The sequence below is a fragment of the Chiloscyllium plagiosum genome, unplaced genomic scaffold, assembly GCF_037043375.1.
Source record: "Chiloscyllium plagiosum isolate Xiang-an unplaced genomic scaffold, Cpla_swu_hap1 HiC_scaffold_31, whole genome shotgun sequence".
Taxonomy (NCBI): domain Eukaryota; kingdom Metazoa; phylum Chordata; class Chondrichthyes; order Orectolobiformes; family Hemiscylliidae; genus Chiloscyllium; species Chiloscyllium plagiosum.
This window is the reverse complement of record NW_028270169.1, coordinates 32,308,359-32,452,537: the sequence shown is the minus strand read 5'-3', so window position 1 is coordinate 32,452,537 and position 144,179 is coordinate 32,308,359. Positions and strand designations below refer to the sequence as shown.

The 144,179-nt window shown below is 42.1% G+C and overlaps 2 protein-coding genes across 3 annotated transcripts; one reads left to right on the top strand and one right to left on the bottom strand.

Moving 5' to 3' along the window:
- The first annotated feature begins 41,334 nt into the window (after positions 1 to 41,334).
- Positions 41,335 to 93,392, top strand: vkorc1l1 (vitamin K epoxide reductase complex, subunit 1L1). Of its 2 annotated transcripts, XM_087977407.1 has the most exons (4): positions 41,335 to 41,550; positions 43,131 to 43,181; positions 85,732 to 85,841; positions 89,818 to 93,392. In XM_087977407.1, exons 1-4 carry the CDS (start codon positions 41,360 to 41,362, stop codon positions 90,042 to 90,044), a joined length of 579 nt encoding a protein of 192 aa, XP_087833533.1. In that variant the 5' UTR covers positions 41,335 to 41,359; the 3' UTR covers positions 90,045 to 93,392. The 2 variants fall into 2 exon arrangements, with proteins under 2 accessions (XP_087833533.1, XP_043574512.2); XM_043718577.2 differs by lacking the exon at positions 43,131 to 43,181.
- Positions 93,393 to 96,698: 3,306 nt separating this feature from the next.
- gusb (glucuronidase, beta) lies at positions 96,699 to 137,659 on the bottom strand. Its single transcript, XM_043718576.2, has 12 exons — positions 137,480 to 137,659; positions 135,534 to 135,722; positions 129,124 to 129,305; positions 124,364 to 124,506; positions 123,851 to 124,044; positions 122,695 to 122,847; positions 121,839 to 122,017; positions 113,726 to 113,872; positions 113,511 to 113,595; positions 110,951 to 111,127; positions 100,966 to 101,101; positions 96,699 to 98,190 (listed from the first exon to the last, which is right to left on the bottom strand). Exons 1-12 carry the CDS (start codon positions 137,657 to 137,659, stop codon positions 98,075 to 98,077), a joined length of 1,881 nt encoding a protein of 626 aa, XP_043574511.2. The 3' UTR covers positions 96,699 to 98,074.
- Between the last annotated feature and the right edge of the window lie 6,520 nt (positions 137,660 to 144,179).

The following is a 144,179-nucleotide window of genomic DNA, read 5'->3' as shown; positions in this document are numbered from 1 at the left end:
AGCCCGGTGTCATGTGATTTTTGATTTTTTCCACCCTAGTTCAACACCGGTATGCCCACATCATCTTCAATATGGAAGTCACAGGATTGGAGCTGACTTTCTGATATGCTGTCTACTTCTCTTTCTCCAAGTTCTCCTTGCACACTCAAACCCAAGAACCTAATCGGCCATGTTAAAATGCAGCTCTGTGTTTCTTCTGCAAAAGTGAAGTCCCACATTGACCGAGGTACACAGTGTGCAGGTTCCCCCATGTGGTCAGAGAGAACCTTTACTGAGCGAACTTTCAACACTGGAGAAAAAAAAATTAATACCTCTGGAATACATGCAGTGTTTTAAACTGAATAAGGGTGGCATTTCATTGCATGTAGGTAAAGCACAATACCAAATCTGCTTGTGTCAGCCTTAGTTCAGAACACACTCAACATCTGAATTAGATTGATTTTGTGCCTGTCTGGTGACCTGAGGACATAATTCAGGGTGACACTTTGTTGCAGTCCTGAGAAAATATAAAGTGACATCATTGATGAGTAAAGTATATGCTGCCACACAATATCCTGTAATTAGTGAGAAACTTCAACTCTTTTGCTGCAATGTGTACATTCACAGAATTGAGCACACTTTTACCAAAATGGTAAAGGTTCACAAACACTAAAGGAGCATTTTGCATCAGTGTTTACTGTGGAGAAGGACATCAAAGACATAGAATGTGGGAAAATAGATGATGACATCTTGAAAAATGTCTATATTACAGAGGAAGAAGTGCTGGATGTCTTGAAATGCATAAAGGTGGATTAGTCCCCAGGACCTGATCAGGTGTACTCTAGAACTCTGTGGGAAGCTAGGGAAGAGATTGTTGGGCCCCTTGCTGAGATATTTGTATCATTGATAGTCACAGGTGAAATGCCAGAAGACTGCAGGCTACTGTGGTACTATTATTTAAGAAAGGTGGTAAGGACAAGTCAGGGAACTATAGACCAGTGAGCAGTGGGCAAGTTTTTGGAGGGAATCCTGAGGGAAAGGATTTATACATATTTGGAAAGGCAAGGCCTGATTAAGGATAGTCAACATGGCTTTGTGCGTGGGAAATCATGTCTCACGAAATTGATTACATTTTTTGAAGTAACAAAGAGGATTGATGAGGGCAGAGCGGTGGACGTGACCTGTATGGACTTTGGTAAGGCATTCAACAAGGTTCCCCATCGGAGACTGATTAGCAAGGTTAGATCTCATGGAATGCAGGGAGAACTAGCCATTTGAACACAGAACTGGCTCAAAGGCAGAAGACTGAGGGTGGTGGTGGAGGGTTGCTTTTCAGACTAGAGGCCTGTGACCAGTGATGTGCCACAAGGGTCAGTGCTGGGTCCACTACTTTTCATCATTTATATAAATGATTTGGATGTGAGCACAAGAGATATAGTTAGTAAGTTTGCAGATGACACCAAAATTGGAGGTGTAGTGGACAGTGAAGAAGGTTACCTCAGATTACAACTTGATCTTGATCAGTTGGGCCAATGGGCTGAGAAGTGGCAGATGGAGTTCAATTTAGAGAAATGAGAGGTGCTGCATTTTGGGAAAGCGAACCTTAGCTGAACAAAGAGACCTTGGAGTGCAGGTTCATAGTTCCTTGAAAGTAGAGTCACAGCTACATAGGATAGTGAAGAAGGCGTTTGGTATGCTTTCCTTTATTGGTCAGAGCACTGATCATAGGAGTTGGAAGGTTATGTTGCGGCTGTACAGGACATTGATTGGGCCACTTTTGGAAAATTGCATGCAATTCTTGTCTCCTTCCTATCAGAAAGATATTGTGAAACTTGAAAGGGTTCAGAAAAGATCTACTAGAATATTGCCAGGGTTGGAGGGTTTGAGCTATAGGGAGAGGCTGAATAGATTGGGGCTGTTTTCCCTGGAGCGTTAGAGACTGAGAGGTGACATAGAGGTTTATAAAATTATGAGGGGCATGGATAGGATAAATAGACAAAGTCTTTTCCCTGGGGTGGGGGAGTCCAGAACTAGAGAGCATAGGTTTAGGGTGAGAGGGGAAAGATATAAAAGAGACCTCAGGGGCAACTTTTTCACACGGGGGGGGGGGGGGGGGTTACGTGTATGGAATGAGCTGCCAGAGGAAGTAGTGGAGACTAATACAATTGCAATATTTAAAAGGCAACTGGATGGGTATATAAATAAGAAGGGTTTGGAGAGATATGGGCAAGGTGCTGGCAGGTGGGACTAGGTTAGGTTAGGATAGCTGGTCGATATGGATGAGTTGGACCGAAGGGTCTGTTTCCGTGCTATACGTCCCTATGACTCTATGACAATGGACAGAAATAACGTAAAATAAATTTAGAAAGTATTTTGACAGGAGATTTGGTTCCTGATGTTTTGACGGTTTTTAGTGATATGTGAACACTATGCCATGAATGGCAATGATTTGTTTTTATTTCAGAGTTAATATATTTGTTTCACCCAATCCTTGGAATGTCCTTAACTAAACTCACATGTTATTTATAAGAAAATCACAAAGTTTATCTTTTATTTTAATTAAAACAGTATGTAGTTTTCCAATCTTAAAGGAAATCATCGACATACCACTAATAAAATGAAACAAAATGAAATTGCTTTTCTTGGATAGTATTCAGGAAGATTACAGCCTAAATAATATTTATTATTAACATATCTGAGTGGATTTCAACTGTTTCTGTTTTTATAACTATCTTGTTATTTTGACAGATAAGCTTGGTAAAGAAGTGGCTGCAATGAACTAAAACAACACAGTGAAGAGCAGATTAGATTTCAAACTCTGACATCAACAGACTTATGGAGACCTCTGTGTTTTTTCTCATGGCAATATTTGGATAGGCACATGAATAGGAAGAGTTGAGAAGAATATGGGCCAAAGCAAGGAAATGGGATTAGTTCAGCTATCTCTATACTAGTGATAGAGTTCAGACTCTATCACTAGGATAGAGAATTGCTTGGTAGACAGAAAGTAGAGAATTGGAATTGACAGGTCCTTTTTAGAATGGCAATCAGTGATGAGTGGGGTATTGCAGGGTTCAGTGCTGTGACCTCAGCTGTTCACACTATACATTAGCAATTTGGATGAAGGAATTAAATGCAATATCTCCAAATTTACAGATGACACTCAGCTGGGTGGCAGCGTGTGCTGTGAGGAGGATGCTAAGAAGCTGTAGAATGACTTGGATCAGCTGGCTGAATGGGCAAATACTTGAAAAATGCAATGTAATGTGGATAAATGTGAGGTTATTCACTTTGGTCACAAAAACAGGAAGACAGATTATTATCTGAATGGTGGAAGTTTAGGAAAAGGTGAGGTGTCATGGTGGAACAGTCGTTGAAGGTTGGCATGCAGATGCAGCAGGCAGTGAGGAAAGCTAATGACAGCAAGAGGATTTGAGAATAGGAGTAAGGATGTCTTGCTGCAGTTAAAGAGGGCCCTGGTGAGGCCACATCTTAAGTATTGTGTGCAATTTTGGTCTCCTAGTCTGAGGAAGGACATTCTTGCTATTGAAAAAGTCCAGTGAAAGTTCACCAGACTGACTCGCAGGAAGACAGGACTGACATATAGTGAAAGACTGGATCCACTGGGCGTGTACTCACTGGAGTTTAAAAGAATTTGGGGGGTGGGTACATAGAAACAGGCAAAATCTTGATGGGATTGGGCAGGTTAGATGTGGGACGAATGTTCCCAATGCTGGGGAAGTTCAGAACTAGGGTCGACAGTCTAAGAATAAGGGGTAATTTCTTCACTCAGAGAGTTGTGACCTGTGGTATTCTCTACCACAGAAAGCTGTTGGGCCAATTCATTACATATGTTCATGTGGTAGCTGGAAGTGCCCTTGCAGATAAAGGGTGTGGGGAGAAGGTGGGAATGGGATACTGATATTGCATGATCAGCCGTGATCATATTGAACAATGGTGCAGACTCAAAGGGCCAAATAGTTTTCTCCTCCATCTATTTTCTCGGTTTCTATGTTTCTATTCCTACATACATAATGAACTATAAACTACCATGTTACCAAGTCTAGTTGTTATGTTATGAGGAACAACGTAAGCATTACCATATCAGATACAAAATCCCTGCTTGAGACAAAATGAACATCAGGAGTCAACACAATTTCTCTGGAGCTCAGGGATTGCTTCACTGATGGAATCCACAGTCATATGTGTCTCCATGTGCATTAAACTACTCTGTGTTGATTCAACAAAGTTAAGAATTGAATCCAATGTTATGCCAGTAAAGGCATTTCGAAAGAAATTAATTCATTGGAAAATACTGTGGGATTTCCTGAGATTGTAGAAGATGCTCCATTGATACAAGTCTTTCCATTACATCATGCTTTTTGTGAATGTCTTCAAACGGGTGGACCATATTTTCAGCAGAAATTCAAAACCCTGAGAGAAAAGATGTTCGTGTTATGTTCTGTTCCAAGACTGTCTGTGTGAGATTCTGTAAATCCGTTTTTAGATTAGAATCAGTCTGGCCATTGTGGCACAGACAGACTCACACAGGGCACTTCACACCTTAAATGCATTATCTGGGCCGACATGACACCAATTGTCAAAGTTCACTTGAGAATGTAACTTTAAAAAGGATCTGCAACTTACATATGAAAGAACTGAAACCAACATGTTCATTCTAAAAGGTGAAAGACTTAACAAACAATCCAGGTCTTTTTCAATATATAATTTCAGTTACATCACACTGTAAACTTTTGCTATCAATTCTGTGTCTTATGATCTTATACTCCACAACCACCTGATGCAGGAGCAGCACTCTGAAAGCTAGTGCGAGCAAATAAACCTGTTGGACTATAACCTGGTGTTGTGTGAGTTTTAACTTTGCAGCCATAGTATTTGTGTGGCTTGTGCTTTTGATCATGGTAACCCCTGCATGTTAATAGTCAGGACCTAGTAATGTTAATGTTTTTGAACGTAGGCTGCTCGAATCTCTTTGTTGGAGGTGGTCATTGTCTGATACTTGTGGTGGCCTGTATGTCACATAACACTTATCAGCTCAAGTTTGAACATTGAGTATGCTTTGTTGCAGGTGAGCATGAATGCTTCAGTATCTGAAATGTTCTGAATGGTACTAAATATCCTGTTTTATCCTTATGCTGGAAGGAGGTAATTACTGAAGCAGCTAAAGATTGTTGCCACTAGGCAGTGTCTTTTTCAAGTGACTACAACTATCTTCATTTGTGCTAAGTATGACTCCACCCAGTGGAGCACTTTCCCATTGATTCCCATTGACCTCTTGTTTGGCTAGGGCTCCTTGATGTCACCAATGCTGTCATTGCTGCTTTGATGTCAAGGGAGAGTCACTCTTGCCTCACTATCTGGAATTCAGCTCTTTTGTTCATTTTGAATCTGTTCCAAGTGATGTGTGCTTAATAACTGCCACAGTTTACAGTATAGTAATTTATTGTAACATGTATTTATGAAAATAACATAAAATGTATATTAGTTGTAATTAATCTAGCATGATTTTAATGACATAAATTATAATGCATACAAAGTTCAGACATATTTCATGTTTTGTTCTAACCAGGGCTTCTTGATTTCATAAGGGCCTTACTCCAGAGCTGCCAAAGTTGTCCCTGAGGACACAACGCCAAGGAGGAAGCACACTAAAGCAGCGCTCTCCACTGCTGTCTGGACCCAGAACATCACCTCTGCCAAAACTCTTTCTGCCACCAATACTCCAGCTGCTGCCATAGCCTAGAGACTGTCCCAATTCTCAAGGACCGCAGCCCATTCTCACTAATCCATCGGCCATTTCTCAAGCTGCAACCACTGCAAGGAATAGACTGGATCCACCGCTCAACAGCTCCCCAAAACCTCTCTCCGCCATCGCAGCTGCTGAAAGACAAAATTAATTTGATTCAGAAGTTAAAAGAAGAAAAATATTTTTTTTTTAAAAAAGATACAGTCAGCCATGTTGGGACGGAGTGGATGGGCCGGGAACCTGAACATCTCCTACTCTGCTGCCTCCTCCATCTTGGGAAAATAAAGGATTGTGCACAAAGATAACTGCAGCAGAGGTAGAAATCCTAGGTGACAGCAAGCTAGCCAGTACACCAAGGGTGTGATATGGACCTGCCCAGACCCCCTAAAAACATTTCAAGAAAGTAGCCCAGACCCTAACGTCACAAGTTGTTTTAAGCAGGTGTATAGTGGATATTCTAGGAGTGATGCAGCTGGTCAAACCATTTAGTTTAAAACAAAACAGAATTTATTTGCAAGATTACCGAATGAAACACAAACAAAAGAGAATGGAATGTAGAATACCAACCGATCTGCAAACCCAACAGATTATCCCAACTTAATGATGTTGTTTCAATTACTTGCAACAATCCCCATGAACACCCTTTTGTAAAAAATTGAAAAATTCAACACAAGTTCTTCCAGGAGAAATGTCAGAGAGAGGGAGGATCAGCATGGACCTGCTTCCTGGGGTCCAACAGCTTCACCACTGACTAACAGCCTTGAACAGCCAAACTGCTAAAACCAAATCAAACCAGAGAAAACTAAGCTGGGAGAACTGGCCACTCCCCTTTCAATGGACAAAGTGATTTTTAACTTGAAAGCCTTTTGCCTGAGGCAGCACCCATTAGCTATAATCAGATTCGCCCTAAAACCCTTCAAACCTAGACCTCTTGGCCACTCTGCCTTTATGAAACCCCTGAAAACAAACCAAGGATAATATAACCTTGTTATAAGGAGCAGCATCGTTACAGGTGCAAATGCAAATTGCCAAATATTCTCCCGATCATTAACAAAAAAGACAAAAGAAATGCTTGCACTATTATTTGCAGTTACCCAATATGCATGGTTATAAAGAAGGTTATCATTCATTAACAGAACTGTTTATTAACGTTAGTTAGTTCCTCTGTGATCAATCTCGATACATGCATTAGGATAAATTCTACCACAAGTAGGCTAAGTGCCATTTTTGTCAAGTTTTATGAAGGTTTCTCTCTGAGACCTAGCAGGTTTTCTCATGCAATAATGTCAGATTTGCCTAATTTACTAAATACTGCACCCCTCTGGTGCTCTGCTTGTCCAATGCTAGCCCGATTCTTCCACCTGCTATAGGTGGAAGGACTTGCCTTCACTGTGGTATCCCAGAATCCTTGGTGCTGGTGCCACCTTTGAACCCTGGCCATGCATCCAATCAAGCGCTGGCAGTCCGCAGTTGCCCTTCACTGTGCATATAGTGGATCTGCATCCACAAACCAATATTTCTCAGTGCACAAAGATGACATGGCTGACACCTCATTACACATGCAATTGCACATTCTGACATCTACTGCTGTTTAAGCACCAGAGCGTGTGGCTTGCCTGCCCTTAGCCACATTGGATCTTACACTATTGCTAAGTCAATGCTACTGTTTCCCCAGTGCCCAGTGTAGCCCAAAATCTTATCCTTGTTCAATGTGGGGCCAGCATCGAGGAAAGCATTTTGGTTCAAAATATTCACTTTCATTCACCAACACCGAAAGTGAACAGAAGTCAAACAAACAGAAGCTGAATTTGTCTCTCTGATCAGAAACAAACTGTTTGCCTGTCAAGCGCCAACAATTTTACAGTCAATAAGTGTCACTGCAGCCAGCTCCAATGGACTGGAACTGAGTGTCAATGATGTTCTGCCTGGCTTGAGGTGCCTGATTCTGCAGCGATTTATCATGGTGAAGGTGACAGTCCCCTGACTCAATGCCCTCGTGCCTGTCCTTGGCAGACTGCTCCCCCTCTCCCAGATCATCAGCCGCCATCATATCCTCTCTTTGCATGCTCCAGTCTTGTCATGCTCCAGATTGATTGTGCTGGGACCCTTTGACTGATTGTGCTGAGACCCCTTGATTCATTGTGCTGAGATCCCTTGACTGATTGTACTGAGACCCCTTGATTCATTGTGCTGAGATCAATTGACTGATTGTGCTGAGATCCCTTGACTGATTGTGCTGAGACCCCTTGACTGATTGTACTGAGACCCCTTCACTGATTCAGTACAATCAAAGAGCCAAATCATTTCCGAATGACCAGATTTTTACTGCAACTTCAGACATCGATGTACAACTAGAGGAGCTGCACACAGCTGATCAGGAAGATGTAATATCTCCAAAAGCATAAAGTACAGAATAAGCATTGGGCTCAGTGGTCCATCTTTCCTCTAGTTGTACATAGGTGTCTGCGGTTGAGCAAAAATCTGGTCATTCACATTCACTGAAAACTAACAAGATAGCAACTGCACAATACAGGTCACAAGCTGTTGTGTGGACTGAAGTTTGTTTAGAGTGTTGAATGTCTGTACAGTGACTGATTACTCAAATTTGGAAATGATTTGGCTCTTTAATAAGTGAAATTTGGTGACTATTACACCTTGGTTTTGTTCTTCATGCTTGTTACCATTTCCAGCTTATGCTCTTGGAAAAGTAGTTTGGATATGGCATAAAATTTGTCATTGGATTGGAATACTTCCAGTAAGTTTTTCTCTCCACTCAAAGAATATCTTGTACAAGTTTATACTGGATTTGTTCCATTTCTTTATGACCCTTTGGGGATTTTTGCTGCTGCTTCAGCCTTTTTATTCGAATGGGGATAGTGTGGAGATGATGTGTGAATTTCCCAACCCTTTACAAAGCTGCAGAATTCTTCAGTCATAAATTGAAGTCCATGGGCACTCAAGAAAATGTCTGGAATGCTGTATTAATTGAAAGACGCTTTCAGGAATTCTATAATCTCACAGGTAGACATTGACATCAGCTGGTCTAACTCCCATTTGTAGTTACTTATAGTGCTAAGATAATCAGTGAAGAGGTCTACTCAAAGCTTCATTCATCGTCTCTCTGGAATGTCACGGGTCACACGTTGATAAGGGTGAGCCACCGAATGTGGTTTAGTTGGACTGTAGTAATTGTAACGAGGTTGGCAAGGTGGACCTCATAGAATGAGTTCCCTAACTGGACCAGATTAACAGCCCAAATCAGGGAGCCCTGGCTGACAGATGTTAACTGGAGTGTCAGCTTTTTTTTTCACTCTGTGAGCTGATTCTGGGGGAGCTGGATCAGTATCAAGGACTCTCGTTGTGTATCTAAAGGGTGACTTGGTGACAGGATACCAGCCTCTGTGGAGTTACATCAGGATTTTCAATAATGTAACACTTAAAAGATTGGCATATTAAATTAAAGTGCATGGGATTGGGGTAGTGTACTGATATAGATAGAGAACTAACTGGCAAACAAAAAACAATGAGTAGGAATAACTAGTTTATTATCTGAGTGGCAGACAGTAACTAGTGGATTACCTAGGGATGACTTCTTAGATACCAGCTATTCACAATATGTATTTATGATTTAGATGAGAGAACTAAATATAATATTTCCAAGTTTGCAAAAGACAAAAACCTGAGTGTGAGGGTGAACTGTGTGGTAGATATTGTTCACTGTGATTTGGACAAGCTGAGTGAGTGGGCAGATGCATGGCAAATGAAGGCAGACTGTTATCTTAATACAGAATCATAGAATCCCTACAGTGTAGGAACAGACCCTTTGGCCCAACAAGTCCACACTGACCCTCCAAAGAGTAACCCACCCAGATCCATTCCCCTAACCTATATTTACCCCTGACTAATGCACCTAACCTACACATCCCTGAACACTATAGGCAATTTAGCATGACCAATTCACCTGACCTGCACATCTTTGAATTGTAGGAGGAAAGCAGAGCACCCGAAGGAAACTTACACAGTCAAAGGAGAATGTACAAACTCCACACAGACATTCATCCGAGGCGGGAATCCAAACCGGGTCCCTGGTGCTGTGAGGCAGCAGTGCTAACCGCTGTGCCGCAGTGACAGATTGGGAAAAAGGGAGGTGCAATGAGATGTGGATGTCCTTTTACACCAGTCACTGAAAGTAAGCAGGTTGGTACATATGTATGTGAAGGAGGCAAATGATATAATGGCCTTCATAGAAAGAGGATTTGAGTGCAAGAGCTGGGACGTCTTGCTGCCATTGTACAGGGTCTTAACGAGACCACATCTGGAATATTGTGTGCAGTTTTGGTTTCTTTATCTGAGGAAGGATATTCTAGCTATGGAGAGAGTGTAGCAAAAGTTTACCAGACTGATTCCTGGGATGGCAGGACTGACATGGGGGCATAGAAAATAGCAGCTGGAGTAGGTCATGTGACCCTTTGATCTTGCTCCATCATTTCACATAATCATGGCTGATCATCCCACTCTGTACCCTGTCCTCACTTTCTCTGCAAAGCCTTTGATCCCTTTAGCCTTAAAAGTTATTTTTCACACCTTCTTGAAAACATTGAATGTTTTGGTCTCAACTGCTTTTGGTAGCAGAGCTTTCCACAGGCTCACCACTCTCTGGGTGAAGAAATTTCTCCTCACTTCAGTCCTAAATGGCCTACCCTGTATCCTTAAACTGTGACCACTGTATTCTGGCCTCCTCAGTCACCATGAGCATCTTTTTTGTGTTTACCCTGTCTAAACCAGTTATGAGATGTGGAGGTAGACAAGATCAGAAATCACATGACACCAAGTTACAATCTAACAGGTTTATTTAAAATCTCAAGCTTTTGGAGCACTGTTCCTTTGTCATGTTTGCAGAGTTTCACAAAAGTAAGATGGAAAACCATTTCAGAGCTTAGACTGTAAAATTGAATCTAATGTGACAAATTCTTCCAATTTTCTGTGCCAATGTATCTCATTATCATCACTAAACCAACAGGAATCAAGTTGACAATCCTACTCTGAAAGTGATAAAATAATTCTATATGTCAATTAATTGCCTCTAGAGGGAGCAGGTGTGTAATCAAAGTTTATATAAGTAAAGATTGGAGGTTAATTATTAATGCATCACAGTTTTGCAAAAAAATGTAACCGCAACTATTTTCGAGGTTAGGACTCAATTACTTAGGTGTACGTCACTCAGTCCATCAAGTCTGTGTGCCATTCAATTGGATCATGGTTGACCAGGGACTATGGAGATTAGATTAGATTAGATTATTTACAGTGTGGAAACAGGCCCTTCGGCCCAACAAGTCCACACCGACCCGCCAAAGCGCAATCCACCCATACCCCTACATGTACCCCTTACCTAACACTACGGGCAATTTAGCATGGCTAATTCACCTGACCTGCACATCTTTGGACTGTGGGAGGAAACCGGATCACCCGGAGGAAACCCATGCAGACACGGGGAGAACGTGCAAACTCCACACAGTCAGTCGCCTGAGGCGGGAATTGAACCCGGGTCTCTGGCGCTGTGAGGCAGCAGTGCTAACCACTGTGCCACCGTGCCGCCCATTGAGGTAGATTGAGTTGAATTAAATTTATTGTCACATGTACCGAGGCACAGTGAAAACTTTGTCTTGCGAGCAGTACAGGCAGATCACAGACTTAAGTAGCATAGATAGTAAATAATAGGGAAACAGCGGCAAAAACATAAACACAGGTACATGCGAATGTTAAGAGTTTGTGAGTCCATTCAGTATTCTAACAACAGTAGGGTAGAAACTGTTTTGAAACTGGCTGGTCAGTGTGTTCAGGCTTCTGTACCTTCTCCTTGATGGTAGAGGTTGCAGAAAAACATTGCCAAGATGGGATGGATCTTTGAGAATGCTGGCGGCCTTTCCTTGACAGCGGGCCTGGTAGATAGATTCTATAGGCGGGAGGTTGGCCTTTGTGATTGTCCGGGTCGAGTTCACCACTCTCTGTAACCGTCTCTGATCTTGAATGGTACAGTTGCTATGCCAGGTAGTGATACATCCAGACAGAATGCGCTCGATGGCGTACCCATAAAAGTTGGCAAGGGTATTCACCGTCATGCCAAATTTCCTCAGCTGCCTGAGGAAGAAGAGAAGTTGTTGGGCCTTTGTAACCAGTGCGTCCACATGAGGAGTCCAAGAAAGCTGGTTGTGGATGACCATTCCCAGGAGCTTGACACTCTCCACTCGTTCCACCTCTGTGTTGTTAATGCGTAGGGGGGCATGAGTAACATCTGTCACTATTCTCTAGAAATCTATCAATTTCTGTCCTGGACACATTGAGTGATGGAGTTTCCATAAACCTCTGGCGTACAGAATTCCAAAAATTAATTTAAAAAAGAAAAGGACTGTGGATGTTGGAAATCAGAAACAGAAACAGAAACAAAAATTTCTGGAAAAGCTCAGCAGCTCTGGCACATCTGCTGAAAGGAAGCAGAGTTAACGTTTTGGGTCGAGTGAGCCTTCCGCAAACTTTCCTGTCCAACCAATAATATCCAGTCGCTCTTTCTCATTGCCATCGATCCCACAACTATTGTTGTGTTGTCCAGCGTCAACAACTTTGGCAATCAGGATTTATCCACTTTGGTTCCTACCAAAATACCAAAGGTGGGAATTTAATTCCACTCCTGTGGTGAGTATGCTGACACCGGGGGTATTTAATCAGGCAGGGGGTTGGCTCCATCCCAGTTGACAGATCCGTGGCAAGAATGCCAAAGGACAGCCAATTCAAGCCCTTTCATAAGCAAATAATTATCGAAGACTGTACTTTTCTTTCTGTGTTAGGACATCTTCCCTCCCACCATCTCTCTTGACCTGACTGAGGTGTACTGCCAATTGGTGCAAATTTCCTGGCTTAGCATCTATGCTAAACAGTAAGGCTAGAAGTACTGTGATGCTGATAGATCTGATTTGGAATGCAAAGTGCAAGAAGGCAAAATAAGGCAGGGAAGCTGTGAGCCACCATGTAGACTGCAAATGCGTGAGCGCCAACAGAGTAAGTGAGGCCTGGAGGTGAAGCCTGGGCCAATCTGTGAGCTGGGTGCCTTTCCCTACACATAAACTGTCCTCGCAGCAGCCTTTCAACACTACCTGATGGCGCAGCTTTAAAGTACAGAAGCATCTTGCAAGTGGATGCCCTGAGAGGCTGGCAGGTGTTAGATGCCAAGGTTCCTGAGTGGAGCAGATGCCCAAGAGCGTGCCCTGAGATATTTGTGACCGATGTCCAAGATGATGGTCCAGAGGAGCAAGCAGCGAATTGGGGTCCCAGGTACCTGCTCTGACCTTCAAGTCAGATTTCTTAGTGTCTAGTTTCCTTGCAGCATTCTGTAGGATAGGAAGCTGCAAATTAGTGAGGCAAGTCTGCAGCTAATGTGGCTGATAACAAACGATTATCCCATTAACAGGCATCTCATCCTAATGTGGGAATCTTATCTTGACATCTGAAATTTACTAGGAAAATGCAGTTGATTGTTCTTGAAATAAAAAAGAACACACTGGAATTCTTACACAATTCTCCCAGATTTTTCATCATAGTCCATATCGTTCAAGGCCCATAAGAACTTAGGAGAAAGTGAGGACTGCAGATGCTGGAGATGAGAGTCGAAGAGTGTGGTGCTGGAAAAGCACAGCCAGTCGGGCAGCATCTGAGGAGCAGGAGAATCGACATTTTGAGCATAAGCTTTTCATCAGGAATGAGGGGGTGGCCGAACTGCACCTTCGTCCTGTCACCATCATCCCCACCTTCATTTACCTACTCTACTTCCAACTACCTTCCACCCACCCCTACCTCCCCCCTCCCCACCCTGCTCCTTCCATTTATCGCTGAGTCCCTTTGGACCAGACCTTCATTCCTGATGAAGAACTTATTCTCAAAACATCGACTGGCCCGCTCCTCGGATGCTGCCTGAACGGCTGTGTTTTCCCAGCACCACACTCTCTGACCCATAAGAACCTGCCTATTATTTTTGCACCTAACCACAGTACTTAACATACTACATTACCTTGCAGTGCTGATTTTTCTCCACATAAGCAAAATACTACCTATATTAGGATTCTGAAATAAAAGCCTAACATACTGAAAATTCCTGTCAGGTAAAGTCTGTGGAGAAAGACTGAGTTAACATTTTAATCAATGACCTTTCGTCAGAACTCATGGTGACAGGTTTTGATGAAAGTTCAGCAACCAGAAATGTGAATGTTGTGTGTTTTATTCTCCCCAATGCTCTTTTCTCTGGTTTTCCAAATCCCACTTTTCAAGGACAAAATCCAACTCTCCATGTTTAAACTCTACCCAAAATTGCCATCACCTATTATCCCCGACCATTTCTGCCCTCTTCTGGTTTCTGACTGCTCACTTCTGTCATCTCCAAAAGCACAGTCAATTAATTCCCCCATGGATTTTCTCTTGTTTCTTTACAAATATGGTTATCTTAGAAAAACATGAGCTATGATTGTGATTTTAAAATTTTAGAAATCAACGTTGACTTCAGGAGACTGTAAAAAGCCTTATTAAAAGATTAGGTGCAGTTCCTTGAACTTAAGTAGAACACTTTAGGAGGATAAGAACAGAGTTAGAGTAGGCTGGATGACTAGAAGCTCAAGGTCACCTTGCAGGTCAAACAGACAGTCAGCCAAGCATTTGGTCTTCCCAGTGAAGAGAACATATTGTCAGCAATGAGTACAGTATGGGAAATGGGAAGAAATGGAAGGAAATCACTGATTCGCCTTTTCTTTAATCGTTCTTAGAATATGGGGTCACAGGCAAGGCCAGCATTCCTTATTTACCTTGAACTGCATGACTTGCTAGGTTGTTTTAGAGTTAAGAGTCAAACACATTGCTACACCTGAAACGTTGACTTCTCCACTCCTGATGCTGCCTGGCTTGCTGTGTTTTTCCAGCCTCCTGCTTGTCTACCTTGGATTCCAGCATCTGCAGTTTTTTTTAATCTCCAGAGGAAGTAGTGGGGGCTGATACAATTACAACATTTAAAAGGCATCCGAATGGCTATCCAAATAGGAAGGGCTTAGAGGGATATGGCCAAGTACTGGCAATGGGACTAGATTAAATTTAGGATAGTTGGTTGGCATGGAGATGTTAGATTGAAGGGTCTATTTCTGTGCTCTACTCTACATCTCTATGATTCTAATCATAAGTAACATATGAGACAAGTTAACCTTCACTCAGTGTCAAGGCAACAATTCGTATCTGCCTCTGGATTTCAATGATGTGGCTGCAAGATGCATGAGGTTTGCTTTATTTATATGACCACATTGTAATGGAACTGTTATATAGTAACTGGTAGTCAAACCACAGTAAAAGCCCTTACTGGCATTGTGCCTGACGAGAATACAAAGGAATGGAAGAGTTATAATAGAAACTAGGATAACTTCACAAGCATGTTTGTATTAGATAGTAACAGCATATCATCTCAATTTCCAGTGAATGAATCGTTTTTTTAAAAATATGCAAATAGTTTCAATGAAGATACTTAAAGGATTATCAAAAATCTTGCAATAAAAATGCACTATATTCAATTACTATGATAGGTTAAAAGAAAATAAATAAATTGATCAATTCTCCTGGGGTGACATAGTGGCTCTGGTTAGCACTGCTGCCTCACAGCACCAGGGACCCAGGTTTGATTCCTGCCTCAGATGACTGTCTGTGTGGAGTTTGCACATTCTCCCCGTGTCTGAATGGGTTTGCTCCGGCTTCCTTCCACAATCCGAAGATGTGCTGGTCAGGTGAATTGGCCACGCTAAATTGCTCATAGTCGGGGTAAATATAGGATAGGGGAATGGGTCTGGGTGGGTTACTCTTTGAAGCGTTGGTGTGGACTTGTTGGGCTGAATGGCCTGTTTCCGTACTGTAGGGAATCTAATCAAATTGTGTTTTTATTATTGAAAAATCTTTACTGTTCAGCAAACACTTAAAACAGGAATATAGGAACAGGATCAATAAGTTTTGCACAGTCAGGAAGGAGAAATCACATCCGGGGAGAGAGGTGATGGAGAAGGGATGGGGGAGTGTTGAGGTGTGGGGGTGAGAGTCTGCCTGAATGAGTGCAGTTTTGGGGATTTGGAGGCAACATAGGAATTCAGTGCTGAGGGGAAGAAGTGATTGCTTTTTTAGGCTCATGGTTTGTAAGGTTTTGTCGAACAGGATAACTTCTCCTCCACTTCCCACACCTCCACCTTTGAACCTCACCCCTCCTACCGCAACAATGATTGAAACCTCCCAAGTCCTCACCTTCCACCCCACCAATCTCTGGATACAACACATCATCCTCTTCCATTTCCACCATCTACAATCAGACCCCACCACCAGAGATATATTTCCCTCTGCACCCCATCAGCATTCCCTCTGCAACTCCCTTGTTAGGTCCACACCCCCAAACAACCTATCCTCCACTCCCTGCACCTTCCCTTGCCACTGCAAGAGATGTAAAACCTCCCCCCCTCACTTCCATCCAAGGCCCCAAAGGATGCTTCCACATCTGGCAGAGACTTCCCTGCACGTCCAAACATCTCATCTACTCCGTCCATTGCTCTCGATGTAGTCTCCTCTACATTGGGGAGTCAGGACGTCAACTCACAGAACATTTCAGAGAACATCTCTGGGGCACACACACCAACCAACCCCACTGCCCTGTGGCTGACCACTTCAACTTCCCTTCCCACTCTCACTCCCATGTAAGTCCTGGGCCTCCTCCACTGCCAAATCCTAGCCACCTGATGCCTGGAGTAAAATCACCTTATCTTCAGCCTTGGGACCCTCCAACCACACAGAATCAACGTTGATTTTACCAATTTCCTCATCTCCCCTCCCCTCCCCTCACCTCATCCCAGATCCAACCCTCCAACTCGGCACCGCCCTCTTGGACTGTCCCACCTGTCCATCTTCCTACCCACCTATCCATTCCACCCTCCACTCCTACCTTTCACCATCACCCTCCCATTTGTATCTACCTATCACCTTCCAATCTACCTTCCTCCCAGCCCCACCATTGCTCCTATTTATCTCTCAGCCTCCTTGACCTCCTCCAACATTTTTATGAAGGGCTTATGCCCAAGACGTTGACTCCTGCTCCTCAGATGCTGCCTGACCTGCTAAGCTTTTCCACGGCCACATTCAAAGGTAGAAGACAGAGGGTGGTGATGGAAGGTTGTTTTTCAGACTGAAGACAGTGGAGTGCCACAAGGATTGGTGCTGGGTCCACTACTTTTCATCATTTATATAAATGACTTGGTTGTGAGCATAAGAGGTATAGTTCATTAGTTTGCAGATGACACCAAAATTGGAAGTATAGTGGACAACGAAGAAGGTAACTTCAGATTACAACGTGATCTTGATCAGATGGGCCAATGGGCTGAGGAGTGGCTGCTGGAGTTTAATTTAGATAAATGCGAGATGCTACACTTTGGGAAAGTAAATCTTAGCAGGACTTATATACTTAATGATAAGTTCCAAGGGAGTGTTGCTGAACAAAGAGACCTTGGAATCGCAGGTTCATAGTTCCTTGAAGGTAGAGTTGCAGGTAGATAGGATAGTCAAGAAGGCATTTGGTATGCTTTCCTTTATTGATCAGAGCATTGAGTACAGGAGTTGGGAGGTCATGTTGCGGCTGTACGGGATATTGGTTAGGCCACTGTTGGAATATTGCGTGCAATTCTGGTCTCATTCATATCAGAAGGAGGTTGTGAAACTTGAAAGGATTCAGAGAAGGCTTATAACGATGTTGCCAGGTTGGAGGATTTTTGCTATAGAGAGAGGTTGAATAGGCTGGGGCTGTTTTCCCTGGAGCATCAGAGGCTGGTATAGAGTTTTATAAAATCATGAAGTGCATGGATAGGGTAAAGAGGCAAGGTCTTTTCCCTGGGGTGGGAGAGTGCAGAACTAGAGGGCATAGGTTTCAGGTGAGAGGGGAAAGATATAAGAGTCCTAAGGGACAACCTTTTCACACAGATGGTGGTGCGTGTGTGGAACAGGCTGCCAGAGGAAGTGGTGGAAGCTAGTACAATTGCAACATTTAAGGGGCATTTGGATGGGTATATGAATAGGAAGGATTGGGAAGGATATGGGCTGGATGCTGGCAGGTCAGACAAGATTGGGTTGGAAATGGTGAGTTGGACTGAAGGGTCTGTTTCATGCTGTACATCTCTATGACTGTATTACTCTATTTTGACCCAGGATAATTAAACTGATACCCAGGACTGGGAGCCTAGCACAAAAGACTGGCATGACAGGTAAACCGTAAGTTCATTGGTTGGTGGTAATTACTAATTGGACTATCATAGGATACTTTCAGACTGAAGTTATGAGAGGGAAATATTCACAGGTTACAAACTAATAGACCAGCACAACATTTTTGAAAATCAAGTCAAGAACTAATAATAAATATGGAGCTGCTGGGCCACACGATGTGGGTGCTGTGGACCCCGTTGTGGTTAATAGTGACCACATCTGTAGCAAGTGTTGGTTATTTGAGGAACTCCAGCTCAGGGTTGATAAACTAGGGACTGAGCTTCAAACAATGTGACACGTCAGGGAGGATGAGTGTTACTTGTATGCTGTGTTTCGGGATGCAGTCACACTCTAGGTTAACTACCTAGAATTTGGTCAGTGTTCAAAGACACAAATGTGTAACTACTAGTGAGGCAGGTAGAGGGGATCCAGGAAATAGTGCAGAAGAAGCCTCAGCCCTTGATCCCTGTATGGATGAGGGTGGGGGCTATAGAAAGGATGAGCAAACTGATCACAGCACTGTGTTATAGGAAGCCTTTGAAGAGGCGGAAGAAAAGAGAAATATAGTTGTAATCAGGGATCATATGGTCAGGGAAATAGACTCTGTTCTCTGTGGCCAGGATCAAGAGCCCCGAAGGCTGTGCTGCCCACCTGGTGCCCGTTTTCAGGATATCCCATCTGGGTTGTAGAAAAACATGGAGTGTGAGCGGAAAGATCCAGTTGTCGTGATCCACAGAGGTACCAAAGACATGGATAGAAAGAGGAAAAAGATTCCACAGAAGAATATGGGCAGCTAGGATCCAAATTAAAAAGCAGAACCAAGGAAGTAATAATGTCTGGATTGATACCTCAGTCACAAGCAAATTGGCACATGGTCAAGAAGATGAAAGACGTAACTGAGTAGCTCAAAGACTAGTGTGGGAGAAATGGGTTCGAATTCATGGGACATCGGAGCCAGTACTCAGGAAGGAGGGAGATGGTCTGATGCGATGGACTCAATTTGAATCTTGCTAGAACCAGAGTCCTGATGATGACTCTATGACTCTATAATTGTATACATAGAACTATGGTTAGGACTATGGTTAAACTAAATAGTAAGGATGTTCAATTGCATGGGAAAATTACAGAAAACGATTGAAGGGTGGAAGTTTCCAGAATAAATAATATCACAGAGAGTTTAGAAAGGGTCAGGAATCGACCTTCAGGCACAATCAACCCCCAGCAGGTAAGGGAACAGCTATCAGCAGAGGGGCAGTCAATGCAGGTTCAGTTCGCAAGGCAATTATAATATTAGCACTCATTTCAAAAGAACTAGAATGCAAGAGCAGAGATGTACTGCTGAGGCTGTGTAAAGCTCTGGTCAGAACACCTTTGAAATATTGAGAGGAGATTGAGGTCTGTATCTCAGGAAGGAAGTATATTAGAGGGGGTTCAGAAGGGGTTCACAAAAATGTTCCTGGGAATGAAGGGCTTGTTATATGAGGGCCAGTTGAGGACTCTGTGTCTGTCCTGGATGGAAATTAGAAGGATCAGCAGATCTGATTGCAACTTGTGGAATACTGAGAGGCCTGGATAGAGTGGACATACAGAAGATCTGTCCATTAATAGGAGAGACAATGACCCAAGGGTAGAGCTTCAGATTGAAGGGATGACCCTTCAGAATGGAGATGAGGAAGAATTTCTTCCGCCAGAGGATGGTTAATCTGTGGAACTCATTGCTGCACAGGACTGTGGAGGCCAAATAATTGAGTGTATTTAAGACAGGGGTAGATAAACTCTTCATTGGTAAGGGGATCAAGAGTTATGGGGAGAAGGCAAGAGAATGATGATGAGAAACATATTGGCCATGATCGAATGGTGAAGCAGACTCAGTGGGCTGAATGGCCTAATTCTGCTCCTATATCTTATGGAATAGACCATTCAGCCCATGAGCCTGCTCTGCCATTCAATGAGATCATGACTGATCCATGGCCTAAATCCATATGCCTGCCTTTGGTCCATATCACTTAGTACTTTTACTTAACAAAAATTCATCTATTTCAGGTTTTAAATTAACAACTGAACCAGCATCCACTGATATTTACAGGAGAGTTCCAAACATCTACCACCACTTATGTGCAGAAGTGCTTCCCAACATCTCTCCTGAACACTCTGGCCCTAATTCTCAGAGGATGCCCCCCAAATCAAGAATCCCCAACCAGTGAAAATGTAATTGTAATCAGGGATTGTATGGTCAGGGGAATAGAGACTGTTCTCTATTCCCAGGATTGAGAGTCCCAAAGGCTGTACTGCCTGCCTGGTGCCCAGTTTCAGGATGTCCCATCTTGTTTGCAGAAGAACATGGAATGTGAGGGGAAGGATCCAGTTGTCATGGTCCACAAAGGTACCAAAGTCATAGAAAGAGGAGAAAGGTTCCACGGAAAAATATGAGCTTGTCTTTTCCTGTTACAATTAGCAACCACTGGGATTGAAGAGTTATTATGGAGTAACACAAAAACTGCACATTGTTACTTTTACTGAGGTGACAAATTTTTGGGACATTCCCAATTGCTTTCGAGCAGATTATGCATTAATTTAAAATCTTTGTAATGCCAGACATGTATATGGAGGTAATATGGAGCTTGTCTGTTTCTTGTCTCATACGTTTTCCTTCAGCAATGAAAATTTGAGGGCAGTATGAATTTTCATCGTTAAGGCTTTATGGGTCTAGTGCCATTTTGTAGTGGGATAATGAATGGGCAAACATGCTACCTTCACAAAACAGATGGCAGACTCCCTGAATATGCATACCAGGGTCTTACATACATGCCAAACTATTTTATGGCATCACACCTGACAGTTTTACATTTTCAAAGATCTCAATATGTCCAGGAAGAGAGGTAACAGCTTAGTCTGTGAGCAGTTAAGATACCCAAAGATATAGAGTAAAGCAGACTTCTTGTGAATTCAATGGCAGTTCAGCATTTGAATTATCCAAATAAAAGGGATTAGGTAGCTACTGGCAGGAAAGCCTGTTGAAGAAGGCCACAGATAAGCATGGCCCAGTGTAACCAGGTGTGCAGGCAAGGTTAGGTGGTGTTCGATCAGTGCCAACATGAAGGGAAGCCAGAGAAGAGGGCACAGTGAGGGAGACTGTATGAGGCAGAATGACTAGAGTTATGTTGCAGAGGGTTTGCTTGAAGGGACAGGAGCATGCACTCCAACTCTTCCTAACCCACAAACAGTACTGCATAGACACTGCCTTGTTGGATGTGACAAGTCTGACTTCCCTTCCTCAGGCGTGTTTCTGACCTTTGGAAACTCTGCCTGTAGCTATTACATTTTTTTGGTTCCCAAAATCCCCTCTCCTTAACAAGTTATTGATTCACTTTGTAGTGATTGTAATGCGGTCAGCCAGGTGGACCTCATACAATAGGAGTTCCCTGATTGGACCAGGTTAACATCCTCAATCAGGGTACCCTGGCTGACAGTTTAGAACAGAAATGTCAGACATCCTGTTCAGTCAGAGCTGGCTCTGAGAAAGCTGGATCAGTGTCAAGAACTCTCCACATATAAATAAAGGATGACTTGGTGACAGGATACTGGCCACTGTAAAGTAAGGGATAACTACTAATGCTTGGTAATAGCTACTGAAATGTGCAGAAGGAGCTATGTCGCCATGATGTCAGATCACATCAGTCTGAGACCTGATAGAAAAGCCTACTCTACCATGTTTTTATATATATATATATAGTTATTGGAAATACATGTTAACAATTTGCACAACTCTTTTGTCCAGCCTTCAAATTATATTCCTGCAATACATCTAAAGTCGTTTTGTTTCCAATTGGTACTGTCAAATATAACAAAGTATGGCAAAAGCATTCACTAGGTAAAAGTGAGCACTGCAGATGCTGGAGATCAGAGTCTAGATTAGAGTGGTGCTGGAAAAGCACAGCAGGTCAGGCAGCATCCGAGGAGCAAGAAAATCGATGTTTCGGGCAAAAGCCCTTCATCAAGAATGATGAAAAAATGCTATCCCACCATGGGCATCCAATCCCTCTACACCTCCATCCGCCATGACCAGGGCTTCCAAGCCCTCCGTTTCTTCCTCTCCTGACGTCCCCAACAGTACCCTTCCACTGACACTCTCATTCATTTGGCTGAACTGGTCCTCACCCTTAACAATTTCTCCTCCGATTCCTCCCACTTCCTCCAGATGAAAGGGGTGGCCATGGGCACCCACATGGACCCCAGCTATGCCTGTCTCTTTGTTGGCTACGTAGAACAGTCCATCTTCCGTAGTTACACCGGCACAACTCCTCATCTCTTCCTCCACTACATTGATGACTGCATCAGCGCCACTTAGTGCTCCTGCGAGGAGGTTGAGCAGTTCATCAACTTCACCAACACATTCCACCCCGACCTTAAATTTACTTGGACCATCTCTGATACCTCCTGCCCCTCCCTGGACCTCACCATCTCCATCAATGACGACCGACTTGACACTGACATATTTTACAAACCCACCGACTCCCACAGCTACCTGGATTACACCTCTTCCCACCCTACCTCCTGCAAAAATTCTGAACCTTTTCTGTCGACTATGGTCATTTGCCCTCTGATTTATGTACCCATGGATCTCCTAAGCCTCAAACTTACCAATTGGAGCACTCTACAAGCCTCTTCCCAAAGCCTACAATTCCTGATGAAGGGCTCCTGCCCAAAATGTCGATTTTCCTGCTTCTCAGATGTTGCCTGACCCGCTGTGCTTTTCCAGCACCACTCTAATCATAATTCTGATCTCCAGAATTTGCTGTCCTCACTTTTGCCTACAATTTCTATGACAGCTCCAGGAAACAATGGTCGCGAATGCAGAAGGAAGGGAAATCCATGGAAGAACGAGAGGAGTACTGGCAGTTGCAGTAGTATCATGAAGGAGAGTCTAGTTTTTCTAAAGTCAAATGTATAAGTCTTCTGAAGGATTGAATGATTAACATCTGTGGGGCACTGTGTGAGGCTCGCTGTTTTATGTCTTTGCTATTACTTTCTTGGGAAATGATCTGGGAGCATGAGAAAAGTGCCTTGGTCAAGTGATACTTGAGAATAGCCTCCAGGAATTAAAAAATAATCTGTTATTTCCATTTCCAGGAGGAAGTGGTAGAGGTTGTACAGTTACAACTTTTAGGAAAGGTTTAGAGGGATTTGGGCCAAACTCAGGCAAATGCGACTAGTTTAGTTTTGGAAACCTGGTCGACATGGACGAGTTGGGCCAAAGGGCCTCCTTCCATTCTGCACAACTCTATGATGCCTGGTCACCCTATGCCACAAGTCCTATCCCTATGTTCAAGTCTTTTCATTCTATCTCCAATTTTCTGGAACTTATACCAACCAGTGTTCCTTAAAACAACAACCTGTTCCTCTGGTTCAGGTCCCTTTTTGCATGCTCAAAACCCTCCCCTTCACAAAGCCTCATTATGCAAGCTCGGTGTGAGCATGCAACATTAAGAGCATTAGCTCAGTGGGTTTCTATTTTGACAACTGAAGCAAATAATTGACATTGATTGGCATCATTCAGTGTTTTAGTAAGTTTTTCTTTCTGTGAACTCTTTTCTCAATGTCTCAATGCTTATTTCGACAATATGAAGAATTGTGAAAGGTTTGAAGGTTCTGTTATTGACACTTTTATGATCTGTCTGATTGACAGTTTTATGGGGTTGTTAGAACGACATTTTATTCAAATGAATTTTTGGGAATGGGTGTTTTATTTCTTCCAGTGGTTCGACACTTGCCATAAGAAATAGGAAAGGGAGTAGGCTGTTTGGCCCTTCATGCCTGCTCCCCCATTCAATATGCTCATGGCTGATCTGACATTTTTCATATTCACTTTCCTACTTTTTCCCCATAAACCTTGATTCCTCTACTGATCAAGAAAATATCCATCTCAGCCTTAATCTCCACAAAGACTCTGCTCCCACTGCTCTCTGTGGCAAGGAGTTCCAAAGACTTGCAACCATCTGAAAGAAGAAATTCCTCCTCATCTCAGCCTTTAGTTGTCGGCACTTTGTTCTGAGACTATGTCCTCTGGCCCTATGAGGGAAAATATCCTTTCAGCATTTACCCTGTCAAGCCCCTTAAGAATCCTATATGTCCTAATGAGATTACCTCTCAATCTTCTAAATGCCAATGGGTAGAACCCTTTTTTCAGGCTATGCCCATAAGCCAATACCCTCCATGCCCGTTGCAAATGAACCGATCCTGTGAACCTTCTCTGAACTGCCTCCAATGAAATGAAATCATTCCTTAAGTAAAGGGACCAAAACTGCTCTCAGTACTCTAGATGTGGCCTCACCAGCTCCTTACACATTTTCAGTAAGACTTGCCTACTCTTATATTCCAAACCCCTTGAAATAATGTCCGATATTCCTTTAGACTTCCTGATTACTTGCTAACGCTATGTGTTAACTTTCTTGAAATACTTGCAAGTCCATTTGTATTGCAGCTTTCTGCAATTTTTCTCCATTTAAATAATACGCTGTTCTTTTGTTCTCCCTTCCAAAATAAACAACTTCACATTTCCCACATTGTACTCCATATGGTAATTTTTTGCCCACGTTCTTAACCTGTCATAGAATCTCCGTAAACTGTTTGTATCCCTCTCAACAAACTTTCCTGCCTATTTTTATCTCATCTGCAAATTTTGGCTACAGTACATTCACTTCCTTCCTCCAAGTCATTAATATATATTGTAAATAGTTGTGGTCACAGGTTGCTGACCTGAAAAAGAACACCTCCACCACTCATTTTTCCCGCTTATTAGCCATTTCTCTATCTGTGTCATCATGCCATCTCTAACATTGTGGACTCTTTACTTATGAAGGTATCTTGTCAGATGCCTTCTGGAAGTCCAACTACAACAGTCTTCTGTCTACTCTGTTAGAGACTACCTCAAAAAACTAAAACATTAGTCAATCAGACAATTTCCCTTTCACGTAACCATGCTGACTCTGCTTGCTTAGAATATGACTTTCCAAATCTTCTGCTGTTACTTCCTTGATAACTGGTTCCAATACGTTTCCAATAATAGATGTTAGTATAATCAACCAATATTGCCCACCTTTTGCTTCCTTTCCTTTTTTATTAGGAGTGTCACATTGGCAGTTAATTGTTGCCATTTTCATTATATATTTCTTTGGTTGTGTACATAGTGCAAATGGGCATTGCAGTGGCATGCATTCACACTGAGCTGGTATGGACCTCGTAGGGCACCATGCAAGTGACTGGGGTAAAGGTTTGCATGAGATGGCATGGAAGGGTGTGGGTGCTGGAGGGCATAACCATGTTTGTTACAACACGGGCGAAGTCTGAGAGCAGTATGGTGAGTCTTTTACCTTTAATACTTTGATTCTGGCATCAACAAGCCAAACTTCTTCCCCTTATTCCACCCCACACCCTATGCAGAAATTGTGCGCACTTGCATGAAACACATTTTACTCATGTGACCTAACTCAATAGACAAAATCCAGGGCCGCGGATTGAGTTACTGAAAGGAAGAAACAAAACACCACTTTAAAAATTCATTCTCTCTCTTCCCACAGTTTTTTTTTCCTGTGGAATGCAAGATCTGTCGCCAAAAAGCTGAGTCAAGAACCTGTTCCCAAACTGACTGCATTGTCTTACCAACCTCCTCCATGGAACACATGACAGTCACTCAGGATGAGTCAGCTACTGACTTTACTTTTTCTATCACTTTGGTAAAAAAATCTTCACATGATGTTTCCTGCTAAAAACAGTAACGAAAAGAATTGAAGGAACAGTAGAAGATTCAGTTCAATTATTAGCCCGAACTGAGTTGAACAATCTCAAGCAAAAGAAGAACTAGGTTACAATAACTGTCCCTGACCCGCTGTAGCCTAACTCTTGCACATCAGTTTACTATTCTTCAAACTCAATTGGACATGTTCCAGAAATATTTGCTTTGGTGCAACTATAATATTTCATGAATAATCATCTATCCTCATGACATTCAGATCGGTCTCGACTGTTTATGTAGGTTATTTTTATGAGAATGAATCAACAAAGTTTTAATTGTCTTGGAGAAATGTCTCTTGCATATCTATTACTCTGTAAAAATAGTTCTTTGTCTTCTCAAATGACAGGAGTTGAGATTGGTTAATTTTGTATTGTATTTCCCAATTCTTCTCCCACTGCATAACCTAAATAAGCTGCTTCAGTCAATGTTATTCATTCCTTTCAGTATTAATAATGGCTGTCTCATGACCTGTCTGACAGTTCTCTCCTTTAAAAACAAGTGAAAGTCCATGAACTTCACTGTCTAACTCACTATTTTAACTATTCCCGGCATTCGTCCCTGCACCTTTTCAATGTGAATATAACTTTTGAATATAAGGAGTCTACATGTATGAGTGTAGTGTGTAGAGTGTTCCCCACCATTTGTCTGAGTGTCAGGCAGGAGAAGGCTGATAGAGTGAGGACCAAGCTTCCGTTTGAATGGTAGTTACTATAACGAAAGGTCTGGCTAAGGCTTGGAATTGCCAGTAAAAAGAAACTGGTAGCAGGAGTTAACCTGCTCAAGGTCACTTTGGAACCAAGAAGATGAGGAATACCCATCGAATTTCTTAGTAACCTCCAAACCCAAATATTCAAGCTCCAAACCTCTGAATCTCTAGATCACTTTTCTCCTTTAAAATGCTTCTTAATGTCTACACCTTTTACCAAGCTTTCAGAGATAGAATCCCTACAGTGTGGAAACAGGCCATTTGGCCCAGCAAGTCCACACCAACCCTCCGAAGAGTATCCCACCCAGAATCATTCCCCTACCCTATTACTCTACATTCCCCTGAATGATGCACCTAACCTACACGATTTGGAGATGCCGGTGTTGGACTGGGGTGTACAAAGTTAAAAATCACAGAACACCAGGTTATAGTCCAACAGGTTTAATTGGAAGCTCTAGCTTTCGGATTGCCGCTCCTTCATCAGGTGATTGTGGAGTACACAATTCTAAGGCATAGAAATTATAACAAAAATTTACAGTGTGATGTAACTGAAATTATACATTGAAAAATACCTTGATTGTCTGTTGAGTCTTTCATCTGTTTGAATACCATGATAGTTTCACTTCTTCCATGTGTAAATCACAAAACCTTTTTTAAAGGTTGCATTCTCAGGTCAGCTGTAATAATTGATGTTAGCTAGACAATATGTTGAAGGTGTTAGCCCCCATGTGTTCTCTGTCTGTGCCATGATGTTTAGATTGAACCTAATCTAAAAAGTGAGATAACGGAGTTTCACATGAATTCATGCAGTTTTTGAGCAAAGTACAATGTAACTCTGCAATACAAGTTCACCCCACAAAATATATGCGTGCATGTGAGTCATTGTCTGTGTGTGTATCTGTCGGGGTTGGGGGTTGTGAGTGTGAGAGAGAGTGTATGTGTGTGTGTAGTGAGTGTAGAGTGTCTTAAGTCTGTGAGGGGGTGCATGTGTGAGAGTGGGAGTGTGTGTGTGCATGTCTGGGGTGGGGGGTTGTGAGTGTCTGTGAGAGAGAGTGTATATGTGTGTGCATGAGTGTAGAGTGGTCTAAGTCTCTGAGAGCATGCCTGTGGGAGTGTGTGTGTTTGTGTGTGTGTGTATAGTGTAATGGTGGTCACCTGTAATGTGACATGAACCCAAGGTCCCGGTTGAGGCCCTCCCTATGGGTACTGAACTTAGCTATTAGCCTCTGCTCGGCCACTTTTCGCTGCTGCCTGTCCCGAAGTCTGCCTTGGAGGATGGTCACCCGAAGGTCTGAGGTCGAATGTCCTGGGCCACTGAAGTGTTCCCCAACTGGGAGGGAACATTCCTGTCTGTTGATTGTTGTGCGGTGCCCATTCATCTTTGTCGTAGCCTTTGCTTGGCTTCCCCAACGTACCGTGCCTCAGGGCATCCTTGCCTGCAACATATAAGATAGACAACGTTGGCTGAGTTACATAAGTACCTGCCATGTACATGGTGGGAGGTGTCCCCATATATAATGGTGGTATCCATGTCCACACTCTGGCATGTCTTGCAGTGCCTACTGTGATAGGGTTGTATGGAGTTGTCCTGAGAGCCAGGCAGCTTGCTACGAACAATGACCTGTTTGAGGTTTGGTGGTTGTTTAAAGGCGAGCAGTGGAGGGGTGGGGAAGGTCTTGACGAGGTGCTCATCCTCATTGGTAATGTGTTGCAGGTCACGAAGAACATGGTGTAGTTTTTCAGCTCCTGGGAAGTACTGAACAACGAAGGGTACCCTGTCGGTTGCAGCACGTGTCTGTCTCCTGAGGAGGTCATTACGGTTCCTTGCTGTGGCACGTCGGAACTGGCGGTTGATGAGTTGAGCATCGTACCCCGTTCTTGTGAGGGCATCCCTGAGTACTTCCAGGTGTCCGTCACGTTCCTCCTCATTTGATCAGATCCGGTGTATGAATAAGGCTTGTCCATAGGGAATGGCTGTTTTAATATGTTTTGGGTGGAAGCTGGAGAAGTGTAGCATTGTGAGGTTGTCTGTGGGTTTGCGGTAGAGTGTGGTGCTGAGGTGTCCATCTTTGATGAGATGTATGTGTCCAAGAATAAGACAGATGGTCAAGAGTGGTCCATGGTGAGTTTGATGGTGGGATGAAACTTGTTGATGTCACTGTGTAGTTTTATCAGTGACTCCTCGCCATGAGTCCAGAGGAAGAAAATGTTGTCAATGTATCTAGTGTATAATGTTGGTTGGAGATCCTGCGTAGAGAAGAAGTCAACCTCTGAGCGCTATGGGCAATTAAGCATGGCCAATCCACCTAACCCACACATCTTTGGACTGTGTGAGGAAACCCACGCAGACACGAGGAGAATGTGCAAGCTCCACTGAGACAGTTACCCAAGGCTGGAATTGAACCTGGCTCCCTAGTGCTGTGAGACAGCAGTGCTAACCACTGAACCATCGTGCCACACTCTGCCAGATTTATCTCCTTCTCGGCATGTTAACAGTGCTTGGAAAAGGAGAAGGAGGTTTTGGAGTGGGGGGGGAAAGGAGGAGGATGCAAGGGAAGAGTGATGACAGTGATTTATATTGGGTTCGAATCAAAGAGTTATTGACCTGAAGCTGTAATTGCGTTTCCCTCCCACATATCTTCCTTTGTGGCATGTTGTCAGATTTTCCTTTACAAGGTTTGAGATGTCTTTGACTTTAAAAGAGCCAAATACAAGTTGTTGTAATAAACTGAAAGCTTTTTTTATTTCCTTATTAAAATTGATAACATTTTTTTAAGCCTTAGCAATATGCTGTTCTATGTTTCTTGCCAAACCATTGTGACTAAATTACAGCACCAAAATGCTGATCGGATGTAATATGCTGTTCAATGCCACCGGCTGAATATTTGAATCAGTTTTGTCAGTCTTTTCAGGAGCTTTCATACAAAATGGCCTGGATTTTCACAGTCTTATAAAGATTCCAGGATCTTCCAAAATGGCAGGTGTGACACAATTCCCACCCCTATTTCCAATTGAAACATTTTTATCATGGCAAATGGTGGGGAACAAGGGCAGGATGTGATTCCCACAATGACAATTCCAAACTCAGGAAGGCCAGTTTGAGTTCAAACATGTTACAGGAAGGATATTAAGTTGGAGAAGGTTCAGAAGAGATTTAGCAGGATGTTGGCACAAATTACTGCAGATGCTGGAATCTGTATTGAAATGCTGGAGATCACAGCAGGTCAGACAGCATCCGTGGAGAGAAAGGAAGCTAACGTTGAGTCAAGATAACTCTTCACCAAGCTCAAGTGAAGTGAGGTGGGCGACAGCATTTATGCTATAGTTTGGGATGGGGTGGTTGGGGGGAGAAAAGCTGTCAATAGTTCAGATTAAGTGATCGGAGTGTGTGAATGGCAAAACCTCCTTCTCCTTCTACCTGCCAGACTTGAAAGGACAGTCCCATTGATTTTTTTGTTGTTGGGGGAGTTGGGGGAGTTCAGCAAAGAAGACTTTATAACAGAATGTAACAAGCTAAAAGAAAGGGAAGAAGTGGAGTTGGTTCGCAACTTGAAGGTGTTGAACTCAATATTATGTCGAGAAGGCTATAAAGTGCCTAGTCTGTAGATGAGATAGTGTTCCTCCAGTTTGCGCTGTGATTCACTGGAACTGCAGCATGCTGAAGACCGACACATGGGCACACAAGCAGGACGCTATGTTAAAATGTTCAGCCATGGGAAGGTCAGGATCATACCCGTGGTTTCCCACCCACTGTGGTTGACAGGGCCCTCAACTGCATCTGACCTATCACCCATGCTTCCACCCTTGCCCCTTCTCATCTGGAGAAAGATTTTAAAAAGACACAAAAGTCAATTTTTTTTTAAACTCAGGTTTGTGTGGAATGAACTTCCAGAGTAAGTGGTGGATGTGGATACAGTTACAATATTTAAAAGACATTTAGATAAGTGCATGAATGTTTGGAGTGACTTGGCCGCGCATAGATAAGAGGGACTAATTTACTTTGAGATTATGATTGGCATCGACTGGTTGGACCAAAGGATCTGTTTCTGTGCTGTATGAATCAATGGACTATTTTCATTTGTGTAAAGTCCTTATCCTACAATGGGGAGGTTATAAATCTTTAGAGAGATTGTAATTGCTATTGAAGAGCAGTTAAGCTCTATAGAAATAGTAAGCGTTCAAGTTATTTCAATGGCTAGCCCTTTAAAAATTGAAAAAAAAAGTTTGCATGTCACTGAGTGTTATGAAAACTCACCTCCCAAGTTATGCAAATAGATTTGCATTTTAGATTGCCTGTCTCTGAATGATAGAGTTGTTAAAAAAATCTATTCTGGCAGTTCTAATTGCCATTCATTGACATAACACTAAGTGTTATAATTATAGAATAATTAATGGTTGCCATTACCAAGCATTGTTACTCTTGGAGGGTGGAGGAGATTTAACTGTTAACAGTTTGATTAACACCTTAAAGGAATTATCAAATAAGTAGTTGCCTTTGATGTGGGTTTATGATTACAAATATTTATTTTTCTAAGAAATAAGTAATTGAGAACATTTGAATGTCCTGAGTGGATTTTCATGAATTAAAATGCTGTTTTATATATGGCAAAGGCCTCTTGGGAATGAATGGGCATGAGTTAGCATGGACCTACAAGAGGACTTTTGGTCTGGATGTGGGTATGTGTTTACATACATTGACATGGATGGCAAATGGTCAAGGTGTGAAGTGGTTTGATGGATGAGCACAAGAAGGCCTAATTTTAAGAAAACAACCGACAAATTCCCGGAGAATCAAAACAGGCCATTTAAGAAGTTTTTGTGGACACATTGAACCTACATCCAGGGACAGTGGGCCTGACTTCATTCCACACCCACAATCTGGAACAAGTGTTTGTCAAAAATACCATCAAACACATCAATATTATTCATAGCATCCATCCACCCTGATAGCAAGTTCCTTATTCTTAACACTCTTGGAGTCAAGATGCTTCTTCTGAATCTCTACTGAATTCCTTGGTGTCCATCTCATATCAATGACCTTTGGCTATATTTTTGCTCACAGAAGAAACAGGCTCTCTGCATCCACTATCAAAACCCTTCACAATGTTAAAACCTCTATTAAGTGAGCCCTCAAGACTTTTTCTTTAATGAGAGAAGGGTAGTAGACTCCCAATCATCTCTTGCAAACAACAATAGGCATAGTTATCGTTTCTAGCTTACAAATTTTCTCCCTCCATTCTTACCTAAAGACACTGATTCCTTTAGGTTTCAGTGCAATTCTTCCAGTATCCACATGTGTCCATTGTTCATAAGCAAATGCTACAAGTGCATTTGACTCTGGGATAATGGCAATAGAATCCAACAGTGTTCTCAACTGATGCACTTGTATACACACTTTTTGCTACAGGGTAACAATCAGAAACAAGAACTGTGACCCATTTTCATTCCTAATGCACAACCTTCCCCATTTGGATTCAGGTTGCTATTACAGGCTCAGCAAAAACTGGAGCTTGTTGACTCAGTTAGTCAAGAGGTCATTGAACGCACTCACGGATCCATAGATATTAACCTAATTCACATACATGTGTTTTATTTTAGTGAAATCACACTATGTAGTGAGAAAGCTTCTTCTAACAATACCGGTGAGGTGTCATTGATTCGAAATTAAGTTAGTCTCCAATCCACATATCTCTTTTTAATAGCCAACTAGAATACTCACATGCTTTGAACAAGTTGAAGAAACATCCAGCTTGGTCTGGATGTTTTCTGTGTGTTTTGTAAAGTTTACAAGGAAAGGCCAAACAGTAAAGGGCTTACTCCTGCCTGGACTGCCCATTACACATTTGACATCAGGATATCATTACTCTGCTTCTAAAGAAAACGTAGACAACCTGGCTGGTTTACAGAAGGGAAGAAAACATCAAACCGTACACAAAAAGTACATAAAGGACCAAAAACAACTACAAAAATAATTGAAAGATCTGCAAATAATTAATTTATAATGAAAAAAGTCAAAAGGGAAATGGGCATTGATTTCCAACTGAACAACTGAAGGTCAGTGAAGCATTGAAACTTGTTTTCAAACTTTGGATGAATACATGCAATTGCTGGGATTTTGTGATACAAATGAAACAATGTAAATAGCAGTTGGACTATCTTTGTGAATTATATCAATTTTTATGTTATAAATCGTACATTTTTAGGTTTGTTGAGACACTGATTCAGCACATTGAGCAATCTGAGCAACTTGCTTATATTCCTGTAGATTATGTTCTGTCAGTACTGATTCATTCACATTTCACAAATGACGCCCTTCTTGGCAATTTGGCAGATCAGTGGCTTGTTGAATCTTATCATGATTTCTGGATTTGTGATGTTTGAAAGTTTAGGGATTATTAACCCTTTGTAACAGGCAAGAGAGAATCTGTGGATGATTTAATTGGTAAAAAGCGTGAAATGAAACAAACTTTTAACGGCATAAGAAATAGGAATAGGAGTAGGCCAATCGGCCCCTCAAGCCCCTCAATGCTCTGCCATTCAAAAGGATCATGGCTGATCCAACATTCCTCTCGTCCACTGTCCTGCATCTTCCCCATAACTCGAGTCTCCTAGTGATCAAGAATCTCAGCCTTCAATATAACAAGGACTCTGCTTCCACAGCTCTCTGTGGCAAGGATTTCCAAACATTCTCAACACTCAAATTCCTCATCTCAGTCTTAGATTAGTGCCTCTTTATTCTGAGGCTATGCTCTCTGGAATTAGGCTCTTCCACGAGGGTCAGCTTTGACCCTGTAAAGCCCCTTAAGAATCCAAATGTTTCAATCAGATCATCTCTCATTCTTCTAAACTCTAACAAGAAGAGTCCCAGTCCCAACCTATTTACCCTTTGCTCATAAGACAATCCCACCATACCTGTTGCAAATTAGCTAACCCTGGTTTAACTATGACTGAAATAACTCCACACAGGCCAGTATCCCGTCACCAAGTCACCATTTATTTGCACATTGAGAATCCTTGACACTGATTCAGCTCCATCAGAGCCAACTCTCAGGGTAAACAGGATATCTGACATTCCTGTTCTAAACTGTCAGCCGGGGCTCCCTGATTAGACTGATAAGAGCACAATCAGGGAATTGAGGTCCATCTGGTTGACCTCATTACAATTATAACAGTCCAAATAAACCACATCCACTGACTCACCCTTATCAACTTGTGACTCATGACATCCCAGAGGGATGATGGAAGAAGCTTTGAGTAGATCTCTTCATGATGATCTTATCTCCATCGATAACTGCAGATGGGAGTTAGACCAGCTGATGTCAATCTCTACCTGTGAGATTATAGAATTCCTGAAAGCATCCTTCAATTAATACATTTCAGCAGTCCAGACAGTTTCTTGAGGGTCTATGGACTTGAATTTATGACTGAAAAATTCAGCAGCTTTTTAAAGGATTGGGAAATTCATCACCACACATCATCTCCACACTATTCCCAGTTGAACAAAAAGGCTGAAGCAGCAGCAAACATCCACAAAAAGTCATAAACAAATGGAACAAATCCAGTACAGGCTTGTACAAGATATCCTTTGAATGGAGAGAAATACCTACTGAAAGTAGTCCGGTCCAGTGACAAATTTCATGCCATACCCAAACTACTTTTCCAAGAGCAAAAACATACTGAAGCCAGAAATGGTAACATGCATGAGTAACAAAATCAAGATGTAATGGGAGCCAAATTTCTCTTTGATAAAAAAGCCAATGTTTTTCCAAAGTTGAGCAGAGTATAGACATTCAACACTTTAAACAAACGTCAACCCACATAACTTGTGACCTGTATTGGGCAGTTACCATCTGAACAGTTCAGTGAATGTGAATTTCCAAATTTACTGCAACCACAGACATCTATGCACAACTAGAAGAGCTGCATGCAGCTGATTAGGAAGACGTTATATCGCCAAAAGCATAGAGTACAGAATTAGTATTGGGTTCAGAGATCCACCATTGCCTAACACTGGAAATGGATCAGCAACAACAATTACTATGGCAACAGCACTCACCATGAGAATGGCACTCTCTGCAGAAGAATCATGACCCCAAAAAATAAGCAGAAGCCCATCACAGACTCCCAGCATCTCATTAAGCGTTAAACCAAAATCACATGCCTTTGCCAGTTATCTTAACCTAGTCAGAAATCCCATTACTGATTCCCCACATTCTCAAACTGCCAGGTAAAATCAATAGGGTTTCAGAATTAGAGGCAGCTCAGGCTTATAATATTTCTTAACGAAATCCATCAATTCTTGAAATGTTTTAATATCCAGTGATTCAGGAAAGTTAGGCTTCCAATAATCAAAAAAGCTGAAGGTCCACAAGCTGTCAGAAGAATTACTCATTGCTTTTCATCTGCCAGGAAGAATTAACACATTCTTTCCAAAAACTGGGCCCAGTCTTCAATAGCAGGATCAAACAAGTCAAGCTTCCCAAATAAGGGCATGACGCCAAAAATGCTTAACTCAGCTCAAAGATGACTATGAGCAAATTTCTTCAGGAGGAAGTTTTTCTCTCATTGTCACTAAAATAAGTCAAGATTGGCCAGTATTCTGTCATCAAATCACCCTTTATTTATATAGAGAGAGTCTTTGACACTGATCCAGCTCACTCAGAGTGAGCAGAACCGCTGACATTCCAGCTTATTTATTTTTTTAGTAGACATTCCAGCTTATCGTTTCTTTTTTCTTTTTTTCACTGCGATAGTGCTTAGTTTTTTCCCCAGCACCCATGTTGTGTGTGTGCAGGTGTGAGACTCAGTGAGAGACACAAGGTGTACGAATCTTTATTAAATTTCCACCACCAGGAAGAAAGGAAAACACCCGGGTGGCCAGTGACAAGCAGTGCCCTTCACAAAAGGCAATGCTGTGTGATCAAACAGTGAAGGGGAGGGCAGGGACTAAATCAAAATAGAGTTGGAGGGGGAAATGATGCACTCCACTCCCTGCAGCGCCCACCTCTCCCTGAACAACTCCAGGGTGTTGGTGGACACCGTGTGCACCTTTTCCAGAGACACCCGGGTTCTAACGTAACCACGGAAGAGGAGCAGGCAGTCGGCCCTAACGACCCCCTCCACGGCCCGCTGCCACATTGCAGCTTATTTTTTTTCTCTCTCCACTGGGGAACACACTCCTGTTTTTTATTCTTCTTTTTAAATTTAACCCCCACACTACCACCTAAGTGCGGTAGTGCTTATTTTTTCCCCAGCACCCATGGTGTGTGTGTGCAGGTGTGAGACACAGTGAAAGACACAAAGTGCACGAATCTTTATTCAAATTCCACCACCAGGAAGAAAGGAAAACACCCGGGTGGCCAGTGACAAACACTGCCCTTCACATCAAAGGACAGTGCTGTGTGATCAAAACAGTGAAGGGGAGGGTAGGGACTAAATCAAAATAGAGTTGGAGGGGGAAATGATGCACTCCACTCCCTGCGGCGCCCACCTCTCCCTGAACAACTCCAGGGTGTTGGTGGACACCGCGTGCTCCTTCTCCAAGGACACCCGGGCCCTAACGTAACCGCGGAAGAGGGGCAGGCAGTCGGCCCTAACGACCCCCTCCATGGCCCGCTGCCACATTGCAGCTTATTTTTTTTCTTTATCTCTCTCTCTATTTTTTTTTTAATAATTTAACCCCCACACTACCACCTAAGTGCGGTAGTGCTTATTATTACCTGTTTATTTATTTATTTTTTTCTTTTTCTTTTATTTTATTTTATTTTAACCCCCACACTACCACCGAAGAGCAGTAGTGTTTATTTTATCCCCAGCACCCATGGTGTGTGTGTGCAGGTGTGGGATACAGTGGAAGACACAAAGTGCACCAATCTTTATTCAATTTCCACCACCAGGAAGATAGGAAAACACCCGGGTGGCCAGTGACAAACACTGCCCTTCACATCAAAGGGCAGTGCTGTGTGATCAAAACAGTGAAGGGGAGGGTAGGGACTAAATCAAAATAGAATTGGAGGGAGAAATGATGCACTCCACTCCCTGCGGCGCCCACCTCTCCCTGAACAACTCCAGGGTGTTGGTCGACACCGCGTGCTCCTTCTCCAAAGACACCCGGGCCCTAACGTAACCGCGGAAGAGGGGCAGGCAGTCGGCCCTAACGACCCCCGCCACGGCCGCTGTCACATTGCAGCTTATTTTTTTTTTCCCTTTCTTTTTTAACCCCCACACTACCACCTAAGTGCGGTAGTGCTTATTTTATCCCCAGCACCCATGGTGTGTGTGTGCAGGTGTGAGACACAGTGGAAGACACAAAGTGCACCAATCTTTATTCAATTTCCACCACCAGGAAGATAGGAAAACACCCGGGTGGCCAGTGACAAACACTGCCCTTCACATCAAAGGGCAGTGCTGTGTGATCAAAACAATGAAGGGGAGGGTAGGGACTAAACCAAAATAGAATTGGAGGGAGAAATGATGCACTCCACTCCCTGCGGGGCCCACCTCTTCCTGAACAACTCCAGGGTGTTGGTCGACACCGCGTGCTCCTTCTCCAAGGACACCCGGGCTCTAACATAACCGCGGAAGAGGGGCAGGCAGTCGGCCCTAACGACCCCCGCCACGGCCCGCTGCCACATTGCAGTTTTTTTTAATCTCCTGTTTATTTTATTTTTTTTCGTCTTCTTCTTTTTTTTTTAACCCCCACACTACCACCTAAGTGCGGTAGTGCTTATTTTATCCCCAGCACCCATGGTGTGTGTGTGCAGGTGTGAGACACAGTGGAAGACACAAAGTGCACCAATCTTTATTCAATTTCCACCACCAGGAAGATAGGAAAACACCCGGGTGGCCAGTGACAAACACTGCCCTTCACATCAAAGGGCAGTGCTGTGTGATCAAAAACAGTGAAGGGGAGGGTAGGGACTAAATCAGAATAGAGTTGGAGGGGGAAATAATGCACTCCACTCCCTGCAGCGCCCACCTCTCCCTGAACAACTCCAGGGTGTTGGTGGACACCGCGTGCTCCTTCACCAAGGACACCCGGGCCCTAACGTAACCGCGGAAGAGGGGCAGGCAGTCGGCCCTAATGACCCCCGCCACGTACCGCTGCCACATTGCAGCTTATTTTTTTTTCTTTTTTTTCTTTTTTTTTTCTTTTTTATTTTATCCCCAGAACCCATGGTGTGTGTGTGCAGGTGTGAGACACAGTGGAAGACACAAATGCCTCCCAGTTGTTTTTTTTTTCTTTTTTATTTTATCCCCAGAACCCATGGTGTGTGTGTGCAGGTGTGAGACACAGTGGAAGACACAAAGGCCTCCCAGTTGTTTTTTTTTTTTTCTTTTTTACCTAAGTGCGGTAGTGCTTATTTTATCCCCAGCACCCATGGTGTGTGTGTGCAGGTGTGAGACACAGTGGAAGACACAAAGTGCACCAATCTTTATTCAATTTCCACCACCAGGAAGATAGGAAAACACCCGAGTGGCCAGTGACAAGCACTGCCCTTCACATCAAAGGGCATTGCTGTGTGATCAAAACAGTGAAGGGGAGGGTAGGGACTAAATCAAAATAGAGTTGGAGGGGGAAATAATGCACTCCACTCCCTGCGGCGCCCACCTCTCCCTGACCAACTCCAGGGTGTTGGTGGACACCGCGTGCTCCCTCTCCAAGGACACCCGGGCCCTAACGTAACCGCGGAAGAGGGGCAGGCAGTCGGCCCTAACGACCCCCGCCACGGCCCGCTGCCACATTGCAGCTTATTTTTTTTTTTAGAGACTTTTTTTTAATTTTTTTTTCTTCTTTTTTGAAGGGGCTGTTTATTTTTTCTTTTTTTTTATTAACCCCCACAATACCACCTAAGTGCGGTAGTGCTTATTTTATCCCCAGCACCCATGGTGTGTGTGTGCAGGTGTGAGACACAGTGAAAGACACAAAGTGCACCAATCTTTATTCAATTTCCACCACCAGGAAGATAGGAAAACACCCGGGTGGCCAGTGACAAGCACTGCCCTTCACATCAAAGGGCAGTGCTGTGTGATCAAAAACAGTGAAGGGGAGGGTAGGGACTAAATCAAAATAGAATTGGAGGGAGAAATGATGCACTCCACTCCCTGCGGCGCCCACCTCTCCCTGAACAACTCCAGGGTGTTGACATGATTTTACCTTTTTTTTTCTTTTATTTTCTTTTTTTTTATTTTATCCCCAGAACCCATGGTGTATGTGTGCAGGTGTGAGACACAGTGGAAGACACAAAGTGCACCAATCTTTATTCAATTTCCACCACCAGGAAGATAGGAAAACACCCGGGTGGCGAGTGACAAACACTGCCCTTCACATCAAGGGACAGTGCTGTGTGATCAAAACAGTGAAGGGGAGGGTAGGGACTAAATCAAAATAGAGTTGGAGGGAGAAATGATGCACTCCACTCCCTGCGGCGCCCACCTCTCCCTGAACAACTCCAGGGTGTTGGTGGACACCGCGTGCTCCTTCTCCAAGGACACCCGGGCCCTAACGTAACCGCGGAAGAGGGGCAGGCAGTCGTCCCTAACGACCCCCGCCACGGCCCGCTGCCACATTGCAGCTTTTTTTTTCCCGTCATCATGTCACCCTTTATTGTATGTTCAGTACATGACACTGACCCAGCTAGCTCAGAGCTGGCTCCTTGAGTGAGCAGAACCTTCTGCCACTCCTGTTTATTTTTTTTTTATTTTACTAAACAAATTACAAAACAGTTTATAAAAAACATTGACAGCTGTACACAAAAGACAGCAGTTTTACAAGGGAGAGGAGCAGCAAAGCTAGGCCCCAAACCCTACCATTCAACCATTTTACAGGGAGAGGATGACAAACCTCAAATCCCAGTTCCACGTATGACAAGACAGTGACAATGACATTTGTACATTACATTGCAGCTTATATCTATCCATCAGGGCTTCCTGATTGGACCAAATTAACAGCCCCACTCAGGGAACACATATTCTATGAGGGTTCACTTGCTGACCTCCTTACAATCACTACACAAATATTAGACCTTTGAGTATTGTAAACATCCAAGGTAGGTATCAGAAAATGCTATATTAATACCAGCTAATTAAACTCGAATGATGTGAGCACACTAATATACAACTATCTTTATTTGCTATCTGCAAATATTTATATTATCAAATATGAAATTCTGTCTTAAAATTGTTATGGTTTAAAAGTTTTTTAAAAATTGTACAACTTTAAAAATATATGAAAGTACATTGGGGTTTTGATAAACAGCTGAAAGAATTATGTATTAATGTGACAACGCAATTCTTGCACTGAGAAATGAATTGTATTTAATAATAAATTGAGAGTCATGGACATGTTTTAAAATGTAAAACTGCAGAAATATAGGAAACAAATTTGGTTTGATAAGCAAATGACAGAACTGATGTTATTATGCAAACTTTCACTGAGAAGTGAATTATATTTAATAATAATGTGGTCAGAAATTTTGGATGATCAGGCTCATCAGCCACAGAAGGACCCACAGAACCCATGACCAGTGACATGGAATTTCCTAGGTGGACAATCATAATCTTTAGTGAGTGATTGCCAACAATGACAATGATAATGAAATTGAGTCATGGACATGTTTTAACCTGTACAAAACTACAGAAATATATGAAACTAACATTGGATTTTGATAAGTAACTGACAACTGATGTGACAGTGCAAATTTTTCATTCAGAAGCAAATTAAATTTAATAACATATTGAGGTAGGAGATGATGCTCCGGGATTAGACTCATCAAAAACACTAAGACTCAGAATCCATAACCAGTGACATGGAAATTCCTAGGTGGACAATCATACTTGTTAGTGAGTGATTGCTGGCAACAATGATAACACTGAAAGTCACTGTCACAAACAGAAATTGGTGGAGAAACTCTTCAGGTCCAGCAGCATCCATGGAGAGAAAGCAGAGTTAGCATTTTGAGTCCAGTGACATGAAGCAATTATTTTAACTTGTTTTCTAAGTTATTTTAACATAACTTATTTGACTGAAAGTCAGTGTTGTAGACATGTACAACTGCAGAGATGTACAAAATTGCATTGGGGGTTTTACAGATTGGTGATACTGATGTGACTGAATCATAGAGACGTACAACATGGAAACAGACCCTTTGGTCCATTGTGTCCATGCTGACCAGATAGTCCAAACTAATCTAGTCCCATTTGCCAGCACTTGGACATATCCCTCTAAACCTTTCCAATTCATATACCCATCCAGATGCCTTTTAAATGTTGTAATTGTACTAGCCTCCATCACTTCCTCTGGCAGCTCATTCTATAATATGCACCACCCTCTGCGTGAAAAAAGTTACCTTAGGTCCCTTTTAAATCTTTCCCCTTTCATCTTAAACCTATACTCGCAAGCTCTGGATTCCCAACTGCAGGGAAAAGACCTTGTCTATTTACCCTCATGATTTTTTAAACCGCGATTAAGGTTACCCTTCAGCCCCTGATGCTTTTTCACCGAAAAAATGAATTTCAGAGTAAACTAACAGTGCACAAAGAAAAAGGAAAGATTGCAAATTTAAAGTAAAGGGCATTACAAGGTGCAGGGCACCTCCGCTGCCGGGCTGGGCTTCGCTGGACACACTGGTCTGTGAATGAGGCTGGGGAAGGCAGAGCTCCTTCTTGAGGCCCCGCCCCCGATTGTTCCGCCCCTCATCGCCCCACTCCGGGCCGGGAGGGGGGGGGGCGGGGTTCTGTGACGTGAACAATGTCCCGGGCTGGCCAATCAGAGCGCGCAACGTCTCGGCCTCAGCGGCAGGCAGAGGGGAAGATGTCGGCGCCCATCCTGAAAGTGGCGACCCCGAAATGGGAGAAGCTGGCCCGGGGGAGCGTGTGCCTGCTCGGGGTGCTGCTGTCCGTCTACGCGTACCATGTGGAGAGCGCCCGGGCCAGTCAGCCCGGCTACGTGGCCATGTGCGACCTGAGCGAGCGGATGAGCTGCACCAAGGTGTTCGGCTCGAGGTGAGTTGGCGCTGACTTTGTGGAGGTTGTAGGCGAGGGGAAAGCGGGCGCTGCCCGGCCGAGGGGGTGGACAGGCCCCGGCCCTGGCCCCGGCCCTCCCCTCCCACTACTCTGACAATCGGGGCTTGTGCCGGTTTCTGCCCTCCGTGTGTCTCGCTCCCTTCCATTCATCTACAATTGTGGATAGTTACAGGAAAGGGTCTCAGTCCCTCCCCCAATCCAGAGATATAGACCGCTTTGGGGGATTGGGAGTTGGGTATTGGAATGGGAAACGAGTGGGGGGGAAGGGAGGAGAAAGTGGCTTTTGCTGGAGAAGATGGTGGAGTCAATTGCACAGTTGTCACTGAGATTTCAGGCAAGTATGGTAGGTATGTGAGATGTTTGCACTGCACCTGTTTGAATGGTCCAATGTTTGCTGTTAGGCTTTTTTTTTAAACATTAGGCAATCTTTCTAACCAAGGGTTGTGGTTGGAGAGCATTTTTGAGCTTTGTCACACTGGAGTTAAAACATTGGTGGTCAATTATCTTACAAGTTGTGTAAGCAATTTGAGTTGTTGAATGAATTGAGTTTTTTTTGTTAAAACCTGAATTGTTTTCATTGTTTTTTGCTAACAGTCTCCAAAATACATCCAGTGAGAACACTCTTGGTAACTGCTGAAGCACCCTGGTGATCAGAATATTTTAGGTGTTATCTTTGCAGCGTTGCTTTATTTACAACACTTTCTCTTTGGGCCTGTTGAATTTTTCAGGTTTTCTGCTATTGTCTGTTTTTGCAAATACACGATTCGTGCATCTGAACAGTGTTATGTAAATGTCTTCTAGTTTTACCTAATATATGTACACAAGATACAATATCAGTTAACAGATCCAATTGCATGTACTTTCATTATTTCAGATATCTTTTTATGCATAATTTTGCTGAGGATAGTGGTATAAGTCAATTCATAAACCTGCAAGTATGCTTAACTGTTTAGAATGAAAGGTGATCTACCTAGAACCATGAGAAACAGATCGACAGTAACAGGTCTTCCGTTTAAGACCGATGAAGATTTCCTTCTCAATGTCGTTCGTGGTTGGAATTCTGTTCTTCTCCCCACCTCAGGGCCATTGACACTTGGCATTTTAAATGCATTCAAGGCTGAATTAGACAGATTTTTGACAAGGGAGCTAAATATTTTGGAGGTGAGGCAGCCAGCACATGAATTAAGTGGCACAATCAGATCAGCATCTGATTTTATTTATCTATGGTGGAGCACATTCAATGGATCAAATGGTCACTCACTTATTTCTTTTGTTCTCCTGTATGGAATTGCTTTGGAGATGTATGGCAGAACTGTAGGGAATATTTGATTGAATTGACTGAGAGCTTTGAAGTTGGGCGTTTTCCATATCAGTTGAGCTCTGGCTCACTTGGCTTTTGCTGAGTGCAACAGATGATATTCCAGACAACTATAATTTGCTAATCTACAGTTTATTGATATAATTTAAGGATTGTTTGAGATTCTGTTTAATTAATACAAGCTGGTAAGAATGTTTGGAGTTAGAGTTTATTTAAAAAAATGTATTCTTATAATTTACAGCCAAGAGGAAGCAAGAGAGGAAGCCCTGGTTCAAACATTGGCATTACAAAGGTTTTCTTGACTGGATCATATGGCGCACAGTCTGCATACTAATGTGACATGGGTAAGGTGGCATGAAGTCGTGAAATTTACAAAAAAGCAAATGTAATTACAGCAATGAAGAAGAAAGAAACTTCTGTAATCAGTAATGATCCCATATAATAAAGTACATGCTTGTTGGGATAGGGAATATGGGCAGACCTTCAGTCTTCGTTCATAGTTTTCTGCCTCGCCCTTAATTTTGAATCATAATTTGTCCGTACTGGTTTTCTTTTAGGAGAGACTTCCATCATAAAGAACCCTATTTCGAAAAATATGTTGGCTTATGGGATTTCAAACCTATTCCCACCTCTCAACATCACTATTGCTTCCCTCTATGCGGATGCCTCTTCAAACAAATAGTTACAAAGAGGTCTGTTTTTTTTTTCAATTTCAGCTTTTAACCTAGAGCTCTGATGTCAGAAAATATGATGAGACTGGATGGAGGAGTTGGAGTCCTATAGGTAGCAAAGCTTCTTAAAAAAAATGGAAATTTAATCAATCTTTGGGTGAATAATGTTAATTGGTGATTCTACACTAATTATTATCCCCATTCGGCTCCCCGATTGCTGAGAATTTGATTATTTGAAGCATAATTACAAAAATGAGTGTTCAAGATATTGTTAATTCCAATGTATTCTTGAATAAAACTCTTAAGTTCATTTCTTGCTTCCTCATTGCTACGATTACACAAAAATCTCATGACTTTTGCCATCTTGTCCATCTTGTCATGTTAAAATGTCACAAAACCACACTCCTCCAGTCAGTAGACTGTGGTCACATGATCTTCAGTTTGTTTTTTTTTTGCACGTTATTCTGAATCCTGTTAGACATTCAAAGTTAGTTGTAGTTATCATTTTGAAATCTTGCCATTAATAGCATTGCTCTAACCAATGTTAATTTCATACATTTGCTATAATGGGAATGTTACTTTGACAGTAGTATTAATAGGTTTTACCACTATCATCTTGTCTGCCGTCATTCTGTAATTACTTTGTTTGTGTGTAGTGATGCTATCTTAATTTGAGAATTCTACATACACTTTGATATTTTGTCTTTTAGTCCCTGCCTTTTGCCTTGGAAGGAAGATATTGCATGGTTTTAGTAAGATGATATCATGAGCTGTAAGGGCAAAGTACAAGCAAATAATGCACATCAAAATCTCACATTTGCTTCCTATACAACGTTGCTGTACTTGCAGAGATAATTAAGCTTTTTCAATGTATTTAGACTGTTTAGGAGTGGAAATGAATAATTGCTGCCTTAGACTTGCAAAATCTCTTGTTTTAATGTTGCATTTTTAATTTTCCTCCTTGTACACCATAGGGTCCTGGTAAAGGAAGTGAGAGAGTCACGGTGGTGATACAGTTGTAGAAGAAATCTCAACTTCTAATGTGTATTGTCAGATATGGATAGGAGTTTGACCAGTACCGGAGCAATGCAATGTACAGAACAATGTAGTTAGTGCAGGTTTCAAAATTGCTGTGTTATTAAGATTTGTTTCTCTGGCATTTAGCAGAAAATGTACTCTTTTTATTTAAGCTTCAAAGTCTCAACTGCGATGACAGTGTTGAGGATGGGGTAGGACCATTATCTCAAACTGGAATTGTAAATACTTGTCTTCTGTGTGTTGTCCCCCACCCCGTATTTTAAAAATAATTTAGTATACTCCTCCATTCTAGTCATTCACCTGTTAACATAGAGACTTGTTAGAGAGAGTGCTTAACAGCATGGTGTAAAGGTGACAATCTTGCCACCAACGTTAGCAAAACAAAGGAACTGGTCATTGACTTCAAGAAGCAGAGTTTAGGGCATGCCTCTGTCGGTATGATTGATGCTAAAATGGCGACGGTCGAGTGATCACCAACAATCTGTCCTGGTCCACCAACATTGACACTATGGTTAATAAATCATAACAAAGCCTTCTGAGGAGGTAGAGACAAATGAAATTTGTACATATGTGTAAGACTGTAACAATTTTTAATAAATACACCAAAGAAAGCATTCTATCTGAATGCAGCATCACAGTGTGGTATGGCAGCTGTTCTTCCCAAGATCAAAAGAAACTACAAGTTGTGAAAACAGCCTAGTCCTTCATGCAATCTTGCCGCCCAACCAGTGACTCTATCGATACTTCCTGCTGCATCGGGAAATCAATCAACATAATCAAAGACCACCCCCCCCCATCTCACCCCTACCGTCAGGCAGAAGATATGAAAGTTTGTGTACGCATACAAACAGGTTGAAGAACAGCTTCTTCCAGCTGTTACAGACTTTTGAAAGGATCTCTTTAATGTTAATCTTGATCTCTCTCTGCACCTTCTTGGCATTGTATCCTGCACTCTGTTCTGTTACCTTGTTGCACTTACAAAACACTTAAGACAGCACTATTCACTGTACCTTGGTGCACATGACCGTGACAAATCAAATTGTACTGTTTCTCCTTCCAACTCATACTTTCTTAAAAATTCCAATTATCTACAGGCTTTAATACAATTTTACAGCATGTTTCTACTTGCATCTTCTTCATTTTTATATCTGAATACCCCCTTAACTTTTTTAAAAACAGAGGTACCTTTGGAGATGACTGTAATTTTGTATCTTTATCATTGTGACCTCCCATTTCAAATTTCTTCATCTTGTAAATATTGTGTAATTGCTTCACTAGTTTTTGTGGAAACTTGTAATTCAATCCAATAAAAATATTGAAGAGAAACCTCTTTACCCAAAAATGTTTAAAACTATCCGTTAAAGTACCTGTGATGAACAATATAGTTGCTTTTAAGAGAAGCTGGGCACTTGCATGAGGGAAAAGGGAATAGAAAACTACAAAGTGTGGAGCATAAACAACAGTATTAATGACGAGACCTGGTTGTTACAAATTCTGTTTAAGACTCTGGGTTAACCTGAAGTCGTCATGGTGACGGAGGAATTTTTTTGGATGCACCCATTAAATCCTGTAGAGCTGGTCAGGTGAATATGTAATTTCATTGGTAAGAAATCTAATCTTAAAAAAAATAGACAATGTGATTAAATTTCTTATTTGCTCAGACTACCAAGTAGAAATAGTTCAACTTTTTCCCATATGGAGAGAAGGATGAAAACACTTAAAAAGAACTAGAACTGTTCCAAATCTGATTAAAGACTGAGTATAACATTTAAAATGGTTATAATCTTTCCTCTAAATTATGGAACACACTTTTTTTCCTTCAGTGTTCCAATGCTGGGAGCTTTAGAAGGCAAGGTATACAAATAAACCATATTAATTGTCATTGAATGCTGTTAAATGCTCAGCAGGTCTGACAATATCCCATGGTGCATGAAACAGTGGCTGCCCTAGGTTGATGTTTATTGATTTGGAGTGTTGACCCTTTCCGTATCCTCAGATGTTGATAAACCTAAGTATTTTGCTATGATCTTGTGGTGCATTTAGCCTGCAGGTCAGGGGACCTATTGGGCTTTTCTGGGTTAACTTATCTCTGAATGAATGTTAATTAGGATTGCTACTATTGGCCAAAGTAATATATTTTGAGGGGAAAAGCTGATGGTGTTTCATTGGCATCTCAAAGGTTTACAGCATTGAACTGATCGTTGGCTGGAAATGTGCACTCAAGGCAAGAACATAATATAATAAAGATTAAAATACTGCAGGTATTGGAAATCTGAAACAAAAAGGAGAAATTCAGGTTTGGCAGCATTTGTGAAGAGAGAAACAATTAATGTTTTGAGATTAATGTGATTTAAGAGCTGAACTGTTAATTTATTCAAAAATATAGTACAAACTTTGTTTTATAATAAATTATTTTGTGTTTATTAAAGAAACCTGTGATTAAACTTTTATTTTTTAATTTAGATAAAGCAGTCATTAAGTGGATAAACCATGAAGTCACTGGATCAGAGACACACTGTATTTGTTCCCTCAGTTGTAACAGGGCTTGGTGACTTCTTGTCCTCATCATTTTTCACATCTAGTTATTTTAAAACCTTCTCTCCTCCTCCAGTTATACTGGCAGGAGCACTGTCACTAGCATGGTTCAGGTGTGAACATTGTTAATGGTACAGCCCTCAAATTTCCCAGTTCACGTTTCAAGTGCCCATTAAGTGGAACTCACTGGCCCCAGAACATTTTTGAACTAATCACTCCTTTACTTAATCATATATCCTATGACAACTTGCACATGGTTTAATCTCTGGATTATTACCTTTTTGAGGATCTACTTAATTTGACGTCTCGTTTCTTGTACTGACTGTACAGAATGTCACTGTATCCTTCCCATTCCCTCTGTAAGCTTCTCCCCTATCCTGAGCAGATATTCTTAAGTCTGGCATCAAGCAAGCAAGACAGTCTCAGAGCTCTGTAAACCACGTTAGTCCCTTATGACTGCTACGTTGCTTTCCCCTCAGTTGAATGCCGTTTAGTACTGTGGTGCTAACAGCTTTGTTTAAAAAAAAACCCTGGCTTGTTCAACAATCGCAAAGGCTGATGTTTCACTGTCGTCCTTTAGGTCCCCTTACCTGTCTCAGCAGCAGCTCCACTCCCCTGTCCTTGACCAGGGATCAAATTAGAATACTCCTTATGGGTGTAAAATATTCAGGTAACATTCCAACTTGATGTGTCTTTAACTTGGCATCAGCTCAATGACTGCATTAAAGTTACTTGAACACTTATTGCAGCTGTGTTTACCCTGGATCTCTCATTCGCTCAGAAGCTCCCAAGTGCTGTAACTGTGACAAAGCACATCGTTCTGTCAACCTTAATGTATTTTGCTAAACCACTTAATTATTTTTAATCATTTTCATTTTTTATATGTATGTATAATTAATCTCCAGTTCCTTTACTATTTTAAATTTTAGCAATAGAATGGACTGTAACAACTTAGCCAGCTTTTTATCAGCTAAGTTGGAAAAAGCAAGAGACCACATCCTTCTCTGAAAATCTAAAATCTTTCTCCTGAAATACTCACCCAACTCTCAGAACTCTAGTCAAAGTTGCACTTAGTGCGATGTCATATTGACATGTCTATCCTGAGTATGAGTATGCTCAGCTCCAGGTAGAGAGAAATGGTTAAGCTGATTTATTTTTTATTAACAGCTATTCTTGAGTGGACAGTTTGCCTTTTCCTGCTTAAGCATAGATGTAATTTTACAAGTTAAGTTACATGTTAAAAACCTAAACTTTGTTTTTTTTTTATTTACAAAGTGATTAAGGTTTTCTTCCCTCTCCCAACTCTTGGGACTCCCCTGAAAGTCACACTTGGTGCTTGTAGCTTACCCAATCTTACTCACCACACTTCATGCATTCATAGTAAAGCCATGTTTATCACAGTTCTTCTCTATGCTTTTTTAAATAAGGAAATATTTCAGTTTTTGTACTGTACAACATTTCACTTTATGTACTTTTTATTCCTGTTTGTTTTTTTTTAACCTCTGGGCTGGTGCTTTTAGATTAGATTACTTAGTGTGGAAGCAGGCCCTTCGGCCCAACAAGTCCACACCGACCTGCCGAAGCACAACCCACCCAGACCCATTCACCCACATTTACTCCTTCACCTAACACTACGGGCAATTTAGCATGCCCAGTTTACCTAACCTGCACATTTTTGGATTGTGGGAGGAAACCGGAGCACTCGGAGGAAACCCACGCAGACACTGGGAGAATGTGCAAATTCCACACAGTCACCCGAGGCGGGAATTGAACCCGGATCTCTGGCGCTGTGAGGCAGCAGTGCTAACCACTGTGCTGCCCAGCCAATTCATTAATGAAATCCATTATAACCCCACAAATGAACCTTCCCATGAGGATGTTGGTGGCAGTCCTGTTTCTGTGTAACCTGTCAGTTTTGAACAGATGCTACCTGCCTAAGAAATGATCCCATTGTTCCAAGAATCTGAAGTCCATGCTTCTGCATCATACTCCAAATTGCACACTGATGCTCCTTAGTTTTCTATTTTGCCTCTCACTGCTGTATTGTGCTGGGACTCGTACAGAAGTTAGTACTTTTGGGATCCAATCCCATGTATTAGAATAACAGCATCAGCTTACAACCATACATTTAAATAATTATATTTTGCTTTTCCAGGGTTTGCATTTTGCTTATTTGAGACAAAAGCAATTTATTTTTTATAGAGTACTTTAGTCATAGTAAAGCATTCCATTGCACTTTAAAGGAGCATAATCACATGCCATATGGGACTTTAGGATAGATGACTGAATGCCTGTTCGCATTGTTGGGCTTTAAGAAATATCTTGAAGGATGAAATATAGACATTTAGAGGCTTAAGGAGGGAACTTAGGACCTTCGTTGTTAAAGACAATATTCACCAGTGTGGAGCAATTGAAATCAGGGATTCTAAAGATGTCAGAATTGGGAGGCTAATGTGAAGCTGCAAATCACTTGAAAATGAAGGCAAGAATTTTAAAATTTTGTTGCTTAACTAGATGTCCTATAGTAAGCAGGTTGATGAATGAATAACACTACTTGCAGGCTATGATGCAGGCACATTTTGAGTTTACAGACATGTGTGATGGTACAAATGTGTGGTTGCACTTAGGGGCCAATTGTTATAACAAAGTTGCAAACTATTGCATAGTTGTCTTGCAATGGGAGGGAGTCCATTACTGGAGAATGAAGTTTAATGGGTGTCAAAGCTGGTGGTTTTGTGAGTTGGAGGAAATTTCTGATGTGCAGTACTGGATGTTGAGCAAAACAAATGACAATTTATGGATAGTTTAAAGTCAATACAATAAGCATTATAATTAAACTGGCTGGATTAGACTAAGTTGATGCCATGTCAAGTTTGGCTGCATTTTAAGTAATAGTTATTAGTACATCACTTGAGAGAGACTTTTTTTTAAAAAGTGCATGACTTAGTGCATTTTTGTAAAAATAGAAAGATAATCTTTGTCTCAGCTTGACACAGACATAGCTAGCTGAAAATGTAGATATCAAAGCAATTCAATGCCATTTAAATAATAGGTACTTAACTTTAAATTTTATAATTAGAATTGACCCACCAATTTCCAAGTTTGGTAAAAGTTCTCGACCGTCTCCTGACAGTATAAAAATGCAGGCACGTCAGTCCAAATGCGGCTGTGAGATTATTTGACAAATTGTAACTGTTGCTTGAGAAAGACCAGTCCCCAGCTTACATTGATTTTTTTTCTCTGTTTGTGATTTAAAAGAAGACCAACTGTAACTACTGAAAATGCTTTCTCTCTTCCTGTGTCTTGGTTCTCTGTACGTAGTCACTAGTTGAGAGCATGGAAAGGCAGCTTGCTCTTCGGCTTGTTTTAGTGTCTTTCCCTGTGGAAGAGTAACTAGTCTCCACTGTCATCAAAAATGCAATGGTCATTTTAATAAACGTCTTTGTAGCATTGTCAAAATTGCAAACTTTGGAAAATCTAGTTTTGTGCTGGACGGAAGGATCAGTTTCTGTGCTGTATATCTCTGACTTTATCTTTGTTTAAATATGCTAATGTGGATGAACTTTGGAAAACAAACTTTGAACTTTGCAAGCTGTAGAAGAAAATGTCTGTGGGTTTACAGTTCAGAATCTAGTCATTACTTCAATTACTATTGGTAAAACGTAAAATCATGAAAAAAAATCACTCGACCCTTGAGCTGTCCCTCTAGTCAAAATGGTCAACTCTATTTTTCTCCGTACAACTTAATAACCTTGGCTAGAAAATTCTTGCTGATCTTCGATTTAAAGTTATTGATTCTGCTTGCACCTGTTTTCTGTGGGACAATCTTCTACACGTTTGTATAAAGTGTTTCTTAGTTGCTCTCCTGAATGGTGAATGTAATGTATGGTTGAGGTCCCACGACTTAAAACAACACCTTTAAATTCCTTACTGTGTCTTCTATTCGAATTAGTTACTTCAAAAAAATTAAGTACTTGAGATGTTTCCTACACTTTGTAAATCTATAATAAAAACAGAAATTGCTCAGAACTGTTCTGAGGAAGGGTCACTGGACCTGAAACATAACTCTGATTTCTCTATGGAGGCTGTCACACTGGCTGAGCTTTTCCAGCAATTTCTGTTTTTATTTCTAATTTCTAGCATCCACAGTTTGTTTTCTTTGTAGATCTATGTTGATGCCCTCTAATCAGCTCAAATTTCTTTTAAATGCTCAAACAGGCCATCCTGAATTATAGATTCCAATAAATTCCCTACTCCAAATTTTGACTGTCAAATCTGCAGTTTCCTGGGGTTTTTTCTGTCTGCTTTCTTAATGAGTACGCTTACAATTAACCTGTCTTTAGGGGCGGTTTCAACATCAGGAGAGTATTGAGAGATTACAATGAATGCAATTTCCTTTGGATTTGGGTTGAAACGATCAGAGCTTGGTGATTTGTCAAGGCTTTGGTACCACTATTTTTTTCTAATTTATATTTTAATACTATTAACTTTAATGAACTCTAATGCATCCTTTGTTGGAATGTCAGGTGCATTATCCCTTTTCTCTATTGCAAAGACTGATGCAACACTTATTTACAATTACCAGTACATTGTTTTAAAGGGCCCATGTTATTCTTGATTATCCTTTTCACTTGTGCTACAATTGGCAAACATTTTTATATTAATTTTATGCCCTCACTTCTTTATATATTCCATTCTTTAAGTCTTTATTATTTTTGTCACTTTTTTTTAAATTGTGCATCAAGTCTTCCAGTCTGCATTGACTGTTCTATGCAGTTTTTGTGTGTTCCTTTCTTTCTTTTGTGTTACCTTTTGTTGCTTCTGGATGTTTTGTTTGGGAAACAGAACTCTTTTGTTTTTAGTAAAAATAGTGGTTGTATAGAAATGAGTGTAGTGGAGTCTAATAATCCTGACAGTTTGACGAATAATCCATTTGAGATAATTCTACTAATTCAGGGCCAGCAGGAGGTGTTCGATATGAAAGTGTTGCATCTGACCATTTGGCAGGCTGCTAAATTACTGGCAAAGCAATTATGTACTGAAGCAATATGTTATTTAGATTAGCAAATGTGGGGGGTGGATTAATAGTTACTTGTATTGAAGTGAAGAAATGAGTATCAAACTGGAGGAACAAGAAGCAAATATTTTACAGGAAAATTTGTAGAATAGAAACCTGATTGCCAAGGAGACAAGAATGGGAAATAAATCTATTTGAATAGAAAGGAGACAGTGGAAAAGTATTGCAGTAAAAAATATTGACCAAGCAGTCCATATTTGATATTAAAATAGCTGTTGTCACCAAAGAAGGGTTGCAATTAGTCAATATATAATTAGCACAAAGATTAAAGAGGGTTGTTATATTAATAAAGGTAGATTATAGACTTTCAAATTGTGGAAAGGAAATGAAGCGGAAGTACAGAGTCAAAGGGATGAGTAGAAAAAGATAAATCTTGTATAGATTTGGGTCATCTATAAATTATTTAGGCAGAGGCTTTACAAAAAAAAGGGAGTGGAGTCATTAAAATATGTCCATGACTACTTTCTCATGTGCTGTTAGTCAGTTTAAGAGGTGGAGGTGTTGCTTGTTCTGACTTGACCATTTGCTCAATATAATTACTCATTCTTTAACTCATGGCAGATACTGTTCACCTGTCCATACTGTTCTGGCTGAACTATTTTGTCCAGCATTGCCTCAGTTTTAAAATTTACTTTCTGATTTTCAAATTCTTCCACGGCCTCATCCCTCTGTATCTCCGTAGCTGTCTCTAGTCTTGCATCTCTTGTTCTCTGCATCCATCCAATTCTGGTGTCTTGTGTATTGATAAGTTTGATTTCTCCGATATTGGAAACTGTGAATTTAGCAGCCTCAGTTTTGGACTCCCTTCACTAAAACCCCACTGCTTGTTTTTTTTTTCTCCATTATTTAAGGTTTTCCTTAAGACTTACCCTAACATTTCTATGTATCTGATTTTTAAAAAATGTTTATATTGAATTACCTAGGGATGTTTTACTTGGTTAAGGCACAATATAAATGCTGGTTGTTCATGGTAGTTGTTGTTAGGACTGTTGACCATAATATCATGAGCTTGAATGTCTAACTGGAAAGTCAGTACAAAAATTAGACACCAGGTTGGATTAGGGAAGTGGTCATATTGTGCCACTCTTGTTTGCATTGCAGAAATGGCATTTTGCTGCTTGGCTCACTGTTGAAATCTATTGACAGGTACAAACTTGCTGCATTCGTGCAAAGGATTCAAACTAGCCTACACAGTATTGAGTCTTTTCCATGATATGTATTTTTAAATTTATGTAATAATCATCAACCTTCCCTGCAGTTTTAAAATTAACTGCAGGTAGTCCAGGGTTGTGAACGGGTATCATTCTTGAGTCCATTCGCAAGTCAATTTGTATGTAGTCAGAATACAATGCGAAATAGCATTCATTTAAGTAAAGTACATGGTTGTATTTCAGTTTTAAAAGTACACCGGTGCATGGGATTACATTCCTAAGTATGAGACTCATTGCCTTAGCTTCTAATTCTTGGGAATTTGAAGAAAATATAGGACTTAAATTTTAACATTTTTGGTTTCTGCTTGTTTGTCTCTTCTCCCTCTCAATGCAGAAGATAGCTAGCGTGGTTGCAGAGGGTTGGCAGAGCGAAATCAGAAAATTACGGATCAGTGAGTCTCCCATCATTGGAGTGAAAATTCTATCCAGAATATATCTCCATTTCAAGAGGCAAGATTTGATTAAGGATAGTCAACATGCTTTTATTAGAGGGAAGTCATGCCTAACTAATCTGATGGTCACCTCTTCAAAAACAAGTATGTAGTTGACGGTGGTGCAGTTGATGTAGTTTACTTGGATTTCAGTAAGGCCTTTGACATGGTCCCACATTGGAGACTGATAAAGAAGGTAAAAGCGTATGGGATCAAGGGTAACTTGGTAAGTTGGATCCACAATTGGATTAGAGGCAGGAATAATGTGTGGCAGGAGAAATGGTTTGTTTGACTCAAGGCCTGTGTCCAGTTCCATACCAAAGGAATCAGCGTTGGGTTCCTTATTGTTCAAAATCTATATAAACTGTGGGGGCAGATGGGGTATGATAAGTGTTTGCAAACAAAGTGAAGTTTGGGCAGGTGGTTGACAGTGAGGAAGAATAATTCTGATTATAGGAGAATATAGATGGATTAGTCAAATAGGCACATCAAAGACAGATGGAATTTAACCCTGATAATGTGAGGTAATGCACTTTGGAAAGAAGTACCCAGACAAGGGAGTACCCTATGAATGGTGTGGTAGTGAGGAACAGAGAGATCTTGGTTCACAAATCCCTGAAGGGCAGGTTAATAGAGTGGTTAAGGCATAAGGGGCACTGGTCTTCATCAGTTGAAGCATACGTTATAAGAGCTGGACGGTTATGTTGGAGCTGTGTAGGACTATGGTTAGGCCATAGCTGGAGTACTATGGCCTAACCATAGTTCTGATTACTGCACTCTAGGAATGATGTGGCTAGGATGGAGTGAGGCTGGATTGGCTTGGTTTCTTTAGAGGAAAGATGGTTGAGGGGAGACCTGATAGGTGTCATCTTGAAGTTCTACATTGTCTTCAGTGTTTACAATGTTTCTGAAGTCTTAAAAATTGAGCTTATTTTGTTGTGAGATGATGAAAAATATGAAGTTAAAAATCACACAACACCAGGTAATAGTCCAACAGGTTTATTTGGAAGCACTAGCTTTTGGAGTGCTTCTCCTTCAGGTAGTTGTGGAGTATAAGCTCATAAGACACAGAATTTATAGCAAACTTTTACAGTGCAATGTAACTGAAATTAGATAATGAAAAAGACCTGGATTGTTTAAGACTGTCATCTTATAGAATGACCATGTTGGTTTCAGTTCTTTCATCTGCAAATCGCAAAACTTTTTTAAAAAAGTTACATTCTCAAATGAACTTTAACAATTGGTGTCATGTCACTCCAGGTAAATGCAGTTAAGGTGTCTGTGCCATAATGGTCAGACTGATTTTAATCTTAAAAAAAGTATGTACAGAATCATGCATGGATTCATGCAGTTTTTGAGCAAAGTAAAATGTAATTCTGCAAATACAAATTCACCCCACAAACTTGTATGTGTGTGCACATGGGAGGGATGAGGTTATGAGTGACTGAGAGAGCGTATGAGAGAGGGTCTGCAGGAGAGAGTGTGTCTGTGTGTATGTCCTGTGCAATGGGGTCACCTGTAGTGTGATGTGAACCCAAGGTCCTGGTTGAGGCCATCCCAATGAGTACCAAACTTGGCTATCAGCCTCTGCTCAGCTACTTTGGGTTGTTGCCTGTCCCAAAGTCTGCCTTGGAGGACGGTCACCCGAAGGTCCGAGGTCGAATGTCCTGGACCGTTGAAGCGTTGTCCGACTGGGAGGAAACACTCCTGTCTGTTGATTGTTGTGAGGTATCCATTCAATTGCCATAGCTTGGTCTGGCCAATGCACCATGCTTTGGGGCATCCTTACCTGCAGCGTATGAGAGAGACAACGTTGGCTGAGTAGCACCCTGGTGCTCACCTTCCACCCTACAGACAGAACGCCCCTGGTGCTCACCTTCCACCCTACAAACCTCCGCATAAACCAAATCATCCGCCGACATTTCCGCCACCTCCAAAAAGACCCCACCACCAGGGATATATTTCCCTCCCTACCCCTTTCCGCCTTCCGCAAAGACCGTTCCCTCTGTGACTACCTGGTCAGGTCCACGCCCCCCTACGACCCACCCTCACATCCTGGCACTTTCCCCTGCCACTGCAGGAACTGTAAAACCTGTGCCCACCTCTATCCAAGGCCCTAAAGGAGCCTTCCATATCCATCAAAATTTTACCTGCACATCCACTAATATCATTTATTGTATCTGTTGCTCCCGATGCGGTCTCCTCTACATTGGGGAGACTGGGCGCCTCCTAGCAGAGCGCTTTAGGGAACATCTCCGAGACACCCACACAAATCAACCAAACCGCCCCGTGGCCCAACATTTCAACTCCCCCTCCCACTCTGCCGAGGACATGGAGGTCCTGGGCCTCCTTCACCGCCGCTCCCTCACCGCCAGACGCCTGGAGGAAGAAGGCCTCATCTTCCGCCTCGTAACACTTCAACCCCAAGGCATCAATGTGGACTTCAACAGCTTCCTCATTTCCCCTTCCCCCACCTCATCCTAGTTTCAAACTTCCAGTCCCCTTGACTTGTCCGGACTTGTCCGACCTGCCTAGCTCCTTTTCCACCTATCCACTCCACCCTCTCCTCCCTGACCTATCACCTTCATCTCCTCCCCCACTCACCCATTGTACTCTATGCTACTCTCTCCCCACCCCCACCCTTCCCTAGCTTATCTCTCCACGCTTCAGGCTCTCTGCCTTTATTCCTGATGAAGGGCTTTTGCCCGAAACGTCGATTTCGCTGCTCGTTGGATGCTGCCTGAACTGCTGTGCTCTTCCAGCACCATTGATCCAGAATCTGGTTTCCAGCATCTGCAGTCATTGTTTTTACCCAGCATGAGTACCTGCCATGTACATGGTGGGAGGTGTCCCCACATGTAATGGTGGTATCCATGTCGACATTCTGACATGTCTTGCAGCATCTACTGTGATAAGATTGTATAGTCTACAACAATCAACAGGCACGAGTGTTCCCTGCCAATTGAAGAACACTTCAGCAGTCTGGGACATTCGACCTCGAACCTTCGGGTGACTGTCCTCCAAGGTAGACTTCAGGACAGGCATTCATGAAAAGTGGCCGAGCAAAGGGTGATAGTCAAGTTCACTACCCTTGGGGATGCCCTCAACTGGGACTTTGGGTTCATCTCATACTACAGGTGATCCTACTGCACTGTGCACGCACGGACAGGTGCACGCACACACTCATACAGACCCCCTCTCATATGCTCTCACACACTCTCTCACACACACTGTCACAGACTTATACCCTTTTCCACTCTCATTCGCACACATACACATACTCTCACAGACAATCAGAACCCCTGCTGCCGCACCACGCCCCCATACACACATACATTTGTGGAGTGAATTTGTATTTGCAGAATTACATTTTACTTTGCTCAAAAACTGCATGAATCCACATAATTTTCTGTAAATCTGTTTTTAGATTAGAATCAGTCTGACCATTGAGGCACAGACATTCTCACACAAGGCAGCTCACACCTTCAGTGTATTATCTGGGCCGACATGGCATCTACTGTTAAAGTTCACTTGAGAATGTAAATTTTAAAAAGGTTTTGCACTTTGCATATGAAAGAACTAAAACCAACATGGTCATTCTATAAGATGAGACTTCACAAACAATCCAGGTCTTTTTTGTTCTATAACTTTAGTTACATCACATTTACTGTAAATTGTGTCTTACGATTTTACACTCCACAACCACCAACTGAAGAAGCATCGCTCTGAAAGCTAGTGCTTCCAAATAAACCTGTTGGACTATAACTTAGTGTTGTGATTTTTAAACCTTGTGCAACCCAGTCCAACACTGGCATCTCCAAATAATGAAAAATATGAAGTTTCTGTCACTACCTCAAATCATCATAAGAGCGTAATAGGAGTAGGAGTAGGCCATCTGGCCCATCAAGCCTGCTTCACCATTCAATAAGATCATGGCTGATTATTTTTTGTGTGAGGACGCCGCTTCACTTACCCATCAGCTCATCATAATCCTGGATTCCTTTGAACGTAGAACATAGAACAGTACAGCACAGAACAGGCCCTTCGGCCCACGATGTTGTGCCGAACATTTGTCCTAGCTTAAGCACCCATCCATGTACCTATCCAATTGCCGCTTAAAGGTCACCAAAGATTCTGACTCTACCACTCCCATAGGCAGCGCATTCCATGCCCCCACCACTCTCTGGGTAAAGAACCCACCCCTGACATCTCCCCTATACCTTCCACCCTTCACCTTAAATTTATGTCCCCTTGTAACACTCTGTTGCACCCGGGGAAAAAGTTTCTGACTGTCTACTCTATCTATTCCTCTGATCATCTTATAAACCTCTATCACGTCACCCCTCATCCTTCGCCGTTCCAACGAGAAAAGGCCTAGCGCACTCAACCTATCCTCGTACGACCTATTCTCCATTCCAGGCAACATCCTGGTAAATCTTCTCTGCACCCTCTCCAAAGCTTCCACATCTTTCCTAAAGTGAGGCGACCAGAACTGCACACAGTACTCCAAATGTGGCCTAACCAAAGTCCTGTACAGTTGCAACATCACTTCACGACTCTTGAATTCAATCCCTCTGCTAATGAACGCTAATACACCATAGGCCTTCTTACAAGCTCTATCCACCTAAGTGGCAACTTTCAAAGATCTATGAACATAGACCCCAAGATCCCTCTGTTCCTCCACTAAGAACCCTACCGTTAACCCTGTATTCCGCATTCTTATTTGTCTTTCCAAAATGGACAACCTCACACTTGGCAGGGTTGAACTCCATCTGCCACTCCTCACCCCAGCTCTGCATCATATCTATGTCTCTTTGCAGCCGACAACAGCCCTCCTCACTATCCACAACTCCACCAATCTTCGTATCGTCTGCAAATTTACTGACCCACCCTTCGACTCCCTCATCCAAGTCATTCATAAAAATTACAAACAGCAGAGGACCCAGAACTGATCCCTGCGGAACTCCACTTGTAACTGGGCTCCAGGCTGAATATTTGCCATCTACCACCACTCTGACTTCGACCGGTTAGCCAGTTTTCTATCCAATTGGCCAAATTTCCCTCTATCCCTTGCCTCCTGACTTTCTGCATAAGCCTACCATGGGGAACCTTATCAAACGCCTTACTAAAATCCATGTATACTACATCCACTGCTCTACCCTCATCCACATACTTGGTCATCTCCTCAAAGAATTCAATAAGTCTTGCAAGGCAAGACCTACCCTTTACAAATCCGTGCTGGCTGTCCCTAATCAAGCAGTGTCTTTCCAGATACTCATAAATCCTATCCCTCAGTACCCTTTCCATTACTGTGCCTACCACCAAAGTAAGACTAACTGGCCTGTAATTCCCGGGGTTATCCCTACTCCCTTTTTTGAACAGGGGCACAACATTCGCCACTCTCCAGTCCCCTGGTACCACCCCCGTTGACAGTGAAGACGAAAAGATCATTGCCAACGGCTCTGAAATTTCCTCTCTTGCTTCCCACATAATCCTAGGATATATCCCGTCAGGCCCGGGGGACTTGTCTACCCTCAAGTTGTTCAAAATGCCCAACACATCTTCCTTCCTAACAAGTATCTCCTCTAGCTTATCAGTCCGTTTCACACTCTCCTCTTCAACAATACGGTCCCTCCCGTTCGTAAATACTGAAGAAAAGTACTCATTCAAGACCTCTCCTATCTCTTCCGACTCAATACACAGTCTCCCACTACTGTCCTTGATCGGACCTACCCTCGTTCTCGTCATTCTCATGTTTCTCACATACGCATAAAATGCCTTTGGGTTATCCTTGATCCTATCCGCCAAAGATTTTTCATGCCCTCTCTTAGCTCTCCTAATCCCTTTCTTTAGGTCCCTTCTGGCTATCCTGTATCCCTCCACTGCTCTGTCTGAACCCTGTTTCCTCAACCTTATGTAAGCCTCCTTCTTCCTCTTTACAAGACATTCAACATCCCTCGTCAACCAAGGTTCCCTCACACGACCATTTCTTTCCTGCCTGACAGGTACATACATATCAAGGACACGTTGTATCTGTTCCTTGAAAAAGTTCCACATTTCCACGACATCCTTCCCTGACAGCCTATGCTCCCAACTTATGCTCCTCGGATCCTGTCTTACAGCATCGTATTTACTCTTCCCCCAATTGTAAAACCTACCCTGTTGCACACACCTATCTCTCTCCATAACCAAGGTGAAAGTCACAGAATTGTGGTCACCATCACCAAAATGTTCACCCACTAACAAGCCCATCACTTGTCCCGGTTCATTACCGAGTACCAAATCCAATATGGCCTCCCCTCTGGTCGGACAATCTACATACTGTTCAAAAATCTATCCGTCTTTGCCTTAAAAAACCTTCCATGAGAGAGCCTCCACTGTTTCACTGGGCAGGGAATTCCACAGATTCACAACCCTTTGGGTGAAGAAGTTCCTCCTCAACTCAGTCTTAAAGCTGTTCCCTCTTATTTTGCGGCAGTGCCCCCGGTTCTCATTTCACCTGCCAATGGAAATGACCTTATCTATTCCCTTCATAGATAAGATAAAAGCATTATTATATATTTCTTTAAGACCCTTCCTCATTCTTCTAAATTCCAATGAGTGTAGTCGCAGTATACTGAAACTCTCCTCATAAGGCAACCCTCTCAACTCTGGAATCAACCTAGTGAACATCATCTGCACCCCCTCCAGCGCCATGTGAAAATCCAGTTCATTACCTGAATAAATACAAATCCTACTTTCAGAACATTTTAATAGATAAAAGATTTTGCTTTTGGATGTAGGTCGTTCATGAACAATGAAATAATTTGTTTTAAACTTGTTTCCTTTAAAGTTCAAAAAGAAAGCCCTGAAAAGGGGGATGGTGATCATACAGAACTATGCCTAAAGACAAGGAGAAAGTGAGGAGCGCAGATGCTGGAGATCAGAGTCGAAAAGTGTGGCACTGGAAAAGCACAGCTGATCCGGCAGCATCCGAGCAGCAGGAGAATTGACATTTCGGGCATAAGGCCTTCAACATGTTCCTGCGCCACACTTTTCGACTATGCTGGAAGACAGGCTGACATGACCCGTAAGTAACATCTATAGAAGCTCAAATAACAGATTGCACACCTTGACACAAAAGAGGAACAATTGGCTTTTTTGACAACAGTGGAGACAATGATAAACAGTTGCTGTGAAAAGTGGGAGAAAAGATTGTTAACAACCAAGTGGAGTGCTGTTGAAAACTGGTTTGTTGCCTGAAGAGATGGGACTTGGGAATGATTTAGGAACTTGAGTCATGAAAGTGGCCCTTTGCTGCTGGAACTGAGACGTAGTGGAATGATGTTCAAAAGACTCTGGAAGACTTGCCAAGCTTGGTGAGCAGAAAACATCCTGCTGAAAAGCTAGCAGGCACTCCCATGTTAATCTGAGGCTACCTATATGGTGGGAATGTGTTAAAAATCAAACTCTTGTAAAATATTTGAGGTGTTATTTGAGAAGTATCTTTTTTTTCTCTGGTGCATTAGGCTGTACACCACTTAACATATAACTGTTGATTTTAATTTATTTGCTGCAGCAGAAGTCTTGCCATGTAAAATTTTGTGCTGCAGTTCTTTCTCTCAGCTGCAGAGATATTAATCCTTTTTTAAAATGTTAAGGATCTTTATGGAGTTTGTAACATGGGTGTAAAAGAGATTAGGCTGGGCTCTGTAGTTAGTCCAAAAGTAGAGGGCATACGTTCAAGGTGAGAAGGGAGAAATTTAAAGGGGATCTAAGGGGCAGCGTTTTCACGCAAAGGGTGGTGCGAGTATGGAATGAGCTGCCAGAGGAAGTGGTTGAGGCTGGTACATTTACAACATTTGAAAGGTAAAAATCACACAACACTCCAAATCATAACGTGAGAAACAGAACTCACTCACAAATCAGCCTGAGACAAAGCCTTGGAAACAAGAACAATTTATTACGGCCTTGCAAGTACCGGACGCCTCTGCAATCAAGCAGAAATGCGTGCGAAAACAAAGCATGTAAGCATTCTTATTCAGTTTGCAAGTTGCGGAATCACGCCTCCCTTTTCCCATCCTATCATAAGCCGATTTACCTCATTTGTTTTTTTCTCTAGTTATTTTCTTATGTGGCCATCCTGCTGTCCTTGTATGTCTGCATTCTTTGTTCCTTGTTTGTTACAGCTTGTTCTTTTATCCAGTTTCTCTTACCATACTATAAGCTTTATTGTGAAATGCCCCTGCTGCTTCTTTTGTGGTCAGCTACAACACTTTAAAGTTATTTCTTAGTTTAAAACTCTTTCTTAAACAAAAACCTCTATATTCGTTAAAATCTTAGCCTTAAGTATGCTGCAAGAATCCCGTGACCGTTTGTGTAAAGTTCCCCTTCCCCTCCCCCACCTGCAGAAACTACATTTCTAACCTCCCACAATTTCCCCTTTTTTCTTTTTTTTTAAAAAGTGTTGATTCTGCACTTATTAAGTGTCCTTTAATCCGTTTTCTTATGTTCTGCCCTCTTGCTCCTTTTGGTGATGAGGTTCACAATGTTACATTTTACATTTGTGTTGTTCATCCCTCGAACTCTAGAAGCATTCTTTGACTTTCTCTTTGTTGCATATCACCTGCTGATTGTAAAAGCATCTGATGATTTATTTGGGTTCCTTCCCCAAGGGATGTCATCAGTCGGCTCATTACCCATTTTAGGACTTTGAACACTACCACCAGACCCACTAATATCAATAATCCATAGATAGCCAGATTGACTAACCACCTTCCCCAATTAGTGCACAGGTACGACCTTTCTCTGCCAGAATATAATCTCGAGCCATCCTGTTCTGAAGAGTCGTTAGCCTAGTGGCAATCATTTCGGTCGTTATGGCTGCTACTTGGGATTGGGTTTGGGCCAACGAATCAGCAGTATTGTTGGTCAACTCTTCCAGGGAAGCCGCCAACTTTTGTATTTCTACTCCTGCTTGAGCGGTCCCATACATAGGTATCAAAGTCCAGAGGAGGCGATCTCCTTCGGTTACTTTCCGGGTTACTCGGCTTCCTCCCTGTTTATTCCGAGGTATTTTGGGGGCTCTCTTTTTATATAGGTGAGGTAGCAGCAGCCACTCCAGCCTTTCTGGCTTTGAGGCAGTATTTGATCAACATCATAACATGCATGCATTCCTATACATTCGGTCACGCAAATGTATTTTTCCCGGGAATAAATGGATAGGCCTTCAGGCTGCATACCCAATATGTTCCGTTTAATATTCGGGGAATGGTCGTGGCAGTGGCTTGGCTGGTGTAGACACAAGATGATTTTCCTAATCGGAAGGGTGCGGTATTATTCTGATTACAGAAACAAGTGGTATTTACTGTTCCTTTCGGTGGGGAAACTCTAAGGCCATCGATAGCGCCCGGGGTTTTCGCAAAGTTATAATTACCCCTGTCAGATCTTCAAGTTGTATCATTTGAACCCGAGTCAAATTGTTGTACATCGTATACTGCTTCTTTGGTAAGTGGTATTACCGTGAGAGGAATTCCGGATTCCCCATGATGTGGGATCTCCGTACATACCCAACAATCAGTATGCCCCTTTAGTTTAGCATAATTCTGACATAAAGTGGTAAAATGATTTTTCCCACCCCCCTTGGCAGCTAGCGCCAATATTATCGTGACAACATAAAGCTGACCATTCATTTCAGCTCACAACCCTATCTGTCTATTCCCTAACCCTTTAAATACCAGGGAGGAGTGAGTCTATGCAACACGTACAATTGTTTTGGGATACAGTTTTTTTTTAACCAATACTTAATAGTCTCTTATCTCAGTCCATTCTTTTTGCTCAGCTTGACTTTCAGAGGGTTGTCTGTAGGATGAGCTTGCCACTCTGCCAAAGGGGAAGGAGCGTCCACAGGGCCCTTAACGCGAGTGTGATGACTCCACCCTTTTCCAGCAGTTCAGACGGCTGTTTCAGTAGTCAGGAGGGATAGGAACGGTCCCTCCCAGCTTGGGTGCAGTTTGGTATCTTTCCAGGTCTTTATCAGGACCCAATCACCCAATCGTATTCGATGTACGGTGAACTCAAGTGGAGGTGTCTGGGTCAACAGATCCTTCTTCCTAAGGGCAGACAAAGAAGAGCTGAGCGCCACAATATAGTTCTTTAAAAACTTATCATTGAACTCTACAGTTGGTAATTCCCTTTTTCCACCCAAGAAAGGTAATCCAAACATCATCTCATAAGGAGAGAGGCCAATATCACGCCTAGGCGCAGTCCGAATGCGTAGCAACGCGATAGGTAAACATTTTGTCCATGGCAAACAAATCTGTAGGACTAGCCTCGACAATTGCTTCTTTAAGGTTTGATTCATTCGTTCCACCCGTCCAGAGAAAGGCGGGTGCCAAAGAGTGTGGAATTCCCAAGAGATTTCTAATCCCGCCATTACGTCTTGTAGGATCTTAGAGGTAAAATGGCTACCTTGGTCTGAATCTATACTTTCCACCACTCCATATCGAGGAATTATATTTCTAAAAGAGTTTTCACTACTCTCTTCGAGGTAGCTGAGGACATTGGAAATGCCTCCACCCACCCAGTTAGGTGATCCATTAGGACTAATAAGTACTTTTGTTTCCCTACTGGGGGTAATTCTGTGTTATCTACCTGTATTCTTTGAAAAGGTCTTACCCCAGGGTTTCTTCCACTTCTTCCCCTCGTTACTTTCTTATTAATCTTTAGGCAAGTCGGGCATCCTGCGCATACCTGCTTGGCTAATGTGTGTATCCCTTTACATCCGTACTTCCTTAACACTGTCTGTTGCTAACACAAGGTCATCTCTCTCTAACAGGATGACTTCGTATTTTAAGATTAGTGAGTCTGTCAGCCATCTCCCTGCCTTTTGGTTTAACACAGTTCTAACTTGACGGGGGGGGGGTACTAATGACTGGCGCCCCTCCAAAAGTAAGTTTACAGCTTTCCTCTACCAGTATGGCAGTGGCTGCTACTACCTGTGTACATTCAGGCCATCCTCTCGAGACAGGGTCCAAGATCTTGGACAGGAAGGCTATGGGCTGTCTCTTTCCCTCTCCTTTCTGGGTTAACACTCCTAAGGATGCTCCATCATTTACTGTCACAAAAAGGTGGAATGGTTTATCTAGGGAGGGAAGGGCCAACACTGGAGCTCATATTAGACTACGCTTCAACTCATGTAACCCTTCCTTTTCCTCTTCTGTCCAGTGCAGTCTTTCATGTTCAGATTCTGTCAATTTGTAATATACCCCCTTCGTTTTCTGGGCATATGCTTCTATCCATAATCTACAATAGCGCACCAGCCCCAAGAACTTCCGTAATTCTTGTTTGGTGGTCGGAAGGGGCAGTTCTACTATCCCTTTAATTCTCTCAGGGTTAATGCGCCTAGTGCCCTCACTAATAAGGTGTCCTAAGTATTTCACCTCTTTCTCTACATATTGCAATTTATTCCTAGATACTCTTAAACCCCGTTGCCCTAGGAAATTTTAAGTCTATTGGTGGCTAAACTCACGTCATCTCTCTTTTGTCCTGATGCAAGTAAATCGTCCACATATTGTAACAATGATGTTCTGTGAGGCATTTTATGTTGTTCCAGGACCTGTTCCAGTACTTGCCCGAATAGATTAGGTGATTCTGTGAATCCCTGGGGAAGTACCGTCCATTGGAACTGTTGTTTGCTACCAGTGTATGGGTTTTCCCATTCAAAAGCAAACATGTCGCGGCTTTCTGGGGCCAGAGGACAAGCCCAAAATGCGTCTTTTAAATCTATTACACTAAACCAGCGGTGTTTACACGGTATTTTGCCTAGCAAAGTATATGGATTAAGTACCACCAGGTGTCGTGTTCGAACCAGTCGGTTCAATGCCCTAAGACCCTGCACCAATCAATAGGTTCCATCTGGGTTTGCGGATGGGCAGTATTGGGGTATTAAAGGGCAACATGCATGGTTCTAACAGTCCAGTTTTTACCAAAGAATCTATAACTGGTTGCAGACCTCTACGGCGTTCCAACGATAGAGGGTATTGTCTAACCCAAACTGTCTCATCATCTTGAGTCAACGTTATCACCAACGGAGTAATATTTAGATGCCCTGTGTTATCCGCTTTTTGCCCATACGTCAGGGCTGATTTGTTTTTCTTCACTAGGTGTTAACATAGCCATCGTTACAGTTACTGCACTATCGTCCACCCCAATTTTTAAGCCCAGCAATATAATCAAATCCCTACCTAAAAGATTACTTCCAATGTCAGGAATATATAGTTATTGTCCTATCACATCCTCAACATTTCTTCTAATTAGGGTTGGTTCAAAAATAGGCACCAACAATTCATCGCCTTTTACTCCGGAAACTTTAAGAAACTCCTTAGTCAATTTAACGCCGGTAGGGATGACCGTACCACTCGCGTGTTCACCAAAAATACTGCCTCCTCCCCTTCAGGTCCCACCTTTAGATTTATCAAGGTTTCCCGGTGGGTCTCAGGAGGAAGGAACCCCTGACTCCCCTAATCTTCATCTAAGGTCATTAGGGAAACGGCTTCCCTTTCTCGTGCTAATTCCGGGCATTCCCGTTTAAAATGCCCCACTTTCCCACAATGGTAACACCCTGCCTGTTGCCTCCTTTCCCGGGTATCTGACCCTTGTCTTTCATGTCCTCCCCTACCCTTCCTGTTATCCCTTGATCCCATTCTCCTTTTTGTTATTTCTTCTACTGCCGCCACCATCATTTTGGCTTTCTGTTTCTGCTTCTCGTCTTCCCTTTTCACATACACTTTCTGTGCCTCAAGTAACAGTTCTTCCATCTGTCTTTCACTCCATCCATCTAATTTCTGTAATTACTTTTGTATGTCCGGCCATGATTTAGTTACAAACTGGACCTTTAAGAGTCCCTGTGCTTTTGGATTATTGGGATCAATTCCCGAATTCTTCCTTGTGGCCTCCTTGAGCCTTTTAAGAAATGCAGAAGGGGTTTCATCCTTCTCTTGTCGTACTTCAAAGGCCTTAACAAAGTTTTGTGATCTAGGTGCCGCCTCTTTAATTCCTAATATTACCATTTCTCGTAGATCCCGCATTGACTCCCTTTCTTTGTCATTATTTTCCCAATGAGGGTCAACGTTTGGGAATTTATCTTCTGCTGGGGCCCCTTCTTCCCCAACTGGTTGCTGCTTTTCCCATTCCTATAAAGCCGCTCTCCTAATCATACCTTGTTCTTCCCCTGAAAATAACGTTCCTAAAATTGCCGTCAGTTCTCCCCAGGTATATAAATTAGGCCCTAGGAATTGATCTAATTGTTCGGCTAGTCTAACCGGATCCTCTATTAAACTTTTAATTTCCTTTTTAAGAACCCTAACTTCACTGCTAGTTAAGGGAGCGTTTACATATCCGATTGTACCTTCCCCAATCGGAACCTCTCTTAAGAGACATAATTTTATATTTTCCATTATCTCTGCCCCTCCTTTGTGTGGTGGCTCGAGTGACCCTTGAACCCCCCCCCCCCCCCCCAGGTTCTGCATCTTATAGTTCAGAGTCCGTTCCCCTTTCTGTGTCTGGACTCAATTCTACTTCGGGAGCTGTAGACTCATTCTGGGGAGTAGTATATGGGGGCAGCAAACACGTTAAGGGATCCCATTGTGGCTTCCCTTGTTCATTCTTTTTCTGTTCTTTCCCTGATTCCTCCGTATTCATGGGACATAATTTTACGCCTGCGCTCCCTATCCAACAAGCCGCATAATCGGACTCTTTTTGACTGTATTGTTCTTTTCGATTGACATATATTAAGATCTTGACACAGCCAATTCTCATCGGACCCATATTTGGGCCAAAAAAAACCAGGTGCCTTAATACTTTCTCTAGTCCAAATGAAACAACAATAGTTTATCATTGTAGCCTTATCTTTCTCCTGCGTCCGGGAGTTGTGTTTCCAATAACCCAACATTCTCCCCAAAGAACTGTCGGGCGGGATATATCCCCCTTTAACATTATTTGCAGATCAATCGTTACAAAGGCAACTCCCCTTGCCTCCTATTATTGCAAATTTAATTAATCTGGCCAATTATATGCTTTTTGAGACTTCAACTGTTAACATTCAATCACCAACAAACAAATGTGCATTCAAACCGAATCACAAAGGGTTAAACTTTCTACTAGCTGTACAGCACTCACTCACTCTCACTCACTCACTCACTCTCACACCGTATCTCACAGACACTTTGAGCTTCCTGCAACGACTGCTCTAGCTTTTGAATATTTTTCTGGACGTCTGGCCATAAGTTACGTTACGAAGTGCACCCTCAGTAGCCCTTCAGCTACTAGCCCTTCTGACACGGGCTGATTTCCATTGGTATATGCTTTATTTTATATATCGCCAATTCCCCGTACTTTCCGTACGTCCCGACCACCAAGGCAATACTTAAAGGACTCTTTTCTTACCTTGGTCTGTACACAGAGTTACCTGGTTGTTTCGGTGAGCCCCGTCCCGCGGCAATTCCTCAGCAAATACCGCTGCCCCTGGTCGTCCGGATATATCCTTTAAGACCTTTCCCTACCCGGGTCTTGTGCGCAAGAGTTGCCTGACCGAACCCACCGCGTCTGCCCGCCTTGTTTCCAGGGCCTCTCAGACCGGATCGTACTCGCCCAAACAGTGAACGACAAGCAAGGGAGTCGGAGATCACCGAAATCGGCGAGGTGTACCTCCCCAGTTGTCCCAAGAGTGTTGAGCGGTCGGAGTTTTGAATCCCGGATGAGCCCCCAATTGTGAGAAACCGAACTCACTCTCAAATCAGCCTGAGACAAAGCCTTGGAAATAAGAACAATTTATTACGGCCTTGCAAGTACCGGACACCTCCGCAATCAAGCACAAATGCGTGCGAAAACAAAGCAAGCATTCTTATTCAGTTTGCAAGTTGCGGAATCACGCCTCCCTTTTCCCATCCTGTCATAAGCCAATTTACCTCACTTGTTTTTTTCTCTAGTTATTTTCTTATGTGGCCATCCTGCTGACCTTGTATGTCTGCATTCTTTGTTCCTTGTTTGTTACAGCTTGTTCTTTTATCCAGTTTCTCTTACCATACTATAAGCTTTATTGTGAAATGCCCCTACTGCTGCTTTTGTGGTCAACTACAACACTTTAAAGTTATTTTTTAGTTTAAAACTTTTTCTTAAGCAAAAACCTTTATATTCATTAAAATCTTAGCCTTAAGTATGCGGCAAGAATACTGCGACTATTTGTGTAATGTTCCCCACCTGCAGAAACTACATTTCTAACCTCCCACAATCCCATTTAAAAGGGATATGGATATGAAGGGTTCAGAGGGATATGGGCCAAATGCTGGCAAATGGGACAAGATTAATTTAGGATTTCTGGTCAGCATGGGCAAGTGGGACTGAAGGGTCTGTTTCCATGCTGTGTAACTGTGTGACTCTAGTCTGTTAATACTAACCTATGACTATAACGTTTGAGGCCCAGCAAGCTGACCTGCATAATTAAAAGCATTCAGAATCTCCTGAAATGGAAACAATCATGTGCACTTGCAAATTGGGGAGCAAGAATGCAGATGTCTCCATTGTAGGGAAAATGTCCTGAGGATAGTTTTAAAGATGATCTCAAAATAGAATTAGCACATGTAATGCTAGGAAAGGACTAACGTTTTGTTCAGTCTCGATGGCTTGTTTGAATAGAACACAAATGTAAATTAGGGTTCAAGATAACATGCTAATAGACTCTGGTGACAGGCTGCCCTGCCTTATCTGGATTTGTGTGTGATCCCTTCCTAAAGAGCTGAGAAACCAGGACCAAGGTTTGAGCAATGCTTACGAAATATGTCATCATTTACCTGAGTTATTGTGACAACCTTTGCAGCATCCCCTGCCCCGTTACTTATTTTGTCAATTATTGTTCTGCTAACTGTGACAGAGATCAATAAGTAATTGTTAATTTCCAATTTTGATTTATTCTTTCAGAAATGACTTACTACCTTTCAGTTAGGGGAAATTGGAGCTTATGCATCTCCTGATGGGAGGATCCTGGTGCAAATGTTAACCGAATCCAACCTGATTGGCACCAAGACAATTTGATGAATCAGATTTATGCATTAATTCCTCTTAGGCTTTGAGATGAATTTTTTTTATTGTATCAATTTAATCTATGTAGGAGCCAGCAACCTGTGAATTGTAACATTCTGAGAACAGACGGTTCCAAGAGGTTGTTACATTTTGCTACTGGATTGTCACATTTAATCCTGCCTAGCAATGGGGATGGATCTGTTGTGAAGTTTTCATTCAATTACTCAAAATTTCCAGTGTTATTGAACAGACAACTTGAGGCATTTGGATAGTCAATCAGGGGAGAAGGTTACTTTTTAAAGTTGGTAGCCAGTAAAGTACAAGGAGCATGAGGATGAGAATCAGTCCCAGAAAGGTCCTGCTCTAACTGGGACTCTGGAGATTTCAAGGAGCACAGGAGTTATTTGGGTTAAGGCTCAGGAAATTTCATGGAAGCTGAGTTCTCAGAAGAATCTACCAGTAATGGCTCAGTGTAGCTAAGTGTGAGTGAAGGAAATTGCAAAATTAATTGTATTTGGTCTTTATGAGGGTGGCACGGTGGCTCAGTGGTTAGTGCTGCTGCCTCACAGCTCCAGGGATGCAAGTTCATTTCAACCTTAGGTGACTCTGGAGTTTGCATGTTCTCCAGGTGCCTCTGTTTCCTCCCCTAGTCCCGACATTTGTCAGTAGTGCCTAGGGTGTGCAGGCTAGGCAGATTAGCCAAAGTAAATGAAGGATTACGGGGATAAGGTGGGACTTTGGGTCTGGATGGGGATGGTCTTCAGTGGGTTGGTGCAGAGTTGATAGCCTTAGTAGCCCCTTTCTGTACTGAAGGGATTCTGTCTGCCGTGGGAAGTTGTGTTGTACAGTAATGTTTATTGTTTGTTCATAACTTCTAAATCTTCTGATTTTATTCTCTTAGGTATCTGTTGTTTTTTTTCAAAACAAAAGGATGACTTATCCTTGGCCAAATCATAATATAAATTTGGCGATCTGGTGCACAATCATAACATATAATCTATCTGCTAAAGCCTTTGACAGTATTAAGGTGGAGTTTCGGATTTGTCCGGTGTCCATGATGATTCGTTGTATCAGGGTATTAATCTTCTTACAGCATTGTAGGTTGCTTTATTATTTATGTGCAATAGATTTTTCTGTTAGGAAAATCAACCTTCAGAGAACTTTCACTAGTGTCCATTGCAATGTACACATCCCATTGTGGGTGGAGAACCAAGCTAATTCCTGTTCAAGACAATGCAAATGCCACTTGAACAAAGCTAAAATATGTAATTTTCATCAGGGACCTTGAGACTATGTACCATTGGAGGATGTACACAGAGACTAACTCGTTCTTCCTGTAATAAACGGCCAAATTTGAAGGGGCTAAAGTGAAGTCCAGTGCTTTTAATGGGGAAAATTTAAAAGCAAAGTGTAAGTCAACTGAGAGTTGATATAATGGAAACTATCTTTTAAATTCAGAATATTAGATTGCAAGAGTTAGAAACTGGTTCAGGTAGGAGACAGTGAGGTCTGTAGATGCTGGAGATCAGAGTTGAGAGTGTGGTGCTGGAAAAGCACAGCAGGTCAGGCAGCATCCGAGGAGCAGGAAAATCGATAGCCCTTTTTCATTTTAGAGCCCTTGACTGTAAAACAAGAATAACCTCCACTATTTATATTCTGGGGTTTTGAATATACCTTTTTGAAATCTGCAACTTTTTTGGAGACATAAAAATGGAAATGAACTGGGTGTTTAAAGTCAAATGTTTGCGTAATTCCACAGCCTTGCTCAAAGGTAAAAGTAGTCTAAACCTTTCTTTTCTGCCATGACCTACATTAGAGATGGCAATTATTTTGCTACAATTACCTGGCCTCAAAGTTTAATCACTGAACCTCATTAATCAAGAAAAAAAACCTTGGGAGTCTCCCTATTGCAGCATCTAATTATTTCCAACATGATTTTTGCTTAGTTCGACTAGTTTATCCAGATGTTTCTTGAGGTTTTTTTGAAGAGGTGACAAAGACAACTGAAGGCAGAGTGACAGGTGTTGTCTACATGGACTTCAGCAAAGGGTTTGACAAGATTCTGCATGGTAGACTGGTTTAGTAAGGTTATATCACGTGGGATTCAGGGGGAGGTAAACAACTGGATGCAAAATTGGATTGAAGATCAGAGAGAGGGTGATGGTAGAGGGTTGCTTTTCAGACTGGAGCCCTTGACCATCACGTATATAAGTGATTTGGATGTGAACACAGGAGGTATGGTTAGTAAGTTTTCAGATGGTGATGTAGTGGACAGTCAAGATTATCCTAGAGAACAATGGGACCTTGATCAGATGGGCCAATGGGCTGAGGACTGGTAGATGGAATTTAATTTAGATAAATGGGAGGTGCTGCATTTTGGTAGGGCAAACCAGGGCAGAAGGTATACAGTTAATGGTGGGGTCCTGGGGAGTGTTGCCATAGAAACTGCGGGGCACAGGTGCATAGTCCCCGGAAAGTGAAATCTCAAGTAGACAAGGTGGTGAAGGCGGTGTTTAGCACACTTGCCCTTCTTGGTCAGAACTCTGAATATCAGAGTTGGGATGTCATGTGGTTGTACGGGGCATTGGTGAGGCAACTTTTAGAATACTATGTACAATTCCAGTCGCTCTTGTATAGGAAAATGATATTAAACTTGAGAAGGTGCAGGAAGGATTTACAGTTGCCAGGACTGAAATATTTAAATTATAGAGAGATTGAAAAGGCTGCGGCATTTTCTCCCCTGGGGTGTCCGAGACTGAGGGATGGCATTATAGAGAGGTTGATAAATCATGTGGGGTATGGATAGACTGAATAGCCATGATCTTTTGGGGGAGTCCAAAGCTACAATAAATGACGTGGAAGTGCAGGTGGAACTTTGGATATGGAAGGCTCCTTTGTGGCCTTGGTCGGAGGTGTGGGAGCAGGTTTTGCAATTCCTGCGGTGGCAGGGGAAGGTGCTAGGAGGGGATGGTGGCTTGTTAGGGGGAGGCATGGACCTGACTAGGTAGTCATGGAGGAAACTATCTTTGTGGAAAATGGATAGGGGTGGGGAGGGAAATATATCCATGGTGGTGGGGTCCATTTGTAGGTGGCAGAAATGTCGGAGGATGATGTGATTTATGCGGAGGTTGGTGGGGTGGAAGGTGAGGAGCGGGGGTGTTCATTCCTTGTTGCAGTTTGAAGGGTGGGCTTCAAGGGCGGAGGTGCTGATCGTGGATGTGATGTTGGAGGGCATCTTCAACCACGTGGGAGAGGAAATTTCGGTCTTTAAGGAAGGAGGCCTTCTGGTGTGTTCTGTGGTGGAACTGGAACTGGGAGCAGATGTGGAGGAATTTGCAATATGGGTAACATTTTTGCAGGAGGTAGGGTGGGAGGAGATGTAGTCCAGGTAGCTGTTGGAGTTGGTGGCTTTGTAAAAAAAATGTCAGTGTTGAGTCGGTCTCGTGGATGGAGATGGAGAGGTTGATGAAGGGGAGGGAGGTGCCAGAGATGGTCCAGGTGAATTTTAAAGTCGGGGTGGAATATGTTGGGGAAGTTAATGTACTGTTCGACCTCTTTGTGGGAGCACGAGGTGGCCTCGATGTGGTCATTAATGTAGTGGAGGAAGAGGTGCGGGGGTGTTGCCGGTGTAACTCCCAACCCTGCCGTGTCTTCACCATTCACCCAGACCACCCCCTCACTGAAGACGAATGTTTAGTCCTCAGCCTTTTATCACTCTATGGTCCCAGATTAATGAGTTTGGCACACGCTGCAATCTTAAATGTTTCTTCCTCCGCCTCCGTGCCAACTTTTCCAACCAAGACACCCGACCTCCCACAGAGGACCCCTTCTCCCACCTCCAACACCACCCCCCATCCACCTGGACACCACATGCCGACCTGTTAGCCACCCTTGACCTCTTCATTTCAAACTGCCGTCGTGACATCAACCGCCTCAACCTGTCAACTGCCTCCCACGCTCCAACCTCGCCCTCAATGCGCAGCCCTCCACTCCCTCCGCTCCAACCCCAGCCTTACCATCAAACCAGTGGACAAAGGGGGTGCAGTAGTGGTGTGGCCAGGTGAAGCCAGGTGCCAACTCGAAGACATCTCCTCCTACTGCCTGCTCGACCATGACCTAACACCACCATTACTAAACCATCGTCTCCCAGACCAGAAACAACCTCAACACCTCAGGGTATCTCCCATCCATAGCTTCCAACCTCAAGAGTTCGGGAACCCTGCACCGCCTGACTCTACCTCCTTCCAAAGATCCACAAGCCTGACTACCATGGCCGACCCATCATCTCAGCCTGCTCCTGCCCCACCGAACTCATCTCCCCCTACCTCGATACTGTTCTATTCCTCCCACCCCAGTCCAGGAACTCCCCACATATATTGGGACACCAGCCACATCCTCCACCTCCTCCAAGACTTCCGGTTCCCTGGCCCCCAATGCCTTATCTTCACCATGAACATCCAGTCCCTCTACATCTCCATCCGCCACGACCAGGGCCTCCAAGCCCTCCATTTCTTCTTATCCCGGCATCCCCAGCAGTATCTTTCCACTGAAACTCTTATTTGTTTGGCTGAACTGGTCCTCACCCTCAACAATTTCTCATTTCAATCCTGCCACTTTCTCCAGACGAAACAGGTAGTCCTGGGCACTGCATGGGCCTCAGCTATGCCTGTCTCTTTGTCGGCTATGTAGAACAGTCCATCTTCCAGAGTTACACCGACACAACTCATCTTCCTCCACTACATTAATGACTGCATTGGTGTCACCTTGTGATCCCACAAGGAGGTCGAACAATTCATCAACTTCACCAAGACATTCCACTCCGACCTTAAATTCATCTGGGCCATCTCTGACACCTCCCTCCTCTTCCTAGACATCTCCATCCACGAGGACCGACTCAACCCTGACATTTTTTACAAAACCACTGACTCCCACAGCCACCTGGATTATACCTCCTCCCACCCTACCTCCTGCAACAATGCTATCCTGTATTCCCAATTCCTCCACCCCGGTGTATCTGCTCCCAGGAGGACCAGTTCCACCACCACATACCAGATGGCCTCTTTTGAAGACCAAAATCTCCCCTCCCACGTGGTTGAAGATGCCCTCCAACGCATCTCATCCAATACCCACACCTCCACTGTTGAAGCCCACCCCTCAACTGCAACAAGGACAGAACCCCCCCCAGTCGTCACCTTCCACCCCACCAACCTCTGCATAAATCGTATCATCCTCCGACATTTCCGCCACCTACAAATGGACCACACCACCACAGATATATTACCCTCCCTATCCCTATCTACTTTCCGCAAAGACTGTTCTCTCCGCGACTACCTGGTAAGGTCCATGCCCCGCTAACAACCCACCCTCCTCTCCCGGCACCTTCCCCTGCCACTGCAGAAATTGCAAAGCCTGCGCCCTCCCCTCTGTCCAAGGCCCCAAAGGAGCCTTCCACAACCCTCAAAGTTTCAGCTGCACTTCCACACATCATTTATTGTATCCGTTGCTCCCGATGCGTTCTTCTCTACAATGGGGAGACTGGACGCCTTCTCGCAGAGCACTTCAGTGAACATCTCTGGGTCACTCGCACCAATCGACCCCACCACCCCATGGCCAAACGTTTCAACTCCCCCTCCCACTCTGCCGAGGCCATGCAGGTCCTGGGCCTTCTCCACTGCAGCTCCCTCACCACCCGAGACCTGGAGGAAGAAAGCCTTATCTTCCGCCTCAGGACCCTTCAACCCCAGGGCATCAATGTAGACTTCACCAGTTTCCTCATTTCCCCCCCCCCCACCCCCAGTTCCAATCTTCCAGCTCAGCACTGCCCTCATGACCTGTCCCACTCGTCAATCTTGCTTCCCACCTATCCGTTGCACCCTCCCCTCCAACCTATCATCTTTATCTTTATCCCCACCTCCATCCACCTATTGCACTCTCAGCTACCTTCTCCCTCCCCCCCCCCCCCCCCCCCCATTTATCTCTCCACCCCATTCCTGATGAAGGGCTTCGGTCCGAAAGGTCGATTCTCCTGCTCCTCAGATGCTGCCTGACCTGCTGTCTTTTTCCAGCAACACACACACAACTTAAAAACTGGTTCAACTAACACATGAAGACTGACGTTAGTAAATCTCTTGTTACCAAGAGTGACCAGCATTTGAAATAATATAGTCATAGAGCCATTCAGCATAGAAACAGACCATTTGGTTCAACTGGCTCATGCCAATCAGGCATCCCATTCTGACCGAATCCCCATTTGCCAGCAGTTGGCCCATATCCCTCTAACCCCTTTCGGATCCATATGCCCATCCAGATGTCTTTAAAATCCTGTAATTTTACCTGCCTCCTCCTCTTCCTCTGGCAGCTATTTCCATAGAGTCATCACTTTCTGTGAAAATGTTACCCCTCTAGTGCTTTTAGAATCTTTCCCCTCTCCCATTAAACCTATGCTCTCTAGCTTTGGACTCCCCCAAAAGATCATGGCTATTCACTCAATCCATGCCCCGCATGATTCAATCAACCTCTCTATAATGCCACCCCTCAGCCTCTGACACCACAGGGGCAAAAATGTCCCAGCCTTTTCAATCTCTCTATAATTTAAATATTTCAGTCCTGGCAACTGTAAATCCTTTCTGCACCTTCTCAAGTTTAATATCGTCTTTCCTATAGAAGAGTGACCAGAATTGTACGTAGTATTCTAAAAGTGGCCTCACCAATGCCCTGTAAAACCACAACGTGACATCCCAACTCTGATATTCAGTGTTCTGTCCAAGAAGGGCAAGTGTGCTAAACACAGCCTTCACCACCCTGTCTACTTGAGATTTCACTTTCCAGGGACTATGCACCTGCGCCCCTCGGGTACTCTTTGTTTGTATTCGTCCTGCCCTGGTTTGCCCTACCAAAATGCAGCACCTCCCATTTATCTAAATTAAATTCCATCTACCAGTCCTCGGCCCATTGGCCCATCTGATCAAGGTCCCGTTGTTCTCTAGGATAATCTTGACTGTCCACTACACCACCATCTGAAAACTTACTAACCATACCTCCTGCGTTCACATCCAAGTCACTTATATATGTGATGGTCAAGGGCTCCAGTCTGAAAAGCAACCCTCTACCATCACCCTCTCTCTGATCTTCAATCCAATTTTGCATCCAGTTGTTTACCTCCCCCTGAATCCCACGTGATATAACCTTACTAAACCCAGTCTACCATACAGAATCTTGTCAAACCCTTTGCTGATGTCCATGTAGAGAACACCTGTCACTCTGCCTCATCTTTGTCACCTCTTCAAAGTAAAACTCAATGAAACATCTGGATAAACTGGTACAGGTAAAAAAATCATATAGGAAATAATTGATACTGCAATGGGGAGACTCCCAAGATTTTTTTTCTTGATTAATGAGGGTCAGTGATTAAACTTTGAGGCCAGGTAATTGTAGCAAAATAATTGCCATCTCTAATGTAGGTCATGGCAGAAAAGAAAGGTTTGGACTATTTTTACCTTTGAGCAAGGCTGTGGAATTACGCAAATATTTGACCTTAAACACCCAGTTCCTTTTTAATTTTCATCTTTATGTCTCCACAAAAGTTACAGATTTCAAAAAGCTATATCCAAAACACCAGAATATAAATAGAAAAGCAGTTATTCTTGTTTTTGAAGACAAAAAGACTGCAGAAGCTGTAATCCAAAGTTGAAAAACAGGGGGCTGGAAGAACGCAGCAAGCCGGGCAGCATCAGGAGGTGGAGAAATCAATGTTGACTTGTTGACAGGCAAAAGTGAGGACTGCAGATGCTGGAAACCAGTCTAGATTAGAATGGTGCTGGAAAAGCACATCAGGTCAGGCAACATCCGAGGAGCAGGAAAATTGACGTTTCGGGCCAAAGCCCTTCATCAGGAAAGGGCTCCCATCTCCTGATGCTGACCGGCTTGCTGTGTTCTTCCAGCCTCCTGCTTGTCAACTATTCTTGTTTTAATTCAGTTTCAGCTCATTTATTGAATTTTCAGGGTTGTAACAGTTTGATGACTTTTTGAAGTTGGCAATAATTTGTGGTGATTTCAAATGTTTACCAGCATTATTGTTTTTCTAACCTGACCATTGTCAATTGTCTATGTGAATTTAATGTTTACGTGCTGGAGTTAGGGTGGGGTTGGATATGGGTTGTATGGGTGTGATTGTGCAGCTAAGGATAAGCTGTTTCAGGTTAGTGCTCAGAGTTCAAACTTAGTCTCACTTGTTGCTAAATACAATCTACTGATTTCCACTGTACATGCATTTGAAAATGCCTGATTAGATTTGGCTGTGGAAAATTATTTGCTCGACGTTATTTCATTTGGTTAGCACACTGCATGGCGATCTGTGGTATTGGAGGGGACTTGTATCAATGACGCAATGCAAAGCTGATGGACTTGAGAGGAGGGAATGTGTGAACATTTAGGGTGTAGGTTTGCTCGCTGAGCTGTAGGTTTGAACATTTTTTGATGCAAATTTTAGATACTGATATAATGTCATTATCACCATTTCAATCTCATTTTTGAAGATCCTAACTGCCTGAGGTTTCAGTGTGTATCTAGAGTTCTGTTTTGCAGTTTAGTGAGAAATATAATCCTGATATAATCAGTTTTTTCCTGACTGTGTGAAGGAGCATAGATCCTTTTTCAAACAAGTTGATAATTTTCCAATTGCATTTTGATCATTAGTCTGGCCCTTTATTTGAGGCAGTGATGTTTGTTGTCATTGCTCAAAGGTTATTCTAATCCTGAAAAAAATATTAATTGTTTGTTTGCTTCAATATATTCAGATCACTTCTCTGAACTGGACTTCTACTAAAAAGTAACAATGACCGTATGTTTTTGTTGTTACGTGTATCTGTGACTTTACATATTAAAGCTCAACAAAGGCAGGAGTCAGTTGAAAGGACATTAATCACATCCTGAACCTATCTGGTCTTGCCTTGTATGATAAATAAAGATGAAAGTTATTTAGAATCTAAGTGACTGTCTAACTTTAGATAGACTCCATGCCCTGAAATTTACTGTGCAAAGATTTCTACTTGAAGTAACTTCACCCAAACTTTATTCTTGAGCAATGGTTTGCATTATTTGGTTGTTTTTTGCAGCAGTGACGCAGAAACACGACAATGAAGTGACTGACAAACTTGTTTGAAAGTTATCTGAACTGTTTGAGGCTTTTGCTGTGATTGTAGAGAATATCTGTCCTCGCACGTAAGTGTGATGTATGCATTATTGATAATATTAGCTCCTTACAGCATGTGTGGAAATGTATTGATATCGCTTGCAAAAGTATCAACATTTAAAAGACATTTTGGATAAGTACGTGTATAGAAAAGATTGTGGAGGGATATGGGCCAAATGCAAGTAAGTGGGACTAGTTAAGTTTGTGGACATAGTCGACGTGGACTAGTTAGGCTGAATGGTATGATTCCATGCTGTTTGACTCTGACTCTATATGGTTTGCCATATGGATGTCAAGTTCTGTAAGTTAAGCTTGTCATAATCGGTGAAGTTTGGAGGTCAGGCGCTGAGGCTGAAAGTGCCCATATCGTGATGTAGGATATGTTTGAAGCTGATGACAATTCTGACTAAAAGCAAGCTTTGATTTTTATTGTAGGTTAAACAAGTAGTGGTAGAATTAATAGAAATGTCTGCGATTATATAATGCTGGCAGTTATCCAGGCTATTACTGTAAACTCCACTGTTAATGATTAATGCAGGTCTTAATGCAAAAGCTAACACTATTTTTTTAGCATTAAATCACATCCAGGTCAACTTTATGTCACGAACAATGCTGCTTCTGACTTGCTTCTCAATTGGTTTTCTGCATTGCAGTTTCTAACTCGGTCATCAGTTGAAGAGGCCTGAAGATGTAGGAGTTTTCAGAATTGGAAAGTTGATGCTGTCCTGGATTCATCAAAACGTATAATCTCCCAGTCAGTTTTAAAAAAAATCATTTGGTGCCAGAACACATTAGTTCCTTGAAAGTGGAGGCACAGGTAGACAGGTTGGTGAAGATGGCGTTTGGCTCTCTTGCCTCATTGGCTGGAACTTTTGAGTATAGGAGTTGGGATGTCATGTTGCAGTTGTACACATCATTGGTGAGGCCTACTTTCCTTGGCAAATATGTTGTTAAATTTGAGAGGGCTTACAAAAGATTTACAAAAGATATTGCTGGGACTGGAGGGTTTGAGTTCTAGGGAACGGTTGGGGCTTTTTTACCTGGAGCATCGGAGGCTGAGGGATGACCTTAGAGGTTTATAAATCATGAAGGGCATGGGTAGGGTGAATGGCTTACGTCTTTTTCTAATTAGAGCGGAGGCATAGGTTTAAGGTGAGGGAACAACTTTGAAAGGACCTGAGGAGTAACTTTCATACAGAGGATGTTTATGGAATGAGCTGCCAGAGGTGGTGATGGAGGCTGGTACAATTGCAGTATGTAAAGGGCATCTGGATAGGTACGTGAAGAGGAAGGGTAGGGAGGAATATGAGCCAAATGCTGGAAAATGGGATGAGGTCAGATTGGGATGTCTGAAGGGTCTGTTTTCATATTGTATGACTATAACTGATTTGTAGACTTGTCTGAGTTGCATCTGTTTAATTTGTTATAGCTTTCCTTTTTATTATTCTGGTATCTTTTTTTCTTTTCCCTCTTGTATCGTCCTCAACTAGTTAAGTAGTTTTCATTATTCAAGGTACATTTCTTTTTGTTTGGTAATCATGCTAATCTGTTTTATTCCATTTCAGAAGTATCCTCTTTGACTTATTCCTCAATTATCTTTTTTTAAAAAGTCCACTCAAATTCATTCGAGTGCTGACTAAGGCCTACCATGCTATTCCACCCAGTTCTTTTGTTACCCCTGCAAAGTTAATTGGTGTCACGTATCAGGACTTCTGACTGTCATGGAATGTAAAGTGGCACGAGTTGTAATTTGTGAAAAGTAACACTCTGAAAGGGAAAAGGTCTCAAAATAGCAGAATTGGGAAATGTAGTTTAATAAGTGTGAAGCAGGGAATAAGAATGGAAGTTAGTTTAAAGGGTCCATGGATATTTCCCACTCATGATGTTTCAGTTCATTAGTTTAGTTTGAGGTGTTTCATGAGAATATCCCTATGGAAAATATCACATTCCATTTGTTTGATCATCTGACAGAATCCCTGAATGTGGAATAAGTCAGACAGACAGCACACTCGCTTGTTCGGAACACAAAGGATAAAGGAGAATGAAACATGGCTGGGGAGGAACCCTGAACTAGTTAGGGTAAATATTGAGTGACCCAGTCATGAGAAGCATATTCTTCTTGTTCTGTTTCAGTTGAGTGAGATTTGATTACATTTTTGCTCTCTGCTCTAGCCATTTGTCTGTAAATGAAAACCACTTATGAGTATACAAGTATATGCAAAAGCAGATTAACAATTTGTAATTGGCTTTGTCTCTAAAGAGTTTCTGTCTGGATGTAGTGGAGAAGTACATGTATGAAAGGTAGTCTCTCCAGTTTAATTCTGAGTTTCAATTGTTGCATCCTTGAGTTATGCTATCATGTAATTTTTTAAAAATTCGTCCATGGAGTGTGACCCCCTGGCTGGGAAAGCAATTATTTCCTGTCCCTAGTTGCACTTGAAGGTGATAGTAAAGCTGTCGTCTTGAATGCTGCAATTCATTTAGTGTAGGTCCACCCACAATGCTGGAGTTCCAGGGTTTTGATTCTGCGATACCGAAAGAATGTCAATATATTTCCACGTCAGGATATTCAGTGGCTTGGAGAGGTACTCAGAAATAATGATGTTTCCAGGTAGCTGCTGCATTACCATTCGAAGGAGTCTAGCTGAGTTTCTACAGTGTATCTTGTAGATGGTACACACTCCTGTGACTGAATGTTTATGGTTGAGCTGCCAATCAAGCAGGATGCTTTGACCTGGGTGGTGCCAAGCTGCTTGAGCATTGTTGAGCTGCATTCGTTCACATAAGTGGGGGGGTGTTGTTTCACTTTCCCGACCTTACCTTGTAGATGGTGTCAGGTATTGGAAAATCAGAAGGTGAGTTATTCGTTGCAGCACTCCTAGCCTTTGACCTGCTGTTGTAGCCACAGTATTTATATGCCTTGTTCATTTTATTGATCAATAGTAATCCATCAAGGTGTTGTTAGTGGGTGATTCGACAATGATAATGCCATTGAATGTCAAGGGGTGAAGGTTAGTTTCTGTTTTGTTGGAATGGTCACTAACTGGCACTTATATGGCACAAATGTTACTTGCCATTTGTAATCCTATCAAGGTATTGTCAGCCTATCCTCAGTAAAGGTCTCACCTCCATCCCACTATGCTCTCGGGTCAACGAATTCCACGTGCGCTGCGACATTGAATTTTTCTTTCTCCACCTCCGCACTTCTTCCATCAGAACTCTCACCCACCCTCCGAGGATCCCCTTTTCCTGCCTCCAACATACTCCGTCCACTTGGACACCCCATGTCGGTCTGTTACCCACCATCAATCTCTTCATCTCCAGCTGCCACCATGACATGGACCGCCTCAACCTGTCCACCCCTATTACCACCCCAACCCCTCTCACCCTTGCAATGCGCAGCTCTCTGCTCCCTCCACTCCAACCCCAACCTCCTCATCAAACCAGCAGACAAGGTTGGTGGTGGTGGGGGGCGCAGTGGTAGATTGGCACATCGTCCTCTGCACCGCTGAAGCCAGGTGTTACATAGATATTACTTTCTACTGCCCCCTCAATTACAATCTCCCCCTCCCATCACAAAACTGTCATCTCCCAGTCCATCCACAACCTCATCACCTCAGGGGATCTCCCATCCACAACCTCCAACCACACAGTCCTCGAACCCCACACTGCCTGGTTCTATCTCTTAGCCAAAATTCATAAACCTGACTGCCCTGGTTAACCCATCGTCTCTCCCTGCTCCTGCCCCACCAAACGTATCTCCTCATATCTTCACACCATCATGTCCCCCTTAGTCTAGGGACTCCCCACCTATGTACGGAACACCACCTATGCCCTTTCCCTCCTCTGACTTTCATTTCCCCAGCCTCCAAAGGCCTTGTCTTCACCATGGGCATCCAGTCCCTGAACACATCTACCTGCATTGATGAAGGCCTCCAAGCCCTCAGTTTCTTCCTCTCATGCCCACCCAACCAGTGCACTTCCATCGACACTCTCATTCGACTTGCTGAACTGTACTCGCCCTCAACAATTTCTCCTTCCAATCCTCCCACTTCCTCCAGACCACAGAATTAGCTATGGGCACCTGCATGGGCCCCAGCTATGACTGCCTCTTTGGGTACATGGAACAGTCCATCCATCTTCAGCAGCTACACCAATACCTTCCCTATCTTTTCCTCTGCTAAATCGATGACTGTATCGGCGCTACCTCTTGTTCCCACAAGGAGGTTGAACAGTTCATCAATTTTACAAACACCTTCCACTCTACCTCAAGTTTACCTGGACCATCTCAGACACTTCCCGACCTTTCCATCTCCATTTCTGGCAACGGACTCAACATGGACATCCACTACAAACCCACCAACTCCCACAGCTATATGGACGACACCACCTCCCCACCCTGCCTCCTGTAAAAATGCTATCCCTTATTCACAATTTCTCCACCGCATCTGCTCCCAGGAGGACCAATTCCATCACAGAACATTCCAGATGGCCTCCCTCTTCAAAGACTGCGATGTCCCCTCCCATGTGGTCGACTATGCCCTCCAGTGCATTTCCTACATTTCATGCAATTCTGCCCTCGAACCTCACCAAGGACAGAACCCCCTGCTCATCTTCCACCCCATCAACCTCGAGGTGCATCGCATCATTCTCTGCTATTTCTGCCATCTACAAACAGACCCTACCACCAGAGATATTTCCCTCCCTGCCCCATCTGTGTTTTGGAGAGACCATTCCCTCCATGACCCCTTGTTAGGTCCACGCCCCCACCCAACCCTCCTGGTACTTTCCCCTGCCACTACAGGAAGTGCAAAACATGCGCCCACACCTCCCCCCTCGCCTCCGTCCAAGGGCCCAAAGGGTCCTTCCACATCCAACAGAAATTCACCTGTATTTCCACACACGTCATCTACTGTGTCTGTTGCACCTGATGTGGTCGTCTCTACACTAGGGAGACAGGACGCCAACTCGCGGATCATTTCAGAGACCTCTCTGGGACACCTGCGTTAACCAACCCCACCGCCCTGAGGCTGAACATTTTAACTCCCACTCTGCCAAGGACATGCAGGTCCTGGGCCGCCTTCATCGCCAAACCCTAACCACCCTCCTAACCACCTGGAGGAAGATGTGGATTTCACCAGTTGCCCCATTTCCCCACCCTCCACCTCCCAGTCCCAGATTTCCAACTTGGCACCATCCTCTTGAATTGTCCCACCTGTCCATCTTCCTTCCCACCTATTCCGCTCCACCCTTTCTCTGCACCCGTCAACTCACTGCTATCCATGTGCATACCCAGCAGTCGCTTAAATGTCCCTAACTGACTCTGCTTCCACAACCACCGCTGGCAATTCATTCCATGCATTCACAACTCTCTGCATAAAGAACCTACCTCTGACGTATCCTCTACACCTTCCTCCTAATATCTTAAAACTATGACCCCTTGTGCCAGTCAATCCTGCCCTGGGGAACAAAGGAATCAGAGAGCAGATGAGAATTATTTTACCCAGCAAATTATGCGCTGCCTGAAGGGATACTAAAAACTGATTTGATGTCATTGTAACTTTGAAAGGGGAATTTGACTTTACTTAAGTGAAATATTTGTAGAGTTTTGAGAAAAGACCAGGACTGAGAGATTAACTGACCAGCTTTTTCAAAGAGCTAGACAGGTGTGATTGCATGAATGGCCTCCTTAGTGTGTGACTGTTCTAAATCCGATTGAACTGCTGCTTATCTGAGATTTCTATCTCTATTTTGTTACCATTACAACAAGTGGATGGTCTTCAGAAATTTACCTCTCTCCCTCAGATATAAACATATTTTGCCTGCTCTGATATGAGTACTTAAGCTCCTATTAAATAAATAGGAGATACGCAGCAGATCTGTTAATGTTTTGAGTTCAGTGTACCTTCTGAATCAAAGAAGAGTCTTATCAGACTTGAAGCATTTACTCTCTTCCTCTTTCTAGAGATGCTACCAGATCTGCTGAATTAGTACAACATGTTTTATTCCAGGTCTCCAACATCCACAGTACTTTGTTTTCATTTCATCTGCATCAAGTTCAGCCTACTGGCAACTTTTACTCTGGCCCACTGTCTGATCACATTCTTGCACCAGTGTGATTTTTAAAATTTTTGTCTTTTGCTTCCCAGTCCAAACATTCCTGTTGCGGAAATTGACGGACCAATTTGGTTTTTGCCCGTTACACCTGTAAACTTAACAGAATTCTTCTCTCTGGTTCATAATGAGAGCATGTTTTGTGGACAATAATTGTGATGTGCATAAATTATATCCTGCGCCATTAGGAACAGATGTTAAATGAACTAATGTTTCTAGAGATGGAAACAAACAGCTATCCCTGGAGTAGAGGCTACGCAATAAGCACGTTTTAGCAGTTTTAGCTGTCTTAGAAGCAGCTGAAATTTCATAACTGCCCAAGTGTTTTTGTTATATCTAGATCCAATCCAATATGATTTATAAATTTAATAAGCCTGATCTGCTGTACTTGGGGAAAAAAAATAGCTGTTATTTTTCCATGTTGTTAGATGTGCAAGCAGATGGTGTTTTCTGTCTTTGGTTCCTCATTCTATGAACATTACTGTCATGTCATTTAATTATAATGATCATTTATTGCAGGTGGGGACGAGGATTTGGCCTTGTTGGAATCATTTTTGGAAAAGATAGTGCTTTGAATCAACCAAACAGTATATATGGACTTATTTTCTATATACTACAAATGTTGTTGGGTGAGTACCATGTGCATCTCGATTAATATGCTTCACACCAGCATTTCTAATTCATAATAATTAGACTGACATTTATTCAGAATTATATTGTATTTGCAGCAGTAGTAATTTTCCCATATAATTAATTGGCAGCCATACTGAAGTGTCACACTTCATTCAGTCAAAGGACACTCCATGTGCAGAATTTTTGATAGATTCTTAAGGATGCAGAAAGTTGATTTTTATATTTTGATTGGAGTAATGCAGTGTGACTGAGGATTAAACAATGCCTGATCATGCAACCTTAAGAGTAAATGTTGGTCAAAAGTCAGAAGCTAAAGTCTGAATCATTGGAAGAGGCAATTAATAAATTGTGTTGCATGTATTTTATTTTTGTTAAACTTTCTAGATAAATGTAGTCATGTTCTGGGACACGGGACAAACAAGGCTTAAAATTTAAATGGTGCGAAACCATTACAGGGTATTTAAAAGACTGAGGTGCAAAAAGATAAAGCTGTTATGTTGTACTAAACTCTACATAGGTCTGTATGAAAACTTGCTGAGGGGTAAAACTGTTTGGCTTTGATCTTTCTCAATCTTTATTTTCTCTGGAAATGTTATGATAGTGGATGAGTGTTTTATTAGCTACAAGCATTCCCGTTGCTTGTTTCTTTGGAGTTAATAGTCTATTATTAACCCTTCTCACTTCAAATGCTAGTTTGTTTTATCTAAATTAATATTTAGCTTGCATTATTAGAACTATGGTGAAATAAAAACAATTTCATCAATTAAAGCAAATTAGCCATTTGGCTATCTGATCTATGAATGACAGCATTTGCTGATTCCAGATCTTGCAACTCAACTGTCTCTATTTTCATGTTAAACACCATCAATAAAACTTTAGTCTGCCTCCTAGATGCATCATTCTTCTGAACAGTGACAGCGGTTTCCACCATGAAGATTGGGTAGGAAAGTCATTATCTGTACTGCTTATCTCCTTTATCTGTTAATTCAGCATATCTGAATGCTGAATCTCCAAATGCTGTGAAACATTCAAAGTTCATGCTGCACGTCTAACCAGTGCTTGGTCTACATTTAAATTTCTTCTGTTAGTATCTTAGAGAATCCTAAATTTAGTATTTGTTTCTGTCAACTGGAAATGTCTCAAAGCGAATTGTTTCCTTAGCATGGTATTCCCTTTCTCATTCAGGTGATCTGTATGCAAGTTTTCTTTGGTTTAGGCAGCCGTATTTAATTATAATTAATATACATACAATCCAAATTAAACACTGGCATTGATTGGAACTTGTCATTAAAGAACTATAGCTGTAGCCAAAAAGTACAAATACTTAAACAGGTCTGGGAAGTCAAGGAAGCAGTTCTGTATTCTAAATTTATGCTCCCATATGGAAATATCCTATTTTAAGTCTTCAGATTTACTACGAGCTCTGATCTCCAATTGCAGTAGAAAATGGTTAAATCTTTTTCAGCATCTGTGTCAGTCCTGCAAACGCTTCATTTGCAAAGGATGTAGTTATGTACCATGCTGTAGTAATGGACTTATAATATTTATCAAAAAAAACCTGAAATCTTGGATCAAGTACTAATGTTACATTAAGTTTATAGAACCAAGTTTAATTGTGTCAATCCAAACGTGATGCCACAGAAATTAGTAACCCTTGATTGCAGCAGCTCTCTTGACCAGCTTCTGTAAAGATTCATGAATCCTTGTTTATCAATACCACCTCCAAGTAGAAGGCAGTATTGTGCTAATCTATATGAAAGTTTGAGAGCATACTGAAAATTTCAATCACCACTTTGTTCCAAAACAAATCAGTTGATTTATAGTGTACATCATTCCTGATTTCAAAAATGCAATGCCTTTCTATAATGAGGGTAGCAGCAAGCCTCAATGTTATGAGTATTTTATGTTACCATATGCCATATCCAGCATTATATGTAACTTCCAAGTTCTGAATGATTTGTATTTCAACAGCTATAAAGACACAGAATGACTGCCTCACTCTTGTCTTAATGCTAATGTGGTGTTTGTAGTCATATGTTAATAGATTAGTCTTTGGGAAATTAAGTTGTTGTGTAAAGAAATTGACAAGAAATTGCTTAAAGGCAAGCAACACAATTGCTTTATATTCTGCTTTTGGCAGTTCACAGTAACATTGGGCATCCAGCAGCAGATGGAAATTCACAACCTCCTCCTGCAGTATGCTTTTTCATAAAAAAGCATTCCAATAAATGTAATTCCTTGCACCAAAGATTTTTCCTTTTATGTAAAAACAGAAAAATTCCCTTTTTGATAAGTTATCACTGAATCCACTTCGGCATGAGTAGCATGATGGCTCAGTGGTTAGCACTGTTTCTATTTCTTCTTTTTGTGGGATGTGGGTGTCGCTGGCTGGCCAGCATTTATTTCCTATCTCGAGTTGCCCTCGAAGGTGATGCTGAGCTGCTTTCTTGAACCGCTGCAATTACTTGAAGGTTGACCCACAATACCATACGTGAGAGAATTCCATACAGCACCAGGAACCTGGATTCAATTCCATCCTCTAGCAACTGTATGGAGTTCTGTCAACAATCCTAAGGGCTTGGGCTGAATGGGACTTAGTGTGAGCTAGGTTACAGTATGCAGTTTGCATTCAAAGATCTAGAAATTATAGCTTGTGTATTCAAGCGAGGAAGTAATTCTCAAAACATCACTTCAGTTGTGGGTCCTTTGCAACTAAAATTTCAGATTCTCTGTTCAGAACTTGTTGTCTTTTCTGTGAACTATGTTTGGCTATAGTTTTTTTGTGAAATTAGTTTGAGGGATTGAATAATTGTTTGCAAAATAAAAAAAAATGCTTTATTTATACTCAAATTTCCTCTTGCTTCGAGAATATGCATTATAGTGTGCTTTTGCCATTGTTTTAGCACATATTTTTAGGAGACTTCGTACAGACCACATACAATGTGATGGAACACTTCCCATGTACAGGTGCAGCTCCAACAATCCTGAAAAAGCTAAATACCTTCCAGGACTACACCCACAGCATCCACTCTCTCCAACACCAATGCTCAGTAGCAGCAGTGTGTACTATCTACGAGATGCACTGCCAAAATTCATCAAAAATCCTCAGACAGCACCTTCCAAACCCACAACCACTTCCATCTAGAAGGACAAGGGCAGCAGTTGCATTGAAACACCACCATCTTCACTTTTTCCAACTAGCCACTCACCATCCTGACTTGGAAATATATTGCCATTCCTTTACTGTCGCTGAGTCAAAATATTGGCATTCCTGCCCTAATGGCATTGTGGGTCAGAAGGTGGAATTCAGTGGTTCAAAAAGGCAGCTTGTAACCATCTTTGTGAAGGGCAGCTAGGGATAGGGAATGCTGGCCAGCTAGTGATGCCCACATCCCACAACATCACTTCATCTGTCTGTGAATCACTTCCTTCATTTGCAAAAGTTTAAGTGTACCCAGTCTTTGGATGCTGAAGCAGACATTATTGGAACTCTCGCTCAGCCATCCAGCAGTTCCTCAGACTTTGTCTTTGACCATCCAGATCAGTTTTGTTAGCCTTTCTTCAAGTCTGCTTTGCTTGCCTAATTGTTTGTATGTCTCACACAAAGGAAAACCTGATCTTGGAGTGGGGTTATAAATCTCTGAATTCAATATCAGCCTAGAATGATTTAGCCAAAGTTGAAATCAGTGTTCTTGGTATTAGGATCACACTTATTTTATAAAAACAGATTAATTTTATGCTTTGGTATTAATTTCTTGTTGAGCATCATAATCTGTGTATTCAGCTTCTTGAACAATGGTACCAAGGTTTTGGTCAGGAGAATGTGTGTGGATTGTAGTCATTATCAATGCATTTATTACTCTGCGTTAACTTTTCAATTTTGTGTTTACTGATGTAGTATACATATGTTGAAGCCTTCTATAGAGAAGCTACATCCGTTTTCATGAAATAACATTCCTCCCTTTCTTGCAGGTATGACAGTGAGTGCAATGGCTGCTTTAATACTAATGACGACATCCATAGTGTCTGTGGTGGGTGCACTGTATCTAAGTTACATCCTGTACTTTGTACTGAAGGATTTTTGCATAATTTGCATTACTACATATCTCCTGAACGTCACGCTCTTCATCATCAACTATAAACGACTGGTTTACTTGAATGAGGCCTGGAAACAGCAACTCCAATCCAAACATGAATAATCTCAATGATCTGCAAACTTAACACCTGGAGAGCCTGCATCCATTATGTCTATTTGGCAGTAATTCTTTTTGAGAGAGATGTATATGATAAAAAGAAAAATCAAAATCATTGAGAAACAATTTCTTTTAAATTGAATACTTGTGTGGGACCCTGGACTGACTTTGGTTTATCCTCCCTCACATGAAGATAACTAGACAAGCCAACAGAAAGCAAGCTTTAACTGTATTACACATTCCTTCACAGATCTTTGGTTCTGAGAAACTTGCATACACTAAGTGATATTTGTTTAAGCATCCCTCCCACCCCCCATAAAAGTAAACTGCGTGTTAAATTGTGAATGAAAGTGCCTTTGTTCGAGGAATTTTTAAAAAATCATATACAAGTGTTTTATATTGCACAGGAAGTGGCTAATGGCATTTTTCAGTCTTGGTGGTCTAATGAATGGGTCTGGAAATTGTCTCTCTTGGCTAAATGACCTGATGAGAATGTTGTAAGTCCAAATTCTTCCAGTACAGTTAGAATTTGTCTTGAGAGATGGTATTGTTATACTTAAAAACGCTCAGGTCCTCTAGGACTAGCTTTTTTCTGAGTGCATGGATGATTTTAAAAGGCCAGCAACTATGCAGTCACAGCATGCCACAAAGGTATTTAAACTAGCCCAGTTTGGAGTGCGAGAAAGTTCTCGTCACACCTTACTAGGATTATAAACGTGCTTCAGTGAATCTAATAGAGCCAATATTTCATGTAAAGGTATATCTCTCTAAAATTGACCCTTTTTAATAAAAGTGCAGTCAATTGGTCAGTGATTTTTAACAAAGTTTAAAAAAAATGTTCATGTTGCACTTTAGGAGATTTTCATTTTGAATTCTAGTTTTACTGTTTGTTTCAGTAGTTTAATACTGCCACTACTAATGCAGCAGCATCATGTTAAAACAATATAAATGTGGTCAACTAGGCCGACAATGTTTTTTAATTTTAAAAAAAAAGGACCTTGTTTAAGGGACTCCTATTCAATCTGATCGTGCTGCATACAACTTTATTTTTGTCAAAGTAGTATTTTGTTTATATTGTGATCTTAATTTGGCTGAAGATATTTTTCTGTAATTATCACCATTGTGCCATGTTAATTAATAGTTGATAATTTCTAAAGAGTTTCTACATTAAAATATAGTCTACTAATAAATTGATTGTGTTGGCTAGGATGGAGGCTTTATTCTGTACTTAAGCTCAATTTGATGTGTGTAAACTATTCCTTGCTTGAACAAAAATAAATCCTTACATTCTATATAAATGGCTGCTGCCCAGAAGTTGAAAAATACAACTTCACAATGTTGATTTTAAAATGGCTTGTGAGGACTTGTTTTATCCCACCACCCAATTTTATTCAGATGGACATTTTAGCAGAATAGGTTTTTGCTTGGCTTTGAAATATCCTTGCTAATGTAGTTCAGTGCCTCCAAGTATTGCTGAAGGGTTATAGTTGTGCATATTCAGTATTTGACGGTATACTGACCACCTATCATGTTTTAATTGAGATCTTTTGTATCTTTACAGAAATGGAGCTCTCAGTTAAGTGTTGGTGCCCCCAAAATAGTTTGACAGTAAATTAAGTTTTTTTTCAAACTTAATGTGATTATTTACACCAAGAAGTATCCTGAGTCATTGAGCAAGCCTGATACCCTAACAACCTTCTAAATCTGCCAAGTAGCTTATGATTTCATTAGAAGGAGGTTACTTTAATTTTGTATAACCCAACCTGTTGAACTGTATTGTCTAAGTGATTAATAGATTAGTGTAGTACTTGGAACTGGTAACTATTGGTTCATAGCAGCAGTGTTCAAAGAACAATTCTTCTGTCTAAAACTTATAAAAAAAAACTAATGCCTATGAACCAAACAAGCTTCGATAAAATATATCAATGTTAGTATACCTCAGAGACTGTGTTCATAAACACAGGATCCAGCTGTTGTGACTGATAAATGTATTGTGACCCAGTGGTTAATCATTTTCTTTATCCTGCCTACTTGCCAACGTAGAGTTGTGTTTATAAGATGGGGCAACGTTTTCCATCAGGTATCTACTACTGGTAGAAAATCCATATCCATCAGACTTTATATTTGCAAATGGGCAATTGTCTAACAGTTTTTTTTTTGTTGATCTTAAATCTTGTTAATGTGTAGGATGCTTTACATGTAAACTTAGTAATTTATGCACTCAGTATTTTCTGAACACTAAATTTGCTGTTTTTGTGTCTTTACCAAATTGGGTCTTTTTTTAGCCCTTGTGCTGTAAGTGTTTTAATGGCAAACCTTAATGCAGTTACTACATTCATCCATTAATGCAAATAACTGAGGATGTTGGGTACAGTTAAAGCTTGTCTCATAGGATATGAATCCTGGACATGGGGGAATTGCATTTCTTGTATCTGTGCTCCTTGAAGCTGCTGGTACAGTAAGTTACCTGAAGTCTGTATGAGCTCCAGAAGACCACTGAATGCTATTGTACTATTATTGTGACATTCCTGTGACCCAATAAGCTGTAAAAATTCCAAAGGAGTTTACTGATCCTGTAGCACCAATTCTTTATATCTTGGCTGTAGATGACACTTATGCTCATCTTTGATCCTGTTTTTTATGTTGAACTATATTAGGTAATGGCAATTCTACATATATTTGATTTGAAACCAATCTAATATTGATTTTTAGCCAATGCATTGGACTTGGCTAAAATGTTTTACTTTGTGCACCTCTTGGTGTAATGCCTTTATTAACAGCAGAGGGATGGACAAATTTAAAATCTTTTAAGTCCTGTCATATTTACCCTTTACTTTCCCCACCATGATTTGTTTATATTGCACTGTCTAGCATGAAGCCCATGTTTATTGCTCAAGATGTACTGTAACTATAGATTCATTCCTATCGATACTGGCCTATCAATACTTATTCCTGGTCTCGGCATTAACACAGGCACGAGCAGACCCTAATTCTGAAGCGGTAAACCAAGTTTCCGTTTCAGTAAATCATTGTCTATTCAACATGAACGTGACAGGGTGACAAATGCTCTTTATTTTTGTAAAATTATTTAGCATGGCAGAAGTAGTATGTTCTTGATCTGTATAATATGTTCCATCAGAGTTATTTATTAATGCTGCTTCAAGCTCATGAGCACGTGTTAAATCTTTTAAGGTGGACTCTGGGCATTGATCCCCTTCACAGCCACAGATGAGAACTGTTTTATAATAGGTTCAGGAATATGATTTTGCTAAACAGCAAAAATTGTAAATATGTATGAATGTGTATTCATTGCACAGAATTTTTTGGTATGAAATAAATGTAGAATCTACATGAGCTCTGCTGCAATTTGTGCTAATTTTGTTTATGAAGTGTTCCTGCTTCAGGTGGTTCCTGATTTTTGATCTTGTGAAACGATCCCATATTAATTTGACATGCAAATGGTTGCTCATACTTAGAAATGCACTCAGTAACAAGCCCATTTGTAACCAGGGACTGCTTATATTCAAATTAAAGTAAACTTTTAAGGAAAGTTCAAATAGGGCCCAAGAATCAAGGAAACCTACCACAGCTACTTAATAGATCTTCCAAGGTGGATGTTTCTTTCTTGTTATTATCATGAAGTTAGCCATTACTGTTGATGTATTTACAGCATTGTTTAATTACTATTTAATTGCTCATGCACAAGAGGTTTAATATTGGTCTTAAACTTTTTTTTAAGAACATTGTGATTAATCCTAATGTTTTCATTGTCCAGTCAACTAATTTTTTCCAAAATGAGAACCTTAATTTCACCTATTCTGTCTGCATTTTTTTTTATCCATTCACATGCTTGTGGCCATTGTTGGCTAGAACAGTATTTATTGCCTATCCTATTACCCTTGGTGGTAAGTTGCCTCCAAAAACCACCGCATTGGTTACATAATCCAAACTGCTATTAGTGGGAGGGAGATTTCAGGATACTAACCCAGCAATAGTGAAAGAACAACCATGTAGTTCCAAATCAAGTTGGTGTGAAGGGGAACCTGTATATGGTGATATTCCAATGCATCTGGTTAACCTCAATCTTATATGTGGTAAAATCACTGGTTTAGAAGGCACTGTTGAATGACTCTTGGTGAGCCACTGCAAGGTGGTGGACAAGGTGTCAGTCAAAGAGCGTGATTTGCCCTGGATGGTGTTGAGCTTGCTGAGTGTTACTGGGGCTGCACCCATCAAGGCATTGTAGGGGATGTTCGATCTTGCAGATGGTTGGATAGGTTTGGAGAGACAGGAGGGGAGGTTGATTGCTGTGGATTTCCTAGCTGCTGACCTGCTGTTGTAGCCACAGTATACATGGTCAGCCCAATTCAGTTTGTGGTCCATAGGGTACTAAAGCCGTCAAAGAAAATGGTTCCTTCCTCATCTGGCCCAATGTGTGACTCCAGATTCATTATGATTTCAAATAGCTTCTGTAATTGTATATCAAGCCAGTACAAAGTCATGAAATTGGTCAAGAGTGTGGTGGTGGAAAAGCACAGCAGGTCAGGCAGCATCCAAGGACCAGTAAAATCGACATTTCAGGCAAAAGCCCTTCATCAGGAATGAGGCTAGAAGCCTTGGGGGTGAAGAGCTAAATGGTCAGGCCATATAGCATCATCCAAGCTATTGAAAGAAAAATTGAGTCCTACCAATCCTTTTTACTAACTATTACAGAATTGTGCCCATTTTGAGACAGCTATCCCACATACTAGGTAAGCAACGGCCTGACATTGCCATACTCATGGAATCATACACAGATGGTGGTGTATTGTCTGATAGTATGTCCTGTTTCACTGCTGGCACAAGTCAAGAAAGTTGTACTGGAGTTCTCACCATTGTAACTGGAATCCAAATACCACCCCTAGCAAACAATTATGGAGAATCTCCCTGATCCATATCAGTTTTTTTTTTACAATACTTATGAACACTTTCAATAAAAAAAATGCTTGAACTACTCCAATGTGCTTTTCTTGGAATAAAGCATTTAAAGTGAAATTTCTAATATCCAAGTTGTTTTTAACCATTCAAAAAATCACAATGACATAACCACACAACTTCCTAAGGTGTTAAGAATGATTTGAAATCATCCAAAAACTTGCTCAAGGCATTTTATGTCAGAGCAACAGACCCTGTGTACTCAGTTCCTGAGTATCTTTATCAACTGAACATTTGAAGAATTGTGCCTCAGCTTTATGGCAGTTTAAGGGTTTTCAAAAGGTATTTGAAGTAAAGCTATAGGAAAAATTCCAATATCATTTAGAAGATTTTCCTTTAACCTATTTTATAATCAGAATTCTTCAATGTTCTCACTATTCTAATTAGTGATAAATGAGGGGAAATTGGACTGTCTTTGCTTTTATAGAGTCATAAATGTACAGCATGGAAACAAACCCTTCGGTCCAACCCGTCCAGATATCCCAACCCAATCTCGTCCCACCTGCCAGCACCCAGCCCCTATTGTTCCAAACCTTTCCTATTCATATACCCATCCAAATGCCTCTTAAATGTTGCAATTGTACCAGCCTCCACCACATCTTCTGACAGCTCATTCCATACATGTACCACCCTCTGTGAAAAAGTTGCCCTGTAGGTCTCTTTTATAGCTTTCCCCTCTCACACTAAACCTATGCCCTCTAGTTCTGGACTCCCCCACCCAGGGAAAAGACTATTTATCCTATCCATGCCCCTCAATTTTGTAAACCTCTATAAGGTCACCCCTCAGCCTCTGACGCTCCAGGGAAAACAGACCCAGCCTGTTCAGTTTCTCCCTATAGCTCAAATCCTGCAACCCTGGCACCATCCTTGTAAATCTTTTCTGAACCCTTTCAAGTTTCACAACATCCTTCCAATAGGAAGGAAACCAGAATTGCATGCAATATTCCAACAATGGCCTAACCAATGTGCTGTACAGCCGCAACATGACCTCCCAACTCCTGTACTCAATACTCTGACCAATAAAAGAAAGCATAACAAACGCCGCCTTCACTATCCTATCTGCCTGCAACTCTACTTTCAAGGAGCTTATGAACCTGCACTCCAAGATCTCTTTGTTCAGCAACACTCCCTAAGACCTTACCATTAAGTGTATAAGTCCTGCTATGATTTGCTTTCCCAAAATGCAGCACCTCGCATTTATCTGAATTAAACTCCATCTGCCACTTCTCAGCCCATTGGCCCATTTGGTCAAGATCCAGTTGTAATCTTAGGTAACCTTCACTGTCCTTTTTAAAGGAAAAAGAAAAGCAGACTTCGGCAGCACTGTTGCCTCAGCACCAGGGTCCAGGTTTAATTGCAGCCTCTGGCAACTGTGTGGAGTTTGCATACATTCTCCCTGTGTCTGCGTGGGTTTCCTGTGTCCGGTTTCCTCCCACAGTCCAAAGTTGTGCAGGTTAGGTAAATTGGCTATGCTAAATTGCCCAGTGTTAGGTGCATTAGTCAGAGGGAAATGGGTCTGGGTGGGTTACTCTTTGGAGGGTCAATGTGGACTAGTTAGGCCGAAGGGCCTGTTTCTACACTGTAGGGAATCTAATCTTTAAAAAAAATTGGTATTTTGCTATGAATTTTTGTTAATAATGTATGTGGTCACTAGTTTTCACCTTTAATCATGGGACAGTTGTGCAATTCCAATCCCAAAGCACCAGTTTAATAAAATATTACACTTTTATATAACATTGATATCAACAACTGTGATCAATAGCCCCAAGTCATCAGGCCCAATGCCACTTAGCCCTAAAAATACAAAGTCTATTGTATACAATTTTCAACTTTTATGGTTTACCTTGCTTGCTTACAGGGGCAAGATGAGTCCAGTTAAAAACATCTGAAGCTAGTTGCAGATATGACTTGTTTACATAACACTTTTCTCATCAACATCAGATACTCAAAGTGCTTTATAGCAAGTGAAGTACTTTCGAAGTGTAGAATACATGAGCCAATTTGTGCATAGAAAACACTCATGCAGCAATGATTACAGCCAGCCAATAATGCAATGGGATTTCCATTCACCTGCCTTACTTTATCACATCACCTAGAAGACTGCACTTTGAGCAGTTCATTTTTGTGCTCAGGCCCTGGAGTTGGACTTGAACCTTGGGGTGAATGTTCCAATATCCCTGCTGTGTTGTCATGAATTCAGCTTGAGTGAGTGCCACTGTGGCAAAATGGCAGTGTCTGTGACTATCGTAACAGGCCTTTTTGCCAATGTCCAAGGACACCACTTACCAAATAAAAAAATTGGAGTAATAACTAAAGTGTTTGTGAAAGCTCCCAATTGTGATGCCAGACACAATAGGATTGGGATTTCAATTTGATATTACTACATTTAAATTGGCTTTCAAAACATTTAACCATGTAACAGTGTTTAGTTCTACTCTATCTTGATACCGAATTCAGAGTCAAAATAAAATGTGTAATTGGGAACGAATACTTCATACCTAAACTTGCATAGACAAACAAGCACCAGTACTAATCTAATTGTCTTTTCCAATTTTGAAAGTGTGGCTATAATGCATCTTGACAGAAGTTTAAGGTGAAAATATTCATACCTCAGAGTTAACATCAATACTTTGTGGTAATTTTAAAAAATTCAGTTGGGACTGTTGGCTTTGCAAGCTGGAACAGCATGTTCCCATGTATCTGATGTGGCAATGGGTGTGGAAGATGCTATGTTGGGAATCTTTTAAATTTATGCACCACTACTGCCTCCACCTGCAGGTTTCTCTTGTAGCCACTCACCAGCCTGGCTTGGAAATATCAGTTTCTTCACTGTTGCTGGACCAAAGGCCAGATCTCCCTCCAGAAGAGTCTCCTATGCCAAACGGACTGTAGCTGTTCAAGTGGCAGCTCACTATCCTCTTCAAGAACAACTCTGAACAGATGAGAAATTCTGACCATCCAGTAAAGCCCACCTCCCCTGAAAACAATACATATTTCAATTAAATCTTCTGTAAGCAGTTTCTTCTGTATTCGGTGGCCAAAGATGTGATCCAATAAAATAATTATTTAGTCCCATTGGCAAGTTTCCAGTAGCGATCCCGAAGAATGAAAGCTGATGATTTAGGCTGTCTCTGGCGAGTGAAGATCCCCTTTTTGTTCCCATCTACCCGTTTTGTACCTGCAAATACATGAAGGTTTTGATGTAAGAGTGCATAGTTGTAATTTATCAAAGAAAACACTTGTACACCTAGCAGTGCTTTTAATCCCACACCAACAATGTATACAATAACGTGAAAATCCATGGACTTATCCAGTACAGAATCAACCTGGATGGCATTCTGAAATAAAACAAAACTGTGGATGCTAGAGATCCGAAACAAAAACAAAGTGCTGAAAAAACTCGGCAAGTCTGGTAGCATCTGTGGAAAGAACAATCATTTAGAGTCCAGTGACCCTTCTCCAGAACTGGTGGATGCTGCCAGAACTGCAAAGTTTCTTCAGCACTTCCTGTTAAACAATGCAATACATTCAGTCTTCTAGTGTATCAAATCAATTCAACGCATCTCACGTGAGGCCACTAAATTCTCAATAAAGGCTGTGGTTATCAATGATGTGGAGCATGGTGACTTCATGAACACATACGAATGATAGGTTTTCATAATGGTTCTTGCTGCTGCTTTGTCCATTGGGTTTATTACATTGTGACAGGCAGACCAGTTAATTCTGTATTCCTTTCTTTAATGGCTAAGTATTTGAGTCAGTTATTTTTCTCCCCAGTGGCTTATTTTCTATATGCTGAATCTCTTTCCAATCAAATTTCCCCACTTTTAAAATACCAAATGTAACTTTTGTTTAGTACAGTACAGAAAGGTAAAACTCCAAAATAAACAATGCTAGAGAAACTCGGCAGGCCTGGCAGGATCTGTGGAGAGAAAGCACAGTTAAGGTGGAGTCTGGTATTACTCTTCATAACAAGAGTCATACTGGATTCAAAACGTTAACTCTCTTCTGTGTTGCGTTTGTTTCAGATTTCTGACATTTGTAATATTTTATCTTTATTGAAGTAAAATTCCACTTTGGGAATTCATCATCCAATACCTCTCTGGTAAAGATTAGACTAGCCTGACAATTCAATTCAGAGCAACGAAAAATCTTAATACCTCCATCTACTCCACCTTTCCCTGAACATATGAGGCTCACAAGGCAAACTCCTTGATTATCCCTGCTTTTGTGTGGATTTTTCCAACACTTCTCACACACATAGCTCACTCAAATAAGTCTGACATTTTAAAGCAAACACCCACAAGCCTGACGTGGCTTAGGCTCCAGCATAACACATCAGCATGTGCAACAAGAGTCTAAAGCAGTGACTGTAGGAGCAGACAACTATTTATTTTCCAGATACTCCCACTCCCTTCCCTCCAAACTTTAAGATAAATACATGAGAACCGCCTACTGAACAATTCTGATGGCTGATACACAAGGAGACGAGGCGGTGATGGTTTAGTGATATTATCACTAGGTACAAATGCTGGCAATAGCATGTAGACAATGGTGTGAAATTCTAAATGTTAGGAATTTGACCAGATATAATGGTGGCTGAGACTAGGGTGGATATTGCAGTTGCAACTCAGGTTTTTTTGTATAATTCTTATGGTTTTTATATTTTGAATCATTTTGGACTTCTTGCTGTACAAATCATTACACTTGTAACATTTTAAAGATATTTGGATAAGTTTATGAATAGGAAATGTTTGGAGGGATATGGAGACCGTTACGACTAGTTTAGTTTGGGAACACGGTCAGCATGGACTGGTTGGACTGAAGGGTCTGCTTCCATGCTGCATGCCTTGAGATTATTAATCCAGGTATACCAGGTAATGTCTGGGAACTGGAGTTTGAATCCTGCCAGGGTGGATGCTGGAATTTGAATTCAATTAAAGTCTGCAATTATAGAGTCATAGAGATATACGGCATGGAAATAGCCCCTTCGATCCAACTCACCCATGCCGACGGGTTTGGTCAAGAATAAGAAGAAAGCATATGTCAGGTGTTGACAAGATGGAATGAATCCTTAGAAGAGTACAAAGGCAGGAGAAGGAGTACTCTTAAGATGGAAATCAGGAGGGCAAAAATGGAACATGAGGTAGCTTTGGCAAGTCGAGGTAAGGAGAGTCCAATGGGTTTTTCAAATGCATTAAAGACAAAAGAGTAACGAGGGAGAGAATAGGGCCCCTCAAAGATCAGCAACTTATTGAGATTTATAAAATCGTGGGGGACATGGATTGGATAAATAGACAAAGTCTCTTCCCTGGGGTCGGGGAGTCCAGAACTAGAGGGCACAGGTTTAGGCTGAGAGGGGAAAGATATAAAAGGGACCCAAGGGGGCACCTTTTTCACGCGAAGGGTGGTACGTGTATGGAATGAGCTGCCAGAGGAAGTGGTGGAGGCTAGTACAATTGCAACATTTCAAAGTCATCTGGATGGGTATATGAATAGGAAGGGTTTAAAGGGATATGGATTGGGCGCTGGCAGGAGGGACTAGATTGGGTTAAGAGTTTAATAATGACAATGTAACTGTTGATTGATGGGAAAATTTCATCTGGTTCACTAATATCCTTTAGGGAAGGAAACCGCTGTCTTGCATGTGACTGGTACACAATATGGTTGACTCTTAGCTGTCCTCTGGGCAATTATGAATGGGTAAGTGCTGGCCAAGCAGGCAATGGCCACATCCCATAAATGAATAAAATAAGTTGCATCTGGGAAAAGTACAAGACATGCATGTGAATATTTCCACATCTATGTGACTGATCATTTGAAATGAAAATTATAATCCTATGGAAAAAACAAATTACTGCAAATAATGGAAATTATTAAAAACCACTTCTTTCCCCCATACATGTTTCCTGACCTATTTCCAGCATTTTCTGTTTTTAAGTACATTACTTACTTTGAGCAGTCAAGAAGTCGGCAAAATTCCAGATTAGTTCTCCAATCAGATAATCTTTTCTTCTTTCATCAAATACCATGAAATATTCCTGCATTACAGCCTTTTGGTATTCTTCTGAAAACATTACTGGGGGATCCTAAAAGCACAAAAAAAAAACATAATCCACTAAATAACATTCAATCTGATCTATAACATACATTTCCTGTAAGTTATTTCTAACTCAAATGCCTGTCACATTTAAAACGATCATGAGTCATTTCAGCTCAGTCTGAGACGGGTGATAGTGTTTTTCACACCTTCCACCTCTTCATTTCTGCTTTAAAAAGGTTTGCAGCTGCTCATCTCTCTATTCAGAGATAGCCTTGTTATCTGTCGTTGCTGGTATTCATCAGCAGGGCATGATCATTAGCCACTAGACCATTCTTAATTACCTAACTGTGAAAGCGAATATTCAGGTTATTGTGCACATGTGCATTGGCTCTCTAATAGCCCTGGATGAGATGCTTATTCTCCTGTTTTCTGCCATCATCTCTATAAACCTTACCTTAATTCCCTTTTAAATGCCTCAATTGAACCTGCCTCAACCACACACTCAGGAAGTGAATTCCAGGCATGAACTACTCTTTGTATCAAAACGTTTTTGCTAATTCCTCCAAATCTGTGCCATGTCATTTTTGGATCCTTTCATGAGTGAGAACATTTCCTCCCTATCCACATGCTGTCTAGACACCCCATGATTTTGAATGTCTAATCATGTCTCTTCTCCAAATGGAAACTATGCTAACTTCTCCAATCCATCGTCATAACTGAAGTTCCACCTCCCCAGAACCACTCATAAATCTGCATTTTCTCAAGTGATATCACATTCCTCAAGGTCCTGAATTGTCAAGAGCTAAATGAAATATTCCAGTTGAAACCGAACTAGTTTTTTTCACTCAAATTCAACATAACCTCATTTTCCTTGTACTCTATGCTGTTCCTCCACCATATTGTCAGAAGTGAGAATGTTCACTAATGAATTGCATAATGTTTAGCACCACATACAATTTCTCATGTACTTAAGCAGTCCACGTCCAAATGCAGTAAGATCCAGATAAGTGGCAGATGACATTCACGCAATACAAGTACCAGGCAATAACCATCTCCAGCAAGAGGATTTAACTATCATCCACATTTCTATGGCATTACTAACACGGGACTCCAACACATTCAAAACCCTGGGGTTTTGACCATTGTCCAGAAACTGAACTAGACCAGCCTTACAGCATTCCTGAAGAAGGGCTGATGCCCGAAATGTCGATTCTCCTGTTCCTTTGATGCTGCCTGACCTGCTGCGCTTTTCCAGCAACACATTTTTAAGCTCTGAACTCCAGCATCTGCAGTCCTCACTTTCTCCCAGCCTTACAGATAGTGCAACAAGAGCAGGTCAGGTACTAGGAAATCCTGTAGCAAGTACTTCCTGCTCCCAAAGGTCTTCTGCCACTATTATTGCCCTTCCAGTATTCCCTGTAGCCCATGTAGATTTGAGCCACTGATGTTGCCATGGACTGAGTTCACCTAGAGAGGGGCAGAGACACCAGTATTCAGGGAGCTGAATAGGGGTTACAGGATGGATTATTCAGGGGGCTCTTGCACTATTTTCCTAGTGGTCACCCAATCTCCCTCCTTGCCTATTCATACGCTGTGTGGTGATCAGGTCTATAACAAGTGTCTTCTCAAAGCTCTCGACCTCACAGATACATTACAGCGACTTGCAAATGTTCCTCCGAACACAGATTTCAATCTGCTGCTACTGACCACACTGCCTGCACATGTGGTTATCCAGGACACAAGCAAGGTCCTGGAGTTCAAACACCACATAGAACATGAACACATGAGACTGGAATAGCCATGTCATTACTCTATTTGTTAATTAATAACATTGTTACTGTTAAGTAAACTTCCCACTTAATAAAACTTACCAATACTTATAACCATTACAAATACTTAATAAGCCCCAAGGCATTAAGATACAGGAGTAGAATTGCGCCATAGAGTCTGCTCTGCCTTTTGATCATGGCTGATGTTTCTCAACCCCATGCTCCTACTTTCTCCTTGTAACTCTTGATCCCTATCTACATACCTGTGTCTAAAATACACTATGACTTGGCCTCCATAGCCCTCTGCAACAAGGAGTTCCACGGATTCACCACTCTCTGGCTGAAGATCACACCCACCACCCCCATCCTCATTTCAGTTATAAACAGTGTCATTGCCTGTCCTACAATCTTCTCCACGACCACCTAGACCTCATTATTCTGTAAGTTTCAATCATGTGCCCCCTCATCCTTCTAAACTACACCCAGTGTAGACCCAGAGTCCTCAACCGCTCCTCACATAACAAGCCCTTCATCCCCAGGATCATTCTTGTAACCCTCCTTTGGACCCCATCCACAGCCAGCACATCCTTCCTCAGATATGGAGCCCAAAACTGCTCTCAATATTCCAAATGTCGTCTGATCAGAACTTATACAGCCTCAGCAGTACATCGCTGTTCTTGTTTTAAGGACAACTCAAAATGAATACTAACATTGTATTTGCCTTCCTAACTATCAACTGAACCTGCATGTTAACCTTAAGAAAATCCTGAACTATGACTCTCATGTTCCTTTGTTCTTCAGATTCTCAAAGCCTTTCCCCATTTATAAAATATTCTACACCCATATTCTTCTCAAAGTGCATAACCTTACACTTTCCCATATTGTATTCCATCAGCCACTTTTGTCCACTCTCCTAGCCTGTCCTCTTCCTTTTATAACCTCCCTGCTTCCTCAACACTACCTATCCTTGCACCTATTTTTGTGTCATCTGCAAACGTTATAACAATGCCCTCGACTCCTTTGTCCAGATCGTTAATAGACTCAGTCAGAGACGTACAGCATGGAAACATACCCTTCAGTCGAACCTGTCCATGCCGACCAGATATCCCAACCCAATCTAGTCCCACCTGCCAGCACCCGGCCCATATCCCTCCAAACCCTTCCTATTCATATACCCATCCAAATGCCTCTTAAATGTTGCAATTGTACTTGCCTCCACCACATCCTCTGGCAGCTCATTCCATACACGTACCACCCTCTGCGTGAAAAGGTTTCCCCCTTACGTCTCTTTTATATCTTTCCGCTCTCACCCTAAACCTATGCTGTCTACTTCTGGATTCCCCGACCCCAGGGAAAAGACTCTGTCTATCCTCATAATTTTGTAAACCTCTATAAGGTCACCCCACAGCCTCCGATGCTCCAGGGAAAACAGCCCAGCCTGTTCAGCCTCTCCCTATAGCTCAAATTCTCCAACTCTGGCAACATCCTTGTAAATCTTTTCTGAACCCTTTCAGGGTTTCAAAAGATCCTTCTGATAGGAAGGAGACCAGAATTGCACGCAATATTCCAACAATGGCCTAACCAATGTCCTGTACAGCCGCAACTTGACTTCCCAATTCCTGTACTCAATACTCTGACGAATAAAAGAAAGCATACCAAACGCCTTCTTCACTATCCTATCTACCTGCGACTCCACTTTCAATGAGCTATGAACCTGCACCCCAAGGTCTCTTTGTTCAGTAACACTCCCTAGGACCTTACCATTAAGTGTATAAGTCCTGCTAAGATTTGCTTTCCCAAAATGCAGCTCCTCACATTTATCTAAATTAAACTCCATCTGCTACGTCCCAGCCCATTGGCCCATCTGATCCAGATCCTGTTATAATCTGAGGTAACTTTCTGCGCTGTCCACTACACCTCCAATTTTGGTGTCATCTGCAAACTTACTAACTATACCTCTTATGCTCACATCCAAATCATTTATATAAATGATGAAAAATAGTGGTCCCAGCACCGATGCTTGTGGCACTCCACTGGTCACTGGCCTCCAGTCTGAAAAACAACCCTCCACCACCACCCTCTGTCTTCTAACTTTGAGCCAGTTCTGTATCCAAATGGCTAGCTCTCTGTGGTGTAAAATTATGTCCCAATACATGTGTGAATCATAATGTAACACATGTATTGGGCCAAGCAGTGGAATGTGGTGTAAAATTCCAAGCAGTGGAATGTGGTGAAACGGTTAAAAATTATGTCCCAATACATGTGTGAATCTAACCGGAATGGAGGTGTTGCTTAGTCCCGTGTGAATCTTCTTATCTGTATGTAACCAGAATGGAATGTGTTTTTTAGCCTTGCTCTGCTGTTCACATGAATGTTTATATCTGGAAAAGAGTATATCAGCTGGAAAAGTCTCCAGTTCGGTGAGTCTGCTCCGGGGTTACGTTTAACCGCCGAGCGTGGGTTGTTGGCAACCGCTCTACGAGAACTGACGGCTCCCAGTTTTGGTAACATGTAGAGTGAGTATAAGCCAGACCCGTTGTGGCGACGCTGCGGGGAATAAAATGCCCATATTCTAGCAGACTCGCCTCTTGGTCGTTTGTTCTGTGTCAGACTACTCTCCTACGAACCTGACCTTGAGAATTTTTTTAAAACACTCTCCCTGTATTCCATGAGATCTAACCTTGCTAATCAGTCTCCCATGGGGAACCTTGTCGAATGCCTTACTGAAGTCCATATAGATCACATCTACTGCTCTGGCCTCATCAATCCGCTTTGTTACTCCTTCAAAAATCTCAATCAAGTTTGTGAGACATGATTTCCCACTCACAAAGCAATGCTAGCTATCCCTAATCAGTCCTTGTCTTTCCAAATACATGTACATCCTGTCCCTCAGGATTCCCTCTAAAAACTTGTCCACCACCAACATCAGGCCTATAGTTCCCTGGCTTGTCCTTACCACCCTTCTTAAATAGTGGCACCATGTTAGCCAACCTCCAGAATTCCAGCACCTCACCTGTGACTATCGATGATACAAATATCTCAGCAAGAGGCCCAGCAATCACTTCCCTAGCTTCCTGCTGAGTTCTAGGGCAGACCTAATCAGTCCTGGGGATTTATCCACTTTTATGTGTTTCAAGACATCCAGCACTTCCTCCTATGTAATTTGGACATTTTTCAAGATGTCACCATATATTTCCCTACACACTATATGTTCCATGTCCTTTTCCCACAGTAAACACTGATGCAAAGTACTCGTTTAGTATCTCCCCCAGGTCCTGCGGCTCCACACAAAGGCTGCCTTGCTGATCTTTGAGAGGGCCCTATTCTCCCCCTAGTTACCCTTTTGTTCTTAAGGTATTTGTAAAAACCCTTTGGATTCTCCTTACCTCCATTTGCCAAAGCTATCTCATGTCCCCTTTTTGCCCTCCTGATTTCCCTCTTAAGTATACTCCTACTGCCTTTATACTCTAAGGATTCACTCGATCTATCCTGTCTATACCTGACATATGCTTCCTTCTTTTTCTTAACCAAACCCTCAATTTCTTTATTCATCCAGCATTCCCTATACTTACCAGCCTTTCTTTTCAACCTAACAAGAATATACTTTCTCTGGACTCTCATTATCCTATTTCTGAAGGCTTCCCATTTTCCAGCCATCCCTTTCCCTGCAAACATCTGCCCCCTCTCAGTTTTTGAAAGTCCTTGCCTAATACCGTCAAAATTAGCCTTCCTCCAATATAGAAATTCAACTTATAGATCTGGTTTATCCTTTTCCATCCCTATTTTAAAACTAATAAAATTATGGTCACTGGCCCCAAAGTACTTCCCCACTGACACCTCAGTCACTTGCCCTGCCTTATTTCCTAAGAGTAGGTCAAGTTTTGCACCTTCTCCAGTAGGTACATACACATCCTGAATCAGAAAATTTTCCTGGACACACTTAATTTCCTCTCCATCTAAACCCTTAACACTATGGCAGTCCCAGTCGATGTTTGGAAATCTCCTACCATAACCAACCTATTAATCGTACAGTTAACTGAGATCTCCTTACAAGTTTGTTTCTCAATTCCTCTCTGACTATTAGGGAGTCTATAACACAATCCCAATAAAGGTGATCATCCCTTTATTTCTCAGTTCCACCCAAATAACTTCCCTTGCTGCATTTCCGGGAATATCCTCCCTAAGTACAGCTGTAATGCTATCCCTTATCAAAAATGCCACTCCCCCTCCTCTCTTGGCTCCCTTTCTCTCTTTCCTATAGCATTTGAATCCTGGAACATTAAGCTGCCAATCCTGTCCATTCCTGAGCCATGTTTCTGTAATTGCTATGATATCCCAGTCCCATGTTCCTAACCATGCCCTGAGTTCATCTGCCTTCCCTGTTAGGGAAACAAATGCAGTTTAATTTATCAGTCCTATCTGCCCTGACTGTTTGACTCGCTTCTGTTCTCAATTGTACCAGACTCAGATTGATCTCTTTATTCAGTATCTCCCTGGGTCCCACCCCCCGCACCTTACTAGTTTAAATCCTCCCGAGCAGCTCCAGCAAACTCCCTGCCAGTATATTAGTCCCCTTCCAATTTAGGCGCAATCCATCCTTCTTGTACAGGTCACTTCCACCCCAGAAGAGATTCCAATGATCCAAAAATGTGAATCCTTCTCCCATACACCAGCTTCTCAGTCACGCATTCATCTGCTCTATCCTCGTATTCCTAACCTCACTAGCTTGCAGCACCAGGAGTAATCCAGATATTACTACTCTCGAGGATCTTCTTTTCAAATTCCTGCCTAACTCTCTATATTCTCCTTTCAGAATCTCATCCTCTTCTCTTCCTATGTCATTGGTTCCAAAGTGTACAGTGATCTCCTACTGATCCCTCTCCCCTTTGAGAACATTCTGTACCCTCAGACATCCTTCATCCTGGCATTAGGGAGGCAACACACCATACTGATGTTTCGCTGCTGGCCACAGAAACACCTGTCTGTGCCTCGGACTAGAGTGTCCCCTGACACAATTGGTCTCTTGGGACCTGAGACCTGATGTACCCCTCATTACATTAGAGCCAGTCTCAATACCAGAAACTTGGCTGTTCATGCTATATTCCCCTGAGAATCCATCACCCCTACATTTTCCAAAACAGCATACTTGTATGAAATAGGGATAGCCACAGAAGGCTCCTGCACTACCTGTCCACCTCTCTTACCTTTCCTGGAGTTAACCCATCTACCTGACTGCATCTGCAGCTTTTCTCCCTTCCTATAGCTGCCATCCATAACACCCCTTTGCTCTTGTAAATTCCTCAATGCCTCTAACAGTCACTCCAACCAATCCATTCGATCTGATAGGATTCGCAACCAACTGCATTTATTCCAGATAAATTCCTCAGTAATATATAAAGGCTCCCTAAACTTCCACATCCAACAAGAAGAGCATATCACTCTACTAAAGGCCATTTTTGCTCCTTCACAATCTACACAGCCAGAAAATAGCACTGTCTTATTCCTATACAAAACACTGCTCCAGTCTAATTTAATAGTTATGGCTTATATTTTTAAGTTTACTCGAGAGACATATCTTAATAAAACATTTAATCAAGAAAGAACCCACCCTACTCACTACAGCAGACTTACTGTAAGGCCATACTTAAACATATTCACTTATCTGTTTCTGTGCTGTGACCTCTCCCAAACAGGTTCCTCCAAGATCAGTTGTGAATTTCACTGTTTGTTAATTTTCCAAGACGCACTCCAATGCCCAGCGATAAATGAATTCAATAACAAAGGCAGTAACCGTGCAGGTTCACTGCTGTGTCAGTTAGCAACGTGGGTTTTTCCCTCTCTCTCTCTCCTGCACTGACCTCATCATGTGTTGCCTTTGTCTGTTCCTCTCCCTTTTAAAAGTGCCGTCATTTTGACTTTTTTTCTCTCCAAAGTTCCAAAACAATGCAACAGCATATAAAACAATAATAGCTGTTCCTGGAATTGGAGCAAATCACCTCTAACATCTAAAATACCTCAAAGGAGTAGCCTGTCACAGCCAGAATTTTTTCCCGTCCCCGGGATTACCTGTGTATCATGAATAAAACACAGACTCCTGCGGAACTCATGTAAATCAATGGCTGCCAACCTGAAAAAAACTCCTTTATCCTCTCTCTCTGCTTCTGCCAGTCAACCAACCCTCTACCAATCCCCCAGTACCTTTCACCTAACACCATAAGAATGGGCTTTTATCTTATTTTGCAGCCTCTCGTGCTATACCCTGTCAAAGGCCTTCTGGAAATCCAAAATAGATCATGTCTGCTGGCTTACTTTTGTCTATCTTTAAATCTAGATGAGATTCACGAGTATATTCCTTGGTTTAGATAAAATAAATATTCACCAGCCAATTGACCTGCATTTTTATGGTGCCACAATTCCATTTTATTCCCATAAAGGTGAGCTCTGTTTGACTTTTGTTAAAAAATTTACTTTATGTTCCCACTCATGATTTTCTTTCCCACAGCTCCAACTGAACTCTCATTGTCCCCACATTGCTGTACATTCCCACTGCTCTGACCAAGCTCTCTCTTTCATTGTACTGCTTTACCTCCACTCCTGGTGTCATTGTTTCCAGCTCCTCTGACTGAGGGATGGGAATGCTTCTATAACATTAGGATTGAACTACAGGTGTTAAATTTATTAAGTTTAAATATATGCAGATGGGGGGGGCATTATTTGAGGTTTCACTTGACTACAAAGGAAGAGATACTCGAGGCTCTTGCAGCACAGTTGTAATGTCCCTACCTCTGGACCAGAAGGTCTGAGTTCAAGTCCCACCTCAGGAGCTGTTTGCCACGAAAACACTCAACAGAGGCACTGCTTTGGTCAGAGCAGTGGGAGTGTAAAGCAAATATGGAGAAAGTGAGAGTTCAGTTGGAGCTGTGGGAAAGACAGAAATCAGGAGTGGGAACGCAAAGTAAATTTTGGCCATGGATGTGTTATAACGCTAGCAACTAGGTTAACTTAAAAACAGATACAACAAACCTTTTATTAACCGGCACTGATGGGACTAGGAGTATGCCGGTTGATCAAATATTTTGGATAGTCAAAAGACAAAACCGCAGTAAACCCTGATCAACTGAAGCTTCGAACATCAACATCCCTCATAACATTTACTTAAATACATCAACGCACCTTCTAAAATCAATATAAGATCACATATTAACTAAGAGAAACTTAGTGCAAGAGGAACACACATCACTGGTGTACTTACATCATAAATACTCAGACCCTGCAGTAGATCACAGCATTTGATACATACCTTGCTGGTTTATCGAGAGTGCTGGTTTGATTAAAGTGCTGGTTAAAACAAAGCCTGCTTACTTTCTGAAACTGTAGTTGATTTGCAAAGTTTATGCTTTTAATATTTCACTTCTAACTCTGACACTGAGTAAAGCTTTGTTCCGATATCATCCTTTACTAACGGGCTTTCCAGGTTAGCAGTAAAGCAGGATTTGTTGTTCTAAAGTTCTTCAGAGGTGTCAAGAAATGGTACATTTGGACTTGAACGGACCATCTCATCTACCTATTTCAGCTACTTTAATTTAATATGAATAAGCCTTTAACATCACAGAACTCTGTTTGCATTATCATATCCAATTCACCTCGCCCTTGTCCTTGTTGACTTGCTTTGGTTCCCAAGTCCCTCAATACTTCCAATTTTAAAATGCTCATCCTGATGACTGAATCCCTTCATGGTAGTTTGGCCATGTCTCTTACCTTCCTTCTGCCAAACTGTTGGTGATTAGATAAATGATGATACATTGTACACATTCTGAAGTTTCCATAACTCTCTTCATCTTTAAAGCCAAAATCCATTTCTTTGACTAAGATGCTCGTCAGACTAAAATATTTCATCTTTGTCTTTTTATGAATTATTGTCAGATTAAACACCTACAGTGTTAGAATCTATTTCAGATGAAACAAAGAAAAGCAACTCCAACTGTTTGTTTTGTATCAAACATGTTACTACTCAGGCATCGTGGGGATTTCTTATCTTTTCAGTTCTATTTTCCTTTTGTTTGATTAATTAAATTAGCATTAGATTGATGTACAACCATGCAATTGTTGATGCTTCCCATACTTACACTGTGCAGTCCTGCAATAGTATCAGCTCCATATTCACTCTGAATAATTGGTTTTTGGAATTTATTGTACCAGTTTTCAAACTGATTGTTAAGCTGTAACTGAATGACCTCCAAATGGCCTGAATCATGGTACCAAGAAAAATAGCTGTTCACGCAAATAACATCTGTGTACTGCGCCTGTAGAAACATAATCAGCCTTTTACTTTTCCAGAAATGTGGCTTTCCAATAAACAACTTGAAATCTGAAAAGTTAGCGTATATTTCAAAAATCAAATTCTTGGCAATGGATTTTCAAGACTTCACTTGATTTCTGAAGGAAGGAGGAGTTGCAATTCAAACACAGTGCAACCAACAATCAGTGCATAATTAATTCTGTCTGGTTAGCAATGAAGCAATTTCAGAAAGCAAATACAAAAAGCACAATTAAAACTTTTAGAGAGCTTGAAACATGGATAATATTCAGTGTGTCAGACTGAACCTGCTGTTACATACTGAGAGGAGAAAAAGGTGAAGTTGCTTGTTCCTTGTTCCTGCACACAGAATTGGCTGGCCCATAGTAGATAGAGGGTGGTAGCAGATGGAAAGTATTCAGCCTGGAAGCTTGGTGACCAGTGGTGTCCCACAGCAACCTGTTCAGGGACCTCTGCTCTTTGTGATTTTCATAAACGACTGAGATGAGGAAGTGAAAAGGTGGTTTAGTAAGTTAGTCGATGACACGCAGGTTGGTGGAAAGGTAGATAGTGTGGAAGGCTGTTGTAGCTTGCAACGGGACGTTAACAGAACTGGGCTGATAAGTGGCAGATGGAATTTCAACCTGGAAAAGTGGAAGTGATTCATTTTGGAATGTTTAATTTGAATGCAGAATACAGGGTTAAAGGCAGGATTCTTGGCAGGGATGAACAGAGGGATCTTGGGGTCCAGGTCCATAGATCCCTCAAAGTTGCCACCCAAGTTGATAGGGTTGTTAAGGTGGTGTATGGTCCACTGGGTTTCATTAGCGGGGGATTGAGTTTAAGAGCCGCAAGGTTATGCTGCAGCTCTATAGACCCCTGGTTAGACCACACTTGGAATATTATGCTCAGTTCTGGTCGCCTCATTATAGGAAGGATGTGGAAGCTTTCAAGAGGGAATAGAGGAGATTTACCAGGATGCTGCCTGGATTGGAGAGCATGTCTTATGAAGAAAGGTTGAGGGAGCTGGAGCTGGGGCTTTTCTCACTGGAGCAAAGAAGGATGAGAGACAACTTTATAGAGGTGTACAAGATGATGACAGGCATAGATAGAATAGATTAGCAGAGACTTTTCCCGGGAGGGAGGGGGCGGGGGCGGGGACGTGATTATCGCGAAGGGGCATAATTTTAAGGTGATTGGAGGTAGATTATTTAAAGAGAAAGTGGTGGGTGTGTGAAATGCACTGCCAGCGGTGGTGGTATACTCAGATACATTAGAGACATTCAAGTGATTCTTGGATTGGCTCATGGCAGATAGTACAACAAATGGTATGTAGGTTAGTTTGATCTTAGAGTAGGGTAAATAGCTGGCACAATATTGAGGGCTGAAGGGCCTGTACTGTTCTACATTCTATGTTTTCTCATATCATAAATATAAATGGTTTCCTCAGAAACATATTGCCAACAGAACCCCAAAGCCAGTCTTCATAGAATCGTATCAGATCTTTAACCTCATGGGAAAGAATAAGTACAAAGGTAACCATTTCTCCCTCAAACTGACATTAGCTCAACATCACAATCATTCATCATTTGTTGAGCAAACTTCACTTCTTGTAATTATTTTGTAAATAAAATCTTGTGTTGTAGTCACTTTGTGCAGTTACTCCCAGCTTTTGATATCCTCGTCCATTTTTTAAAAAACTGAACAACATATGCACTGAATGCATTGCTTTAAAATACAATATTAAAATTATACACATTTCAATTGGGATGGCATGGTGGCTCAGTGGTTTAGCACCACTGTCTCACAGCGGCAGGGACCCCCGGGTTCCATACCACCTTCAGGCAACTGTCTTTATGCAGTTTGCACCTTCTCCTCATGTCTGTGTGCGTTTCCTTCGATATTCTACTTTCCTTCCACAGTCCAAAGTTGTGCTAATGCTATGTTGCCCTGCAGTGTCCAGGGAAGTGCAATTTAGGTTTGTTAGCCATGAGAAATGCAGGGTCACAGGCACAGGATAGCACTGGGATGCTCTTTGGAGAGTTGATGTGGATTTGATGGGCCAAACAGCCTGTTTCCACACTGTTGGGATTCTATGATTCTAAAACTTTTTTTTTTAAAAAGCCACACAGTGTTAGGTATATTTTCCGCATTATATATTCTCACTGAGCTGTCAATTGTTAAACAGGATCTCAGGAGGAATCTCCTCCTAGTACGGCTGAAGTACAGCAAAGAATAAGCTAGCCACTTCAAAAACAGTCAGTCAGTCAGTTTTCATTCCTATCTTAGATCTTCAGAACTTCAATGTATTGCAAGCAAGTTGAACAAGTTCAAAATTTGAATAGATTTCATTTCATTCTGTGATGATAAATGAGTATTTAATTACTCACAGCTTTGTCACTATCATAGCTGGTGTCGGTAACAAAGGTAACAGGCCTGGTTGGATCCATTGCTTTAGTAGAAGATATTAACGTCCTTTTTTAATAAATTAAAAACAGCATTATAAACAATAAATTGATTCCACGTGACACTTTAAAATATACATCCAAAACATATACAATTTTGAAACTTAAATCATGAAATCATTACAATTCACTGTTCTTACTTGAAGTAATGATTTGCTTGTGGTAGTCCAGATGCTGGTTCATTTGCAACAGACCACATCACTACAGAGGGTCTGTTTTTATCTCTGCGCACTAGCTCTTCCATGACAGTCAAATGATGAGCAAGGGATTTATTTCCAAAGCTCAAACTTTAAAAAAATTGTAAGAGGTTTGCATTAACATTTGTAGATACAAAAGGCAATCTGTGGAAAAGGATATGTTTTATGCTTTGTAATAGTTGTCAACAGGTTACTCATCAATAGTGATTAAATTAGTTGAACTGTGCTTTCACTTTTGGGGCATTCATGATCTTGTGATATTCAGTGCACATATGTGTGAAATGTAGACCCCGAATCTTGATTCAGTTCAGAGAAGGGTCACTGGACTAATACCTAGGTTTTGTCTTCTGAGGAACAAGAGAGGCTTGTATCAGTTAGAGTTTAGAACATCAATAGGTAAACTGATTGAAACATAGAAGATTCTGAGGGACTTGACAGGGTGAACAGAGAAGACTTTCTGGTCAGAGAATCCTGAACTAGGGGTTCACGGTTTCAAAATTTGAGGTTGCCCATTTAAGAGAGACAAGGAGATTTTAATTTTTCCGAAGTCTGAGTGTCTTTGGAATTGTCATCCTCAAAAGAAAGAATCTTTGAATATTTCTTTAAGGCAGGGTCAGAGATTCTCAATAAGAAATGGATGAAAGATACCACGGGTAGGCAGTATTATGGAGTTGAGGTTAAAGTCAGACCTGCTATGATCTGAATGAATGACAGAGTTGGCACAAACTGGCAAGTGGCCTACTCCTGCTCAGAATTGGTGTGTTTTTAATGTATAAAGCTTTCACTTTTGGTTCAAACTTTTTGAAAGCTCAGGTTGCACTGAATATTTTTAAGGCCATATCTACCGTTGCATGTGTTTTTAAAGTTCCACCCAAAACATTATCAGTAGGCTCAACTATATTACAGTTAGCTGATTCTGAGAACTGGGCTAAGATTGGGAAAGTACACTAAACAGTCTATTGTTCAATAGAAATTCCTACCTTCCCAAGTATAACATGGGTGTGGAAAACTCACACCCTGTCACTTTTGCAGTTTCATCAGCAAAGTCCAAAGTGAAGCATTTACATAATAGCAATTTGACTTTGCGGTATTCAAGGGACATAAACCTCATTTCCAGTGATATAATGTTCATGATCTTATACACAACGCTTCAAGACTTACTGCAAACAGCAGCAACAAAGATTTATCACCAAGAACGCAGTTCTTGCCTATTACACTTGAAAGGAGCAATTTGAGACACATTTGCATTGCTGTAACTTTTATGTAACTTTGTCCATCCTAGAAAGATAAAGGTAGAATTTGACGCTGCAGTCTAAACAGCAATTACACTCTAATCTCTTAGATTTTACTTAACAGCAACTAGACTGTGTGTCCTTAAATGGACAAGCAAGCAGCAGAATGCTATATTTTACAATAACCATTGCCATGGGAGATCATCAATTCCCTTCTAAATGGTCATCCTTATTGTACAAGACCCAGTAGTTATACTTTCTGTAAACAGCAAAATAAATGACTGACAATTCCCTCAGATTTCCCAGTGGAAACAAGGGGCAAAGCCACATTAGATTTGGTACTGGGTAATGAGCCCGGCCAGGTGTTAGACTTGGAAGTAGGTGAGCACTTTGGTGATAGCGATCACAATTCTGTTATGTTTACTTTGGTGATAGAAAGGGATAGGTATATACCACTGGGCAAGAGTTACAGCTGAGGGAAAGGCAATTACAATACGATTAGGCAAGACTTAGGAAGCATAGGATGGGAAAGGAAACTGCAGGGGATGGGCACGTTAGAAATGTGGAGCTTATTCAAGGAAAAGCTCCTGTGTGTCCTAGATAAGTATGTACCTGTCAGGCAGGGAGGAAGTTGTAGAGCGCGGGAGCCGTGATTTACGAAGGAAGTGGAATCTCTGGTCAAGAGGAAGAAGACGACTTATGTTAGGATGAGATGTGAAGGCTCAGTTAGGGCGCTTGAGGGTTACAAGGTAGCCAGGAAAGACCTAAAGAGAGAGCTCAGAAGAACCAGGAGGAGACATGAGAAGTTGTTGGCGGATAGGATCAGGGTAAACCCTAAGGCTTTCTATTGGTATTTAAGGAATAAAAGAATGACGAGATAAGATTAGGGCCAATCATGGATAGTAGTGGGAAGGTGTGTGTGGAGTCAGAGGAGATAGGGGAATCACTAAATAAATATTTTTCGACAGTATTCACTCTAGAAAATGACAATGTTGTCGAGGAGAATACTGAGATACAGGCTATTAGACTGGGTGGGATTGAGGTTCACAAGGAAGAGGTAGTAGAAATCCTGCAGAGTGTGAAAATAGATAAGTCCCCTGGGCCGGATGGGATTTATCCCAGGATCCTCTGGGTAGCCAGGGAGGAGATTGCCGAGCCTTTGGCATTGATCTTTAAATCATCATTATCTACAGGAATAGTGCAAGACTGGAGGATAGCAAATGTGGTTCCCCTGTTCAAGAAGGGGAGTAGAGACAAACCTGGTAATTATAGACCAATGAGTCAGTTGTTAGTAAAGTGTTGGAAAAGGTTATAAGAGATAGGATTTATAATAATCTAGAAAATAATAATTTGATTAGGAATAGTCAGCAGAGTTTTGTGAAGGGTAGGTCGTGCCTCACAAACCTTATTGAGTTCTTTGAGAAGGTGACCAAACAGGTAGATGAGGGTAAACCAGTTGATGTGGTGTATATGGATTTCAGGAAGGCATTCAATAAGGTTCCCCACAGTAGACTATTATACAAAATGCGGAGGAATGGGATTGTGGAAGATGTAGCAGTTTGGATCAGTAATTGGCTTGCTGAAAGAAGACAGAGGGTGGTGGTTGAAGGGAAATGTTCATCCTGGAGTCCAGTTGCTAGTGGTGTACCGCAAGGGTCAGTGTTGAGTCCACTGCTGTTTGTCATTTTGATAAACGACCTGGATGAGGGCGTAGAAGGGTGGGTGAGTAAATTTGCAGACGACACTAAGGTCGGTGGAGTTGTGGATAGTGACAAAGGATGTTGTAGGTTACAGAGAGACATAGATAAGCTGCAGAGCTGGGCTGAGAGGTGGCAAATGGAGTTTAATGTGGACAAGTGTGAGGTGATTCACTTTGGTTGGAGTAACCAGAATGCAAAGTACTGAGCTAATGGTAAGATTCTTGCTAGTGTAGATGAGCAGAGAGATCTCGGTATCCATGTACACAGATCCTTGAAAGTTGCCACCCAAGTTGACAAGGTTGTTAAGAAGGCATACAATGTTTTGGCTTTTATTAATAGAGGGATCGAGTTCCAGAACCATGAGGTTATGCTGCAGCTGTACAAAACTCTGGTGCAGCCTTGGAGTATTATGTACAGTTCTGGTCACCGCAAGTATAAGAAGGATGTGGAAGCTTTGGAAAGGGTGCAGAGGAGATTTACTCTGATGTTGCCTGGTATGGAGGGAAGGTCTTAAGGCTGAGGGACTTGAGGCTGTTTTCGTTGGAGAAAAGAAAGTTGAGAGGTGACTTAATAGAGACATAAGATAACCAGAGGGTTAGATAGGGTGGACAGGGAGAGCCTTTTTCCAAGTATGGTGACAGCGAGCACGAGGGGGCATAGCTTTAAATTGAGGGGTGATAGATATAGGACAGATGTCAGAGGTAGTTTCCTTACTCAGAGTAGTAAGGGTATGGAATGCTTTGCCTGTAATGGTAGTAGATTTGCCAACTTTAAGTACATTTAAGTCGTTATTGGACATGCATATGGATGTACATGGAATAGTGTAGGTTAGATGGGCTTTAGATTGGTATGACAGGTCAGCGCAACATTGAGGGCCGAAGGGCCTGTACTGCGCTGTAATGTTCTATGAAATGCAGGAATAAGGAATGGAATCAAACTTCATTGATATATACATAACCACAATATTAATCTCAAAATATTTTAATAAATAAAACTTTTAACCTAGTTCAATGTCAGAAAAGGCTTCTTTTGAAAGCAAATGGTATGATTTCCTTCATGGGTTACATACACTAGTCCAGCAGGGGGAACACTGGCATTAATTATGTGACAACATGTAAAGCCAAACTCAATTAAGCAAATAGTTATTCTATTAATTTTAATGTGATTAGATTATAATCAGTATTTAGCTTTGGTGGCAGTGTCCCTACCTCCGGGCGAGGAATCTGGATTCAAGTCTCACCTGCTCCAGAGGTGTGTAATAAAATATCTGAACAGATATATTAAAAGTATCTCAATATTTATCTCAAACAAGTATGTGGTTTTGGAAAAGGCAGGCAAGGGATTGGGGGGTTAGGCTCTTGGGAATGTAGCACTGGCAGAGAGGTTACTGGTACATAAACTGGCTCTACTGTAATGAGGGGTATGTCAGGTTCCAAGCTATCGATGATGATATGGCACTCTTTACTCGGACACAGACAGGTGTTTCTGTGGCTGACAGTGAGACATCAGAATGGTGTGTTGCCTCTCTGGTGCCAGGGTCAGGGATGTCTTGGAGGGGGTGCAGCGTATTCTCAGAGCGCAGAATGACCAGCAGGACGATATTGTACATGTTGGTAACAACATAGGAAGAGAAAAGAATGGAGGTTCTGAAAAGGGAATGTAGGAAATTAGACAGGGAGTTAAAAGGGAGGTCCTCAAGGGTAGTAATAACTGGATTACTCCCAGTGCCACATGTTAGTGAGAGTAGGAACAAGAGGATAGAACAGATGAATGTGCGACTGAGGAGTTGGTGCAAGAGGCAAGGATTCGCATTTTTGGACTACTGGGATCTCTTCAGCCACAGAAATGACCTGTGTAAAAGGGCTGGGTTCCAAGTGAGTTGGAAGGAGATCAATATCACTGTGGGTAAATTTGCTAGTGCTACTTGGGAGGCTTAAAATCACAACAGGGATGGGGATGGGGAGTAGATGGTGGTGAAACCCAAAGAGATGGTGAGCAAGGAGGTAAGTCTGAAGCTGGTACAGTTGAGAAGAGGAGCAAGTCTATTAGTCAAGGCAGACGAGAGCAAGACAGAGAACAAGGCAAGACGGGTGAATTAAACTTCATTTATTTCAATGCAAGAATCTTGACAGGTAAGGCAGTGAACTTAGGGCATGATTGGGGAACATGGGACTGGAATATCATAGCAATTACAGAAATGTGGCTCAGAGCAGGACTGGCAGCTTAATATTCCAGGATATAGATGCTATAGGAAAGGTAGTAAGATGGGCAACAGAGGAGGCAGAGTGGCGCTTTTGGTTAGGGATAACATTATGGCTGTACTTGGGGAGTACGTCCAGTGAAGTTATTTGGGTGGAACTGAGAAATATGAAAGGGATGATCGCCTTATAAGGACTGTACTGTAGTTGCCCAATAGTCAGCTGGAAATTGAGAAGCAAATTTGTAAGGGTATCTCAGTTATGTAAGAATAATAAAGGTGGTTATGGTAAGTGATTTTAACTTTCCAAACATAGACTGGGATGCCAGAGTTAAGGGTTTAGATGGAGAGAAATTTGTTAAGTGTTTCCAAGAAAAATTTCTTATTCAATATGTGGATGTACCCACAAGAAAAGGAGCAAAACTTGACCTGTGTTGGGAATTAAGGCAGGGCAAGTGACTGAGGTGTCAGTGGGGGAGCAATCTGGGGCCAGTGACCATAATTTTATCAGTTTTAAACTAGTGATAGAAAAGGATAGACCAAATCTAAAAGTTAAAGTTCCAAATTGGAGGAAGGCCAATTTTGACAGTATTAGGCAAGAACTTTCAGAAGTTGATTAGGGGGCGGAGTTTTGCAGGTAAAGGCACATTTGGAAAGTGGAAAGCCTTCAAAAATGAGATGATGAGCATCCAAAGGCAGCATGTCCCTGTTAGTGAGAAGGGCAAGGCTGGTGGATGTGGGGAATGCAGGATGACTCGAGAAATTGAGGTTTTGGAAGAAAAAGGTAGCATAAGGCAGTTATAGACAACTGAGATTGAGTGAATAGAGGAGTATAATGACAGTGTACTCAAGAGGGAAAGCAGAAGGGCAAAAAGGGGACATGAGATAGCTTTAACAAATATGGTTAAGGAGAATCCAAAAAGATCCTACAAATACATTAAGGGCAAAAGAGTAACTAGGCAGAGAACAGTCTGTGCAGCACTTAAAGATCAACAACACCATCTATGTTTGGAACCACAGGAAATGGATGAGATACTAAATGAGTATTTCACATCAGTTATTTACTGTGGACCAGGATATGGTAGCTAGAGAATTTGGAGAAATACTGATATCTTAAAGTGTGCCCACGTTACAGAGGGTGTGGTGCTGGATGTCTTAAAATGCATAAATGTGGATAAATCCCTGGCACATTATCAGATGTACCCTGGAACTTGGTGGGAAGTTAGGGAAGTGATTGCTGGGCCCCTTTTTGAGATATTTATAGCATCAGTAGCTATGGGTGGGGCGCCAGAAGATTGGAGGGTGGCTAATGTAGTGCCATTATTTAAGAAAGGTGGTAAGGAAAAGCCAGTGAACTATAGACCAGTGAGCCTGTCATTAGTGGTGGGTAATATGTTGGAGGGGATTCTGAAGGACATTTGTACATGTATTTGGAAAGGCAAGGACTGATTAGGGATAGGCAGCATGGCTTTGTGCGTGGGAAATCATGTCTCAGTAACTTGAGTCTTTTGAAGAAGTGACAAAGAATATTGATTTAGGCAGAGCAATGGATATCATCTACATAGACATCAGCAAGGTGTTCGACAGGGTTCCGCACGGTAGACTGGTTAACAAGGTTAGATCACATGGAATCCAGGAAGAGCTATCCATTTGGACATAGAAGATAGGAGACAGAGGGTGGTGGTGGTGGTTTACTTTTCAGACTGGAGGCCTATGATCAACAGTGTGTTGCAAGTATCAGTGCTTGGTCCACTGCTTTTCGACATTAATATCAATGATTTGGATGTTAACATAGGAGGTATGATTAGTAAGTTTCTGGCTGACATCAAAACTGGAGGTATAGTGGACAGTCACGTTAGTTACCTCAGAGTACAACGGGATCTTGATCGGATGGGCCAAAGAGTGACAGATGCAGTTTAATTTAGATAAGTATGAGGTGTCACATTTTGCAAAGGCAAACCAGGGCAGAACTTATACACTTAATGGTAGGGTCCTTGGGAGTGTTGCCAAACAAAGATCTTGGAGAGTGGGTTCATAGTTACTTGAAGGTGCAGTCGCAGGCAGACAGTCCAGTGAAGGCGGCATTTGGTACACTTGCCTTTTTTGGTCAATACATTGAATATCAGAGTTGGGGTATTATATTGCAGCTGCACTGGACATTGGCTAGGCCACTTTTGGAATACTGCATTCAAATCTCCTCTCCCTGCTACAGGAAGGATGTTGTGAAACTTGAAATCGCTCAGAAAAGGTTTACAAGGATGTTGCCAGAGTTGGAGGGTTTGAGGTGTAGTGAAAGGCTGAATAGGCGGAGGCTATTGTCCCTGGAACATCAGAGGCTGAGGGGTGACCTTATCAAGATCTGTAAAATCACGAGGGGCATGGATAGGGTGAATAGCTAAGGTCTCGTTCCCAGGATAACGGAGTCAAAATAAGACAGTATAGGTTTAAGGTGAGAGGGGAAAGATTTAAAAGGGACCTAAGGGCCAACATTTTCATGCAGAAAGGAGTGTTTATAGGGAAAGAACAGCCAGAAAAAGCAGTGGAGGCTGGTACAATTACAGCATTTAAAAGGCAGTTGAATGGGTACATTAATAGGAAGAGTTGAGAGGGATATGGGCCAAGTGCTGGCAAATGGGACTAGATCAGTTTAGGATGTCTAGTCAATTTGGAAAAGTTGGACTGAAGGGCCTGTTTCTGCGCTGTACACCTCTGTAATTCTAGTTAGCTCAATAGGTTTAAATTTAACAAAAATAATAACCACTCGCCATCAAGCAAGAGAAAAATCCAAAAATGAATGACTTAGAACAAAAGAAACAACGTACAGCAATTGTGAAAACCCCTTTATATACAAAAAAAATTGAGACTGAACTAGTGAGCATCTCGTGTGAATTCTACCAAAGTTGGGAAATTTAAGTAGTATCTCTTACGGATCCTTGATGCCCACGCCTGGGCACTCATCAATGACCACAATCCCATATTTGTCACACAAATCCATGATTTCTTCTGCGTACGGATAATGGCTTGTACGGAAAGAATTTGCTCCCAGCCATCGGAGAAGGTTAAAGTCCTTGATAATCACTGACCAGTCAAGGCCTTTCCCTCGCATCTGGTGGGTTAGGGGTAGTGGGAATTAATGAATATTTTATATAAAGGCACATTTGCAAAACAATCACTTATTTTCTCCTCCAAACGCATGGCTAACCAAGGGATTTAGCAGAGGTACACAATTGCAGAAACTCAAAAAAAACTCCCTTTCAATTGACAATGGTACCTTGGCAATTTCTCCATTTTGTTAAAAATATCCTACCTCTGTTAAAATTTAACAACAAAGATAATTAGAGAGAAGCCCATGGAAGAAGATTATCACTTAATGATTTAGGAGCAGAGCTGAAAGTAGAAAATGGATAATAATTAATGTTTCTAAGGTGGAAATATTAAATATTAGTAAAGAGTGATTTCTGACAAAGATTGCACCAGACAGAATCGACCCATTCAGTGAAAAAGGTGTTAATACTCCACACAAGCCTATATAAGCATTCTTTAGCGATTAACTTACTGTACTTTCAGAAGCAAATGTAGCCTGTCTCACCAGATGAACTTTATAATAGAATAACAAGCATTATCCAATTTATTAACAGTGGTTCATTTTAATGGCAACAGTGTCACCTTGTGCAAATTGAAAATAATACATATTTCATTTAATGGCACAAGAAATGGTGTTACATCCAAAGCAGAACAGATTTGAACAGAGAACACTGGTCAACTACAGCGATATATACTCACATCTGAATCTTCGTGTTTATTCACTCCATGGAAATAGAATGGCTTCCCATTGATAAGGAACTGGGTCTTGGTAACTTGAACCTTACGAATTCCAACTGGTAATGTGTAAATATCTTCATAACTGATGCTACCATTTTTGCTTTTCATGTAAACCTGAGTATAAATGGTTTTGGAAAATATATTATTTGAGTAATAGAATTGAGAGATTTGCATGTAATCCCCAAGTTCCAAGGATAGTGTAGTCATCAAGTTTTATTGTAAATTTTAACTGATTGACAGGATTTACACCCAAATCAATGCAAACTGTGCTCCTATATAAACAGGTAGGGCAGAGGTCAAAGAGAAAGGTAAACATTTGCAGAGCCTGTCCTTGCCTATTAATTTTCATGGTCATTGCCCTGTTGATACAATATCAGGTCAGCAATCTGGTTCACTTTTATTTTGTAGTTCTTTATTATAAAGGAACTTTCTATTACTTCTTAATAAATTGAGACAGGAAAGGTTGTTTTTATTTATAACGATATGGGTTCATATGATAATACAGAGCCAAGAGAAGCTGTTATAATGAAAATCTCATTGTTTCACTACAGCTAACTTAGAAAATATCCTTTCATGTTACTAGTCCCTAAATTATTTTTCAGTTCCCAAATTCGACTTTTGGACTAGTCTGAAAAGATTTTGTTACCCAGCAATTTTCACAAGAAAAGAATCTCCTGAAGCAAATTACAATCAACGAAGTAATTATGATGTAAAACTTGGTGTTGCAATTCCTACAACAGGAATTTGCACTCAGCTAACACCCATAAGCTGCATTGTGATGATGACCACATAATCTGTATTTTGTGATACTATCAGGGGATAAAAATTGGCAGTCATTCCCAATGTCCAAGCCAAATGCCACAGGATCTTTCAGATGCACCTAAATGGGCAGATCATCCAAAAGAAACAACCTTTGACACTGCTGAACTCCAATAACTGCAATGATGAGCACAACAGTCAAGGCCGTGACACAAGTCCTGGAGTGGGGACTTGAACACAAAAGCTTCTGATTCTGATGACCGTGTGCTACCAATCGAGTCATGGCTGACATTATCTTATTTCCTACCACTAACCTTTTATTTTAGAATTGCGACATGGCAAGTTATGGAAGTCTTACCTCAAGGTTATAAAGGTACGCAGGTTGCTCATGCATTAGGTATGGCCACCAGAGATTTGGTTTACTTAATTTCAACTGTCCAACTGGAGGCCCATCTGTGATTGAAGCAACAACCTGTCCACTTTGGTCATACAACTTTAGTGATAATGAGTAGTGTGCGCTCTCCTGTATGGATATTTTATAGTTTACAATCCCTAGAGAAAAACAGAATCAGATATTACAGTTGGTTTGTGTTCTCCTTTTCAACCAACAATATATGTTAAATTTCAAGAAAATGACCCACCACAACACCCTAAAACTTAGACCAAAGAAAATGGAATATAAAATTATAATGAATTCACGTACAAATAGTGGTATTTGCACAGAAGTGGTACTGAACAATGTGTTTTCTTAGACTGACCGTTTCAATCATCTACATCAAGCCTTGGAAGTTAATGATGACACTTAATAGGAATACACTTGCTGTTTTTCTGACAGGATGACATCAAATCCTTCACTGTCAGAATAACTTACCGACATCATCTTGAAAATCTGTTACAATGGTCAGGTCATCTATGTAGACATTGGGAGTAGTGTATAGTAAAACTGGTCGATGAATCCCAGCATAGTTGAAGAAATCGAATTGTGTAAGCTGCACAAAGTAACCTGGAGGATATCTGAAAATTTGCAAAGAAGTGAGTTTATTTCAAATACAAACTTCTGTCTAAACAGTATTTCCTAACTCAGCTTTCTATTTCCTAAATATCAACATTTCAGCATCACTTTATGGTGGAACATGATAATTCTGTTAAAATCCCCTACAACTTAGTGCAGCTTTGTAAATCCAGAACATAGATTTGCAAGATAAAAAGCTGCACCATATGATGTAACATTTGGCTACATTTTCCAATAGGATCATAAGAAGAAATAAATTAAATCCAAAATAATCAAAACAATAATTGAGGGAGGGTTTATGTTCTAAGCATCCTTGTCCAGGGAATGTATGATCCAGTAAAAGATGATGATGAATTAACATTGCCCTGAATTTGCCTTTCTTCCAACTTTTCGCTTTCTTAATATCTTTCTAATTGTTTTTTACTCACCTGAAGCATAAAACTTTGTACTTTGTAGAATGATACAACATAGAGGGTGACCATTCATCCATTCTGCCTATTCCAGCTCTTTAAAAGCTATCCAATTACTCTATAAAGCTAATTGGTCCAAATGTTCTCTGCCAGATTACAAAGCTCAACATCAGCCTCCTTCCATTGTCCTTCATTTCATCCCTCAACATACTCCTCTATTCTTTCCTTCTGTTCCTGATGAAGGGCTTTTGCTCGACTCTCCTGCTCCTCGAATGCTGCCTGATCTGCTGTGCTTTTCCAGCGCCACACTTTCGACTCCGATCTCCAGCATCTACAGTCCTCACTTTCGCCCATTCCTTCCTTCTGCTGGTCCGGATTCCCATTAAACCCATCCATGTTATTTGCCTCAACGAGACAGTGTTCTCACGTCTGAGTAAAAGTATTTCTCCCGAACTTCCTATTATATTTACTCATGAACGCCTTATGTTTAACATTGCTAGCATCGCCTACAATAGGATCCCAATCCAACCTCCACTGACAGGAAGGAATGTGACCACTCGAGCAAATACTCACTATGGACATTCATGATGGTCTACCCCAAATATCGATCTCATCAAGGAGTGCAGATGTTCAGGAACGCAGCTCACCAGCTCCAGTGCAGTTAGTGATAGGCAATAAATGCCAGTCTCGTCAGCAATGCCCACATCCCATGACAGAATAATTAAAAAAATAAACTTTTCTAACAGGGCAGGTAATAATGACAAACTGTCTTCATATAAGATGTCCCAAGCCATTTACAAGTGTATTACCAAACAAAATTTGACTTTGAGAGATTAGGAAACAAAAAGGTGAGTATTCAAAGGCTTGGTCAGACAGAGATTTTAAGGAGTACTTTACAAGGTAAGGGACAGACTTAGGCCTTGGCAGGTGAAGGCATGGCCACCAATGGGGAGAGTGCTTAAAATCAAGGATCCTCATGGGGCCAGAAATGGAGGAATGTAGATACCTCAGCATTGTAAAACTGGAGGAGATTACAGAGATAGGAGTGCTGTGTCCATAAACAGGTTTAAAAACAGATGAAAATTTTAAAAATCCAGACTTGGCTGAGTGAGCACAGGGGTGACAGGTGAAAATGACTGTAGCACGTTAAGGCACAGACAACAGAGTTTTGCATGGCCAGAGGGTTACAGCCAGAGGGTTAAGTGGGAGGATTGGAAAGAAAAGTTGTTCAGGGTGAGGACCAGTTCGGTCAGTCGAAGGAGGGTGTCGGTGGAAGGGTACTTTTCTTTCCAATCCTCCCACTTTCTCCAAACAAAAGGAGTAGCCATGGGCACCCGCATGGGCCCCAGCTATGCCTGCCTCTTCGTAGGGTATGTGGAACAATCCATCTTCCGCAACTACACTGGCCCCACCCCCCATCTTTTTCTTCGCTACATTGATGACTGTATCGGCGCTACCTCGTGCTCCCACGAGGAGGTTGAACAGTTCATCCACTACACCAACACCTTCCACCCCGACCTCAAATTCACCTGGACAGTCTCGGACTCCTCCCTCCCCTTCCTAGACCTTTCTGTTTCTATCTCAGGCGACCGAATCAACACGGACATCTACTACAAACCTACCGACTCCCACAGCTACCTGGACTACACCTCCTCCCATCCTGCCCCCTGTAAAAACGCCATCCCATTCTCCCAATTCCTTCGTCTCCGCCGCATCTGCTCCCAGGAGGACCAGTTCAAAATACGTACAACACAGATGGCCTCCTTCTTCAAGGACCGCAATTTCCCCCCCGACGTGGTCGACGGTGCCCTCCACCGCATCTCCTCCACTTCCCGCTCCTCCGCCCTTGAGCCCCGCCCCTCCAACCGCCACCAGGACAGAACCCCACTGGTCCTCACCTACCACCCCACCAATCTCCATGTACAGCGCATCATCCGCCGTCACTTCCGCCACCTCCAAACAGACCCCAGCACCAAGGATATATTTCCCTCCCCTCCCCTATCAGCTTTCCGTAGAGACCACTCCCTCCGCGACTCCCTTGTCAGATCCACACCCCCCACCGACCCAACCACCACTCCCGGCACCTTCCCTTGCAACCGCAGGAGGTGCAACACTTGCGCCCACACCTCCCCCCTCACTTCTCTCCAAGGCCCCAGGGGAAACTTCCATATCCGCCACAGATTCACCTGCACCTCCACCCACATCATCTACTGCATCCGCTGCAGCCGGTGTGGCCTCCTCTATATTGGGGAGACAGGCCGCCTACTTGCGGAGCGATTCAGGGAGCACCTCTGGGCCACCCGGACGAACCAACCCAACCAACCTGTGGCACAGCATTTCAACTCCCCCTCCCACTCCACCGAGGATATGCAGGTCATTGGACTCATCCACCGCCAAACCACAACAACCCGACGGTCGGAGGAGGAGCGTCTTATCTTCCGACTGGGAACCCTCCAACCGCAGGGGATGAACTTGGACTTCACCAGTTTCTTCATCCCCCCTCCCCCCACCTTGTCTCAGCCGGATCCTTCCAGCCCGGCACCGCCTTCCTGACCTGCAGTCTTCTTCTTGACCTCTCCGCCTCCACCCTACTCCGACCTATCACCCTCACCTTGACCTCTTTCCACCTATCACATTTCCAACTCCCCTCCTCCAAGTCCCTCCTCCCTACCTTTTATCTTCTCCTGCTGAACACTCTCTGCTCATTCCTGAAGAAGGGCCTGTGCCCGAAACGTCGAATCTCCTGTTCCCTGGATGCTGCCTGACCTGCTGTGCTGTTCCAGCAATAAAGTTTCAACTTTGATCTCCAGCATCTGCAGACCTTACTTTCTAGTCTAGAAATATAAAAGGCAAAGGGAACAAATGCTTCAGCAGTAATGTGTCAAGGTAGAGTCCAAACCAATGGAAGCTCAAAATGAAGATGGGAAACCTTAGTTGACTTTTGGACAGGTTCGGGTTATGGAAAGACGGGGCAGGGAATAAGGAGCAAGCAATCAAAGGTGGCAGTGTTGGAGAGTCAGAGGGCAGCCTCTCAGAGCTGGGGGAAAAGACTGAGGATAATTTGATCCAGGTTCATTCGGATAAACTGGCTTTCTGGTGTAGTATCTGACCAACTGGCTGGAATCCCCCCACTCTCAAAAATCTTGAGGTCACCACTGACTAGAAATTACAAAGACAGGTCAGATGCTCAGAATTCTGCAGCAAGTCTCTCACCTTTCTACTCCCCAAAGCCTGTCCACATCCAGAAAACACTAGTCAGCAGTGTGATGGAATACTCCCCACCTCCCTGATGGAGTGCAGCTCCAACCACACAAGAAGCTTGACACCATCCAGAACAGAACAGCTTGCTTGACTGGCACCACGTCCAAACATGTTCACTTCCTCCACCACCAAGCATTGTGGCAGCAGCATATACCATCTACATAATACATTACAGAAATTCATCATGACTCCTTAGACCACACCTTCCAAACCCACGAATCTCTACCATCTAGAAGGACAAAGGCAGCAAATCCACAGGAACACCATAACCTGCAAGTTCCCCTCCAAGCTTTTCATCATTTGACTTGAAATTATATCACTGCTCCTTGATTTGGGTTATAATTCTGGAATCCCCTCCCTAACAACACTGTGAATGCAGTTGTTCAAGAAGGCAGGAGAAAATGATACTGGGGATCAGAGTCGAAGAGTGTGGTGCTGGAAAAGCACAGCCGGTCAAGGCAGCATCAGAGGAACAGGAGAATCGACATTTCTGGCATAAGTTCTTCATCACCATAAAGAGCTTATGCTCAAAAATGTCGATTATCCTGCTCCTTGGATGTGGCCTGACTGGCTGTACTTCTCCAGCACCACACTCTTCGAGTTCAAGGCGGCAGCTCACCACCAGCTTCTCAGGGGCAATGAATGCTGATCTAACTAGCAATAACCACATTCAGTGAAAACAAGTTTTAAGAAAAGATGTGGAACAACCTTTAGTCTCAATATCCCAGGTAAGTCAGGGCTCCTGTTTCCCATCAGTATGCACTGATCATTTCCAAATAATTCACTCCATTGTATAAAGCTGCTCAGAAAAGTCAAATAAACTTCAGTGGTTCGAGAAGGTGGCTCACCACCATCTTCCCAAGCCCCAACTGGGGCACATAATAAATGCCAACTTTCCAGTGATATGCACATGAGAAAGCAATTAAAGTCAATCTTATTCAGTCTCACCTTTTTGTGTCAGTCATGTACTGAATCCTTCCAGGAGGTAAAGTATATGGGGTAAGTGTGTTGTTTACTGCAATTGTGATTCTGTATTGATGAGATGGACTGTTCTGAATAACTGTAGTGATATCTGCTTCAAAAGGAAGGTGGCCACCTTCATGAAAGGCAACCTCAGCACCATTTACCCACTGCAACAAGACAAAGCAGTCACATCAACTCACATAGCAACATTTAAAAAACCCTAAGGTAATGGCATTTCTGTTTGGTGTATCGCCCAAAATATTGGTTATATGGGATCACATTGGGATTTTTTGTCCATAATGGAATGAATGGAGTGGTGAGAGTTTTACAGTAAAACATTGAGACATGCCTTAATCGTTGTCTTAAATTCAAGGCACATCTGCTGAAGATTTATATGTATAGCTTGGCTTCCCATACAAATACAGAGGTAAGCCCAATAAATTTACTGCAGCATTTTCCAAAATTCGCTGGTAATTCAGTATAACTGCAGTGTGTGGAGTTTTCACAATTTTACTTTGAATTTTTTTTCCCACAATTTTACACACTCAGACCTGTGCCACACTTAACCAAGGTGGTTAAAATCACAGTGGTCTCACAATTGTGGAACACTTTGAAAGGGTTCAGAAAAGATTTACAGGGACGTTGCTAGGGTTCAAGGGTTTGAGCTATAGGGAGAGGCTAACTGAACAGATTAGATTACTTACAGCGTGGAAACAGGCCCTTCGGTCCAACAAGTCCACACCGACCTGCCAAAGCGCAACCCACCCAGACCTATTCCCCTACATTTACCCCTTCACCTAACAATTCACCTAACCTGCACATTTTTGGACTGTGGGAGGAAACCGGACCACCCGGAGGAAACCCACACAGACACGGGGAGAACGTGCAAACTCCACACAGTCAGTCGCCCGAGGCGGGAAATGAACCTGGGTCTCTGGCGCTGTGAGGCAGCAGTGCTAACCACTGTACCACTTTGCCGCCCACAAAACTGGCTGGGGCTATTTTTCCTGGAGCGTCAGATGCTGAGGGGTGACTTTATAAAATCATGAGGGGCATGGATAGTGTGAATAGCCAAGGTCTTTTCCCTGGGGTCGGGGAGTCCACAACGAGAGGACATAGGTTTAGGGTGAGAAGGGAAAGATGTAAAAGGGATCTATGGGGCAACCTTTTCACGCAGAGGGTGGTGCATATATGGAGCTGCCAGAGGTAGTGGTGGAGGCTGGTACAATTACCACATTTAAAAGGCATCTGGATGGATATATGAATAGGAAGGGTTTAGAGGGATGTGGGCCAAGTACTGGCAAACGGGACTAGATTAGCTTGGGATATCTGGTCGGCATGGACGAGTTGGACCAAAGGGTCTGTTTCCAAAGGGTCTATGACTCTATGACTCATCCCACCTGTTCAGGAAGACTAACCAGATGGAACGCCCTTTCTAATGAATACAGTAAAGTCCCACCATTCACTTCTTCACCATTTGCAAATTCGCTTGCTCCCACAAGCAGCAAGCTCACCATTTAACCCACGGACCCAAAGGTTCACTTATCCAGTTTTCAAAAGAAAGAAGAAAATTTGGAGATGACAACACAAGATAAAAGAGCACTTGAGTTTGGGATGTGAGATTTCAAAGATAGGGAAGGTGCCTATGACATACGTATTGTATTCCCTACGTGAGAACACCCACACTGCGAGTGCAGACTAACCCTAACCCTATCATCTGCCATTTGCCGACTGGAGTGTTTGCACGTGATGCTCCTTATTGTTAAAGCCACCAAATTCTGATGGGTTAAAATCAGGGGAAATGTGACAAACCTTTTCTAAATCAAACATTTTTTAAAACAATAGATTTGCTTTTGTTTTTAATTGTAGCTTATCTTCTACTGTACATTTTAGTTTTTTGGATGGTTGGCACTCAGCTAATTGATTGCAACTGGAAAATACATTTGCCATTAATAAAAGTTTCCATGAACCTAATAAATTCCTGTGAATGGCAGGACTTCACTTTATATCCCTCTTTATCCATATTTGAAAAGGAAAATCAGCAGAGATAAATGTTTCTGAGAATAAGGCATTATATCTGGTCGGCATCGATGGGTTGGACCGAAGTGTCTGTTTCCATGCTGTACATCTCTATGACTCTATAGTAACCAACTCCCTATTATAATTTTGGTGGCACTGCATGAGTCTTCATTTTTTTGCTCTCAGCAAATTAAGCTCCATAAGAAATTTAGGTGTAAGCTTTGGCACAGCCAGAGAAGATCTGACCACTTATTCTATACAAACCAGAGAGGAAGTAAAGACACTTTTCTGTTACAATAGGAGTGAGGCTGAAAAAAGGAAGTTGCACAATTTTACTCATGGAAAAGCATGTTCCTTGATAAGAAATTTCAGTTGAATAACTTCTCACATTATTCACAATGAATCCTGCACTGTACTCCATTAAGAAAATAGGTTGAGTGAAATTTCCTCTAAAAAAAAAGTCAAAGCAAGGGGAATGGACAAAATACACTAAAATGTGTTTCAGAAGATATTGGTAATTGGCTTTCCTCAGATGGTCCTTGTTACTCAATTTTCAAAATGCACACTAGTTTGGCAGTTCTGCAGAAAATGTGAGTTTTAGAATATGCTGAAGCATACACTTCCTAAAGTCCCGCCCTCATTAGGTAATTCATCACTGCTGCTTTTGGTATCAGATATTTGTCACCATGACTGATTTCTCAGCTACCAGAATCATTGTAAAGTGAATGGAAATATCCAAATTCACAAGAAAATTGAGACACATGCAACACCATTTAACAGAATAAGACTGTTTGCTGGCAACACACCCCAGGAACATTTTACAGTACATGCAAGCCCAGCCAGTGAAAAGCAATGTTTTTTCAGCGAAAAATATGCTTCTTGATTGGATTTCAATTGAATTCCAAAGAAGTTAATAAACTACAATCAGAAGTGCATGAGTTCACTACGACAGGACCAGCAGAGTTGCAAGGGGAATGGAGAGTGGACCAATGAAGGGAGTGGCAAAGTCAGAACAGAGGGCAAGGGGAGTGGGTTGGCAAAGGGTGTACAGAATGGGGCAGCAAACGAGAAGCAACAGCAATAAGGGAACCATCTCCAGTTCCAGTACAGTGTGAATGCAAAAAGATGAAATCAATGACATTAACTTGCTGTTTAAGTGCACTGGTAGCAGATACACTGGTAAAACAATAAATGCCTGAATACAATTGCAAACACCCAGCCTAGGTTTGAAATGAATAACTGAGCAACGTAGATGTGAGAAGTAAAGCTTACTTCATACATTGGGCTCAGCTGAATTCAAAGCGCTGATGTTGGCCTCATCAAGTCAACCTATATTTTGACATTAAACCGCTATCTGGCAACCCTGTTACATCTAGAACACTGGGGAAATACAGGATTGGGCCAATATCAAGGCCAACATGAAGAACAGTCACTTGATTGAAATGCTAGAGGTTCCTATATCTATTATGGAATATATTATGGTACGTTAACACCTGAAGAAAAGAGAAATGGGAGAATATTGGCAGGCAGAAATGAATAAACCATCATCCTCAAGTGAATGAATTTGACAAAACCATTTTAATGTGACCTTACAACCTAACTGTAAAGGTTTGTCCACCTGCAACAGTGCTCAGAAGAAATACATGAAAAAAGTTTCTGAATCAGAATATTTGTTCATTTTGTTTGCCCTCACGGCGTATGAAAGCAACATTATCTTTTTCCTGGTGTTGCAGTAACGTCAGCTAGAAATGGGCAGACAGGCGTTCAAGGCTTCCTGGTTTTGCCTTTGCTTGATGACCAACAGTTTTCTCAAGATAAATTCAGAAAGTAGTAGAAGAAGCTGATTTAACCCTGCCTTGTTCATCCACTCAAAAGAAAAACATGTTGCATTTAGTTATTTTAGATTATTCCAGGATTTTCACCTCTATTGTATATCCAGAAGTGCTACATTTATGTTTGACCTGTATGAATTTCTAACCCTTTGTTCTATGGTCATAATTCTTAAACAAGAAACCAAAATATTTATCAGAATTTACACAGTAAAGATATGAGAGAAAAACACTGTTTGATCATGATTTCCTTTTGACTAATGTAGCTTTTTAGTTGTGTAATACAACCTTACACTTCAATGTTAGACTTGTGAATACTGGACCTGGGAACAGGGTAGCCCCTTCAAGCCTGCTCTGCAATCTATTAAAATAATTGTTGATCAAGTTGGTGTCTTAACACCACTTTCCTGTCAGCCTCTATCTCTTAATCATTGACTCCTTGTGAATATATTCAATGGCCTAGTTTCCACTGCTTTCAGAGGGAAGAAAATCCACAGACCAATCCCCAGAGAAAACATTTCCCACCTTCAACACCTTCCATTAGCAATGCAGACTGCATTCAATAATCATGCTGAATGTCAAATGTATGAAAACCAACTCGTTAAACTTTATTGTTAATTATTTCAACAATAATCTTCTTCATGGAATGCACGTGCCACCTATTTTTCCTTCCTATCTGACTACAGTTAGCTGGTTTCAATTTAATTTGCCATTGCTCATTGAGATCCAGACAAATGTGTGTGTGCAATCATTTTTAAGCTGATATCTTCAAGTCCATGACACGCACTCTTCACCATTTCCCTCATATTATTATCATCTGCACATAATAAAACAGCTGATGGTATTAGTGGGTTAGATCTCAGAGTGAAACCTGAGTTATATTTTTGCAGTTTATTTACGTGATCAGTCACTGAACATATTCACATGAGGCTGTCAATGTTCCTTTCACATAAAAATTAAAAGTTTGAAACATAATCTATTTGTATACATCAGGCAATTTAGATCTTGAACAGCTTATTTCTCCAGCTATATCCTTTACAGTCCATCAATCTCAGTGAAACATCACTTCTATCTTAATTCTAGTTTCTTAACTAACAAGGTTCCCTTCTGTAATTTTCTTCATATTCACCAAATGTGATTCTCTCCATTACTGTCTCTCCCAGGACACAATAACACAGACTAACTCGCTAAGTCTACATAGTGACTCTTAGGAGAAACACACGGTCTTACTCCAGCCTTTTTCCTTGGAACACAAAAAACTAAGGACTTCACAAACTAATGGCCCTTCTGCTGACAGGAAACTGCTCTTCTGAACTGAAATCTGAAGTTTTACAACGCCAGATGATTAATGTTCCACTTTGTAATGATTCAGCAACTTACTTCCCAGGTACCTGATCCAGTCACTTAAATCACCTGCTTTATTAAAAATTACGCTTGAACTCGCTGTTCAAACGTGGCTGTTCGACCTCTTAAAGAGTAATCACTTTCAAAGAATTGACAACTAACATCCATTTTCCTGAGGAGGTGGTGACGTAGTTGTAACATCACTGGACTAGTAATCCAGAATTCTAAGCAAATGATCTTGGCATGGGTTTAAATCCCAGGGGGCAGCTGATGAAATTTGAATTCAATGAAGTTAGGAACAAAACAAGCTGGCCCAATGATACTAATTTTCATGAAATGCCATTCTGTTAATTAATGTGAATTAACAGATGAAAATCTGTCACCTGGTTTGGCCTACATGACAAGGTGTTGACTCTTAACTACCCTCTCAACAATTAGGGACAGGCAATAAATCATCTCCATAATACCTCCAAATCCAAGTCACTGAATTAGAAGGTGCAACTTAATTTTTAAACAGAAATTTAGCCTAGAAACTTATCAAAAAAAGAACAGGACCACTCTGAGCAACATTATTGCTTCTAGTCCCAGGGACCACATAGAAACATTGAAGGAGTAGGCCATTTGGCCCTTTGAGCCTGCTCTGCCATTCATTATGATAATGGCTGATCATCCCACTCAAAAGCCTGTTCTCGCTTTCCCGCAACATTTTTTGATCCCTTTAGGTCCAAGTGCTATATCCAACATGTCCTTGAATGTTTTAGCCTAAACTGCTTTCTGGGCCGAAAATTCTACAGGATCACCACGCGGAGTGAAGATGTTTCTCCTTATCTCAGTCACAGATGGTTTATCCCATATCCTTTGACTGTGACCCCAGGTTCTGGACTCACCCATCATTGAGAATGCCTTTCCTGCATCTACCCTATCGAGTTAGGTTTTGTGCATATGCTTACATTTTGCAAGTTATAGTTGCATTTCTAAGCATCTGTAACTACATGATTAGTTTAGGCATATCATGAAATTAAAAGCCCATAATTTTGTTGCATCACTCACCCGCATCTGATCAAATTGCAATCCTATTTTTATATGTGCATTCTGAAGAACTTGACATAGTCAAACATTTTGCAGGTAGAAAAAGGAAACTTCACTGGCATTTGTTGTATTAAATGTAAACGTATACAATTTAACATGATTCAAAATACTTACAACAACAGAGTAGTAATTGGCACTACCAACATGGAGCACAATTCTCATTCCTGCATTAGGCGATGTCCAGTGCTTGGGCATCCAAACTTCCTTTTCATACCACACCCAGCCAATAAAATCTCTCAGCTTGTGGTCCTGGGTGATGTCATTGTAACTTGCTGGAACAGGCATTTCGATCACTGGCCCTGTCTGACAGTAAGCAGAGAAAATATCTTGTGGCACATTATAATGCGAGTACACAATCAAGATACAAACACAGTGAAGATGCAAACAGCTGTTGGAATTCAAAAAGTTCTTCTGATGAGGCAAAACTGGGTACCGCAGACGTTGGATATTAGAGATAAGATTAGTGCTGGAAAAGCACAGCAGGTCAGGCAGCATCCGAGAAACAGGAAAAATCGATGTTTCAGGCAAAAGTTCTTCCTGATGAAGGGCTTTTGCCCAAAACGTCGATTCTCCTGCTCCTCGGATCCTGCCTGACCTGCTGTGCTTTTCCAACACCACCCTAATCTTCGATGAGGTACAGGGCCTGACTAGAATTTAAATCAGGCTCTTGGTAACATTATTTTTCAAATTTATATATAAATTGCCCTTCAGGATGAAGGGCAGTATATTTTGATCTGATAATCTACACGTTGTTATTGCCCAGGGTGTCCCTGCATCTGTCTCAGACGCTTTTGTTTTAAGTTCCTGTCCAGCATTTAATGCACAAGGTAAAATCATAATGCAAATAAGCACACTGAATATCAACTTATAAATCCTTCCAATAGCAGACAGTCAGACAGGAATAGCTTCCTGGTCAGCCATGCGACAGAAGCAAATTAGTGCCTCTACCATCACTATCCATAGCAACATGCATGTAAAAATATATGTTGCCACAGCAACCTGGACTCTTTTAGGGGGCAGGTTGACTTATTCGGCTGAATGACTGGCAAGGGTCAGATTGGTGCCAAACACATGGAGTTCAATCCCCATTCGAGTGGCGTGGATTTGGTCAGAGAACTCAAGGACAAGAATATACATGTTACCTCAAAGGGAAGAGAGGGGAAGCTGGTTTGCTTCTCAAATGATAATATCCCAGGGTTGCATCCAGATAGTAAGCGAGCTTATAGTGACAATAATACACAATGATGCCTCCCAGCCACATTTAATTTGCTTATGAAAATTAATTGCCACTCTTTGGGCTGTTTGGAAACTATTGGATGCTAGCTGTCTCAAGTCCTTCCTCAAGATGTCACTTTACTCAGACACTGTCTGCTTCGGAAGCTGTTTGAGCAATGTGCATGGGTCCTGCTTGAATACAGGATGTGGGCTGAAGTCCCGCACCAGAAACTTGAGCACAAAATCTGGGTGGCATTCCAGAGGTGTGGAACACTGTGGGAGGTAGTCTTTTAGACAAGACATTACACGGAGATACAGTCTACCATCCCAGTAATCCCAGGCAGTCTTTTGAACCAGAGTTGGAGAGTTCTCACCTTTCTCTTGGCCAATATTTATCCTTCAAGCAGCATCACTTAAAGAGTCTCATATTATCTCATTTCTGTTTGCAAACTCTTGATTACAAACTGACTGCTTTGTTTCCTGTATCTCAACAGCTCTACATTACATCCCTGGTTGTAAAACACTGAGGTGGTCCAAGGTCAGAGAGGTCATTACTCTTTTTTGCGTTCAGAGACTACTCTGAATTTCCTCTCCAAGTACTGGAGAAACTAAGCAGATCTGACAGCATCCGTGGAGACAGAAACAGTTAATGTTTCGAGTGGATCTGACTGCTTCAGAATTCTAGATCAAAGTTTGTTGGAATGTGTCATCGAAACAGTGTTCTTGTAAGTGATAGCTAGGGGGATTAGCCTTTTCGGAAGACCTGAAAGGGGTTATAACGGGCACCACCCCTCTCAGGAGCGTCTAACCAAAGGGAGGCATCAAGCAGAAAGCGAATACTGTACCTCTCTCAGAGGTCGCTTATACCAGCCCTCCTCGATTCCTTGGTTCCTGTTTGCGGACTGATCCGCCCGGAAGCTCCACAATCCATTCAGCTCCTTCAGTTCCCGGGAAGGGCTCTCCCGGGGAGTCAGTGCAAAGCTGCAGCCGAGCAGTCCCAACCAGAACTGCCACCCTCTCGCCATGCTGCTCGCTACTGGCCGTCAGCTGACTTCCGCGCATTAGCGTCACATGACCAGGAAAGTAACAATTTGGCAGCGTTCCACGTCACAATATCCAGGGAATTCCCTGTTCAGCCAAACAAACTTGTGACAATCCCCATTGACTTGGCGTGCCCCACGCGCGGAGTTAAGAAACAGTTCCGCTGCAGCGTGTTCATGTATTAGTGTTACCACATTTACCAACTCGCCAAGATTTTGAAGATTACTTCCAGGAGGCCAGGTTATTATGTAACTGCCAGTAACTTTACTTGTCAACTTGATTCTGCCGTTGGGTGGCAACTGAAATGACTGAAACTTGCCCCTTAATGTTTTTCTCTCGATTCTTTCCTGGGAAGTGGCAAGACAACATACGATACCACAGAATTCTTCCTGTGCGGGTAGAAGCCATTCGTACCCTCTTGTTTGTGTTGGCCCTCCGAACATACTGATTTAGCGCCAATCACCTTCACCCCTAACATCAGCATGTCGCCTATACTTAAACAACTCCTTCTGCACATCTCAGTTGAACCTGCCTCCACCTCACTTCCAGGCATTGCATTCCACATCATATGCCTTAGTTGGAGGGGTCAGTGATCTGGATTTAAATAAAGCGGCAAGAGGTTTGAAGTGAATGGCTGTTGGGTATCTGGAACTCAATGTCCCCAAAGGATGGTAAAGTTGGGAGCGTTTACAACGTTTAGAATTATTCAGGTGAACACATGAAACACCACCTGATACAAGGTTCTGAGCCAAGTGCTGGGGAAATGGGATTAGATAGATGAATGGGCTGAAAGGCCTCTTTCTGTGCTGTAACATTGTATGACTCGTGTGTAAAAACGTTTCTGTCATTTCTCACTTTATAACCGTGTCCTTTGGATTTCCTTCCTTTCACAAGGATCCGTCCAGGATGCACCTTGAGAAGGTGATTGGGAAGTTGCCTTCCTGAACCTCGCAGTCCATGTTGTACACCGATGGAGCTGAGAGGGATTTCTAGGTGAAGCTATTCCCAAGTCAGGATGGTGTGCGGTTTGGAAGGGAATTCGCAGGTAGCGGTGTTCCCATTCCTCTACTAGAAAGTTTAATGTGGTGGGTGGGGTGCTGATAAAGCCAGCTGATTCTTCTACGTGTTGCTGTTGAAGCCAGACTCATCCAAGCAAGTGGACATCTTCTACCGCACTCCTGACTTGGCCAGATGGATGGTAGACAGGTTCTGGGAAGTCAGCAGTAATGTTCCTTGTAAACTGACAGCTATGCTATGGACAGCTATGGAGGCTTCGTGAATGGACAGTTAACTTATGGCTGCCATGCATGGAACTCAGAGGTCAGCATGACAGCAGGAAAAAGTAGAGGGAAGATAGATCAGGAGTTACTTGACACAAATCTCCCAGCTTTTGACTTGCACTTGCTGCCATAATATTTATACGGTTGGGCCAGTTCAGCTTCTGGTCAATGGTAACCACCAAGATCTTCATAGTGATAGCTGGGGGATTAGGAAGACCTGAAAGGGGTTGGAATGGGCACCAACCCTCTTAGCAGCATCTGATCAAAGGAAGGCATCAAACGTATAGCGAGAACTGTACCTCTCTCAGGGGTCGCTGGTACCAGCTCTCCTCATATCCTTGCTTCCTGTTTGCAGATTGATCCGCCCAGGAGTTCCACAATCTGTTCAGTTCCTTCAGTTTGGTACGGTAGTGCCATTTAAGGTTAAGGATGGATTCTGTCTTGTTAGAGGGGCTCATTGCCTGGCACTGGTATGGTAAGAATGTTTCTTGTCACTTATCAACCCGAGCCCTAATGTTTTCCGGGTCCTATTGCATTTGAATACGGGCTGCTTCAGCACCTGAGGAGTTGTGAGTGGTACTAAATATTCTGCAACCATCAGCAAAAAAAAACCCCTAAAATAATCCTATGATGGAGAAAAAGTCATTGATGAAGAAGCTGGAGGTGTTTGGGCCTAGGACACTGCTCTGAGGAATGCTAGCAACAATGTCTTGGGACTGAGATATGTAGTCTCCAAAATCACAACATTAAAATCTATTTATGATATTTAGTTGATTTATTTATTGTCACGTGTATTTTGTTCCAAACACAGTGAAGAATGGTGTACAGTGTCACCAGACTCCAGTGCCATCTTAAAACACTGAAAAATAATCCAAAACATAGAATATAAAGACAGAAAATGAAGAAATAAACAAGTGTCCAAATTTCCAGCTGTTCTTTGTTAAGTGCTTCATTGTGGTCCATGGGCCTAGTGGGCAGGCACAAGTCCCCTTTGTCACTCTTCGGCACCATCTTACCCTCTACCAACATAACTGGTACCATCCTGGGTACACACTTGGTTACAAAACCAGTTTGGCAAAAGCAGCAGAAATAAAGGAAGGGCAGCAAGGCGGCACAGTGGTTAGCACTGCTGCCTCACAGCGCCAGAGACCCAGGTTCAATTCCCGCCTCAGGCCACTGTCAGTGTGGAGTTTGCACGTTCTCCCCGTGTCTGCGTGGGTATCCTCCGGGTGCTCCGGTTTCCTCCCACAGTCCAAAAATGTGCAGGTTAGGTGAATTGGCCATGCTAAATTGCTGGTATTGTTAGGTAAAGGGATAAATGTAGGGGAATGGGTCTGGGTGCGTTGCTCTTCGGAGGGTTGGTGTGGACCCGTTGGGCCGAAGGGCCTGTTTCCACACTGTAAGTAATCTAAAAAAAAGTCAAAAGGAATGAGAAATATCCTGATATTCAAGGCTTATTCAAGTCTTATCACAGTGCAGGCACTGAGCCAAGCTGTAGCCTGGAGTCTCGGGAGGAGCTGCGGGCATGGTGCTGCTGACTCTAGCGCCTCCCATCTCCTCCTCCTCCTGCTGCTACCAATCCAATTCTATAACTACAGGTGCTGCAACTACCTGGGGCGGCTCAGTGGTTAACACTGTTGCCTCACAGCGCCAGGGATCCCGAGTTCAATTGCCACCTCGAGCAACTGTCTGTGTGGAGTTTGCACATTCTCCCCGTGTCTGCGTGGGTTTCCTCCAGGTGCTCCGGTTTCCCCCCACAGTCCAAAGATGAGCAAGTCAGGTGAATTGGTCATGCTAAATTGCCCGTAGTGTTAGGTGCATTAATTAGGGGTCAGTATAGGGTAGGAGACTGGGTCTGTGTGGGTTATTCTTCAGAGAGTTGGTGTGGACTTGTTGGGCTGAAGGGTCTGTTTCCATACTGTAGGGAATCTAATCTAACCAGATTCCATGAACATCAACTAGCCACGAAACGCCACGACTAACTATCCATAGTAGCCACACACACAGACGACAAGCAACATGAATTCGACTGGGACAACACTACCATTATAGGGCAAGCGAAACAAAGAACAGCCAGGGAATTCCTAGAAGCATGGCACTCATCCACAAACTCCATCAACAAACACATCGACCTGGACCCAATATACCGGCCACTACAGCGGACAGCTGAAACTGACAACCGGAAGCGGCAGGGACAGGCCACTATAAATGCCGGAGGAAACACCACAGAAGCGCTTCACAGGAGGCTCCCAAGCACTGAGGATGTCACCTAGACAGGGGATGAAACGTTTGCAACAAAAATTTCCAGCTCGGCGAACAGAACCACAACAACGAGCACCCGAGCTACAAATCTTCACCCAAATTTTGAACTAGAGGCATAGGTTTAGAGTGAGATGGGAAAGATTCAAAAGGAACTTAAGGGGCAACTTTTTCATGCAGACGGTGGTACGTGTATGGAATGAGCTGCCAGAAGAAGTGGTGGAGTCCGGTACACTTACAACATTTAAAAGGCATCTGGATAGGTAAATGAATAGGAAGGGTTGAGAGAGATATGGGCCAAATGCTGGAAAATGGGACTAGTTAATTTAGGATATCTGGTTCAGCATGGATGAGTTAGACCAAAGGGTCTGTCACTGTGCTGTACAGCTCTATTACTCTATAAATAAGTCAGTATCCACAGCTAGTTTTCTAGCAATGTTCTAGCTAGAACAATGACAGACAAAGAAACTGAATTTAAAGCTGTTCTAATGGTAGAAAAATTGAATGCATTAAGTGCACCAGTTCCTGCTAAAATCTGCCTCTGCTGTCAACCACCAGAGTCTAATCTTTCTTCAGCCTTGTTGTCAGTGACTCATAAGTGTCATAAACTATTTAGACTGACTAAATTCTCCCGTTGTTTCAGAAACTGTAATGCATCAGTACAGTGACAGTGGTATGACATTTCTGGTCACTTTGGTTTGGTTCAGATTTTTCAGCCAAATTGATGGTGCTCACTCCTGACCATGCAGGAATACAAGTGCAAACTCATATTAATATAAAGTAATGATCATTGTTTAACCCCTAACTATGTTTTGCTTTTCTGCTTTATTTCATTTTTTTTCTCTTTGCACCCTCTTCTGAATATGTAGACTTTTTTTTGGCAAGCAAGAGATGGCAAAGGACCCAGACCTTTCTCACTCTGTTAATATATAAATATTAATAGAAACCTAATACTTTCTTTCACTGGACGGTGAAGAAACTGGCAGAAAAAAATGCCGTGAAAACTTTGTAGTACAATGTTACAGTTTCTGCCTTCATTTATAGAAGCCTCCCTCACGTTATTACTATTCTAAAACATAATCCACCATTGGAAATTGGTTTAGCTCAGTTGGCTGGATTGTTGGTTTACAGAGTAGTGTTATGCCAATGCCCATCACTGCTTTGAGGTTACCATGAAGAACTCTCCTTCTCAACCTCTTCCCTCGCCTGTGGTCTGATGGCCCTCAGGTTTAATCACCATCAGTCACTTCGCTCAAACAAGAGAAGCCCCTATGGTCTGGCCAGACTAAGGCAATACAACAATCCATCATTTTAATCTTATTGTGCAACAACTTGTACAACTTTGTCTTACTTTCCATTTATTGTACTGATGTTGCACTCATTACAGCTGGAGAAATATTACATATTGACTGGATATGCGAGAACATTTCTAAATAACTGGTTTTGTACGGTGTTCTATTATCCAGAGCCGTTATAAGTCTCCCTTAAGACCACCACTCTCGGCTCCTCCATTGTGGTTAAATTATTCAATTTCTCAACCAACATCCAGCACTGGGTAAGTGTATCAAAGCTATTACCTTTAGTACATGATTCCAACTTTGTTCCATTACTACTTCATCTCCTTAAGCTGAAGCAATCTGTTCACAACCTTGGTGTTATATTCGCTTCCAATTTTCAACCACAGATCTACGCCACAAATAACTTGAGTAGGCTCAATCACCTGCTGCTGAAATAATCTTCATTGATTTGTAACCTCTAGATCTGAATATTCAATGATAACCTAACTGGTCTCCACATTTTTATTTTTGGCCCACTGACATAATATAAAATACAATTGCCCATGTCTTAACTTGAAGCAAGTCCCATTCCTCCACCTCTCTGTATTCCCTGATTATTGGGTCCAGTCAAGGACATTGATTTTAAATTTCTCTTCCTTATTTTCAAATCTCTTCACAACCTCATGCCTCCCTAATTATAGATTCTCCCACAAGAGGAAATATCCATTGTATATCCATTTTGTCAAGACACTTTCGGGTCTTGTATGTTTCAATCAAGTTTGTTCTTATCCTTCTGAACTCCAATGGATACAAGCTTACCCTCCTTATAAGACACCACACCTATTCCAGTTATTAGTGTAGCAAATGAATGCTCTAAAAAACTGAAGTTTAGCATCACCACTTCCAAATTCAATTTCTTTTGTAATAAACAATAACATTCTATTAGCTTGACTAATTATGTGATGTTCCTACAAGTTAACATTTTGAGATTCAGAACATCCAGAACCCTTTGCATCTCAGAGCACTGCAATCTCTCACAATATAGAAATTGCTTATTTATTATTCTTCCTGGCGATTGGACAATTTCATATTTCCCATGTTATTCCCAATTGGCCAGATATTTTTCCCCTCACTTTATCTACCTCCCTTTGTAACTTTATATCCTCTTCACGACCTACCTTCTACTAAGCTTTGTGACATCAGTAAACTCAGCAACAATGCCTTTTAGATCAGATTAGATTCCCTACAGTGTGAAAACAGGCCCTTCGGCCCAACAAGTCCACACTGACCCTCCGAACAGCAACCCACCTAGACCCATTCCCCTACATTTACCCCGACTAATGCACCAAACACTACAGGCAGTTTAGCATAGCCATTTCACCTGACTTGCACATCTTTGGACTGTGGGAGGAAACCGGAGCACCTGGTGGAAACCCACGCAGACACGGGGAGAATGTGTAAACTCCACACAGACAGTTGCCCGAGGTGGCAATTGAACCTGGGTCCCTAGCGCTGTGAGGCAGCAGTGCTAACCATTGAGCCACCGTGCCGCCTTTAATCTCTTAGTTCAAGGCATTTGTATAAATTATAAAAGGTTGAGGCCCCAGTTGATCCCTGTGACACATGGAAGAACAAAGAACAACAGGGCACAGGAAAAGGCCTTTCAGCCCACCTAGTCTGCGCCGACC

Bases quoted from the DNA above. Each gene is read 5' to 3' on its own strand.
- vkorc1l1 (XM_087977407.1), top strand. From the start codon at position 41,360: ATGTCGGCGCCCATCCTGAAAGTGGCGACCCCGAAATGGGAGAAGCTG. The intron at 43,182-85,731 runs GTTTTCTTGACT...CATTTATTGCAG, and splicing joins CAAACATTGGCATTACAAAG to GTGGGGACGAGGATTTGGCC. The intron at 85,842-89,817 runs GTGAGTACCATG...CCTTTCTTGCAG, and splicing joins TATACTACAAATGTTGTTGG to GTATGACAGTGAGTGCAATG.
- gusb (XM_043718576.2), bottom strand. From the start codon at position 137,659: ATGGCGAGAGGGTGGCAGTTCTGGTTGGGACTGCTCGGCTGCAGCTTT. The intron at 122,018-122,694 runs GTGAGTATATAT...CTAACCCACCAG, and splicing joins ATAAACACGAAGATTCAGAT to ATGCGAGGGAAAGGCCTTGA. The intron at 113,873-121,838 runs GTAAGAGATACT...ATTTTTTTAAAG, and splicing joins GGCGTGGGCATCAAGGATCC to TTTGAGCTTTGGAAATAAAT.